Genomic DNA, 123,609 nt, shown 5'->3' on the forward strand with positions numbered 1-123,609 from the left:
AACGATGCGTGTTAATAGCCAGTTTCCAGACGGTTTCTTAAATAAATGGCATATTACCTCCTGACAGCTCAAATTCCGTAGTGTCTCCATACCCTTCCACCAGCACTATACCACGAGTTAGAGTTAGGGAATTCTCTTTATGATCATACTGCCCATAGTAAATATTATATTCGAATCGAAGCTTTTCGTATTCTACAAAACAGAAAATATGTATCATATTACGAGTAAGTACAATCCCTAATACACTTTACTGTCTTTTTTTAATCGCTTAAATTTTGTTTTGCCTTATAGTCTTAAGTTATTTATTAATTTAATTAATTTGTTATGAAATCGTCGTTTTTGATTTAAAACCAAATATAAAATTTTATTTAGAGTTTTCGTTTTTTTTAATTGCTTAACGTCCTAATGACTCTGTAATCTAACTACAGCTCATGCAACACTGCTTATAATGGTCAATGGTCATATTAAGGCTCCAATTTTCCAGTCTACTTTCAATTGTAACTGTTATTTTATGTAATTATTGAGTGAGAAATTCTATTAAAAAACACTAAAAATCAACGTGAAAAATCTTCACCCACAACTTCTAATGTGGGACTTCTCGAATATATTGATATCTTATTATGAACTAAATTGAAAAGTATCAAAACAACAATTCTTTAAAAATATCAAATAGTGAATGCAGAATCATGTATTCTAAAAAGTTCAACAGCTTAGTTCGCTTTCGTAATAGTAACAGTAGCGAGAAACGAATTACTTAATTTGTTCAATTAATTACAGGAATTTGTTGTAAACCTCACTTCGTTGTCTCCTGAAACTATTAGGTACACAAGAACCAATGGGCCAAACTGCTCCAGGAGCTGTGGAGTAGGTATTGTTGTATATCTTTGGGTGTTTTAGCGTCGTGCATTTCCCCATCAAACAAATCACAGTCGTTCATTAAGGGTATATTCACAAACACAGAATTCATGCGCCGAGCGACCACCAGCGAGATCACGTGTCTGTTCACGCCCGATTTTTTTAAAGAATTAATATTGGATATTTTTTGTTTTTTAGAATATATAGAAAAAATATTTTAATACTTTTTATTCAACTTTTTACCTTTCAATAACACTTTTTTTCTCAAAACCATATAATTATTTCGAAGAAAAACTTATTTTTTCAATGCGAAAACCGTGTTTTATGAATAAAATCAAGTACGTAAAATGTTACCTGGATTTAGAGAAAATTAAGTTGCGACATAATAAATACTGGGCCTTTACAAAATCATGTATGTAATGCTAGAAAAGCGAACCATTAAACAGCCATTTTGTCTTTTTGTCAAAAAAATATATCATCCAGATAGTTCTAATATAGGATAATGCATTGGGCAAACACACAAAATTAACGTTTTAATATTAATCTATTTCGTACGATTTTACTCACCTATTTTAGGCATCTCCATGCTTACTAATGCTCTAGCAATATTGGATCCACTTAAAGACGCTTCCAAAATGAAAGTTAGATGTGAATTAGATGACATTATTTCTTGAGTGAGTTGTGTCTTTATCGCCAGTAGAACAATACTTCCATCATTACCAACAACGAAATTTTCTTCTGCGTCTGGAAATGGTATTCTTGCTTTACAATAATGACTTTAAGAACCAAGACAATCTTGGTTCAAATATCTAAACTTTTCAAATGACAATTAGGTCCGCAGTCATAAACATAATTTAAAGTCAAAAATTTTATTAATTAAAATAATCAACATGTTTTTAAAATTTACATGTAATTTTTTTTATGTAAAAAAGTTGAACTGACATTAGACCTTTCTACGTGGATTTTACCATTTAAAAAAATAATATTTACTAACCATTTCTTCATTACACATAAAGCAAATGAAATGTTAATTGCATATGTAATAACTAATATAATTTTTAAAATTGTATTTGTAGTATAAATATGGATTCACAATAAATATCAACTGGATGCAATTCGTTTAATTAATTTTAAGATACAAGAAAACAATAAAAATATTTCATTAATAGGTTAAAAATTAAGAAATATTCAATTGAGTAGCAATAGATTTTAAATAAATTTTTATAAATCCCAATTCATTTTTTTTTAAATATTTATAGCAATTATTGTACTTTGTGGTTGGTCATTTTTACTTTTTTATGATTCTAGTGATTATATACTAATATTACTAATATTTTTGTTTTAAAAAAAGTATGAAAGCATCAACATCTAAATTAAATAATAATAGAAAGTTTTTAATTATAGTTAAACGTATAAAGACGAAGAAATAAATAGCTACGAGTTTATTTAATATTACATTTTAGTTTTAATAAGCTAGTATCACGTTTCCTTACATCCTTTTAATTCGAACCTTACTTCATTGGTGTATCCATTTGTCAAATTAATTTTTGGATATGTAAGTGTGTGTTCTAATGAATATGAAGCATCGTAGAGAGGAAATTCAAAACCAAGGCCTGAAAATATAAATTACAATATGAAAATGAAAAAGCTTTTATTTGTTCAGTAGACCAAAGGATTCCTTAAAGAATAAGCTAGAAAAACAATCATAAATAATTAATTAATAAAGACTGTAGCTATAAAATTATAACGCAGTTATAAAAATCTGTTCATGCTTACCTAATGTGCCATTGAAATCAAACACAAACAAAGAAATAAGCAAAAAAAATCTTGTGATCAGAGACATGTTTCTATTTTCTAAACTACTCCTTGAACGGTAGATACACTGAAAACTTATAATTGAATCTAAACCACTATAATGATTTGCTAGTACTTATATAAACTTTGTTATCAAGTTAATATCTAACTTATCAATCACTGAATTACATATAATATCTGCAATCAATCAAACAATATAATCATACCTGAGTAACTTGCTTCCTTTTTGTTCAATATTTCCCGCAGAACTTTCTTACAAGGCTATTTCAACTATTGTGAGAATGGGCTTGGTTCCAACATTTTAACTTTTGTATAATGAATAGTGGCGAATATTAGACTACATAAATCTGTAAAATGAACCACCAGTGTCTGGAACCTTTAGAAAAGGTATTGAGTATATGCGTGGATATATATTTTTTTTAAATTCCATTCAAGGTGATGAAAACACTCAATATGCTTAATGATTCGATTAATTAACATCGATTAATAATTCGAATCATCAAATACCTCGATAGTAAACAAGTGCAAAAAATCCATTTAAATTTTCACCTATTTTGTCATCTACTTAATTTTAATTTACCAACTGTTGATTTCATGTCATTTTTCTTATTTTATCTCTTGGTGTGACAATATTTAACTTATACAAGCTAGTGTGAGTTCGGGCATGCAACTCTTAGGGCGTTTGTCCACTACACGGAATTTTACCGTCCGGCACGTCAGTTGTCGTTTTAAAACAATGATTGGCTTGGATTGGCTTGTGCTTTTGTCCATCTTTCTTCGGATCGGAGCTTTTGATCGGTGCGTGAACACGTTGCGCGTAAATTCGATCATGCTAAACTGTCGTAGTCGCTTTCATTTTTCAAAACCGGACTGCCGGATGGTAAAATTCTGGATAGCGGACAAGCGCCCTTAACCATTGTTGATATTCACCTTTTCCTACTTCTAATCCTCCTTTTTCATCTTTCCTATATAACAGCAACGTCCCTCACCCCAAACTCCTTCCATTACGTCATTTGTTTCCCATCAAATACAATATATTCCACTCATGTACCCAAAAATCTAGAGCACAGTTCTGATCACCTTGCCTTCACGAAATTGACAATCAAGTAGACACTGCGGGACGTTGTCACGAGAGAGAACTACTCATGCCTATAAAGTTTAGCCAATTCGCTAAAAAATCTGTGTTTGTTAATATAAAATCTGTGTTTATTAATATAAAAGCTGTATTATTTAATATTTTTAATTTAATAAAATATTTACAAGTACCTTTATTATCAATATGATTGTATCTCGGTACGTGATCAAAAATTTATAATTATCAAACACATATTATAAAGTGCTTACCTAATAATACGATTGTACGTGAGATATAAAGAATACTCAACACGTAGGTACTACAGTTAATTTATCTCGATATTTAAATTACATATTTATTCAAGCACTTGACTGAACAATATTTTGTTTTTGAAAAATATTAACGTTTAAGCATTAAAAGTATCAATCAGCTGGGATTACATACTGAGGTTAACGTTTCATCTGCGTAGTGTAGATAACTTTAACTATATAAAAAAATCGAATTCTCAATGGTCTTCAATGTTACCCGGACTTAATTCAAAGACCCAAGGCAAATCATTTTAATTGTTTTGCGATCAATTTTAACATAGACTCGTAATCATTTAAGCTGAACTCATTAATTTATTTATTAACTTTTTAAACTTTTTTATTAACTTAACTTTTATTTATTTATTGTAACTGCAGATATTTGGTAGAATTCCATATTAAATTGTTAGGTAAAATATCCGAAATTCAACAAGGTTTATTTGGTTGAATTCTACATTTATTTATGTATATGTTAATACGTTTCGTCTTAGGACATTATCAAACACTAAGTGTTTGACTTGTATTATTACCAAACAGTGTTTGATAATGTCCTAAGAAGACGAAACGCGTCACGTATTAACATATACACAAATAAATGTAGATTTCAACCAAATAAACCTTGTTTAATTTTGGATATATTACCCAAGCATTTAACTTTTATTAACTTAACTTAACTTGTATTATATTAACTTAACTTTTATTAACTTATTTAAACTAAACTTATTAACTTCGTAACTTATTCATAATAATTTTTTCCATTTGATATTGGTCGACAATCTAAAAAAGATATAGTATGAAAACAATAATGTTAAAAACGCTTTTTACGATATATGCATGGCGTACTTTTTGACGGGTGAGTAAATAGACAATAAAAATATATTTCTAGGAGTACTTTAAATTTTTCTGTTGATTGTCTTTGAATATTTCGTTTACACATAATGAATGAGATTGCATTTGTTCAGGTTTTTTAGCACATGAGTCCTGGAGGCCGGTAATTTGCTACAGAATGTAAATTTTCAAATCGATGAGGATAGGATACAGAGTCGAGGATCGGCTTCATTTCTTGCTGTATGGACTTCTCGTTATAAGGTCAATCATTTCACAGGTTTTTTGAAATACTTAAATTTTATCAGTTGATTTTCAATCCTTTTTTTTATTCTTTACTCTTAAATTGAAATATTTCAGGCTCTCTTTTTAAAAATATATGAAAACTAATTGTAACATTTTGAGTGTGTCCAAATACTTGTTCACAAAATCTGGATTATCTCCAATTACATCTCACATTCTTTACATCTCACCAATAGATGTCTCTAGTGAAGTTCTAGTGATTCAAGAACAAGGTTTCTAAATTGGTTCATATATATATACAGAACTTCCGAGAATTTGAGTAGTGTGGTTGTCAATAATGGGTAGAATTGGTGAATGTTACACGTGTGTAAAGTGATCACTTAAACCAGCCTATGACGGTCGTCAGCCCCGTAAATGCCCAGACTTCCATATTCTTCTTCATCTTTGATGAGATGTCAAAAAATAAAACTAATTGTAAATGAATCTCGCCTATGTTCAATTGAAGAAAGCTTTATATATGTACTTACAAATTTACAACTGACGGCAACACAAGTAGCCGAAATTCCATATTTATAAATTAACACGAAATTAATCCTACAACCACCTACAACAGAGCATGTATACATCTTTCCAACATGAGTGCAATATGAATGTTTAATAACGGGCAGAATAGTAAAGGTCACACACAAGTGTAGTGATCACTTAAGCCAGCCAAATACAAGGTCGTAGGTCCTCGAACACCCAAACTTCCATCTTCTTTCGTAGAAAAACGATGATAGATGCTTTGTCTCAGTTGAGAAGACAATCATAATAAATTGATATACTGTATCATCCATAGCGTGAAAAATCCAAAGTCTGAATAAATATTTTTTGTTAGATGTTAAATTTAATAAGAGCCATGGCTTGAGTAGATAGATATCTATTAATAATAGATTTTTTGTGCTTTCTATACTAGACTTCTTTAAAAAAAAATACCTTTACCTTATTCCATCCAAAAAGTACACACCGCTCTCTGCAATGGTCGCCCTGCTGAGTGTGTGTTTGTGCTTTATAATTCAAAACATTATACATAGGGCTTAATCTACCATAGGGGCTGTTGAAACAACCAAGCTCTAATTTTAAACAAAAGGGCGCCAGATCCATAATTTTCATCATCTGTTTGCACAGCTCCAAGTGCCTTCAATAGTATTTTCATCAAAAACATACACCAGAGACCATTGTTTTTATCCAATATATAGAAGTACCCATAAATGATTTTTTCTGGTGATAATATAAGTATAAAAAAGAAGCGCAAGAGTGATCACCTTGCCTTCATGTAAATAATGATCAAGATAACACTGCGTCAATTCAATGCAGTGCCCTATGCACCACTGGGTGTGGATAAGGGTTGTGATGAGTGATTATAAGTATGTGAACAAGGTATTTATTAACTTGTAAAGATGAAGATTCTGTGGCCCCAAAAATGGCTTATTCTATTTCATGGAAATAAAATGTTTCACCTTCAAATTCCAGTAGAAAAGATTTGGGTAAATAAAAAGCGTATTTCAAAAACAAAAATGATATTTCTGTATCTGTTACAAAGGCAAGTGTATCTGTAAAATATATATTTATATATACACAAGTGTTATTAGTAAACAATTGCAAATTGATAAAACAAGCAGCTGCAATGAGACTACATATTATGCCAAATGTGATGACTTCACACATCTCCTTACCCCTTCATTCCGGGAAGGGTGGTGAAACCCGGTACAGGGGGGTACTGGGAAGATATGAGGACACACTAGGAAGGGATGTACATTTCAACTTCCAAATACTAAGTGAGTATCAAAACTTTTGAATAGAATATCAGAATAAATAAGCTTAGTAAACCATTCTCCAATGTCGAGTGAAATATTCCGAGCCCAACAAATATACAGTAAAAAAAGGCTTTTAACAAAATATTCACATATTTCATAAATATTTTTTGCAGTATACACACGTTTAAAAATTCATTATGCATTGGCTAGTGTAATAAATCACATTTTAAATTTAAAATAACTTTATTGCGACACTTTGTTAACAAAATATATCACATGCTATGAACCTCCGATTTAATCATTTATCTCCCTCATAGTAGATCCCGATACAGAACACTATGAAAATTTCATTAAAAAAATGAGAATTTCTAAGGAATTTCTAAAGGAAGCAACTATGAATGAGGGAAATTGAGTGAATAGATATAAAACTAATGACAACTGTCGGTGAATGATGCAACTTGTAAAGAAAAAGTTAATGTAGCCAGGAAAAGGATATTTTTCATGGATCTCATTAAATACTTGAAATATTATTTAATTAAACTGCTTTATTTTCTATAAACATGTTCAAATAATACAAGTACCATAGTAAAATCATCAGACAGTGCTGAAAAATTACTAGCATTATTAACAAATGAAAATCTCGCAACACTAATATGCATTAAGATATATCCTTAAAATATTATGTCATATAGTTTCTATTAGTAATTTAAATGCAAAACACAAAACTGGCGAGGACATCTTCCCGTGATGACTTTTACTACCCAAAATGAAGTCAACAGTAACAAAATTCGTAACACCCCTCCTTCCCCCTTAATCACAATAATAGCCTAATGTTATCACTTTTTACAATTGCTTTAATTCGTTATTCTATTAGCCATTATACATAAAGTTTCACCAACATGAATTATTGCTTTAAAGTATCATTACTCTTCCTTATACATGTAATTCCATAGAATATGTTTTCTTTATGTAAAAGAGAAAGATTTGCAAATTTTTACTGCACTACACATATCAGAAAAACCTCGTTTTGAGTAAAGGGTAAAAGTGAGGAAATCAAAAATGGATTAAAAATGTAATCATAACATTTTAGTAAAGTAATGATCACCCAATTTAACATTTTCTTTGAATTTAAGCTATTTTTATTTTGTTTTCTTACATATTTTGTACAGCCAAAATCCCGATTGGGCGCACTTACAACACTGATACAGTCTTTTCTTTATATATATATATTTGATATTTTTGTTACAAAATATCACCTACTTATCCAATCCTTTTCTGGCAATTTTTTATTTATTTAATTTACACGCAACAAACCCATTTTTACAAGTTATTTATCTGCAAAAAAATCTTCCAATGTTTTCATTTTTCCCACACTCGGTAGTACTTTTATGTAGAAATGTTACTATTATGTAAATCCTTTCCTAGTCGGCCTCAACTAAACAGATCTTGTTCCATCTTTTTTATCGTCATTATGACGGATATCACTTGGAAAACATTTACATCAGAGGATTGCGCGCAAGCAGGCACAATTGCAATATGACACTTTTATTCAAATAATGTAAACATTTTGATGCAAATTAACCCTTGACATAATTAGACAGGAAAAGACACCGTAAGTGGAAAAGGCGTACACCACTAGGTGCATTTTCAATATTATTCAAAACAATGGTTTATCATTTTGCATGATTTGGTGAAATAAATAAATTACTTTTTTAGGGACTAGGTTGTACATGTCATAAAAAAACAATCTTGCGACCTGGAAAATAGTTTTTAATCAATTTTATATCAGCATGCGAAATTACTGAAGCCAAGGTAAAGAAACATTTGCTTGGCTCAATTTTTTGTGGCTTGTATTTCTCATAGACAAAATATCAAAGCATAGAGAGAATGGCAAGACATTTTTACAATAACTTTCCCCAGAAATGTAATTTTAGATTTTCCAAATGGTGTAAAAATGGGGTTGCATGATCATGGGTGACAATAAATCAGAGTAAATTTATGTTAGTTCATATTAAGGTGAAACAGGGATAGAATTTTCCATGTAAGAAGGGAGATAAAACGAGGTTTTAAGTGAATATTGTAAGAATCATCCACCAAACAAAGATATGATGCATTGCAGTATCATTAATTATAATTAGTAGGTAGACAAAATATACAAAACAACAACATTGTCAAAACTATGATGCTCCGATTAATGTGAGAAGCATTCCTATAGTAACTAAAATATTACGCAGCAAAAAATAAGCAATGTACAAAATCCATTCGAATGCCCAATAATTTAGCAAAAATCATTAGTTCATTAGATGAAAATAAACCATGTATGTCAAATTTATAAAAATCTTTGTGACATTAAATGAATATATTTAATGTTAAAACAATGCGTTTATATGAATACCACAAACTGTTTTCACGAGGAAATAGTGAGATAAATAACAGCCTCCGCTGAATATCAAGAATTTAAATATGAACATACAAATGGGCAAAATAAAAATATCAACTTCCCGTCCGTTTAAGGTGACCAACAAGAGAAATTATAGTAACATAAAATAATTTAAAAGAACGATAGATTATTACATGCATGCCGTTAGCATTAGCGAGATAGAGAGAAAGAGAGAGAGAGACAGGATGTTCACATTTTACCACCAAATGGCATATTAAGAAAATGTACACAGGTGTCAGTCTTGAGCAAGCTATGTTTCCAGATATTGACCCGATAAGACGAGACGGGTATATGCACCAATATGCGCCGGTCATGCTAACTAATTATATATCTTGATAGCCTTCTCTAGGTAGTTAATACGTGATCGCTTTGGTGTTTTGTTTACGTGCTCCAATCCGATCCAGGGCCGGGAAGCTGGGTCTGGAAACCACAACACATTAATCATACACATTCACTTTCTTTAGGTGTTAAGTCAAATCAATTTACAAACAAATAACCCCTAAATAAAGTCTGTGTGTCAGAAGGATTCATTTATTTTCTAAAGGAATTCAACTGAGGGGTTAAACATTAAAAAAAGGTATGGGAAATAGTTAAGAATGTCTTGGTCAGATTCTTAAAATGGTATCATAATATTCCACCGCTTAACGAAATTAAATCTTGGGTATCTCTTATTTTTTTAAGAAAAAAATATTTTTATTTTAACAGTTTCACTTTCGTAAAATATTATTTACAATTATTTCATTAATTGATTAGGCAGTCACTTTGTGGTAAAATCTATCCATTTTTAATTAAAGTTTTACTTAGTAAATACCACTATTTCTTAAAATCTACTGTGACACGTGTTTCATTTGTTGATTTTCAATTGAAGTTTTTTTTTGCTGCTTCTTGCCATATTTAAATGCCTTTCTCGGACAAATTTGACTAACTGAGATTAATAACTGCTTTTAATAATAATAATTTGGACAACTTATCGAGCACTATTTGTGTATAATGAAGGGTGCTAAATTGTATAGATAAATAAATACATACATTCCTGTATTCTTCAAGCAAGGTAAGTTTTTCCACATAACCCTCGCAGATATGTGATAACTTTAATATTTACCATCATTTTTATTTTTATAACAGTAAAACTGGTAATACATATTGTGTCGAATGATTATTTCAATACTTTTGTAAAAAGAAGAGATTGATCTGGACAGATAATAAATTGACATAATAATTCACAAAAATGGTGCTTAACAAGTGATCCAATTATTATTGATATTTTGAGCAGCAATGGAAGAGTATGAATACTTTATAATTAATATGACCAGGATACAATCAACTAACTTGGATTACCGTTTGTCTTAAGTTCCTCCAAAATCATCAGATAGTCATCCGTTATGTAGTTGAGTCTGCCATTTGCGACGATGGCAAATTTAAACTAGAAAATAAACACATCATTATAAAAAAGGCCGATGTACATAGTGGGAAATTATACAAAGTTGAGTTAAGAATAAAGTGTTACCTTTTCCCATTCTTTATCGGGTATATCGAGCTTTTTCTGAAGTCGGAATTGAACATTGGTGAAACGCTCATTATTTTTTACTTTGATATAAAACGGTATTCCAAAGGTCGAGTAAACTTGCTTGAAGAAGTGAGCGCAGGGAACCAGCATCTCATCGTCCTACAACCAAATAAGTAAAATAAAATAATCAGTTGACAAATAGTACTTTACGAAATAATACGACTTTAGCCTAACCAGTAATCCATGAGGCGGCCAGCTCCATCTGACCTTAATTTACAGGAGATAAAAACTAAATAATTTAACCACCAAGCAGAATTTATCAATTCCAAAATACATATTATTGTATTTCAATGATAGTAAAAACACAATAAAATACTTTTTTTTTAAATCATTAGTAAATTTTACTTGAAGGATAAATTATTTATACACCCCTCTTTTATTCTTTTATACAGAATAAAATAAATTATATCAAATATTTTGGCAAATTATTTACCACAAATTAAAATCTCCAATTCTGGGTTTCTCCACTTTACTTTTTATTATTTTTACTATAAGGTATTTTTACATTTTTGACATCTCAACATAGATGAAAACAGCCTAAGATAGGTCATAAGCCCTGTAAATACCCAGACTTTGATATTCTTCTTCATCTATATTGAGATAACAAAAATGTACCGATTTTTTTGTTTGTTTGCAACTTTCATGATGCATGCATGATATAGTGTCTGATAGCTTTCATTTTTAGGTGACGTTTATATTGATTTGTTTCGTAAATATGTAGTACGTAAATAGGATGCACCAAATAATGGGTTATAGGTAGGCGTGCCAGACGTCCCAGTTTTCATACAAAATCCCGGTGTCCTATCTAGTTTACTTTACGTCCCAGTAAAAATTAAATTTTATTATAGATGTCAAAAAAGTCGCAAAACAATCAACTATGAAGGATTATTTAGGATAATGTCATTTATTTCACTATACTATACACTGGGGGCATTCCAGTGTCCCGATTGAACATTTCAGAAATCTGGCAAGCCTAGTTATAGGGATGGAACAATCCCACTAAGGAAGTCTTCTTCTAACCCTTATCTGCACCCAATGATGTATAGAACACTGCATCGTTTTGGCGCATTGTTATCTTGATCGATACTTGAATGCAAGGTGAACTCCTGCGTTTCAGGGACCAGTCCAGGGTAATATTAAATAAATATTAGAGTGTAAAATCTCTTTGTTTTTAATCCCCCCCCCCTGGGAATTGAACCCGGGACCTCTAGCACGGTAACATCAACGATCACACCACAGAGCAATGTGTCGGGTTGTGGCCCCGTGTGGTTAGGCTCACAGAAATAGTATGAAATCGAAGTATTTTCATAAATAAAAAACACAAATATTTCTTTTTTTTTTAATAATAATAATAATATTGACCTTGAGGTTCATCTCGTCGGCAGGTATCTCCTCGATTCGGAAGTACTTGGGCGTGTTGGAGTTGATCTGCTCCAGGGGCATGTCGGTGTCGGGGCCGGGCAGCAGCTTGTGGCAGGCCACCTCCACGATGCGCAGCTTGCCGCTGCCCTCGGGGGACAGCTCCACCACCTTGGCCGCCTCCTCCAGGATGTTCTCCACGCGCCCGCTCTTGTTCGGGTACAGGATCAGCTCCTTGTCCTCCTTGTAATTAGGACCCACCTAGTCAAGTAAAACAATGCGTTACAAAAACAGGCTGAAACTAATCACATAGTTCAGCTCAACTAATTCTGATATGTACACACTGGTGGGGCAAAAAACCAGTCAAAAGTATTCAATATTAGTGAAATTTTTTGTCACCACATCAAAAATTAGGACGGGTGGTTCTATCATCAATTCATTCGAACCCTTATCCGCACCCCAATGGTGCATTGGGCATTGCATCATATAAACGCAATGTTATCTTGATCGCTAACACACGAAGGACAGGTGATCAGCCCTCTATGTCAAGCAGGATTAATGGATTAAAAAAATCAGATATTTTTTACTAAAGTCCTTTTCACAGTGAATACATTAACAGTGACAGTAAATTTATAAAATATTGAATACTCTGTTTTCCAATCGTTGCCCATTATTATACACCACCCAATGTACGCGCTTCACCATGCGAATATTGTTGTTTGTGATATGGTAAAGTAGACTGTATTATAATTCAATTCTATATGACTTTTTTTTAGCACTTTTAATATAAAATAAATAAAGATTACTCACCCAAGTACATTTAAATTGCTTTTTATTGTCCAATTCGTTCACTTTAATTGTTAATAATTGATAAAATAACTTTTTGGGACACTTAGGCTTACAATAAGTTAATAGTTCTTTAAGGTTGCCTTCATATGAATATTTTAACGACTGCCCCGGTGTGTCTTTGTAACTGGAACAGGAGAATTAAATTATAACACCACACATTCCGTATTGTCCACAGATAAGAGAGGTATAGTGTACGATGAATACTTACTTCTGACACCTAAAGAATTGAATTAAATAAGGGTCTACATTCAGTCTCTGTCCTACAGCTCTTGCCATTTGATCATAACTCATTTGCATTGATAATTCTTGCGTGAATCTGAAAATACAAATTTCACTCATAATTTCAAATTACTTTACATCACTAATATTAGTCGCCATTTAAAAGACAGTTTTTAAACATTATAAATTCCTGTTCAGAAAATTAATGATTTGCTACTCGCTAAATCTAAATTTAAGAGATTAAATGTCATGTTTCCTTAGAAAGACATACATTTGGTTTTTTATATTTTATAACAAAATCAGTAAATGAAATGAAAAAATTATATCAATAGGATCTTTTCATGTTTATTTAACAATAAAAAAATCATATAATGTTTTAATTTTCAATCATTTGAAACATGGATATTTCAAAATATTTATAAAAGGATATATATTCCCATGCTGTGAATTTTATGTCACGATAGTTGACATTCGCCGGCATTATTGAAAAAAAAGTCAGTTCACAAACTGAAAGATGAAAAACCTGGTGGAGTATGGGATTTTTCACGCTCATATTGTAAAAACATACAATCCCAATGATTCCTTTTTATATTAATAAATAAGTTCATATTGCTTTATAGACTTAAAACCTCAGTATCCTAGAATCAAATATGTACTTGTTTCTTTCTGTAAAAGGCCTATCATTTACAATTGTATAAACGGTTGGGCTTTTGACAGTTGGCAATTCTGGATTTGGTAATTATTTTGTGCTTTATTTTATGAAAACCAGAGGCAGCAATAAAGAAAATATTTTCAACTCTCAATGCGTACTTTCGACTGCTTTCAGTTTTCGAGAAAAAATTGGAATAGAATGATGGTTGTAACGAGTCCGGAAGAGTCGCTGTTTTATATATTCTTATCATAAAAACAGAAAATCGTAAATGAAAACATAATTTTGAAATACTAATAGTGAGATCATTAAAAATGATCTACTATCACACTATCCCTTTTCTGAGAAACCCTATAAGAAAAAATTGAAAGGACAACTTTCTAAGCTTTTTTAAGAATCGCAATGAAGAAAATGAATTCCAATTTGAGATCTCCTTATATCCTTTCTGTTGTCAAGAAAAGAACATATCAATGTTAAGTTAAACTCCTCATTTGAACCAGGCAGCATCATCTCGGGTCAAAAAGTCGGAGTCCTGTACGGGCCGGGGTAATGGCAATTCAAAGGTGAAATTACCCTGGATCATTGGGGACGGTCTTGTCTACAAAGTGCACTTCCACCTTGAAGAAGATGTACTTGAAGTAGTCGAGGCAGGTGGGCAGTTCCAGGTCCTCTTCCTTCTCCTCCTTCTCGAACACGATGATGTCTCCGTCCATCAACTCATCAAGAACCTGGCAAGTCAATTCAATGTATTCTATTTTGAAGATACAATGCCGTACACCCTTTCGGGGCCCCAAAACTCTTCCATTTATATTATAGTCGTGCAATAAATGCACCGTAATATAAACTGAAGGGTAATTGTGAAATGATCCGCCACCTGTTCAGGTGGCAGACTGCGGTCAGAAAATTCCAAATACTAAAGCTGCAAGATAAACGTTTTGTTTGTATCTTTCATTCGTGTTGTAGCAATATTGTTTAGTTCGAGTTGTTCTCCATGTTCATTTCTGCACACATTCCGCTAATACAAATTATTTGTTGAGGGCATGTATATGAAGCTAGATATATGGATGTATAAGAAGCTAGGAGCTTATGTCTGGATAGAAGTGGTGTTCCATCCTCTTAGTATCTGTGTTATATTTATTGCGGATACAATGTATAGGAGGTACATCGTTTCTACATTAACGAAACATTATGTATGTACCATAGCACCCATAAAATGACCCCTATGATAGTCAAAAAGTTAGCAACAACGGCTAACGACACATAATAATAAAAAATTTAAACATACATATGTAAACATCAAATAATTATTTTATAAAATAATTAATAAAATACATACCAAAGATTAATATGCAATACTCTTACCGTATCAATGAATGCATGTATAAATCATATTATATAGTATGTATAAATATAAGAACACACAAATATACATATTGAAAGAGAAATGACTTGTACTTGACTATATACTTAAATCTTATAAATATTTAAAAATTTCTAAATCTAAAATTTTGTTTAAAAAAACAAAACCTAATTGACATGCTTTATGTTGGGTAGTTCACGCTTCTTTGCTCTGCAGTGCCTATCATTACATCCATCCAGGCATATTCGGTCCAGACATACAGGATATTGCTTGTACGCATATCATCGATTCACTACAAGATGTCACATTAGTGAAAGTCTGTTTATTCAAAATTCAGGAAACTGCATTTTGCAAAAAATAATAAATCACCAAAAAATTTCATTAGACCCCCTTTACAACAGCCGACAATTATGCAGCCATTTTTTTCTTACTGTCAAAATAACATAACCTGAATAAAGTTTTGTTTACGTTACATTTACGTATGCAACACAGGCATAATAAGATACTTATTGTGAATTGTGTAAATTAGCCGTCTAACTTTGACCATTTTATTTGAAAAGCGGTTTGTTTTATTTTTTACTTGTGTTGTTTTTCTTCCAGACCATCAATATGATCACTAATATAAAAACAGCAAATAAACATTTTTGTTTTACATAACTCAGTTTAATCAAATTGTCACTTGGCGACATCTTGCAGTGAATAAATGTTTTCTAAAACGTATCCAAAATGCAATCCTACATAAGAAAGTAATAGATAGGTAAGAATAGGAAGCGTAATCATAATAAAATCTTCTATAGCAGTACCTTTTCTAGTGGCTCGTTGTAGTTACTGATTTTTTCTACAAAGTCTGGCTTAATTTCTTCATACAGTGTCAGCGCAGTATCCACTGGGAATCCTGTAGCAATTAAATCAGCAATTGGTTTGTCAGCATTAACATGTAATCACTCAAGCAAGAGCAATAGCTGCACATCATCAAATCACACATTCATTGAACACCCGAGGTGACATTTGACCTTACTTTGCAGAATAGTATATTCAACCTTTTTTAATGGATTAATTACATTTCAATTTGAAAATTAAAATTAAAAAAAAAAAACATATCACACACCCATCTACTTCACTGAGACGTTTTACTAAAAGTGATAGCAAACATCTTAATCTCTTTTATAATCCTCGGATAGTAAAATAGAGATTAAAAGCGGAATAGAGTAGCACGCCACTAACTTGAGAAATCTCCAGTGCCTTGTAATAAATAATTTTCAACTTTGCATTACTTTACTTGGTATTTTGAATTTGTAGAATGCTTCTATTCTGTGTGATGAACTTAGAGGTCAATAGTGATCCAGTACGCGAGCAGTGGTGAAAAACTATTGGCTCCAAATCTTGACAGCATTTTAACAACTTATTGGGTATTGTCTTGAGAATTATCTCGAGAATATTTCACTGTCTCAGCATGCCTATCAACATGAGGCCATTATTGGCTTGACTTAATGGAATGTCTTAGTTATTCTTAGTGGATTAATTTTAAGCTATTCTTAGTGGAATATCTCAGTTATTCCCCTCATGTAAATTTCGCATTTAAATATTTAAATGAAATATCATAAACACTGATCAGGTTTAAGAAAGGTACATACCTGCCCTTTTGTTGAGTATGGGAATAAGGTCCGTTAGTTTGTTGGAAATGGGTAAGTAGTGGTGGCCGCAGTAGTGGATCCTCTTAGTCTTGGGGTCGTACATCTTGAAGAAGAGCACCACGTCGTTGTCCTTGTCGAAGTTGGGCAAGCTGGAAAGCCCCGAGTCGGGCGGAAGCAGCTCCAGCAGGATGCACCACGTGGGCGTGTTCTCCGTGACCTCCAGAATGGTCTTGTGCCCGTCGTTCACTATGTCCAGGCAGGTGGGGCGGCAGGTCTGCAAGCACCAGGGGTGGGTGGCTCATGAGTTTCAACGAATCGGTAGTTAGTGTGGCATGGTCCAATATAAGTGACTGCTATACAAATATTCTGCAAGTTGCTGAGGCATTCGTACAACTGATATAAGTCATCCATATTATAGAAAGAAAAATAAATAAAATACAAATCTTGAATCTATGCAATATATCAGTCCGCCTCTATAGTGTAATAATAACTGCATTTGGCTACTATGTTGGAGGTCCGGGTTCGATTCCCAGGGCAGGGGGGGTAAATATAAGTGTTTTTTTTACTCTTTTATTTATGTAATAATACCCTGAGACGCAAGCCTTCGTATAAGTAAAGATTAAGATAACACTGTGTCAGTACGATGCAGTGCCCCATCCGCTATTTGGTGCGAATACGGGTTAGAAGAAGATTATATTTATGTACCCAAAAGAACAGGTAACAAACTTAACGACTTAAAAACACATGTAATACTATATTATTTATTTTTGTTAAAACCTAAAATAGTCAATAATTTCAGTTTTGTAAAAAAGAATCTTCCCTAAAAATAATAAAATCTTGTGAAAGAGAACTAGTCAAGTGGAAGTTTGGAAAAGCCTATGTATCACTCAATTTTGAGTACTTTGCCAAAAATCTGGAAAATTGAGATGAGTGGACTCACGTGATTGGAGCGCGCACTGAAGGGCCACGGCCTGAGGTGCTTCTTGGGGTACTTGAAACTCTCAGCGAGCATGTCCAGGAACTCGGCCACGGTGGACTGCTTCTGCACTCGGAACACTCGATAGTTGGCCTTTTCCGGGTCATACAGATCATTGCCCTGATGCCCGATGAAGGCGTCCTCCAAGAGAACATTTACCGTGATGTACAAGTGGGCCTCAGTGCGCTCTTTTCTCCTAATCTGAAAGGATATATAGTTCTATCAAAAACCTTTTTTTTTTTTTAAATAAAAGGAAAAAAATCAAGTAGTGGTGGAGAAATTAAAAAAAAATGGGATAAACAGCAATATAAAAAGGGGGAATTTTTATATTTTTTACATATAATATCCAGATTAAATAGGATTTTATCTTTATAAAATTTGGATTGTTTTAATTTAAATTGACATATCTGCAGAGTGCAACTATTTATTTCTTTATTCATAAAGCATTGAAAATTATTTAATCCAGAAAAAAATCTTACCATTTCTATACGTTTTTCATCATTTAATCTATCTGCTAATTCACTAGGAATATCTGCCTGGGTGCATTCTTGTAATACATTTTTTAATTGTGAATCCCTGAAATAAATATACTTTTGATTATTTCTCATTTCACGCTTTATTTATTCACCCGCCGACTGGCCGAGTGGGTAATTTATAAACCGCTAGGCAGTATGTAATAAATCAATCTTACCTAATATAAACCAACATGTATGCGTTAGTACAGTGACGAACTGTTAGTGCCATGTCTTCATCGTGTCCACCAAAGTTATGATCCACCGCTTCCTGCTTAGAACAGCGTGACACCACATCGTCGTCAAACTTACACCACTGTGGACAGGTTTGTACAAATGTTAAATAAAAAATAAAATAAGCGGGGGAGAATGAATTTTTTTAAAGTTTTTATTCCCACATAACCCGTTGAGCTTTCCGCAAGTACCCGACTTTATCTTCCTTCTTAAGAATATATGTATCATGAAATTTAAGGATACATTGTTAACTGATCATTATATTAAAGGTAGCATCAGCAACGCACTTCAGGAAAAAGAAAGAAAAAATCACTCATTATCATACCCTCCTAGGAACTGATCCTCGGATAGATAATGCGCTAACCACTACATCTAGGAGACAAATAAAATAAGTCAAACACAAGTTTATACATTCAATTCAGTAGTAATTTATCAAAGCAAAATTCTCATTTAATATTGCAATGTTTATTTGATTCCGGTATTCTAAAAATACTGAGAAATCCAAAAAAAATCCAGCAGCTGAATAATTGGTATATATTTAGAGTAACTTTTAAAACACTTTTAAAAATATAGTTTACTTGAGTAATTAAAGGTATAATCAGTAAAGAAGAAATAATCACCTTGCCGTCCCCTTTAGGGTTGATGAAGACTACATAATGACCTCCGTGGTTATCCCCTGAGTGTACCAGCACAGCGTGGAGAGTGTAGTCCGCTGGGATGGAGGGTTTCTCTTGTAAATAGTCATCCAAGTTAATATGCTCGTAAAATTCAAACCTGATAACGAAACAGTGCATCCATTTATTTTGCAAAAAAAAAAATTCACTATAGAAATTACCACATTTCTTACTTTTGTTTTCTCAAATCAAATTTCCATTTCATCTCCATACATTACCACATTACCCCGGTTTAACGCATTAACACACTAAGGACGGGTAAGGTATTTTTGCCCGTTCAATTGATGCTTAAGGATGGAAAGGGTATTTTTACCTTCTGCGCCGGCTTCATTTCAAAGTCAGAAAAGAAGGAATTACATATTTAATGTTTTTATTTGAATATTTTGTACCGATCTCTTTGTTAAGGTCTTCACCATATGTACATAATTATCAAATCCCGTCACCAGCAGTCCGCAGGCGTAAAAAACACCCGTCCTTAGTGTGTTAATATTCACATACTCACTGGAATTTCGACAGCATTCCTTAAATTTATAAATTTTACACACAAAACACAACATCATGTACGTAACTACAAACATTTCATACTGTGACAGTGAGTCAACAAATCCTTTATTTAACAAAACATGAACTAGAAAAAAATAAATTACCTATCATTAAATTTAATGGAACAATCCGTGAGAGGGTCGTATTGGAATCTCATCAAGTGCAAGTGGAGGACAGGAGGGAAGGATGCAAATATGACTCCTTTCTCCGCTTCCTGGAGTCCATGCTCTCCGGCATCGTACTTGTTGTCGCCTTCCAAGTTCTCTGTACACACATAGTCCTTGAACGATTCATCGACTGAAAAAAATCAAATTTAAATTAGCAATATCTCCCTTTCCAGGCTCATTTGATCAGTCGCACATCAATGGCATCGGTCAAATGGAAATTAATTTAAAAAACTTAACTAAACTGCCTAACAGTGTAGTAGAATATCCTCAGTTAAGGGATTGGAACTACCGATGTCGGTTGAACTTATGTTTTCTTTAGTTTTTCATAGTTATATTAGATTTTGTTTTACCTTTAATATAAGTGTTGACAAATCCACTGTAATAAACTTATTTATGATAGCGATTTTCAAAATTAAAATATTTTTAAAAATATAAGCGGTTTTTATAAATATATTGACAACTTTGTCATTACGGTGCCACTAATAACTATAGCATTAATAAATTGCAAACGTTAGTAACAATATTAATGAAACATATTTCTTTTAATTTGCCTGTAACAATTTACTTACAAAAAAAACCCTCAACCAGCCGAATGATTACCAGGGTCATGTGAGGATATTATAATTAAGTAAATATTGCTCTAAGCCATTTTAAGGGGTTTAGAAACTAACATTCTCATATTATACATTTATCGAGTGTTTTATTGGTAGATATGCGGCGAGAACAAAGCAGGATTGTGCAAAATAGCATCTCTTTGAAATATCTAAATTTGCATACTGCAATATTGGCAGCATGCCACCTTGCAAATGAGAAACCAGATTACTGCACTAATTCCCAAAATATGAAGTGATTTCACAATTTTCAGTTCGTTACATATAAATAAAACTTTTTTTTTAAAGTGATCTGGTAAATTTAATGATAATTGCTTACTATTTTTCTTTCCCTTTATATTGAGTTGAATGTCATAGAATGTTTCAAGCCTCGTACTCGAACAGTTGACATTTTTACACTTGATATATGACGTCATTTTCCCTTCAAATAACTTAGGGACAGTTCCTTCCACACACGTTCCCTTCATCTTGCTTTCTAGTTTATCCAATAACACCTGAAAATAATCAAACAAAACATTTTAAAAAGATGTAATTGAAACAAATGACACCTAAAAACAAACAAGACTCTTGGGTAGATTAAGAGGTGAGATATTTACATTTAGCTCGTCCTCATTTAGAGGCATAGGGTCACAGAGTGCAGATGTTTGGGAGATTAATAATATTCACTCATAATTACCCTGAGAAACTCTTGGACATCGTGCTGCATAAAGGAATCCACAGTATCCCACCCGAAGCTCTTGGTCAGCTTCTTGGTGCCCACGGGTTTATCGGAGAATTGGAGCTCGTGAAACACCCTCTGGAGGGCCAGAGCGACAGAGCGCGTACTGTCATCAGATTCCGTGGGCATCTTGTATACAGCCTTCCGTAGTTGGTTTGTAAAGTAAAGAGTTTGGAGTAGTGAGTTCATATAGCATGTCGCCCCTTGGTTCTTCAGACCTAATCAACAAAAATGTAAATATTGAACAAGGTACTAGATCGACACATTACTAATTCAAGTTCTTTATCTGCAGTAATGGATTCGGGTTGATAAAACACCTATATGCTGTGTAAAACCCAGCTAGGAACTAAACCCAGGTTCCTTAGGTGCTAGCTGGTACTCTACAGACTGCTAATTTTAGAATCATAAATATTTTTTGTTTTTAATGAAATTTTCCCTGTTATTTCAACACCTTCTCCAAAACATCAAAAAACTATTTTAAATCTGCCACAAGGCAATAACTGATAGTACAGGGGTTTTGAGGGGAGAAGCATAACCAAAACCCATCCAAGTTCAGTCCTAATAGAAGTTCGCCATTCCAAAGTATTATCAAACAATACCATTGTTTAAATTCTCACTTAAATTATACAAAAAACATAGTATGTATATAGACTTACCAACATATCCGGTATGTTTCTTGGAGTCCCAGGAGACACCGTGAGGAGCCTCAGCTGACACGTGCACTTCCAGAGTGATGGTGTCATCCTTCACATAACCCTTCTCTGGATCCAGTACATCATTCCACCCCATAAAGTGAGAGAAGCCCCAATCATTCTCTTTACTGTCAAACAAAATACAAAATTATATATTTTCTCGAATGGTAGTAGCAGATTGAAGCTATAAATCCACTATGATCTCAAACAAGTATCACTGCGGGATCCCTAATGCTGAATAGGTTTGACCTGCTCCAAACATACGGACTAGCAACGGTCAACACTGACTCATTCATTAACACCGCATGATTGATGAAGTGTTAATGTGATAGTCAGTTATATGAAAGCTAGCCGAATGTATTTGATGGGATACAGATGATGTATATGAAAAACCTCAAGATGAAGAACATTACCGCGGTGTGAGAAGGTGAATGGAGGGAGAATAGTAAGTAGAAAATAGAAACAAAGACACTGGAGACATCTATTGTGAGATGATAGAAGCTTTTTGTTAAGCAGAAACTCTTTCAAAAATAATATGAAAAATAACTCCTAGTTGGAGATTTGTGAACAAGTATTTGGACACACTTGAAATGTTGTAAATTGAAGGTTAAACACAATTATGGGCACAGAAGGAAAACTCACAAATAAAATAGATGCTGAATCTTCCTGACGAACGGTTCCGTGTCGGGCTTGTGGGAGAGCAACTTGAGCTCGGCGATAGCGTAACAGGACCAGCTGTTGGAGTCGCTCTCGCCGTTGCACTGCAGGAAGAAGCCCAGGGACTTCTGGTGGCGGTTGTCGGGCAGAGTCTGGCGCGGCATGACCATGATCTTCCAGGGCAGGTTGCGGACATAGCACGGCGGCGACAGCACCGACTCCTTCACCTGGCTGAAGTTGTACACCTTGTACCGGAAGGTGGCGTCTGCGCGGGCCTCCACATCGGCCATCTCCGCATCCTAACAATTCAATTACACAAATATATTCATATTATTTTTTTACATCTCAAAATACATGAGGAAGAATATGGAAGTCTGGGTGTTTACGGGGCTTACGACCATCATAGGATGGTTTAAGTGAACACTTTACACATGTGTAACATTCACCAATTCTACCCATGATTGACAACCACACTAATCATTTTTTTTTTTAATTACCTAATGTCCAGGTGACTCTGAAATCTAGCTACAGCTTATGCAACACCGCTTATCATGACCCTACTCAGGCTTCAACTTTTTAAGTTTCATAGCCTATGAATACTCTTGAGTGGATTTACTCTTTATGTTTTAAGTTACTATAATTTCATGTATGTAATTCATGAGTGAAAATTCTAGACAAAATTCTTGGATGTTCTAAATATACATGATCCAATTTCGAAACATTGTGCTTGAATCACTAGAACTTCACTAGAGACATCTATTGTGAGATGAAAGATGCTTTTTATTAAGCAGAAACTCTTTCAATTGTATGTGAAGTCCGAATCCTGTATTATAATCACATACATGAGAAACGCCAGAAAATATCATTTTATTATTTTTAGCTTATAATTTGACCAGTTAATTTATTTACAACATTTTGAGTGTGTCCAAATACTTGAACAACTATTTGGATACACTCAAAATGTTGTACACAATTTTTTTTTTAATTATTTAATTTCTACTAGCATTTCTATATTTCTGACAATTGCGTATCCACCCCTATTTTTTATACTATTCTATGTTCTCTTGAAACCAAAACTCTGCTAACTGCAATTTGTAGTTTACAAAAGTATACATCGAAGTTGACATATAGGGACAATACCTAATTTTATAACATGTCATTTGTTTTTCACAAACTTTAAAATGATAATCCCATACATCATCAATGTGGATTAATGTTTGTAACAAATCTTGAAGAAATTGAGTGATTTTTTAATAAAATATCTATGTAGCAAACCAATGCAGTATCCTAAGCCACTATTGGGAACTGATGAAAGGAAAAGTATGTTAATATTTTACAATATGACTCGTTAACTTTAATGCTAGTCTTTTTTCGGAAAGGCAAAATACTAATATTTTACTAGATGGTCATCCCAAAGCGATGACTGTGGAACTGATGAAAGGAAAAGTTTGTTTATATTTCACAATATGACTCGTTAACTTTAATGCTAGTCTTTTTTCGGAAAGGCAGAAATACTAATATTTTACTAGCTGGTCATCCCAAAGCGATGACTGTGGAACTGATGAAAGGAAAAGTATGTTTATATTTCACAATATGACTCGTTAACTTTAATGCTAGTCTTTTTTCGGAAAGGCAGAAATACTAATATTTTACTAGCTGGTCATCCCAAAGCGATGACTGTGGAACTGATGAAAGGCAAAGTATGTTTATATTTCACAATATGACTCGTTAATTTTAATGCTAGTCTTTTTTCGGAAAGGCAGAAATACTAATATTTTACTAGCTGGTCATCCCAAAGCTATGACTGTGGAACTGATGAAAGGAAAAGTATGTTTATATTCCACAATATGACTCGTTAACTTTCATGGTAGTCTTTTTTCGGAAAGGCAGAAATACTAATATTTTACTAGATGGTCATCCCAAAGCGATGACTGTAGTATGTACTACAAAAGATTAACATTATTATTATATACATGTAATACATTTTTGTAGCTCAGTGGCTAGAATTGTATGGTTTGTATGGCTGCTCTCATCAAATGGAACAAGGTGCAGATTAGAGCGTAATGTACTCCACTGACACTTATATAAATGTGGTATTTCTCAATCAGTGATTTTTTGCCTCGAATGTGTTTTTAAAATTATTCATAGAAATAGAGATATTAGTACTGTAAAAAACAAATATTCCCTAATTTTTCTGTTTTGTATCAATATTGCTCCAAGAAACTTCAATTACATATTATGGGCAATTAGTTTTTCGGGTCTAATAAAAATTTGGGTTTTTGAGTTGGAAGTCTATTTAACTCTTTGAGTGCCAGGAGGTATTAATTAGTAAGGCCATTACCGGTAGGCCGTAACATTTTAAGCAGAGTATATCGTTACTTTTTTTTTGTTTATATATTTAACCCTTACTGGTCCAATGTCGAATCTCATTTGACATCGATTTTTTCCTCTTAGGTCCCATGTCGGATGTTATTTGACATTTTTTTATCATTAGTATTATTTATTTAAATTCCAAGCTTAAATTTTTGTCACTCGTATCTATTGCAATAGTATGTGGGGCAGAGGACAAAAGATTTTGTTCCAATTGGAATGTAACTGTCTACCTAGATTTTTTTTTTAATTTTGGGGGACCAGAAAGGGTTAATGTATATTACGAAGACTTATCAAATATGTACACTGCATGATATTAAATAAGTACATATGTGTTCCTATTTAAAATAATGAAAATAAGTGCTTGATGTAGGCTAGAAACAAGCATAAAGATGAGCGCGTTTACACGCTCATTTTGTATGACCGGCCTGGGGAGCATGGCATTGAAAAGCGCGAAAACGCGCTCAAGGCAAAGTACCGGTTAATGGGGTGCAATAAGTATGGAAAGTAACCTGGATAGCCGCTCCGGCCACATCTTGATTCTGCGGGCCCATCATGACCTGGCCGTTGGGTCCTCGGTCTGTTATGTCCCCGCCTCCCGTGTCCGTCAAGGTGTCTATTGTCTCCACTAGAACAGAGCGAAACCCAGATAACTATATGCGAGACAGACTTAAATTACAAGTACAAGCAATGTACTGGTTACTTTCTGGACTGAAATTATGAATTTTGAATTTTACTTAGTAAATACCACTATTTTTTTAAATCTACTGTGACACGTGTTTCGATGCATTCCGCATCATTTTTAAACACCGTATGAAAATGATGCGGAATGCATCGAAACACGTGTCACAGTAGATTTTAAGAAATAGTGGTATAAGTAAGTAAAACTTTCAAAATGGATAAAATCTATCCAAATCTATTGATGGTCTATCCATTTTGAAAAAAAAATCAAAATGGAAAGATTTTACCACAAAGTGACTGCCGAATCAATGAATGAAATTTTGAATCCTATATCATATTGGTCAATAAGTTTAACTTTAATTCTATTGGAGAAAGAGAACAATTAACCATCTTCATTGTTAGCAATATAATATAATATACACCTGAGATGCTCACACTTCCATCTTCTTTCATATAAAAAGGAACGATATGTGTTTCAAATCAAGTTGAGACAACTAAAATATTGACATCTTAATTGTTATAGCATTGATATTCCATCCCCGGATATTGAACTAAGATATCCAATCAAGAGATAGCAGAAAAAAAAATGAAGAGATAACAAACTGAATTAAGGCAAATAAAATTGTATCAACTAACGTTTTACTTATGTCATTAGCTTAAAAAATACAATTTTGATTATGCAGGAAGGTTTTTATATTTATTTCAATATTGCACAATAAATGGTAAGAAATAACAAAAATGTGTTTTAAACTAAATTGAAAATCCCTGGTCTAAAGCATAAATTCTGACTTGTTAATATAAAAAAAACGAATTTTAATGCTACCATTTGAATATATGAGACTAATCTATCAATCCGTCTCCTGATTAAACTATGTCAAGTCAAGTGTCCTGCAGACGGTTAAATAGGGAGGTAGACATGAGAAATTGTCTTATTAAATATTTTAATAAATCCATTAAGTTTTTTTTTTCATTAACATGATGGATAGAAACTATTTACAAAGGTTGGTTTCATTTGAATCTCTAATTGAACAAAATATAAAATATATATATATTTTTAATGCTAAAGATAATTTGGTGCAAACTCAATATTTACCTGCAGGCTGTCATAAGACAGAACACATTCTTCTTGGGAAATATTGATAAGCCAGATGTTGATAAGCATTAGCATTTCAACAACAAAGGAAAAAATAAATAGCAATTATTTTTTACTTAACCCAAAAACAAATAAAAATGTATGACAAATGACAATACATATTTGAACAAAATGAAAACAATGGAATTTTTTGTGTTTAAAATAAGAACTGTTCCAAGTACTAGGCTTTAAAAAAGTAATCAAATCAAATATTGGAAAAATTATCACCCCAGCACATAATTTTCAAGAAATAAAAGCAGATGGGCACTGACCTTCTTGTGTTTCCATTTCCTCAACCTGGCTGACATTGTCGGTTTGCCTGTCAGCGGCAGGCGAGTGGTTCATATTAGCCGGGCGCGCCACCGGGGAACTTCGCCCAGAACTATCTATAACGTCCTAAATATTAAACACATCCAATTTAATATTCGACACGATCAAACATCAAACTATAGTCCACATTTGACAAAAATACCTTTATAACGCAAAAATGCGGAATTACGTTCCACACTTCATGCATGGAATGTGGTATCTCGAAAATAAAAAAAAGCGAAACATTTATTACCTTTAAAGCCAGAGGATTTTGTCCTTTAGACTTTTTGTGCGGACGACTTAAATGATTCTGATTTATACGATTTGAAGATTTAAAATAAGAGTTTTGTTGGTTATTTTTGTTGGCGGATGAGGTGGTCACTTTGACAAAGTGTTTGCTTGCGGTGCGCCCAATGTCTGCAAATTTCCCAACCCTCTTTTTGAGGGAATCTGGTGTCTACCACATGTATTTGCCTTTAAAAATAATGTGTATCATTTCACTTCACTTATCCGAGTATTCTGCAACTCTTTATCGCTATTTGCACTAAAATTTACGGCGGAAAAGACACTTCTATTCATGTGAAAATAAACAAAATGGCTGTATAATTCAATTTCCAGCTTGGGCCTGTCGATTAAGAATTTCTATGGTGAACTGTGTTCCATAATTTACTGTTGATGACAAAGTGGAATGTTATTTTTTCCTAGAAGCAACGATAAAAAAAATAGCATGTAAAATAAAAAATATTTTGGAATCGGAAAATTCTTTCCAGATCTTTAATTCGCTTTTAACTATTAGTTATATTTTTTGACTGGGGGACCTTTTATCGCCCTTTCATGATGATTTCATGGAAAATCCAAGCAAAAGTTAAACGTCATCTTGTGTATATATAAAAATGTCACTGTTATGAAATAAAGAGGAAAGCTGAGTTTGTTGTTAGTGTATGTATAAGAACAATATTTTCAATCAAATATTTTATGGGACTTATACACATCAACTTAAACAAGCTGGTTTGAATGGGTGTAAGCAACCCCGAGTGCATTTCCCGTTGTTGCTTTTTTTCCTTTTCTAACCTACTATCGTTCCATTATTTCCTTTCCCATTCATATACCTGTTCTCAACTCGAGCTTCACTAATGTCATATGAATACAATAAATTCGTTTGTTGGATATTGTTTGACGATACTTTGTGGTACATTTACAACGCCTCCGAAATCAAGTTAAAGCTTATGCAACACCGCTTATCATGACCCCACTTCGGCCTCAACTTTATAAGTTTTATAGCTTTTACCTTTACTTACTTCTGAATGGATTTACTCTTTTCGTTTTAAGTTACTATATTTTTTTGTATATCATGACTCAAATATTCCCAGATCTATGGAGATTGAGATTTCTTAGTCAACAAACTTATCAACTCGATTAACTGAAATCTTTAATATTTTTGTAATTTGGTATTGGGTAATTTAAGTTATTTAAAAAATCGTTACTGGGACTTTTTGTGATTCATGTACTTACTTAGTTTATCAGAAAACTAAGTAAATATTTATTTATTTATTATGAAATGTTTCATAAAAATGACATTAATTGACGTTTTTAACAAAACCTCAAATAATTCTCTCGTCATTTTATGACTATGGAAACTAAAAAATAAAATATGAAAATTGAATTTAGTCCTCAAAAATCGAAACAAAATGTAATTTTAAAAATCATTGAAATTTAGATTTTAAAAAAAATCTTTAAGAAATTAAAAACCAAGTTACTCAATTCCAAATCACGAGCACGCCCAGTTAATTTTTTTTATATATATTATTGACAATTTGACCACAGAAGTATAATATGCGGGACAGCCATGTTATTGGAGAGAATAAAAAAGATGTTTTGAAATTAGCTACAGTTCATGGACTCGGTTTTATAATTATTTGTCATTGTGGTGTCATTATTCGGCACGCAAATTGCTTATTTGCGATCCCTTAAATAAGTGCATATACGAACAATATTTTATATTTCACATAATCGAACACACCTTCAATGGCCATAAAAAATATTCTAGCCAAGCGGTGATCTGTCTTGTTGTTTCGTGAACTGAAATATTTTCGGATTGTCATCTGCTTTCTTTAAAATTGTGCTGGGAACTTCTTTAATTTACCGAAAACTCTAAGGTTTAATTCAAACAGAGGTACATATTATCTTTTTTAGGGAATGTATGTTGTCAGTTTTTAGGTTATATTATTCAAAAATTGCTTGTCATGTATGATAGTATTTTGCTTTGTTTCTTTATTTTACCGTAGAATAAATATTTCTTTATTTTACAGCTCCACAATGGCTGTTAACGGAGACATGGGGGAATTGGACGCAAGCGGAAAAATTATTAAAATGGAAGTAAGTTTCGTCAGACACCGTTTTACAGTTAGTAGTAGCAAATTGACAGATCTCCATTTGTCCCATCCTACTGCGGTATAGCTCAGCTTTAATACCTTAATATTATCCTTTATCCGGTTTTGTATGGAAGTGCAGAACAACATCGGTAAATTGCCATGTATACGTAAGGTGCCCAAATACTGAGGAGACATTTTACCAAAAACTATGTCTATATTTCTATGATTAATGTGATGATAATAATACGTGCAATTGCCTTTTAACTGACCAAAAAAAATATGAACAAACACGAATACACTAAATAAACAACAAAAACCCCAAGAAAAGTATGTTGTTCAAAAGATTAAAATACACGTTAGATAACTACAAAACTACATATTGCAATGATTACTTAAAACCTCTATGTGGATAGACAGATAGATCTGTGGAGATATCACGCAAAAGTGTTTACATAATTGTCTCCCGTGTTTATGCAGTTTTGCGTATTAAACTCTCACATAACTTTGCGTTTTTACTATACTGTTACATATTGTGTATATAATACACATGGTAGTTATGGATCCCCTGATTGGTGGACAACGGTCCAAAGGACATTTCTTTCTTTTTTTAATCAATGATCATAATGTCTGAAATAACATATCTCTATTTTATTTTATTCTCATATCTGTGTTCACTACTTCTGTTCATGTGGCTAAAAGAAGGCACTGTTATTATAAGGTACCTCACATAACAACTACGTTCCTCCTATGCTCATGCTCACACGACAAACATGTTTCTCGTTACATATTCGCCAAATTTAATACGCAGCGACAATATGTAATTTTATATGCCTATAAAACATTTTTTCAAATATTTCATTTTATGAATAAATTAATAAATTTTAAAGACAATGTTATACAGCATCTACTCTAACATATTGACACATTATTTGCAGGAAACGTTTAAAAGCGTCTTTTACATACTGTTAGTAGAGAGCGGGAGACGCTTTTAAGCGTTCTATTTGCTTACTTTTGGTAGAGCGCGAGAGATGCCAATAAAACATTGTTCAGATCGGAATTGGGTTTGCGGTTACTTATTATTAGTATACGACCCTAATTAGTATACTAATAAGGGTCGGGGTTGATAAAAAAACCGCCTGACGACAATGTGTTCAGTAGCATATATCTTAACAACATTTCCAAATACTTGTTCACAAATCTGGATTATCTAAGCTTTTTTATTATTATTGGCGTTTTTCATGCATGTGATTATAATCTTAGATTCGGACCTCACATACAAATATAAGAGTTTCTGCTCTATAAAAAAGCTTCTTCATCTCACCAATAAACGTCTCTCTTGAAAATTCTAGTGATTCTTGTACAATGTTTCGAAATTGAATCGTATATTATAGAACTTCCGAGAATTTAAGTATATTGTGTGGTTGTCAATCATGGGTAGAATTGGTGAATGTTACACGTGTGTAAAGTGATCATAAACCAGCCTATGACGGTCGTAAGCTCCGTAAATGCCCAGACTTATACTTTCATATTCTTCTTCATCTATGTTGAGATGCCAAAAATAATAGCATATATCCTAATTTTTATTGCCATGACTATACAATTTTTTAGTATGCAATAGCAACAAAGTCCTTCACTTCTTGATTAATTTATATTTTCATAATATTTTCTCAAAGGTGGACTACAGCAAAACTTGTGATGATAAAATTCCCACGTGCAAGGAATTAGCGGCAAAGGGAAAAGTTCCTGATGCCCTTGACCAACTGTTGGCTCTTGAGAAGCAGACCAGAACAGTAAGTACATTTTTTTCTTCTTCTTTTCATAGATCCTGAAGATCTGTTTGTGCCTCAGCCTGTCGCTCTTGGGATGTTGACTCCCAGCCATGTCTCCACCTTTTTGGAGGTCTGCCTGGGGGTTTACGTCCTTCAGGGTTTCCTTGAAGGGCGATACGTGGAAGTCTGTCTTCTGACGTTCTGTTTACACACTCAGTACATAACCTAAAAAGCATATTTTATTTATTGTAACTGCAGACAGTTGGTAGAATTCCATATTGAATTGTTGGGTAATATATCCAAAACAAAACAAGGTTTGTTGGATTGAATTCTACATTTATTTATGTATATGTTAATACGTGACGCATTTCGTCTTCTTAGGACATTATCTAACATTAATATTTATACATATATTTATATATATATAGGTATATAAAACACTGTGACAAATGTGTTTGATAATGTCCTAAGAAGACAAAACACGTAACGTATTAACATATACATAAATAAATGTAGAATTCAATCCAACAAACCTGGTTTTATTTTGGATATATTACCCAACAAGTATATTTTACATCGTCTAACAAACCTCTGGAGTGGATAGATATTCAAATGTGATTTGTTAAGTATGTACTGCGCTTTTTTTCGCTGATGATTTTTAACCATACTTTTTATCTCAGGGTGCTGATATGGTCTCCACATCCCGAGTTCTAGTGGCAATTGTTCAAATCTGTTATGACGCTAAGGATTGGGTGTCACTTAATGACCACATTGCATTGCTGGCTAAGCGCAGGTATTTATTTTCTCATGTTATTTTTATTTTTAGAAACTTTACTATTCTACTCAAAATCTAGAATCTACATAATAATTTTAAAACTTTAAAAATATACTCAAAATTGCTCTTCATTATACGAAATTTCGGTCTACAAATATATTTGCGACATTTGTTTTAACTTTTTATTGCGTTTAAAAAAATATATATATTTTGAACTCAGTACAATAATCACACAAATAAATCAATCATGCTTCTCATTTAGAAAAATATTTTCCTCTTTTTTCATCCCTATCTTCACTCAATGCTGCATAAGGCACTCTTGTCAGATTGACACAATGTTAACTTGATCGTTAATTATACAAAAGCAAGTTATCAATCCGGAGCTCCAGATTCTCAGATCTAGAAGAGGAATGTATTTGAAAGGATATAGATGAAGTAAGTGAAGGAGCTCAGAGTGAAGAAAACTACTGTAATATGGGAAAGTAAATGAAGGAGAAATAGAAAGTAGGAAAAGGAGAATACCAATAATGGAAAGGGCATAACTATACTTGCACATGGTTGTCTAGAAGAAACATGAAATAATCTTATACTATAGTTTTTGAAGAATACCAACATAAATACAGTTGCTTCACTTTTTTTTGTCAAAAAGATAATTTACTAGGAAGTAAATTATCAGTGAAACCTTTTTGATGATATTATGTATATTTAAAATAAAAATAATAGCAATATTTATATTTGAAGCACTAACTTTGTGATTTTCCATTTTATAATTGAAATGTAACTTTTGTTTAAAATCACTAGGAATATTTTATTATAACTTAATTATAATGTGTACCGTTTTCGAAGTTAACCGCTTCTTTATTAAGCTGTTAGCTTCGTATTAATCAGTCTTGATAAGGAAGCGGTTAGCTTCGAAACCGGTAGACATTACAATTAACTTATAATAAAATATTTATAGTGATTTTAAAACAAAGTTACATTTTAATTATAAAACATGTAACTTTCAGGTCGCAACTAAAACAAGCCGTGGTGAAGATGGTCCAAGAATGCTGTCTGTACGTAGACAAGACTCCCGACAAGGAGACACAAATCAAGCTGATAGAGACGCTGAGGAGTGTCACCGAGGGGAAGATCTATGTGGAAGTGGAGAGAGCCCGTCTCACACACAAGCTGGCCAAGATAAGGGAAGGAGAAGATAATGTCGCTGAGGCCGCCAAGATCATACAAGAGTTGCAGGTTGCTAACTTACGTGTCTATTACCATGTTACTATGTCCACCTCCGTAGTGTAATGGCAAAGGGGTATATCTGTCAAATTTTTCACTTTCTAAGTTTGTTTCACAAAATGTCTCAAATAGTGTATTCCATAATCTGGCAAAAGGATATAGCTGTAGTTGCAATATTTATTTAGTTTTATTGAGATGTGTTCATTTGAAAATACATAAAACAAGTTAGTTATTTAATTTCACAAGTTTGTTATTACTCTCCTGTAAAATTTGGTCTGAGACAGATATACCCTTTTGCCTTTACACTACCGAATACTCAGCACGCTTGTCTACCGTACTTGACAAATATATTAGATCTACATAATAAACTTAAAAAATGCACTCCAAATTGACCTACATTACACAGAAATTTCTTCTTCTTCTAACACTTATCCGCACCCAATGGTGCATAGGGCACTGCATCATATAGAAGCAGTGTTATCTTGATCGTTAAATACACGAAGGAAAGGTGATCAGCCTTCCGCTTCAGGTACCAGTCCAGGGTCATATTTAATAAATTTTATACTGAAAAATCACAAATATTTGTTTTGACCCTCTTATATAATACAGTGCCCTGTGCACCATTGGGTGTGGATAAGGAACTTGCATGATTATTATCAATCGCTTTCAGGGTGATGAACATTTAAAGAGAAGCTCTCGTTGAATCCTCAGAATATCTTTATGATTATTTTACATTTTACATCTTGTAACTGTTTAATTTGGAAGATTATAGATTGGGAAGCATTGTATAAGTCCACCAATATGAATATCTGGTATATCATTCGCATTAATACTTTTTGTTACGCAGGTGGAGACATATGGATCAATGGAAAAACAAGAGAAAGTAGAACTGATATTGGAGCAGATGCGCCTCTGTTTAGAAATCAAGGATTATGTTCGTACTCAAATCATTTCCAAGAAAATAAACACCAAATTCTTTGAAGATGAAAAAACAAAGGTATACTATAAATATATATATGTACGCTTATATGTATCATCTTTATTACAAATCACTTATTTTACTGTCCCATCTAAAAATATATTAACCTTTTCATTAATTGATTCGACAGTCACTTTGTGGTAAAATCTATCCATTTTTAATTAATGTTTTACTTAGTAAATACCACTATTTCTTAAAATCTACTGTGATACGTGTTTCGATGCATTCCGCATCATTTTCGAACACCGTAATACGGTGTTTGAAAATGATGCGGAATGCATCGAAACACGTATCACAGTAGATTTTAAGAAATAGTGGTATTTACTAAGTAAAACATTAATTTAAAAAAATATATTAACCATTTAACTGCTTGTTTTAAAGATTTTTAAGATGGGACCTTCATTTTTCATTTACCTTGCTTATTATGTACAAGGTTTATAGATCATTAAGTGGTTTTTTGGTTTCTTCTAACTAATTAAATATGTTTTTATTTGAATCTGTGTTGGGAACCATTTTACTGCTGGATAGACATTAATGTAGGTGTTTGTCTTCCTTCAGAGAGTAGTGGTTACTGTACTTAGCTACTCGGCTGTCCAAATTTAAAACACAGTAAGTGACATTGTTTTGTAGTACGTTTTTTTTTTGCATTTTTGGACTAAGTAGAATCTACTTAGTCCAAAAATGCACAAAAACCTACTACAAAAAAAGTCCCTGACTGTGTTTTGAGTTTGGACAGCCGTACTGTGTCGGAGTTCCTGGATTTGATTCCTAGAGTTATTGAAATAGATATAATTTATTGTAATCTAATATCATCCTGGACTGGTGGTACCTGAATTACAAGACTGACCACCCCTATAATCTAATTAACGATCAAGGTAAAACCTTAGGCATCATTGGATGCGAATAAGAGTAAGAAGAAGAAAATATTCATGCTTCGTTGTCCGGCCACAATATATTAGAGATAAGATAATTTTTAATTTTTAATAAAAAAAGACATTCCCATTTGTCATGATTCTTCAATCAAGAGATTGAAACATGCAGAGAAAGCTTTCACAAAAATATCTCTCTACACTTCACTCTTGACTTTGGCTATTAAAAGAAGTACCATACTTGAAAGGACAAACATTTCATGTCGCAAGCTTCGCAAGTGTGGATATGTGATACATATTAACATGGTCGTGGCAAAAAGGTTAAAAATTGCTATTGAGCTCTCTTTTTTATCCGACTACAATATATAAAAGTGAAGAAGCCATGAATGTGTTATGATTTATTTTGGTTATTTGTATTATGTCATAGCATCAGTCAATGATATAACAATATACATAGAAACCTTATTTTTTAAATGAAGCGCAATGTATGTAACAATGAAATTGTCAATAAATTGTCGAGCAATACACATAAAGTACAATGGATGAACGTGAGCCATGTACATGTGTAAGTAAATACATATAAACCTGTTAAGTAGATGTACTGAACTTTTCTGGTACATATATACATAGTGTATATACTTTTATCTGTGGTTATAAGGTTTTCCAATTTGTATAAAAATACTAATTGTATCTCATGTACAAAGTCACAAACTGTAATATTATAAGTAAATTGTGAAGGGGGTAATCACAAGGCTAATTTTTCTTAACAGAATATTTTCATTTTTCCATGTTAATAAATATTAAAAATTGAGAAATATTGAGAAATATATCAGTAAATGCAACACAATAGTGTTGCATTTACTGATATCCTTAAGTCTAATTTTATCCAGGATAGCACTTGCTTTCATCATATTTTAATGTCAGTTGGTAAGCTTTCTATTTTCATAACAAGTTTGTATATGGGAATATGGTAACAATACATTGAACTTTGAAGATCATAATCCCATATCTTTTTGCAAATAAAACACTTGCATTCCGATGCTAAGAAACGTTACAGCCGTAAATGTTTTATGTATTAGGTGAAATTAGATTTTCAAATCATGTTAATCATTAAGGTGGAGACTGACCGGAGCATTTCGTCGCAACGTAACATGTTACGATGCGAACATTCAGGCAGTCAGTACACCGAGGCGAGCGCTCCATCCATAGTTTCGGATGCTCGTTGATGCTCGCCGCGAGCGATGTTACGACGTTATGTTACAACGAAATACTCTGGTCAGTCTCCACCTTCAGAAAAGTACAGTATAGTAATCATGAAGTTGCCTTCCAGGAGATGAAGGAGAAGTTCTACCGACTGATGATCGCTGTGGACCAGCAGAGCGGGTCATACCTGTCGGTGTGCCGGCACTACCGCGCCCTGGGCACCATCGGCGGGCCCGACACGCTGGTGGGCGCCGTTCTGTACCTGCTGCTGGCACCGTATGACAACGAGCAGGCTGACCTCACGCACCGCCTCGTCGCTGATAAGCAATTGGAGGAGCTCCCCGTCTACAAGTAACTAAGACAATACAAATATCTATATTTTGTCAAATGCCACTATTTATCGTAATATAATTTTTCCTCTTATAGTTGGATTGCATAATATTAATGATGAATTGCTGATATACAATTTTAACTCTCACAAGATGTAATGAGTAAAGCACGCTTCTGTATTCAGTAATCCCTATAGAGTTTCAATTACTAGCAAATGTTTAGAAATCGAAACCACAAATGTTGAGAATAAATAACCAAATCATACTATGATCGTACTAATTTTTTGTCAAAATTTTAGATAACAAATATGTTTTAGCCACAATGAAATCCATTTTATATCTTCATAATGGCAACCATGTCACTGTTCCCACTATGTCTAATCAACTTGTGTTGTGAAAATAGTTATCAAGTTGTAGGTAGAGTGGGATAAAACCTAGCAACTTAGAGTCTTGTTATTACTGACCATATAAAAGCTTTTAAGTTTGTCGAGTGGGCATATTTAAACTGAACCATCTGATAATGTTGTCTGTCATTTCTGATTATATTGCCGCCATTTTAATATTCATGTTATATCTTTGCCTAACTACAATCAATATTTATATATTTTTTTTAAAAAACATTTTTTTTTACTTATTCGGTGTTATCCGTTAAAGACTCATCCTTTTATAAATATAATTCATTGATATAATGCGCCTATTTTGGAAATTTATTTTCGTCTTAAAAGCGTTAGTCTTTGTTTTTACTTTTAAGTGTGGAAAATTTAATCACAAGAACATTGAAATATATGTTATTGTAAAAGCACGTAACCAAAAATAAAAAAAATCTACAAATATTTAAGGGCAAATCCAAGTGTGTCAATTACCATTTTTTTATTTTACATATGTATATGGATGGAAAAGGTTTGAAAGAAAGATATGCATTTGATTTATTTAACTTTTTTTATTTTTTTTATTTAATATTTTAATATAACTTGTTTACTTATTTTTGTTCTAGAGAGTTATTAAGATTATTCATTAATCCCGAACTCATCAGATGGGATCAACTCTGTACCAAGTATGAGAAAACCCTAAGAGCTACCCCTGTTTTCGAGGCCTCGACTGAGGATGGTGAAAAAAGATGGAATGACTTGAGAAACAGAGTAGTAGAGCATGTAAGTGACATTTTGAGTGTTTTCTACCAGCACTGCCGCCCAATTATGGTGAACCTATTTGAATATGACATTCAATACAATAACAATTTTCAAAAGAAACTCATCTTGTATTTTCTCACAGAGGAACATGTGATATGTAATGTGTGATTCCTAAACAAAATATGTAATATATCGCTCACTCCTTTCAACAACATCATATCGCTCACTCCTTTCAAGAACGTCATAAATCAAAAATCGTAAATTTTCAGTTGTGTATGTTTTCGGAATGCCCAGAAAATGTACTACATCCCACCAAAAGAGGCATATTTTTAACTTAATATTTACCCACTACAGGGCAAAAAGTGTTGTTTTTGCATTTTGAAGAAAAGGTATTGTTTAATTATTTTTTTAAATATCTTAAATAATTTTCAAATGGAGAAAAAACCTTCAGGTTTTACCTAAAATAATATGTTGCACAGTAAAAAGTTTAATAAGTGGCTTGATAATTATTTTTAATACATTCTATTATATTTTTAAACTTTAAAAACGTTCTCCTGAAAAATCAAGTATTTTGATTTATGACGTTCTTGAAAGGAGTGAGCGATATGTAAAAAAAAAACTTGATTTTTCAGGAGATCGTTTTTATAGTTTAAAAATACAATACAATGTATTAAAAATAAATATCAAGCCACTTATTGAACTTTTTACTGTGCAACAGATCTTTTTAGGTAAAACCTGAATGTTTTTTCTCCATTTGAAAAATATTTAGTGTATTTAAAAAAATAATCAAGAAATACCTTTCTTCAAAATGCAAAAACAACACTTTCAGCCCTGTAGCGGGTAAATATTTAGTTAAAAATATGCCGCTTTTGCTGGGTTTAATGTAAATTTTCTGGGCATTCCGAAAACATGCACAACATTGACGTTTTTTATTTATGATGTTGAAGGAGTGAGCGATATGTTACTGGAATTTTTTAACATCCTAGTAAAACTGCTTCCCGATCAAAGCGATTAAGAGTCTACTGTATGTGATTTTCTCCATAAGTTAGAATACGTTCTCCACTCCATATATTTGCTTTTTCATGCTGGCTCAACAGTTAGGCAAGTAGTAAAGTGCGGTCAATCTGCCTCTAATGCAATATGTATTATAGTCCCATCTGTCAATAAGTGTTGGTATTTTTGCATATTTTAAATACTGACTTCACAACAGATCACGGTAATTCCTTTATAAAGAGGAGTATAAAATCTATGATTACCACTTGATAAGAGTCACATATTTTGGTGCTTACTTTAAAACTCATTACATATTATGATTCCTATCCAAACAATCGAAGATGCAAAAATGTAGATCCGTATCTACATTGGTAAGATCACTAAACACATTTGAGATGGATATTTTTTTACGCTTTCGGTTTGCTGACTACGGGATTTGATAATTATGTACATATAGTTAAGACCTTAACAAAGAGATTGGTATATAATATTTATATTAAAACATTGGAAAATTCATTCTTGTCTTCCTTAAAAATGAGGCCGGTGCAGAAGGTAAAAATATCCTTCTCGTCCTAAAGCATCAATCGACCGAAGGGGTAGAAATACCTTTCCCGTGTGAAGTGTGTTAACATAAATATATGGGGTGTTTGCAGAATATCCGCATCATGTCAATGTACTACACTCGTATCACCCTGAGTCGGATGAGTGAGCTTCTGGGACTGGCGCACGCGGAGGCCGAAGACTTCCTCTGCAAGCTCGTGGTGGGAGGGACTGTTAAAGCCAAGACTGACCGACCCGCTGGCATCGTGCACTTCAGGTACAATATTATCACCTATTATATAAAGATATACACATTATTTTTTGGAATTATGATATAAAAACTTATTTCAATTAACCCTTTCCGGTCCTCAAAAAAATATTTAAAAAACTGATACAGTTACAATTCCAATGGGTAAAAATTAATTTGCCTCTACTCCGCATACTGTTGTGATCTTCTTCAAACCATCATCCACACCCGATGGTGCATAGGGCACTTCATCATATAAACGCAGTGTTGTTATCTTGATCTTAAACACATAAAGAAAGGGTGATCAGCCCTCCGCATCAGGTACCAGTCCAGGGTAATATTGAATAAATATTAGAGTGAAAAAATCACTTATATTTATTTGACCCCCCCCCCCTGGAAATCGAACCCAGGACCTCCAGTACGGTATCCTAGCGTGCTGACCATTACAGAGACGGACACCGTTGTAATAGATACAAGTAAAAAAAGTGAGCTTGCATTTTAACAATACAAATTATGAAAAAAATGTCTAATGAGATTAGACTTTGGACCAGTAAAGGTTAACAGTTAACTAAAAAGGTTAACGGTTAATTCTCAAATCTTAACTTAGCATATCACGGACCTGGTCTAATACAAAAGTATAAGTGATATATCATTGAAAGCCAACTAATTGCATTCAAGCTGTAGACTTTCATCTATTTAATAATCCTGTTTCTTTATTAATTTGTCTTTTTTTGCCTTTCAACAGTCAAAACCCTGACGTATCAGACCGATTGAATGCATGGTCCAATAATCTCAATGAATTGATGCAACTTGTCAACAAAACTACCCATCTCATCAACAAAGAAGAATGCATTCACAAACCGTTGAGAAATTTGGATGATGCTAAAGTTGCAGAATAGATTCTATGGATAGCGAAAACAAAATTATATGAGAAATAACGTCACTAATTTTACTTTTTTTATTTATAGTATTATATAAAAAAAATGTCGTTTCATTATTAATTATACAAATAAGAATTTTATTTGTATTAATAATCTGTTCAAAAATTATTCTGCAAAAAAATAATAAATCTCTTTTTTTATTTATCTGTGTCATTATTTTACTTATCTCCTATTGACTATTTCTGAACTTTGATATAATATTTTGTGATAAGTTATCAGGTTGGTTTTATAACCTTTCAAGTAGCTCTTTGGAGAACCAATGCAATGTATATTTTAGTTATTTTTGCCATATTTTTCGTTTTATTAATAAAGTATGTGACCAGACCTTATAAGCCACCAATTTTTGGCGTGTATCAACAAGAAAATGGGTGGTATCACTTGAAATATATCAGTTTCTACTTATTTCTATCAGTTAGAAAGGTAAGTAATAAAAATAAAAGCACTTTGATTGACTATGTTAATTTTATATGTATTTATTATAAACATATAATTTATTATACATATTATTACATGTATTTATTATAAACTTAATTATTTATTTTAAAATCTGACCAAAACAAAATATAAAACACCTTTTTTGTATTTGAATGCAAAAAAATTAAGCCATTTATTTTAAAATCTGACCAATAATAAATATAAAACACCTTTTTTCTATTTTAAATTCATAAAAATAATGTCTTCGAGTCTTCTACAAATCTGACTATGGAATAAAATTATATTAATTTACTGTGACAACTTTTTTGTGTAGATTTGACTTCCTCATTTTTTATAAATGTTTTATATTAAATGTAAATATTTAAAAATGCTTTTTAAATTAATTTATTTATGTCTAGTATTTTAACAATCGGAAGAATAAATTAGACAAAAATGGACAAGGGAGTTCAAAAGATGGAATATATGTATCAAATAAAGACATATTACTAGAGAAAGCTCAGCCATTACATAATCACCCCAAGGTAAGACGTATTTAAAAATAATAAAAATTCGTATTTATAAATCATATTTAAATCGTATTTATAAATTATAATGAATGCATTTATAATAGATGACAAATTTATTATACAAAACGTCAAAATAGCATATGGAAAATGAAAGGGATCATAATTTGAAATTATAATATTTTGTTACTCATTTTCTATATAGAAATTGGCAGGTAGTAATGTTTCAAAATATATCTATAGTTTTTAATAAAACTGATACAAATTAAATAAATTGTATTTTTTGCCTCTGTCATAATTTTATTTCAAATTTCGGATAAAATATGCTTTGGATTTTTTTTAACCTAACTTTTTAAAGCTCCGCCTCCATAGTGTAGTGGTCAGCACATTTGGCTACTGCGCTGGAGGTCTTATTTCAAATGTGTAATTTTTATGAGTCTTATTTACTTTTGGAAATGACAAATATTTAATAAAAATACATGCGTATTATGGGTATATTTCAATCACTAATTTTATATGATGAATAATTTATAGAATTGCCAATATTATTTTGTAGAATAAAATTACAACATTTGTTTACTAATAACAGGCAATAGATGCAGTGTATTTCAATGGAACTTCGAGTAGTGGAGCAGCTCTAGTTTGTGGAGTGGCGAGAAGGCCCAAAGGAGTCTGCAATGCATTTTTATATTTAAGGGTAAATCCAATATCATTATTTCAGTCACATTGTGAACAAATTATCAGTTATTCTGAACTCATGGTTTTATTTACAATTCATATTAATAGTAATAATAAAATTATTTTGTTACAAGAATGCTGATCTTTTCTCGACACAAATCCATGTATGCCGATTTCAAGAGAAATGTTTTTTTTAATTAGTCACATATCGCTCACTCCTTTCAAGAACGCCATAAATCAAAAAACTTGATTTTTCAGGAGAACGTTTAAAAGTATAATACAATGTATTAAAAATAAATATCAAGCCACTTATTGAACTTTTTACTGTGCAACAGATCTTTTTAGGTAAAACTTTTTAGGGTTTTTCTCCATTTGAAAAATATTTAGTATATTTAAAAAAATAATTAAACAATACATTTTATTCAAAATGCAAAAACAACACTTTCTGCCCTATGGGGTAGATATTAAGTTAAAAATATGCCTCTTTTGCTGTGATATAGTACATTTTCTGGGCATTCCGAAAACATGCACAACTGAAAATTTAAGATTTTTGATTTAAGACGTTCTTCAAAAGAGTGAGCGATATGTATATGCTTGTGTAAGGAGACATTAAGTAAGCATTTTTTGCTAACTCACATTGTAATAAACCTATGATTTCAATTACTGTAAAATACATTCACCCTATGAACACATTTTATACAATTCCCCAAATTGGTATGTATATAAGTTCTGCAGGAATGTGCATTCCATATAGGCAGGAAAGCAGCATCTACCTGGTAGAGAATTACTAAGTAATGCCAAGTGTCTGGTTGTGGTCCCGTGGTTAGTGTCGCGGACTCTTAAGGTGGAGACTGACTGGAGCATTTCATCGTAATGTAACACGTTACGAGGCGAGCATTCAGGCAGTCAGTACAGCGAGCCGAGCGCTCCATCCATAGTTACAGATGCTTGCCGCGAGCGATGTTACGACGAAATGCTCCAGTCAGTCTCCACCCTTTAAGTCAGAGTTTCTCGGTTGGAACCCACTCTACCATAATTTGATACCTATTTCTAATAATGAGCCGCTTAGGATCACAGAAATAGTACGAAATCGAAATATTTGTGTAAGTAATAAAACACAAATATTTATAAATAATAAAAACACAATTGAAAATAAAAAACCTTACCTTACAATACACCTCTACTGCCTATCTTGATAAAAAGCTCTGCAAACCATTGATGTTCTGCCAGGAAGGGGTCAGATATCAACAAATGCCTAGTAGAATTAATATAAAGCCTAGTAGAAGTGGAGAACTTTTTGTACAAAGTTATTATTAAACGTATAATTTTTTTTCAAAAATATAATCAAGGCTGATTGATATATTATATGATAATATTGTAGGTATGTATATATTTTTCCTGGTTCTAATTTAAACTTGCTCGCTTTACATATTTTATTCGGTAAAGTTTCTACTATTATATTTTTTTAAATAAATTTTATATTACCTTTAGGTTGAAGAAGGGGCATTATTGATCTCCCCAAAATTACCTGATACCACCTTACAGCAAACTTCGGAAGAAGAGGGACAATTTAAAGTAGAAGGAATCAATATTTATCCTTTGGAACCTATGATAGTGTGGAAAATAGAATATAATGGATTTATGAAGTAAGTTATAGGTATAGGACTCCAATTTACAAAAAAATCTTCGTGGTTTAATTTAACATGATTAATGTAAGAAAAATACACTTGTGTTTGTGGTTTTGGTTAAAGAAAACCAGTTTACATACTGACACTGCAATTTGATTACTTTCTAGTATCTACTATAATTTATTATCCAACAAAAACGTTATTTACCTGTGCCTTGGGGTTCACATAAAATTTTATAATTGTAAGAAAAAGGCTATGGGATTTCTGTATATGTACTAGCTGTAACAAAAGTAGACTTTTAGCAGTTTCTTTTTTCTGACTCTTATCCTCACCCAATAATGTATAGGCCACTAAACCTAATTGACACAGTGTTAACATGATAATTTACTGCATAAAAGCAAGGTGACTGATTAGTCCTGGTCTTCTGGTACCAGCGTAGTCACTTATACCTTACCACATATATTCCTGTGAAATACTGGTTATTCACAAACGTAGTGGATATATATTTATTATATTTATTTTTAGTACATATAATTCTCGTTGCAAGGCTGTAAAAGTGGAATTGGATGCAACTTGGAATGCTGTTTATAACCACTTCAATTATGACACGGATATGTCCCCATGTAGCATGGCAAGAGATGTAGCCCGTGAATCATGGAGCAAGGATTATTTTAAAACATTGAAAGAGTAAGAAATGTTGAACCCCCTTTAAATCATGAAAATACATACATTTTGCTACGTCTACATTATTTACTATATATTTTATTATGAACAGAGTAAAACTTAAGTCATAATTTTCAGAGTTCATCAAACACACTATGAGCAACATGGAATAATAAAAGGAATAGTGAAAATAGACGGAATTGAAAGTAAAATTCTAGTGCATAGTGTCCGAGATCACAGTTTTGGTATTATTTATTATTTTAACAAAATCATTTGTCCATGGAAGTAGGTGTATTTTAATTTTCCATCCAAATCATCAAATTTATAGTTTGTCACTAGCCGACTATTTACCAGATAGTAACTACTTAAATCTTCATTATTGTTTTGAATGGTAATTTACATTAATAATTTTTAATATATATGTATTAATTATTTAGGTACTATGCGTGAATGGAAAAATTTTCATAGATATGGTCTTCACTTTATTACCCTCGAAAATGGTGATCGAATAACTGTTGGGACTATTTGTATGCCAGTTTGTTTTTCAAGGTTTGTTTCAATTTACTTATTTTTGGACTCATTTTACTGATTAATCAACAATTAAATATTTTAGTATGTACCTGTTTATTCAATGTTTGTTTTGTTTCAGACTAAACGTTGGATTTTTGTGTAAAAATTCTACAAATAAAATACATCCTGTTGATTTTTGTAATCTTGAACTATTTCGTCACGGAGAAAACTTAACACCACCTCTGGATTATGCATTCCAATTTAAAGCAGGTAAACCAACAAAAAATATGATAGAGTAACAAGAAATATGGGGTGAAAAATTCTATAAAAAGCAAAATAAAAAGTGTTATATGCTTACATAGAGTAACAGATTTCATTATTCAATCAGTTTTAGGTCCTGTAAAAATAGTGCTGTAGACTTTGAGTCAATGGGCAGTGATCCAATTTACAACAATATTTTTTTATGCTTTCAAATTCAAAGCTTAGGGTCCGAGAAACATTTGCTTTTAATTAATCAAAATAATATTTTTTATATAATTTTAGTGGACAAAGAAAATTTTAATAAATTACATCAAACGCTAAATAAATACAAGTGATATACATTTTTTTTATGTGAATTCTAGGCGGTGTAACCTATACAGTTCAAGTAGATGTCATAGACTCTCCTACTTTCTATATAGGAGATGAACATGAGTGCAGAGTGGTGGAAAGACTTGCAAAATTTAAAGTTAATGGCGTCAAAGGATGGGGGGCAGCAGAGTGGCAATATCGAAACCTTGATCCGAACATGAAATGTTAATTGTTCATCTGAAATTTCGTGCAAATAAACATTAATAAACCAGATTATCAACACTTTTTAAACTTTATTAACTGTTTAGAACAAGTACTTATAGATCCTCAAAATAAATAAGATTTTGTGGGCAATTCGAACCAAATATGTACGGTCTAAACCAAATTGACTCACTCCTGACCAACTACTAAACCTATTTTAATTCATTGTGAATTAACAGCCATTGATACTATAACCAAATATTTGAGGTAGAATTTGCTTCTATTTAAGGCTCCAGCTCAATGGTTTAAGGTTATGCTTCTTTTATTGGAACTTAATCAATTAACATTTTAGACCCGAGTCCATGACAAAAGATCTATGGAATCTATCTCCACCTAATGGCAATTCAATGCATCTCAAGAATATTATAAACTTATAAAAAATGCTTTCATTAATGTAATAGGCTGGAAAGCTGTAAATGTGTCAGTAATATTCAAGAACAGATATATGTGTTGCGAAAATCTCCTATTATGACAGTATGTTTATATAAGGAAAATACTATCTGGCAAGGTGCGGACTGACCTGAGTCATTTCGTAGTAACATAACATGTTCCAATGCGAGCATTCATATAGTCAGTACAGCATTCCGAGTACTCCATCCGAAGTTAGATGCTTGCCGCAATTGTTACATTACGACAAAATGCTCCGGTCAGTCTCCACCTTAAAAAAATATATTTTGCATTTTTAATGATGCAAACCAGGCGAGTGAAGACCGAGGTTTGGTAACATTTTTTCCCCGTTTTAGAATGGAACAGGTTTAGGTGAAATAATTAAATAAAACTTTTTCGTATTGAAATAATCAATTTATTACAACTTCCATCTATGTATACACATAATAACTTTGTAGATGCCGGAATGTAAGAAAAATAGATTAATTTCATAATAATATTTTAATAACTCAATATTCCTAAGACATGTGTTTTATCCTTGTGGAAACAGAAAACATTTGTGATAGGATTACAAATTATTTTTTTCATTTTAAGATAATAAAGCCTGTGGCATAATCATTCAAAATTTATGAGATATTGCAGAACTGATGATATTATAATTTCAAATTGAACACCTGTCAGTGTTTTTGTCAGCGCCTCCTAGATTGCAATAGTAGTCTATTCTGTAAGATCGGCTTGGAAGCAACTCTGTTTGTAAATAAACAATAATAAATCGGACATCAAATGTTCAGGAGAAACCATTTTTTAAAATACTTCAATGACTTATTAGTTTTTATGTTGACCCGATAAATCAAAATTAATTCAAAGTCTCTCATGAACATTAGACATTTAAAATTGTTTACCTCATACCTACCAATATTTAAACTCAATTGCAAGCCGTTTACCAAACTGTTAGCACACAAGCGTTCACGCTCTGTATTTTTTTTGCTTATTCGACTTTTTGGTGGTTTTTTTTTAGAGTAGTATTTAAGATTTATATACATATTTGTATTTGTAATTTTTGTGCGCTCCCGATGGTGTTTTTCGTTCTTACATAGACGAAAAACTTTTTTAGATAAATAAGGAATAGTGTTTTTTGTGCCCTGAAAAGTGCGTTTTCCGTGAACGCTGCCCTTGTGAAAGTGTTTTTCACCTATTTTTTTCATTTACGTGTGTGTTTATTAAATTTAAACACGGAAAATAAGATTTGTTTGTCAATACTGTATTCTAAATTTTCTAACACATTATTGTGTGTCCATGAGGAATGATTCAATGGTATCATATTTCAAATTTATCTAAATAAAATAATAGCACATTAGTTCAAATGAGCTAATATTTGAATGTATTGCAGTATATTATTCTTACTATTCAGGACACATTCTAAGAAACAGGTTTACCAATAATACTTGACAAGATGCCACCAAATTTGTTCACAGAACTTACATTTGATTTAGAAAGCGCTGGCTTTTAATATGAAAGTGGTGAAGTATGACAAAAAGGAAATGTGCAAAAAACTAATTATACTTAAAGGTATCATTTGTGCATTTTTTTTTATTATTACGTATGAAATAAGATAACATCTAATAAATACCAACCTAGTAAATAAATGACATTAATTTTGCTTCTCTAAGCTTTGGACGATTGTAATATTGATCCTTGACTCATTCTTCCATATTTCGTAAAGCACGTTCTATACACTCTCTTTAGTTTTTCTAGCATTGGAATTTTATGTAAATACATACATAAAACACTCTTATCATCTGTATTATTATATGTACTTGTATTTCTTACTACTCTATCATTCCTAATATCCATATTTCTCAAACTACTAATTTAAAAAGTTGACAGTTATTTGTTCCTTTTTAAATAATAATTGTGTGTAAGAGGGCAATATTTGTTTGGAGTGCAAAAACTTAAATTCGGAAAGGCACAAGGATATGTATATAATACTGATGAAAATTATACAATTATATTTAAATAATACATAGCTATCTTTAAACATCACATTTTGTAGTACTAGAAGATTTAATAGGAATATATAGAAGATTTAATATCTAGCCTCAAACAAAGTAATAATAAATTATCTGTGGTAAAATGCATAGCAATCATCAATATAGAAGAGAAATGTAAGATTTTTTAAATAAAATTTCTTTAAATCCTCTTCTAGATTACAATTATCGATATAAAAAAAAACAACAAAACATATAACACAATAGAGGAATATAGTGCACAATGCCTATTTATATAATATAATACTACATAATAAAAACTAAATGACTAGATAAACAGAAAGAAATTACTGACAAAAATTTCATATTGCATCAAATAAAACTGAACAACTTTTACAATAATCTATGAAATATTGAAGACAAAACTCAATATGTACGGCATTAGTAGACTAGAACATGCTACAAATTGTTTTTTCTCCAACATGCTTGAATATACAATTCGTAGAATTCTAAAAAAAGGTTTACATATTTAATATTCCTATCAACTATTCAATAAAAATGTAATTTTAATTCACAATTGACAATTTTTACACATTCTAAAGGATCTACACATTTTACAGGAAGTCCACTGATATTCTATATTAGTAATATTACAAAGATATTTCCTGTCTATAAAAGTAATATACGATACTGCGGTTGTCGCAGAAAAACCCCAGAATCAGATATAAAATTTGATTTATGAATTCAATTCAATATAAGTCATTAAAAAATATCTATTGAATGATAAATCTTAAACTATTGAAACACTTACTTTACAGTGAGAATTACAAGAAATCCAAAGAATAAATCAGACAATTTGGTATTTATTATACCTTACTAAATATCAGTTTGTTCATATACTGGGGTTTGCGGAAATATAATTGTACAGAATAGTAATTGTATAGAATATGGGTAATCAATGCACAAATTCAAAATATGTATTCACAAAATTGATCCATAATAATATATTTGCCATTTATGGGACTTTTCCATTTTCCAAAAGTTGATACATTATTATTTTTTGCATACTTACTTAACATACTCATAGTAGCAATTTTGTGGACGATACATTTTTATTATATTTTCATAGAATAAGTGTTGATAACATTAAGCTAATCAGGGTAGAGATAATCGAGTTAATGTAAATAAATAATATGTGACAATCTTAAGTGTATATCGGTCCTCTTTCAGACAAAACTCACTAACCAAATTTATAAATATTTGTAGTAAGTTCATGTTTTAAGGAATGTATAGACAGAGAAAAGTCACCATAACTTCACCATTCGTCAGCAAACTGAGTTGCGACTATGCATACACACTTTTTTGTTGGAATAACCAATGGAAAATCAGCCACAAAATTTCCCAGTATTTCATAAAAGCACCATAAAAGTAGTACTATTTATTTTTATATTTAATTCACTTTAAGTGTAAAATATTTATACGAATCCAAATCATTTTCTTATATAATTAGGAAGGCAATTACATAATATTTGTACAGATTATGATTTTGGTATGGAAAATCACAGATACTATTGCAAATTTTCCTACATATTTACAGAAAACTTTGTCAATTTAAACTGAAAAGTAGCTTACAACTGGTTAATTTCTTGTATCAAATATAATACCATCGCAATTTCTCACAATATTATTAATTTTATATAAATCATTCTTCAATAATAAAATTAAAATAAATCTACAATGGAGAAAATTGAAAGATAAATTTTCAGTTTAAACTAATGACATAGAAAATGTCACTGGTTTTAAGACTCTCATATATACATTAATTCTTGGACTAGGTGTCACGTATCTAGTTCATCCTATTGAATGATAATTTAAAATAAAAAATCAAGTTATAATTGTAAACTAAATTTGAATTAAACAATATTTCTAAAACCATTATTACTTATTTCTGATTTCAACACAATGTTACATACATAATACATACCAGCACTATATGTACTTAAGAATAAAGGGAATGTTTTAAGTTTTTATTGACATTTTTTGGTGCAACCGTATAATAATAAGAAATAAAACAACAAGAAATTAGCTTTTTCCACTTTAATAAAAGTGGATAAGCTTTTTGTTTTTTATTTATTTCTTGTATAAATAAAATGTATGCATTTTTGAAATGCAATAATGGCTCTTTAATAATGACACATTTGATTATGTTTCACATACTTATTCATTGTTCCGTTCTATTACTGATAAAAACAGCACAACTATCAATTACCATCACAGTTTCTCTAAAAAGAGAGTGAATGTAGAGATTCACATTGATTGATTTATCTGAAAGACCATTTTTAAACAGTGTTAAATCTGATTTCGTTATTCGGTCAATACTCGATTTTAACATTGTAACATTCCAATAAACACTGCCAGTCTAACATTCTTTATCAAGCCTATACTGTCAATAACTATGAATAATTGTGCGCCATTAATTTAAACATGCAGGTTCAGCTAACACAATAACCATTATATTATAGTCAACAAAAGGTTGTGGAGAGGTTAAAAGAAGCCACTGTTATTGTGAGGTGGTTCCTCACATAACAACTATGTTCCTCCAATGGTCACATGATAACATTTGAAGAAAAAAACATACATCTTTCTAAAAGAGAATTTTAAATTTGAACACCATCAAAAGCAAGTTAAATATTTACTTTATTACAACCCTGAGGACAATATAAGGACTAGAATTATGTACTAGGTAAATAGATAGTCACTAAAAAGCTCTTGATATAAAGTGTACTCATATCAAATTTATAAGACACTACTTTAAATTAAATACACACATTTTTTTTAATTCTAATAAGTTATTGTTCGAAACACTTATTTATAGGAATTTATTTTAATGAGCCTACAATTATTGTTTTCAAATGCAGTGAATGATATGTTGTGTTTAAATTTAAACACCATTTCATTTTTAATTTGTTATAAAATTATGGATATTACCTTTTAAAATGCAGCATATATTATCAGCCTTATATTCAAAACACACAAGTCTGCATTGAGATAATAATTTCATTTTAATACCGACCACTGTGGAATAATTTTACTTTAATAATTTTACTATTCATAAAAATAAACATGTGTGTTCTTATGCTATGTGCAAATATCCAATCCAATATTTTTCCAGGTGAGACTCATTAGTCTGTATTTCTTAGGCTCTTCATTATTAGTCTGTATTTATTAGGGTCATTAGCCTGTATTTGAAAATAGGAATCAAATTTCACAATCTCTATCGCTAGAGTGAAAGTCGAAACTGGAAACTCTTATTCAAGAATCTGCAACATCAACCAAGACACAACAACCCAAATCATTTTTTATTTAAAAAGTCAATGGCAAATCAAATGGCTCAGATTAAGATCTTTTATTCTTTTAACCTTTATCCGCACCCAATGGTGCATAGGGCACTGCATCATAGCGATGCAGTGCCATGATCATTAATTGCATGAAGGCAAGGTAATCAGCCTGCGCTTCTTGTACCAGTCCAGGGTGATATTATAAAAATATGAGAGTAAAAATCACCCATATTTATTTCGACCCCCCTGGGAATCGAACCCGGGACCTCCATCACGGTAGCCAAACGCGCTGACCACTACACTACGGAGGTGGACAGATTAAGAACACTGGGGTTTATTTTTAATGCAAAATAAATATATTTTAAGGTAAAATATCACATATGTATTACTTAAAATATTTGTAAATTATAATTTAAGAAACACAAATCACTTATGCTTCCCTAAAAAGGTATTGAATTTTAATATTTTTGTATATCATAAGAACACAAATATTTATTTAAATAAAAATAAAAATATGACTCATATAGCTTCCATATTAGGCTGATAATATTGTTTTTTTGTTATTTTTTTACAGCTTTTACTGTTCACATTTTTTGCAATACACACCATACTCAGCATTCTTGGACAGAATTAGAACTTAATATGAAAAATAAACAGTTATATTTTATTATAGCAGCACCACTTTAAAATAGATAATTCTAGAAGAAAATCTTTCAGCCATCCTCCAGTTCTGGACGTTTCCATTGCTAATTTATTAACAATTCCAAATAGAGGCACCATTATCACCACAATGTTAGCAACTTCACACCCTTTAAACACCGTTCAACAGAATAAATATCTACACAACGTCCATCTAAATTACTATTGTATGTAGCTGCGTTTCCTATAGTTGAAGGGTTATAAATTTTATATTTTATTGATAGCTTAGTAGTAATACTAAAATTTACGTCAAATACATCACAGGTTACAATTTATTTTCTTAATAATAAACAAATAAATTGAATTTGTAAAACATAAGGTAAACAGAGGAGTTACTGGCACCCCCCTCCCCGCCCGCCCCCCAGTTATTGGCACTGCTGATTTTTTAAGTGAATATTGTTTAATATTAGATGCATATTAAAATTTTGAGTATCACATTTTTGTCACAAAAAATTTGTACTAGCAATGATAAATTTATGTAAAGATTTCTGCTAGTTGAATTTTATACACACACTGCTTTTGGGACTGATTTTTTTTCCATGTTACTTTCTTGACCGTAAAAAATATTTTCACTAATTGTTACAAATTTTAGCTTTACATTTATCAAGAACCATATCAGGCAAGAGTCTTCGAGATAGAATAAGAAACGCCAGGACCAGGGAAATACGCGAGATCGAAGATGTCATTAGGTGGGGGTGGCAACGAAGGAGAGAATAGTATGCACATATGAGGAGAATGGAACCATCCAGACTCCCCCACATCACACTGTACGGCCGACCCCATGGTAGACGACTCCCGGGCAGACAACCAAAGAGATGGATCGATAACTGGGAATCGACATCGCAGGAGGCTAATCCCTCTTAAAAACAGACCACAGGGCCTACACCAAGAAGAAGAATACATTTATCGTGAAAAAAAGTAATTTTGCCATAAATATGTGTAAAACTAAATACAAAATATAAAATCATACTCCGTGAATTGTTATACATACTGCAAAATATAAATGGTTCCCATAGGTAGGATGGATAGTATTTTTAATTTTTAAAAGTTTTAAATTAACTGAAAACTTATTTACACATTAAAAAAACTTCATTGATATGAAAATTGGTTTAGTTGAGTACCAATCTACTCAAAATGCCAATAACTGGGGTCTTTGCCCTACCTACTTATACACAGATATATTTGGAAACGAGTTGCTTAGAAATTAAGTAAACCACTTGCTCATTGCAAAAGACACAATGACTTTTAACAATGCTTCTAATATAAATATTACGTAGGTATATCAAAATAGACATATACTGTAAATTCATATAATGGTCTATTATTTGGTATTTTATATGACTAGTGAGGGATTTGTTGTATAATGCAAGTGTTAAAAAGAAATTAAACATCTTTCAAAGATCATTTTATGACTTGTAAAACAGGCAGATGAATAGCATAATAGACACGTGTACGTATTACATGATATATTTTCAATAATATTCATAACATTTTACTATTTTTATTATAAAGGTAATTTGATGGAATTTATAACTTGATGACTTAAGTAAAATAAAAATAATTAAATTTAATAAAAACATGAGATTGCAATAACAGTTCCAGTAAAAATGATATAAAGGAATGTTAGGAGATCAACTAAATAATACTAGATAAACCATGTGTAAAAATAATATTTGGAAGAAAAAAAAATTGTTGACTAGACAGTTTTTAAAACCGAGCAATTATTCTACAATTGACAATTTCCATCCATATTTCACATAAATGGCTACTGGATATCAAGATACTAAGTGATATGGATGTCCTAATAAATTATCAAATGTTGTAAGCCCAGTAAATGCCTAAAAATTCCATATTTCCATCCAATAAATTGATTCGTCTCGATGAGACATCAATAATAAATCTTGATAACAATCTCTTCTTATAATGATTTTGACATACATACTCAAATACAGTAATGATTTTTTTTCCCAAAATCTAAACTAGACCAAAAATAGTGGCATTTTTATCAACATCTTATACAAAAACATAACAGATTGTATTATTACATTGGGTTTTTGGTTTATTGAATTTTATTGTGTATATATTTCAAATAAATTACACATATGATGCTTTGAATACATAATGGGAAAAAAACTTAAAACAGTTGCCGAACCACAATAAGAGTATACCTACTCTGAAAACTAATTGCACAATTGTCATTGAATGAACCCCTTTTGACTGATTGAAGAATAAACTAAATTAGTGCATTACAAAACAGCCTATTCATGTTCCGTTATAATGTGATGTCGTGTAACAATGAAGACCTACTGAATGCTGCATATAGCCGAAGTCCCGGGCTGATGATCTAACATGGCGGCTCTTCGCTTTATACCTTCTAAATAAACTTCCCTGTTGAACAAACCAGCTGCCAAAGGAACTCTGAAACCATTTCAAAGATACATGCTCTAACACTCTTCTTATCATTTGTCATTCACTTTGTGTAATACCATGTTATAATGCTATACAGCAAGTGGTATTACACAAAGTGAATGATGAATGATAAGGAGAGTGTCATATTACCATACCAGAAAGTTAAAAATGCTTTTGAAAGACAAAAAAAAGGTATTTGCTGTTTGCCATAAAAAAAACCTATAGATAGTTCATTATGTATAATTTATAAAGCAATAACTTTGTGATTTTGCATTTTATACTTAAAATACAACTTTGTTTTAAAATCACTATTAGTATTTTATTATAACTTAATTATAATGTCTACCGGTTTCGAAGCTAACCGCTTCTTTTTCAAGACTGATTAATACTAAAACACTATCTAATAAACAAAATTCAAAAAAATTTGGCCGTTAGGCAAAAGAGCCAATCACTCAACATCCCTGATCCCTTTTGACTATGACTAATCAACACAAAAAATAAAGCCACTTGAGATCTACTCAAGCTCTTTTTATGTAAACAAGTTAGTCTGTTGTTCACCAAAAGTGCTATTAAATAACCATATACTTTTATATGGTAGTAATTTTTTTTCATATGATAAATCGTGAGAAACACACGCGAAGAGAAAAGCATAGGTGATTTAAAAAGTCAAAGTAAACTTACATATCAGTACCAGGCCTTAGTGATGCCGTGAAAAGGGCCCAAACTGGTTTGTGGTCACTGGAGCATATTGAGGGAACTGAATCATACGCAAGACACTTGACAGATGAAAATGATTCGGGAGCAGGAACATGGCTAGTTCTCCTAAGACCTACAAATAAAATATTCCTTTTTTATTGGGAAAAATATCCAAAATAAAACAATTGGATTGGTTATTGGATTGAATTCTACTTTTATTTACATATGTAATGAAAATATGTGACGCGTTTCTTCTTATTAAGACATTATCAAACTTAGTTTGCTAATAAATTTGCCTTCATGCAATTAACAATCAAGATAACAATGCACTGACATGATTCAGTACCCTATGCACCATTGGGTACAGATAAGGGTAATAAGAAAAATTTAATACATTTATTAGTCACTTTTTGAAGCATTTTTTCCATAAAAAATGTTAAAAGAGCCATTGAATGACAACAGGTTAAATATCGACTAAAACACAATAGAGATCAACCATTTTATGTCCGTTTTAATAAAAACATATTTTACAAACCAGACAATGTTGAGGAAGTCTGGATATGACTCCTAGTTTTGTAAAGAATGCGGTCAGTATATGCCGGAGCTCGCTGCTTGCTTGATGTATCAAATCTTTGTGTCCCAGGATCGTACTAAAAGAAAATATTTATCAGTTTTATTTGAATTTTTATTTTCTAATAAGACAATGTTCTTGTTATAATACATACTAAGCAAGCAATATCAAAGGAACAGCTGAATAACAATATACATTTATTTGTTGTAAGCAGTTGAATTTGAATAACTAAGTATGTTTTGGCATAAACTCCTCATTTACATGATAGATATGTTCTACACCATTATACCAAAATAAAATAGTATTACACCAAAATAAAAATATGATGGTAAGGTTACGTTGTATAGAAATCAATTCAGATATCGAAAAATTCAATTTTTATTGCTTATTTTATCTTGATTTTATTTTTTTTAATTATTCACCTAGTTGCCTTCCGCAATACTGAGAACATATGAGGAATGCAGAATTCCAAATTACTGTTACGCATTGTTAAATGAATAAATGGTTTGGATTTTTTTTGTACTGTGTTTTTATGAAATCATGTAAAAAGGGAGTATTGTAACTGTACTATGTGACATATATATGTATACAAAATCAAATATAATATGCAAAAACATATATTTTTTCAAAATACTTTTCAAAAGTCGAACTAAATATTTAAACTAAATATTTGTAAAAAAAATGCAGGTAACCTGAACAGATCAATGGAGGAAAAAAAGTAAAGTGCATAAAAATATATTATTTATTTATGATTTTTCAAGCATATATATAATTTTAATGTTTACAAAACACATGTGATAAACTGACCTTGTAGGTAGGTGGAAAATGAATGGGTGCTTCTCTAAACCCTCTGAGAATAGTCCCGGCAGATAGAACAGCAGAGAGTTGGTCAGCTCTGAGGAGTGAAGGGAACACATTGGGCAATATTTCTGAAGCGCTTTCTGTCTTGAGGAGTCCCACGGGATGCTTCCCATTGGACCCGGCCAGGCCGCGTAAGACTGCCGCCCGGTCCTCCGTAAGTCGAAAGTTCAAATCTCCGCACCACATTACCACGTCAAAGTTGCTGGTCACATCTTAAGAATAAATTAAATTAAATTACAACATTTTAATTTATTTACAACAAAAATTAAAAATTTAAATTATCTGGTCAAATTATAAGTTAAAATGATAAAAATGAAAATGACACTCTCCAGCGTTTCTTATGTGTGTGATTATAATCCAGGATTCGGACCTCACATACTAATAAAAGAGTTTCTGCTCAATAAAAAGCTTCTTTTCATCTTACCAATAGGTGTCTCTAATAATATTTAGAATTTTAAAAAAAGGTTATTTAATTTCAAGTAAAAAACAAACCACATAATTTTTTTTATAAGAATAGTGTTAGGAGGATAAGATTGAAAAGTAGCTCCCATTGCGAGTAGGCAATCATTCTTTAGATAATTATATATTGTCACTATTAGGCAGGTTGATAGTAAAAACCAAAATTGGCTTTTACTATCAACCTGTATCAACAACAATTGGCATGTTGGAAGCTGACACAACAATCTCTAAATGAAACTCACTTAGAGATCTAATATCTAAGTATTGAACAAGAAAATTAGTCCATAGTAAGAAATGTAGATATTCTACGCGCCAGGCGCTTTATGTTTACCTTTATTCTTGTGTTTCAATGGCAGGTTTTTAGGCAGGTCTAGGGCTCGGATGATCTTTTTAATATCATGAACTCTTTCTTTTACTTTCTCTTGATGCGCCGTCAGGTGGGCAGTTACAAACAGAAATGTTGTGCCGAACAGAGCGAAGGAAATAGCGACAGCTCCCTTCGTACGAAATGCCGTCCCGGGTCTAACCGATATACTTGCGTCTTCCGGCAGTGAACAAAACCAAATCAGATCGCGGCGGATGAATACTGACAAATGAAGAGTTCCTGAAAAATCGGATGTCTATTAACACGTTGATAGGGAGAAACGCCATTTTTGCATTCTGTTAAAAATTAATTGCGCAAATCAGAGTTGGGTGACATTTCATTTAAGGTAAGATACCTAAAATTTTATTTAAATACGATCAAAAGTTCAGGAGCTATAGCTATTCAAAATAACAAAACGTAATTTCCCTAGTTTTGCAGCGTAGATTGATGAAAAAACTACGAACAAAAATGTGTTAATTAGTTAACAAGATTATATTTTTAGTAATTGCAATTAATATAATTATAATATTCAAGACAGGATTACTAAAGAAGATTTTGTAATGAATTAATAATGTATTAATTTTAAATTCACACTATTAAGACATTCGTTTGATAATGCCCTAACAAAGCGAAACAATTGTCACAATATAATTTTTTTATGTGTTTTTGTTAATAAAATACAACTTAGTAGACTCAAAAAAATTAATTAAAAATTAATACATAAATTAAAATGGAGTTCTACAAATTAAACGCCAAATCAATAAATAATTAATAATGTTATTCTTACACTAAATTATTATGGTAAAGGAACCTACTGGAGGCGCATTCATATCGACTGGATATGTGGAGGTGACTTGGATTATTTCTAAATATGTCATGTGACATACCATTCTAAGACTATTATAATATATATTACTTTTTATCAATATCGTTAAATTACCCAATGTAGTAGAATGCAGCAGCAGGTGTGATGGACCCAGAGACTCTTGTATAGAAATTTCCCATTCGACTCTTTCAGAAACAGACTCTTGTGTGCCGATAGCTAATATATCGGGAACATTCTTAATTCCACTTGGAAATAAAAAATCATTCAGCTCACTAAAATCACATAAGTATGATATATAAAATCTGATAAGTATTTTAACTAAAATATGTATTTATAAATTACTAAATTAAAGATAATTACTTGGGTGGTGTCTGTCCATTCATATTCCACGTACCGACAAAAATTTCTACTTCTCGATTTGGAAAAACCCTTTCCAATTCTGCAGCTCCCAGCAATGAATTTGATGCCAATCTCCCATGCAGAAAATTTCTGAACAGAATTTATAAAAAATATAATAAGGCAAACATTTTCTTTTAATAATTATAGATTTAATCATTAAATCAACTATGAACAATTCCTCCATCGGGCCTGGTTTTCAGATCATAATAATGTTTTGTGGCCCCCTTCAGTTCCGCTCTAGCAGCAACAATGATGACACCTAGCCAATAAGAGCTTCACTAGCGGCACCCTCGCCTTAGTACAACTACATCGCACAATCTCCACGCTATGCAGCCTCGTTGACAAAGAAAAAAGAAAGGATTGCTGACAATTCGACATACTTTGCTTCCTACCAGACCTACCAAGCCGATCATCACCCAAGGCATGAGCTAAACAGCACCTGACACAGGGGGACTCCAGGCCATCCCGCCCTTCATCCGTTACCGATATCTCATCAATATATTGTAATAGAGTCGGTAAGTTATGTTACTCAAGTTCTTACTCTATTTATATAAGTTTCCCATCATAGATACTAAAGCAAAACACATGATTATGATTTTTTTTTAGTTAATGAGTATCTGGTTACCAAGGATGCTTTCTTTAAATAGAATACCCAGATAAACTTGATATATTGAATATCGAGAACAGCACTGGGATATATGCACAAAAAACGCCCACCTCTATAGGCCTGCATGTTCACTATTTATAATGCCTTATAATGCTTTATCATTTTATAAGATTCTAATGAGGTAACTTGAAGACAATACATATAAACATTAATTGTTATATAAATATGATACTAAATTTACAACATACAAAGAACTGTTTGGGATAAAGGTATCTTATAAATATGGTTAAATAATATTTTTTAAACTTGCACACTATTTTATATTAAATATTATTTAAAATGGTATTAAACAAAAACTTATGGAATTGCTAATAAAAAGAGACAATTATGTATTTTCTCACTAATTTCAAGTAAATTATTATGATAATTTATTTATTATTTTCTATAAAAAAATGTTACATTTAAAATATTATTTAAAAACCAACCGACAAGCTGTTCTTCACTGGTTTAGTGGGTTTTCACTTAACAAATATTATATTATATCTGGTGTTTTAAAATAAATACATTTTAAATAATCATAATTCATTTTACTCAAAAATCAAAAATAACATGCATTAAATTAAACTTGAAGAAAATTATTCCATTTAAACTGTAATAAATGGTCAATTACCTTTCACGTGCTTTTTGAGTTGGAATCAACCTCAATACTTTAGCAGCCAACAGAGAATTTCTTGCGAGACTATCAGTACTTCCTGACCGAGGTGTATGCGACAAGTTAGTTTCTCGTGATCTGGTACTGGAATACAAAATATTAATCATAATTAAACAATCATTTTTAGATTTAAGATTCCTTTCATTTAAAATTAAATAAAATAAAATATTTGGTATATAAAAAGTAGGGAATAGTTCAGCATTAATAAACAACATATTGATTATAATTGAGGTCTAGCAACATTGGATGTAACAAAGATGGCACCCATCGAAAAAAAATCATAAGGGAATTTGTGAGGTGACAAATTTGTTCCTACATAGCTTTTAATTACTAAAAACATGCTTATTTTTGTTGTGGTTTCTGAATTGTGCCACAAATTTGGAAAAATACAAAAACAACAAAACTCTATTTGTCCTATTCAACAGCGGATGAACCAAAGTTAATCAATTGGTTTCTGAATTCTATCACAAATACGGAAAAATACAAAAACAACAAAACTCTATTTGTCTTATTCAACAGCGGATGAACCAAAGTTAATTAATTGGTTTCTCAACTGTGCCAGAAATACGGAAAAATACAAAACAAAACTCTATTTGTCCTATTAACAGCGGATGAACCAAAGTTAATAAATTGGTTTCTGAATTCTACCTCAAATACGGAAAAATACAAAAACAACAAAACTCTATGTGTCCTATTGAACAGCGGATGAACCAAAGTTAATTAATTGGTTTCTGAATTGTGCCACAAATATGGATAAATACAAAAACAACAAAACTCTATTAGTCCCACCCAACAGCAGATAAACCAAAGTTAACTCTAGGACAAACTAGATACTAACTAGAACCCAACTGCATATTATTTCAGTATGGAAAAAGTTATCTTACCCATCACTACCGTGCATGGATGAGGTTCTTTCGCTTTCATTTAGAGATTTGTCCACAACTTCATAATCTGACATGATCTCATCAGAGGAATGCTGCATCTCTGATAGACTGGATGATATTCTCCTCTGTGAAGCACCATCATCGCAAATAACAGATGCGGGAGATCTAATTCCATTATAAACATTAATATTAGTATCACAATTTGGATCACTGTGTGCTTTGTAAATGTGAGGCTTCTTTAGTACTTCAATGGACTTGTTGATGGGCGAGAACCGGCAGTGTTCCGGGAACCTGTCGAGGTATTTTTCACTCCCGGATATTTCTTTATGGAAAGGGTTGTCTTCTATCATACTCTTCGGTCGAGGGGGGGTTTGTACCGACGTCTGGGGAGATTTCAAAAAAACTGACGTGCTAATCGGCATACGAGATCCCTGTGTGCTAGTGGTGGCTTCGGAATCTGAGGAGTAGGTTCGTTCACCATTTTCATTCACACGTTTGGATAGAAAAAGGTTTTTTGACGGGTTAGTAAAATCCACATCCGCTATCGATTTATCTACAGAATTATCTACAGTACAGCCGACTTTGGTAGACTTCTTAATTAGCAATCGCTTACGCAAAGATAACTTTTCTTTAACGGCGGACCCCGGAGACGCTCCGGTATCGTTTGATTCCATTGTTTTGTGTGTTTATTACACATTCTGTGCTCCGGTTACGTGAGGTACATATAAGCTGAATTGTTTTGTTTCGTTATCATCTTGACAACGTCCAGCTGCCCGCGGAAAACAAAATAAATTTATACGGGATTTACCGTCGTAAAACCAGGTACAAACGTCAGATGACGTCACTGTCATTATTGATGTCAAAACATATAACATTTTTTAAAGATTTTTTGGCTACATAATATTACAATAGGTATCTATTTAACGTGAACACATGAACTAAAACAATCTCGAAGCTAAAAAAAAGTTTACTAAGTTGTTGACTATATAAATTAGTTAGTCTTTGTTGTTGACGAACAAACCTTCACGTAGCTAATATAATATACGCAGGGTAGTGCGCAAGTGACACAAGCTAGTACGAGAACGAGAATGCAAACCCCGAGCCCTCTAGTTTTCTACCTACTTTTAATTTTCCATTTCCTTTATTATACAGTAGTAACGTTCTTGGTTTACGTATGTCATCCTTTTTCCTTCAAACATATTCCATTCCTATCTCATATTTGGAGCGCAAGACTAATCGCTTTAATATAATTAACTATCGATTTAACACTGCATCGATCTATCGATCTAACGTGATACCCAATGCACTATTTGGATGTGGAGAGGCGTCAGAGAAAAAAATAAGACATTTATATAACCTATATTGTAAAACAACTCTTAAAATTTCATTTCCAGTCAGTTCCATAACGGGATTAAATACAAAACATCGAGAACGTCAGCTTACCGCTTTACCTATGTATTTGGGTATACTTACATCTTCTTTCCTGCTAAAAAAAACATACAATAAAGAATATATTTAAATTACGATCTAGGAAGCACTGCACATAGTTGGTGCGTGTGTGTATTAGGTAGAGTAGTTAGTAGTCAGATAAGCTTTCCAAACTCTCATAGGGTGACAATGGTGAAAAATAACAAATATATTTTAACTTAATTTACTGGTTTTATTTTCACTACATGTTTGATACATTTTTCTCATTTTGATATCTTATTTTTTTGTTAGTTTTACTTTATCATTTCTTACTATTTCATATTTTTTCCAAAATTACCTATACAATATGTTTTATTATGATTTTAAAATAATAAAACTGATAAATTAAAATATTTTGTTAAAATGTTCCTTTGCCCTGGATCTGTACTTATATTTTCTGCGTTTTTATATTCAATGCATCTCTCAGACTAAAAATTAGACGTCTATTACACTGTTGCATTATTATCCTGGTGCCTATGTTCAAATCAAAACATAGAGTACCTAATGTTAAAAATAAATTCTAATATATTTATATTTTTTACCATGGTCACCCTATGAGAGATTGGCATTCTTAACTGGCGACAACTTTCTACCAACATATTTACCAAAAATCCAAAAAAAATCAAACCTTTGAGTTCAGATAATTTTATGGCTGTAAATTAAGATACAATTATTTTTTAAATACAGTGCCCTATACACTGATCCAGAACCATATGCACTATTGGATGTGAATGAAAAGAACATTCTTTACTTAGAAAGAAAAAAAATAGGATTGTTTTTTTTTCTCATTGTATTTATATGTATGCCAATCAATTATTTAAATACGTTTATTTAAAACAATTTTTTTTAAATCACACATGTTCAGGACCCTCTACCAAGGTCTCACCTCACTATACAAATTAGTCTTTGCTCCTAACTGGCAACCAATGATGCATACATAGGTCGTTGCATCATATTGACATAAAGGAAAGGTGATCTGTTGTGCTCTTATGTATCAGTCCAGAGCGATGTTAAATAAATATTAGAATCACTACCTAGGTAATGGATTGAAAATTCAGATATATTTTTATTATTTTACCTTTTTAAAACTAAATTTCTATACCATAGCAGTTTTAATTGATGCTTGGTGTTTTTTTTTTCTTTTCTAAGCAACGGAATGCAGAAATGTATGGAAATCGATAGTGACTCCTATTGTAGTAAAAAAAAAGAATTAGTTGTAAAATAGAAATAAACTTTGTTCATGACTTTCGTTTTGAGATATTGTTGATCATGAACTAAGGTTGACAAGTGGAATTCTAGCAAACATCTAGCTATGAAACAAGAAGATCCTCCTACATGGGAAATTTGTATAAAGAAACTTTACCAAATTAAGAAAGGTGTGTTGAGATGGTTTGGACATGTAGAATGAATGAGTGAGGAAAGAACGGTAAAACAAATTTATGAGGCGAATGTAAGTGGAAAAAAGAGCAAAGGAAGACCCAGAAAAACATGGCACGATCAGGTATGCCAAATACTTAAGTGGTCAGGTTTGGAGTCGTAACAATCGGCGGGTATGTATGAGGAGATGCATGAACGTGGAAGAAGCGAAGAATGTTTGCAAAGACAGAGTGGTGTGGCGTTCTATTCTCTCTGCCTACCCCTGCGGGAAAGCGGCGTGATGGTTAGTTAGTTAGTTTTTAGTTACCAAAAAAATATGTACTCTAAGATTTTATTTCTCAAGCATATTCCAATCCTTTAGCAATTCGGATGATTCTACATAGGAAACAATTTTTTAAGCTCTCGCATGAAGTGATATTTCCATAGTACAATATGTGAATAGACACTGATAGGGTTATGTTTGTCACCAGGGTCCTTATTGAGTTTATATTATGGTGTATATCTTGTTTGGTAGCATTAAAAACCTCAAATGTAGTAAAAGAACTTTTTCTTAGTCAATTACATAATTTATATTTTATTGAAGTAACATTTTTCCATATAATATGTTTACATAACTTTAAATAAATATTTTTTAAACAGTAATTAATGGTAAGCGTAATTCATTACAAGTAATATCAGTTTCACAATCTAGTCTGATTAGAATATGAATACAATCAAATTCAACCCAATCCATAGCAGTTAAACAATATTATACATAACACAATATTGGACAGAACTTTTTTAGGACAACACTTTATTAGGTACATACATATATTTAATTGAATGTTTTAAGTTAATATGAATAGGGTTACAGTCTGAAATAACCAGGGCGGATCGTCATAGGGCTTTTTAGGCCTTATAAGGGCCCCAAATACAGAATAATTATTGTATACATTTATTATTACTTTCTAATAAGGTACCCTTTTCATTGGAGATAAATAAATTGTTACTTTTTGATCATGTAAAACATCACAAATAAGTGTAGTAAATTACCTATTTGATTACTTTCTTGTTACTAAATAAACTACACGAAAATGATACAAAATAATATTTGAAGGCATTGGTTAAAAGGAAAAAAAAACACAGCAACATATAAATGTCACATTTCGTATTTATATACGTATTTTTTTACCGTTAGTAACAATCGACACAATAATGGACAAAATCCATAAAAAAATCACAATATAGAAATAAAATCCATAGAAATCGTCACAATTCTTCTCTATAAGTAAATATAATGATGGTTTCTACAATTTTACATATATATAATTATATATATATATATATATATATATATATATATATATATATATATATAAAATTGTTGTTCAAAATTATTGAGCCAATTTACTAGCCATATCAATTTATTGAGGATAGATTTGACAAAATTTGGAAACACAGACTTCATACGATTTTTGGATATCACACATAACTGTGTTTGTTACCAATGCCCTTATTTGATCATTTTATTAAACTTAAAATTTAAATAATATTAAAAGAGGAAAACTTTGGTATTTTTTGTTATATCTCTTATCGGTATTATCACATGGAATGCATAAGTTGATCAACACAATAAACTGATGTTTCCACTCTCTCCACCGAGTAGCAGCATGCGATTCAGAGGCAAAACAGTCATCGAAGTCAGTACCCCCTTGAAGGTGTCGGAACGGAGTTTAGTACTGGAGAAACTGGCATCCTGATCTATAGCAGTGTGAACACCGATGCGATTATTTGTTGTTCCCGATATCAGCTCCGTGAAATAAGTAGACAGGCAGTGCACGGGCTCAGTGGATCCCCTGAAAGGTAATAAAATTATATTTATGTTTATAACTACCGGGAACAGAACCCGGGACATGTTAAGCAATACCAAATTGGCTAACCAGTACACAATACAATAACACAAGTGAGATACGCCTCTAGCAGACCTGATATTTTATTTAGTTACATGCAATTTAGAGCAGTTCTGAGAACATAACCTTATTAAAAACAATAGAAAATAGAAGAGGAAGACTAAATAGAAGTTATGTAGAGCAACATAAATAGAAGGCAGGCGTTGTCTTGTAAAATCCAGGTTTTGGAGACAGCTTTTTATTTTTCTTTTAGCAATAAACGAGACACGGAATTGTGTCGTATTGCTTGCACCATATATGTACTCGGCACCGAAACGCAAAACTTGATAAAATGTTTATTTCATGCATGTACTTAATTCGCTGCTAGATTATGGAATGAATTACTTCTCTAATAGAAAAATGTACCCTCTTTCACAATCTATATGTAGCATCTAAAACATTACTATCCATTCCTTGGATTCTTTCCATCTTTCTCCCACAACTCGTTACCTGATCCTACATCCTATGCATTCCTTATTATGTGTAATTCCAATCATATAATTATAAAAAAATTCCGAGTCTAATTTCTCTAATGATATCTATTTGTTGAATGTTACTATCTGCCTTCATTTCTAAACAGCAACAGGAGACCTTGACTACTTATAGCAATTTAGTTTTAATTGGTTAAAACAGATTTATTTTTAGCAATAAATCCATCAATGTATAAATCCTTTTCCTAACTTAACCTAATCCTAACCTAACCCTTATCCGCACCCAATGTTGCATAGGGCACTGCATTGTATAGAAACAGTGTTTATCTTGATCGTTAAATACACAAAGGAAAGGTGATCAGCCTTCCGCTCCAGGTACCAGTCCAGGGTCATATTAAATAAATATTAGACTGAAAAATCACTATTATTCAAAGAAAAATCACAATATTACCCTGGACTGGTACCTGAATCGGAGGGCTAATCACTTTTCCTTCATGTGTTAACCATTAAGATAAAACTGTGTTTATATGATGCAGCGCCCTACGCACCATTGGGGTGCGGATAAGGGTTTGAAGAATTATTATTATTCAAAAGGCACAATTGAAAATGATGTCTCACTTGAGTTGGAATCTCAGTTTCCCGTCCACAGTGGACCACACGAGCATGGTTTGGTCGAGGCTGGTGCTCACGATGCTGGCCTCGTTGATGGTGACCAGCTGCAGGATCTCCCCGTCGTGCGCCTTCCAATGGGCCAGCAGCGCGCCCGTGCGCGGGTCCAGCAGGGCTAGGTGGCCCGTGGCGAGCCCCACCCCCACCCAGCGCCCCGAAGGGGACACACACATGCAGCGGATGAATGTGTTCGGATTGAACGTCACCTAAATTTCAAATTCACATTCTCAATACTAGAAATAAGGATAAAATAAGACTGCCATTTTCGAAAAAACGTCGCAAAATTGTTTAATGTATAAGGGTTTGAAAATGAATGAGATGCCTGAATGTATGAAGAATGAAAAGAGTCTGAAAGAATTTTAAAAATGTTTTGTTTACTGTAAGAAGATGTAAAAATATATATGTTTGTGATTTAAGTGTAAAAAATAGTTTGTATTTTATGTAATATAACCTAACTAAAGAAATAAAATATGTTTTTTTTTAAAACTCCAATTTTGTTTTTAACACTTTGAATGCCTATATGCGTGTATCATATCGCTCACTCCTTTCAAGAACGTCATAAATCAAAATACTTGATTTTTCAGGAGAACGTTTTTAAAGTTTGAAAATATAATACAATGTATTAAAAATAAATATCAAGCCACTCACTGAAATTTTTACTGTGCAACATATCTTTTTAGGTAAAACCTGAAGGTTTTTTCTCCATTTGAAAAATATTTAGTTTATTTAAAAAAAAATTAAACAATACATTTTCTTCAAAATGCAAAAACAACACTTTCTGCCCTGTAGCGGGTAAATATTAAGTTAAAAATATGCCTCTTTTTCTGGGATATAGTACATTTTCTGGGCATTCCGAAAATATGCACAACTGAAAATTGACGTTTTTTGATTTATGACGTTCTTGAAAGGAGTGAGCGATATGTCTAGCGCATGGTGCCAACTACACGGATCCTTGATCGCACACATCAACATACAAACGCGTCAGTCTATTGCGTGCACTGCCGGCGAGAGTTGGATGCACGGATCCGTGTGATAGGTATAAATAGGCAAATATACCACAAAAAAATTACAAAAGGGATCATTTTCCACTAACATAGTAAGATGAATGAAGCTTTCATACCTTTAGTTCGTGAATGAAGGAACATATCCTAGAATCTATTAATTTCAGCACTGTATCTGTAGTGGCCGCTAGCACAATGGTAGATGGAGCAGGCATAGCTTTAACTATACTCACTGGTGAACTTTTACTGTTGTCCAGCTTAAATTAATAAAATAAAAACATTTAATTTATAAATAAATAAAAAATAAACATCAAACATGCTTTTATTTTTTATTCATTATACCTGAGCCACAATGCTTTCCACATAAGGGTCCCAGATATGAACACTAGCATCAGTGGAAACGGCTAGGCGGGAAGACTCCAAAAATGTGAGAGATAATATTCCTTTACGGTGACCTGTGTACGTCCATTGGCAAGTTGAGGTAGCACTACCGTCACCCTATAATCGGATACAATAAAAACTGTTAGAAATAAACAAATTACACAATACAGATTGGGAAAACTCATTAGCGAGGGTTATTAAATTTAAATTAAAAATATTTTCTAAGCCAGGAAGTAGTCTTCAAACTTCCGTACCTTTTAGCTACTATGTAATATTTATTCGCTAAGCACAACAGAATTATAATAGAACTAAATGCAAAATGTAATACAATAAGCTAAATAATACAAATATTAATTTGTTTCAAAATTAGGATAAAATATAATATGATATTAGTACTGACTCGAAGATTTGTCGATTATTTTTTTCAACATACTTTAGCTGTCATAGCTGCCTAGTCTGTTTAATTGTTTAAAAGTGGCCGTGGCATGATTGATGGGTGTATTAGTTGATAACATTAATTTAATCTAATTTTTAGATTTGGCGTTTAATTTGTAGAACTCAATTTTAATTTACATTTAAATGTTAAAATCAAACGCTATTTTTTTAAGTCTACTTAACTGTATTTAGTTGTTAAAAAACACATAAAAATAAATTGGTGACAATTGTTTCGCCGTGTTATGGCATTTTCAAATGAATATCTTGATATTCGATAATCATCATATGTAAAGATAACTTTGCTTACTGCTGTAAAAAATAATTTGGTACATCAGTAAGATATTAAAATTGATAGTATGTATAAGCGTAAAGGAGATCTGAAATTCATCAATAAATTCCAATGTCGGTTTTGGTTTAAAGGTCATCAGTGCACACAAATCTTTTACGAAACCCTTCCAACCCAAAATGGAGAATACAGCACTAAGCCATTTGTAAGATAATTTAGCTGTATGGTAAAAAGTCAGTGGAATATGAATAATCTTACAATAAGTTATCACACCAATTTTGAATAATTTTACAATTTGAATATCAAATTACCTTTTGTTATAAATTCCTAATTAGAGATACATACCTGATTCCTCAATGACCACAGTTTGATTGTTTTATCCTTGGAACCGGACATAAAGCTGTTTTCATTGTCTAAACAAACAATATTCTTAACCGAATGAGTATGTCCGGCGAAGGTCTGTAACTTTATCTGCTTGAGATTAAAACGATTGTCTTTATCCGGTCTTCCTATCTCATGCTCCCAGTACATCAGCCAATCCCCTCGTAAGTGTCTAAACAAATTTAAAATTATTAACTTCATAAACAAATCACAATGACAAACAGAATATTTCAATACGTGATTTATATTTAACTCATGCTGTGTGTGGTCAAGAGGTTGCGTGAGTTAAATATAATTGCAATCATGGATTGGATTTTACGTTCTGTGAATTGGATACGCTTCACGTTTGCCATGTAATCTAAATATATGCACTTTCTGTGTGGCCCCTGTACAGATTATCATTACATTTTTATCGCTTTGTGTTTCATGAAAAAACATTTAATTTAAAAAAATTAACTGCAACCTTTACATTTGTATGTAGTCTGTTTACAGTTGTGGCCCCAAGGGTCGTTTTTTTTATCTAATTTTATTATAATTTTATATTTTTTTATCTAATATATTAATAATGTTTGTCCCACATTTTCTGTCTCATTCATACGGGACCTGCCCCCTGAGAGTAAAATGGATATTTAAAACATTTAAAAGATTATCATCAATTGATTCCAAAATGCTAGTTCAAGAGTGACATCAGTCAAAAAATTAAACACTTGCTTGCTTTACTAATTTATATTAATTATTACTGGCTAAAATCTGTATTACTAAGAAATACTATGTTTTTTCTATAGTTTACATTATTTTAACGCAAATTATGGTTACCTGCTAGATCTCAATCCATTTTCCATTTTGCACGATACAACATCCAAAGCATCGATGTAATTAAAGCCACTTTTGGCGGAACCTTCTTCCGCAGGGTCAGATTGTACATCGATTCTGTTACCTATAATAGCAACATTAGAGCCAAAACTGTTGGAATTAGATGTTTCTTCGGTGGTGGAATTTTTACGGCAAGGAATGCTGTCCGACCGGCCCAGATGAACGTCCATACCAATTTTAACCGGGTTCGATTCATTTAAAGCTCTTTTATTATATACTTCTTCACTGGGACTGGTTTGCAAAATCTGCTGAGGCTTTGGCGGAGATTTGTGATGTAATTTGCACTGAGGGCTAAAAAATAATATTGATTTCTCATTAATCATTCATAAAATGAGAGAGAAAAATTTCAATAATTAAAAAAATACTATTTTTATATATTAACATCGTACAGGATAGGTAATCCCAATAAGTACGTTGGGAATTTTGTAGCAAAAATTGTCAAATCTTAGCATAACATGATTATCCCGAGAGATGTCTCTGCAAGTTCCAATATTGACGCTGTCAATAATATTGGCTATTGAAATGAAAACATGAGACATGTCTTCTTTTTCTTCTAACCCTCATCCGCACCCAATGGTGCTTAGGACACTGCATCGTAGAGAAACAGTGTTATCTTGATCATTAAATACACGAAGAAGAGGTAATCAGCCTTCCACTTCAGATACCAGGGTTATATTAAATAAATATTAGACTGAAAAATCAGTAATATTTATTTTGACCCTCTTGGGAATCGAACACGGGACCTTTAGCATGGTAGCCTAGCGTGCTAACCACTACACTATGGAGACATATTGTGGCAGTTAAAAGATTTAGCACTAATTTTTGTATCATTGTTACTTAGTGAATTTTTTATTGGATGAGTACAATTGGCAAAAAATAAAAGAATAAATCATATCTCTGTTGAATACTAGTAAATATGAGGGTATAAATTATTTTTACCTATCTGGGCCTCGGACGCTATCATATTCTCTGCAGAGTCTCCTCACGGTGTCAGGATTCTTCAGGATCCGGTCCATAGTCTCTTCACCAACAAATTTATAGAACGGCATATATGACTGATGTGCTAGTTGCGAATCGAAGACCATTTGCAATTCTTCCAATGCCTGTAATAGAAGATTATATTTTACCTTTGTGAATATAATATTCTTTCCCTTTTCCCAATATTTAGACTGCTCAACGGTCCTGTTGGTCCTGCTTTAAATATGCAATATGATTTTAATCAGCTTTTAAAATGGGGACATGATTTTGGACGCTTAATCAATACAAAGAAAACTATATGGATGTACATTAGATCACCAAACTTTGCCAAGAAATTCACGGTAGCTAATATTATTGCACACAATTTTGACTGTTTGCACATAAAAATGTAGCTGCGAGAAGATAAAATTTGTTGACGAATATAGATATTTAGGTATATGCATAGATAGTAATTTCAAATGGGGTTCTCATATTGCAAAACTCAGTGATCATCTGCGGGCTCTAGGAAGTAATTTTTTAGAAGTTGTCCTTTATCCTGCCTAAACCGGCCTTAAAGATAATTTACTGTTCGTTAGTAGGATCCATTTTAAGATATGGAATTAAGTCATGGGGCCATTCGACGAAAACAAATTTGAAAATGGTTCGAAATCTGCAATATTCCATAATTAAAAATATTGTACCCAGTCACATATACAATCAAAGGGATAAACCAAATTTGATAAACATATAAACACATAAAGTTACTTCTGGTTCGTAGAATATTGTGGATGAGTATCATCGTTGAAAATCTTCTAGTACATAACCATGATACACGATTTACCCACAACAAAGGTTTGATAGTTCCAAGAATTAACAATAAATATGGGAGTAGAACACGTCCAAACATTTTTGTTGCCGACAGAGGTTAGAGGCATGGGTAAATGAATGGGTAAATGATTTTTTTAAATAAAGGAATGGGTAAATGATTTTTTTTTAAAGAGAAGTGTTTGTGTTTTTACCATTTACAAAAAAACTTCAATTTCATACTATTTCTGTGAGCCTAAGCAGCTCATTTTTAGGTATCAAATTGTGGTAGAGTGGATTCGAACCGAGAAACTTTGACTCAAGAGTCCGCGACACTAACCACAAGACCACAACCCGACACTGATCAAGAGTCAATTGAGTTGTGTGAATCTCTGCAGTGTGAAGTTGTATGTTACTAACCGACATGGTAGCAGGGTCGGTCTTGTCGGGCGGTGACGCGCTGGACTCTCGCGTGGGCTGCCCGCAGACCTCTCCGTCCCGCACCCTCCACTCGGCGGTGGAGCCGTCTCGACATATCTCCAGGTAAGATCCGCCCTCGTCCACCGAGTTAACCGTCTCTTCGGTCTCTTGTGACGGACCCGCCTGCTCATTTCATAAACTATATTTAAGTATCCTCCAAAAAGTAAGTACCCTCCGATAATCTTACAATCTAACACTCCATTCAGGTATCAATCATTCAAAATACTATTTGTGAAGAAAATTTTACAGTTTAAAATAATTTTGTATTAACAAATTAAATTAGTTTACTAAATTCTAGGTGTAATTAATAAATTTTAGGATGAGTACAGGCAAAGAACCTTAGAATATTACAAAATAATTTTTATAATTTTAATATTTTACCGAAAAAATCAAAATTCTGTACAAATAAAAAAAATGTAATAGTATTAACCTTAAAGAACTTGATAACAAACTCCTTTATTATGTTGCTGTAAGAAACAGATTTTTTTTTATATAAATGTAAATTTGGCTTCTATGCCAAAGGCTGAAAACAAGTGACAAATAGTGAAAAATCGTTGGAATTGTGTATTCTCAACAGTGTATTTTTTTTATTAAAGTAAAGCAAAAAAACACAATAATTCTTTTTTAACCACCTTACCTTTGAGTTATTTTGAGGCATATTTTTTATAAAAAAAGCAAAAAAATGACATTTCTTGTCACAAAATATTTTCAGGTATGAAATCTGACAAAAATTCATCAGTGTTTCCGGTACTCATTAAATATTTTTGGAACAGATATCTTTTCTCAAGTGCGTAGGTTATACGGCTTAGCGCGGAATGGCCAAGAAAAACCGCGCGTATCACATATTATGTTCGTATGTGTAGGGCGGTTAAAAAAGTTGTGTTTCTGGATATTTTTTTACAAGGGATTGAAATATGGACACACATTTGTTAATAAAGTACAATGCATTTACAATCTGTCACCAATAAAAAATATTGATTGAAATAGAAATTGTGATTTTGATTTTTTTGCTTCACACGTTTACAGAAAAAAAACCTAAATTAATCATCACAACACACCTTTCTTGATTAATAATGCTTATCTCAGCTTTGCATTCATTCCTTATTTTTCAATTTGAACATCAATGTTACATCAAATAATAGAAAGTTTAAAATATTCAACAAACATGCATTAAATACTATTGTAACATTAATAATATTGTAACATTAACTCTTTATAAAAATGTGATTAATTTTACCTTAGGTGTGTTTGATGGTTCATCATCAGATTTCTTCCAATCACTATAATTATGTACTTTATCAAATGCCAAGAAAAATCTGGAAAATGATTACAATTTGAGTTAAAGTTATTTCAACATTATTTACATATGGTTAGGTTTATATTGTGTAAGATGTCCAAGTTATCACCTTTGCAAAGCTGGAACACAAAGGTGTTTCTTTGTCATCTCTGGTCCAATTCTTAATGCTAAAACATATAATGTCTCCAGAAACTTGTTTGCCAAGGCCAACCGCGCCAGGTGGCCATTGGGGAATGTTGTGCGCGTTGAAGATATCAATCGGACGGTTGGGTGAAGGATGTTTTTCAATATGATATCCTGGAAGATGAACATAATGGTTAAAATGCGTTACCTGATTTGGAATTATAAACCTCATATGTATATACATAGACAAACAAATTTAATAATGCACTTAAAACTGTGTAACAATTGAGAAACTTTGAAGCATGTTGTTGATTAATATTGAAAGGAATTTAATGCTCTGATCCCAACCTGCATTCGATGGCGGATGGATACCACATCGGATTGACGCAGTGTTAACTTGATTGTTAATTATATGAAGGCAAGGTGAAGGTGTGAAATCTATTTGTTGGGGTACAGATGACATGTCATATAAGGATCTCAGGGTGAATGACAAAACTGCTAGGGCAATAGGGGTTGCATACCTGTATTCGTACAAGCTAGTGTAATTTGAACAGATATTTGTTTTTTTTTTAAATAGAACTTAAGTTAAATTTATCAACACTTATCTACATAGCATTCCTAATCCCAACCTTGAATTACCATAAACATATATGTATTATATAATTTAAATTAAGGAGCAAGGCTGTTGTCTGTGCAGCCCTGTTTTACAGATCTTCATATGACACAACATCTACTTTTAACTGCTCCACAAAGCTCATTCTTGAGATGAGATAGTAAGAAAAGAATAAAGCAGATTATTCAAACGAAACTGTTTGATCAGTTGAAATAAACTATAGCTTCTTACTAAAAAGTTAACTAATGTACGACGCATTAACGATTCATTGATGAATAAAAGATGTTTTACTGAAAGCTGTCCCACTGCATTCCCAGATCTGATACAGAAGCATCTAGGCTTCCTGACAGACCTTCTTTTGCAAAGCAATTTTTTTTTTACAAAGTTGAGAAATTTATTGAAAATGTGAAACAAAACAAAATTGTATCGTGATTTCACTGAGAATTCACATTTAAAAGCTTTCAATATCCCTGTCACTGCTAATCCACCACTAAATTTTCTAGAAGTACACCGGTGTAGGCAGTGAGAGGGATTAGTATTTAGTTAGTTCAGTTAGTCAATAAAAGATGTGTTTTGAATATTGAAAGCATTAACTTTGTGGAACATATTGATATGTTATTTTGAGAAATAAAAAGACTTAGTTTTTTGATCCACTCACATTTTTATTAACAACCAACTAGTTTCGACAACAACCTGTTGCCATCTTCAGGGTTTAATTTAAGACAGTCATAAATTAAACCCTGAAGAGGGCAACAGGTTGTTAGTAAAAATGTGAGTGGATCAAAAAGCAAAGTCTTTTTATTTCTCAAAATAATATAGTAAAAGATGTTTTGACTAACTTGCAGCTGTTCCATCAGCTTCACATCGGACATGTAGGGTATGAGGAATCTAAGGAGCTGCAGACAGGCAATCAGCCCCCCTTCCAGAGGACCTGATATCCTGCGCCTGCAAGATGCTATAAGGTCGCCCATGTGGGGGAAATACTGTATCAGGATTATCTGCTCTCCGTATAATGCTGAAATATTACAATTTTATATTTTTAATGTTTTTTTAAGTGTTGTTTTATTTATGTTTAATTTTTGAAGAGGTGTTTTAAAATTCTAATTATAACTTAACACGCTAAACGCCATAGGGGGGGCCGGTGACCTCGCCTGTGTTGGACCGCAGCGCCATGGGGGGCACCAGTGACCTCAATCAAGGGCTATATTCAAAATGCTTTAACTATGGAACCCGTCGTCAAAAAAAAACAATATATTATTAAAATATGTAAAAAGTTTTTTTTGTGAATTTCAAAATTGACAAATTTTAGTATTGGCGTTTAACGTGTTAATGCTTTAGAATACCATTACTGTTTTATGCATGTGGTATTTATAGGTACTGTACCATTCAAAAAATCTACATAAACATTGATTCTTAATTTTAAATAACAAAAAGAATAGCATTGTTATAAAAATAAACCCTAGCATTGAGTGTTTCAAATTGATGCATTTACAAGTATTTTATTTATACATGATGAGACACCATTGGGTGTTTATCAATATTGACTAAAAAATTATAAAATATAATAAAAGTATTCCATTTAATTAAAAGTGCATAATGATCTCATAATATAATATGTATAGTGAAACCTAGATTGTATAATCATTACCATACTTCAAAATAAAAAGTGAAATTACCCGCAATAGTTGTAAGGCACTCGATAACTTTAATAGCGTTGCAGTCCCCGACTAATCTTCCATTGGCAATACAAAGCGAATCCAAACGGTTCGAAGGAGTGTCTTCATTACTCTTGGGCAGCAAATTCTCCCGCCCGATGTAACAGAGAGTTAACATTTTCAATAAATTCCTGGTCAGATATTTGCAGGTCAAAACGGGCCCCAGTCTGTGAGCCAACCAGATCAAACTCTCCGAACTCATTTCTGATATTTTGTAATCTTTGGCATTATTGGTGGACAAATACAACAATTGGGATCTGCGCGGAATGGATTTCTCTTTGCTTTTATAGTGATCTCTGCCTCTCCAAGACTTGTGGTGTTGAGATGTCGATGGCTTGTTTAAATCTAGACTTTGCGAAGTATTTCTGCCTTCCATTTGCGAAACTTTGTGAGGGTCATCGATTTCTTCAGGTCCCTGAACGTAACTGGTGAAAGTTCGTTGGGAGTTGGGTATAGGAATGGTCGGTGAAGAGGGACCCACCTTGATTATGTGATCACTGGCATCCTTCCCGCTCTGGCTCCCCGGGGAAGTTGACCCGTAATTATTTTCGTGGAAATATATTTCATCTAGTTTATTTTGAGGATCGTCCGATTTACTGGACTCGTCTTCTTCCCCCCCATAAATAGACTCGGTCGCTTCGATAGCCTGAACGTGATTCAAGTATTTATCTAAGTTCGGGGAATCAGTTAACCCGTCAATTTCTTCAATGAGACATTTGATGTTTGACTTGTTGAATATATTGTTCTCCCAACTCTTTTCTGACGAAAATGGATCCTTGTTGCTATCACTTTCAAAATGGAATAAATCACTTTCGGCGACAGAATCACATTGTTTTCTGAATTTATCAGCAGTCAGATTATAATCTTTTTCTACGCAAGGTGTTAGAGGGTTTTCTGATCCGCAAGATGTATCGGGTGACAATATGTCATGCGGAGCATTGGTGGTTGGTTTTAAGGACTCGTCGCAATATGTGAGCTTTTTAATAGAATTGGCAGGTTTAATGGGAATGTTCGAATGTGTGTGCATAGTAATTTCAGCTATGCTCGTGTCCTTATATCCACCAACGGCTTCTACAAGATGAGGTACAAAGTTTTCCAGAAAACATTGCAATCCAAATCGAACGATCAACTGCAGCAAAAATATATGATGATAAAGTTTAACGGACTTCTTATTATTGTAAGGTGTCATATTATAGGATGAGTCTGCTTTTGGTGAATTTATGTTCATATTCTTTTCGCTTGTGTGGTCATCGTAAAGAACTAAAATTAATCTTAGTAATTTCTTTGAAGATTCTATAGGTCCAAGAACTTTAGACACGGGATCAAATAAATACCACGCGGCGAGTATAGAAGTAGTCTTATTGCTCAACAATTCTATAAAGTGAGGCAGAAATAGATTGACGCTATCAAATTGATTAAAAGAACTTATTTGGTTAAAGAAATTTTCAATTTGCAAAGAGCACGAATAAACTTTGGCCTCGGCTATTTTCTGGTTAAAATATAATTTTGTTTTTTCAAAATACTGGTACTTGGAGCATTCTTGTCCGTCGCAATCGAACGAGTACAAGATGGTCAATTCTCTTTCGGTAATGGAATATTCGTGAAGAACGGCAATGACGGAATATAGCATGGGAAAATGGTGAGGGAAGGGCAGAAGCTGATTAGAGAGTAGAGGTTGTAAGAGCTGAGTGGCCGACGGAGAAGGCAGACCATTACTCTGGATACTTTGGTAGCTGACCTCATCAGCACTAAGCTCCGAGTACTCGTCCAAGTTACCTTCCATTTCTTGCATCAAACAATCTGTATCGCTCAACTGCAGTAACAAACACGCTACATACTTAACACACTTTGGCAAAGCGTTCATATTGTTCTTCAATACTAAACGGCAAACTTTGTATCGCTCATCGAAACACTTGGCAGACCGGGACTGAAACGGTCGCACTTTCTGGTTCAGGAATATCTCCACAATGAGACATCCCAAAACCTGCATGTCCTTCTTGCGATGCGACAACACCAGTTGTTTGAATAAAGCAACATTAGTCACAAATCTAGTGTTGAAACTTCTGTCTTTCTTTTCTTTAACAAATGGCTCTTTATTGTCCGGCTTGTTATGTCTCTTATAGTAGTGGTGTTCGTAAGAAGCGACAAACATTTGATTGGTAAAAGAGTTATCGGCGTATTGTAAATCAGACTGGTAAACATTGGAGAGATCTTCCTTGTTTGAAGTGGAATGTTCCAAATTCACCGAGCTCTTCTTTCCCAAAGTATCGGACCCCTTTTCCAGTCGTGTACAATTATCTTTATGATCGTAGAATGTTTTGACTTTGAAATTGTGAAGATTTTCAATAGCCAATAATTGACTAATGGGGTTAAAATCCTTGGGTACGTAGATAGGCGGCTTCCCATATTCCGACTTCTGAACTTTAAAATGCCTCGGGGCCGACTGGGAAGAGTTCATCCTTCCTTCCACAGTGCTGATTGAGGAATGCGAGGGAGAGGGAGGTATAGTGTTGAGTGGACTATCATCGTCTTTCTTGGAATGTTTCCTATTTCTACTGATGCTGCTTTTACGCCTCGAAGACGATGGTTTCTGACTAACGGGAATGTGTAAATTAGAATAGTTTTGGGGTAAGTTGCTGTCTTCCTCTTCATCATCGGAAAAATCATCAGAGCTTTCGTTGGATCGCGTTGGCTTTTCTGTAGAAAATAATATTTATGAAAAGATTTACAAAGAACAGTATAAAGAGACGACACACAAAAATATTTGCTAGTGCTATTTTTTTAGATTTGAAGAGCCTTTGAAACTATTTTTATTTAAATTACAGAAATATATGAAACATCTATTAAATGGTAAAAGGAATCCGAACCGATCTTATTTCACATTTAAATTAATGATATTGTAAACACGCTTAAATTGTAAAGCTCTCTTACAAAACTCCAAGAGATTAGTTCTTAAGGCTATTTGATTCTGGAATAATATGACCGATGAAGGCAGATATTCAAAATGATATATTTTTTTTCATTCATTCAAACCCCTATCCGCATCCCAATGGTGCATAGGGCACTGCATCATATAAACGCAGTGTTATCTTGATCGTAAGGAAAGGTGATCAGCCCTCCGCTTCCGGTACCAGTCCAAGGTAATATTGAATAAACATAAGAGTGAAAAAATCATTTATATTTACTTGACCCCCCCCTGGGAATCAAACCCGGGACCTCCAGTACGGTAGCCGAGCGTGCTGACCATAACACTACGGAGGCGGACTACATAACACTAATTTTTTTACTCCTGAATGACCATTTTTAAATTAACAAGCTTTAAATGTGACATTTTTATTAGGATTACTTTTATCCTTCTGCCAATATATTCTAGGAGGTAGTTTCTCTCCCCAGCATTGTGTCAGCTGCGACGGGCGCGCCGGGTGAGGACTGGTGAACAGCTGTACGGGACCGGAGCGTGACAGATCCGTGTGCCCGTCTACCAATGAAAGGCACACATTCTTGGCTTTAACTGCTGCCGAACCGGATAATCTGAAAATTATAAAAGCTGTAATGAACACTTACCAAGAAATATTTTGAACAGTTAGCTCGATAGGTAATTGATTCAATGATAACGGTATACTTAAGGTCTGCTTTATAAGTCTACCAGGTTCAATGTATGAAATGTACGTAAAGTGCTCTAACTACATTTTTGTCAATTTTGAGATATTTAGTGTATGTTATCAACTGACCGTTATCTACAAATATAAACAAACAAAAAATATATATAAAATAAATTACGCCTAGTTTTCAGGCGTATAAGACAAAGCATAAAGTTTTAAAACATTATTTTAATACTTATTTTATCCTGTTTTTGAATGTATAAATACTAGTTTAGAATTTCAGCTACAACCATAATTAATTTTAAAAAAATACATTGAAAAAATCTTCTAAGCAGATTTGCAGATAGATTACTATACGTAGGGGCCGTCAAATTAATCACGGGGTTATAAGGGAAGGGGGAAAGGAGTGTAAGACTAGGACAGTTATAACCTAAAAGATTAAGAGAGGGTGTGTAATAAAAAAGTATGGTAAAATAATTTATGTAAAGTATAAATCGTGGATACACTGGCAAAAAAAAAAAAAAACTCTAAAATCCCTGTATTAATAATCCCTGTTATTTAAAGCTTTTAGCCTGAATAAAATACACGCTTTTAAACATAAAGAAATATTCACTTTTGAAACCACATATATATGACATTTGAAACTACTTAGTGTATTTTGCCAGTTTATAAAACGTTAAAAATTTTATAATATGCATCATCAAGTCAAAATTGCATATTTTTGAGTTAACGTTTTTTGCCAGATATAAATGTAGAAAATAATGTAAATTAAGGAACTTACTTATAACCGAATGTGAGATCAATCCAGTGATGCAGTGATTCAGAAACCTGTACACTTTCTAATGCTTCACGGTGTTTAATAATAAAGTCCTCTACACAGGTTGCCCAAGCAGGAACTTCCAAATCCTTTTAAGAAATTCCATAATTAAACATACCGCATCTTCATTTAAATACATTGAAAAAACATTAGTGATTCAATGTTCATGTATAATTCATGAACAAATCAAATAGCGTATGATTTTTTAATTAAAAAACAAGTATTATACCAGCCCGAAAAACAATTGAATTATTAAACCAATTAAGCTCTTTTAGATTATGATAATCTTATTCACATAATTACATACATGCATTCTATTTACAAAATGTAAGAATTGACTTTCACATTGGTGTTGTAGAAAGAAATGAGAAAGTGAATAATTAAAAAAAATATATGTTTAGTTCAGTAATTATTGATTAGAAACAGATATCGGCATACCGGTAAATCTTCATGTAGGCTTTTAAAAACATTTGGATCGGAAAAGAATTCTGGAATACATTCATCCGGTGTCCATTCCTGCATCCGTTGGATTGAGCTGGGATATTCAGCCGGAACCCAGTTGTTGCGAACATTTCGACAAAGGACTTCTTTTGAAGTTCTAAAAAATTTAAAATATTTAGGTGTGTGAGAAAAAATATGATATTAGAAAGAATAAGATTAACTGTTAAAAAATATTCATAAAAAAAAAGAATGAATTATTTATTTATTTCGTTATCTTAATAATCAATTACAATCTTGCACTCGCACTATATAATAAATAATAAATCCCTTACCGCACCCCAATGGTGCATAGGGCACTGCTTCATATAAACGCAGTGTTATCTCGATCGATTACACATGAAGGAAAGGTGATCAGCCCTCCACTTCAGGTACCAGTCCAGTGTAATATTGAATAAATATTAGATTGAAAAAATCACTTATATTTATTAAACCCCCCTGGGAATCGAACCCGGGACCTCCAGAACGGTAGCTGAGCATGCTGACCATTACACTATGGAGGCGGTGCACTCGCACTATATAAAATAGCAAAATGTTTATTTATTGAAATGGAAATACTTAATTTGATTTCATTTGACACCTCATATATTAGCAAATACGCTAATCACTACACTACAAAGGTAAACAATGTATCTTAATTTATAAATGTTATAACCTACAATTTTTTTTAGATACATTTGACAAAAGTACCTTCTGGCCATATAAACATAGTAGGTAATGTCAGATAAAACATCGGACACATGATGCGGTATTTGATGAGGGCTGGCGTGCATTCCGAGATACTCTCTTCCCAGAATATCATAAGTCATATCCAACTGCCTATCTCCCTTAGTAAGACGGTACTTAGATTTTGTGAGGTCACGCCATTGTTTTCCTAAAGTGCAAAAAATCTCACAATTATATTGAGTTCTGATATTGCAACTGACATCCAATGCTACGTCAAAGTAATTGGTAAAAGGAAACGGGAGGATAATTTAAATTCATTATATTCCAAACATTGATTACAATCTACATATCCTTTAAATGGAATTTTACCAAGGAATGTTCTTGGTAAAATTCCATTTAAAGGATATTTAGATTGTAATCAAAGATTGGAATGGATCAGAGTTTACCGAAATGACATTCCATTTCGTGAGATTGTTTTACAAAGTATAGCTGCAGAAAAACATTTTATAATAGGACATTATAAACCACTCCAGTCTGATGAATTCTCTAAACAATTTCTTTCACGAGTATGGATCAGTTTATTAATAATGATCCAATTAGAAAAGTTAAATGTTAATTTACCACATCTAGAAGAGAAGTCCGTAACCCAGGGAACGACATGATGCGCCAACGGATCCCCCGAGCGTCGACCAGACAGTATATTGAGGTGTATGAGGTACTCCAAATTGGAAAGGCGTCCTTTCACCCACAGATGGCAGAGCTTCTCCAACGAGACTAACTCCTCTCTTTCCAAGCTCTTACTCCCTCGTGAGTCGCTCCAACTCTTCCCCTTTTTAGTTTGCTGATCCGATGTCTTTAGTCTGCTGTACTCGGATATATCTTCAGAACTAACTATGTTTAAATTGGCAGCTATTTGTGGCGACACTTGAATCCACAAGTTTTCGTTTACGTAGATATCTTCTAATTTAACTTCTCCAAAATTCACTCCCCTATCGTATACAGACTTCATTAGTTGCAATAATTGATAGATAATAAAAAGATTTCTGGAATAGTTAAGTTCTAAAAGGGCGGGACTAAATAATAAACAGTCTTGTAAAGTATGACTGTAATGAAAATGGTGAATCAAATATAAAGATGTGTCCATATCGATAGCGCATATTACAGGTAGAATATTGGAATGTGTGTCATAAACTTTGGCGGCATGTTTCCCCGAGATAACTTCCGAAGTTTGATTATTCGGGTCAGAGGGATCGACGCTAATTTTAATTATGTTACAGCCGTATAATCTTAATACTACTTCATTTAATAAGTTATCATAATCTACGACATTGACGGTAGATTGTTCCTTAGCTGACTGGGAGTAATTAATGGAATGTTTTTTGAACGATTCTTTCCAAAGATTCCTGTGGTTAGTTTGCGAGACATAAGATAGAAGTTGGGAGAAAGAAAGAGAGGTATCATTCTTTCCCGTACTCAATTTTGATCTAGGAAGAGGTAGTACTTTACTTTTCTTTTTCGGAAAGACCTGAAATTGGATAAGTCTGAATAAGATTTATGCTAAATATTGTTACATTTCATTTGTAGGTAGATTCCAAATGAAGGTTAAAAACAATGAACTTGAAATATTTTTTCTATATTTACCCGAATCACTATCTTCGTCCATGGTGGTACGGGATTATCATCAGCTTGCCAGATACAATCGTAAACTTTCTTTTGATCATACTCCAATTTTTTGCATTTCATCAACTTCTTTAGCCAAGAATAAGGTACAACAGCAATAAAAGTATCATCTTTTTGTGTTGATTTAACATTCTTACCACATATACCTAATTCATTTATAATGTTATCCATATAAATTGAAAAAAAAAACGGATCGTAGTAATAGTAATTAAGTTTATGTTTGACAAACGTCGCGAAATGTCAGCGATTTTGACCATAGAAATCATCACCACAGATAATATAAATTGTCACTCTCATTAAAAGACCGTTCATTTACTCAGAATATCCGTTAAATGATCAACGTAATCAGAGATGTACCAAATTTTAATAGTTAGGTTAAAATAGTCAAAGAATAATTATTTGCAGTGAACAAAATGTAGTAATGGCTTATGCAACACCACTTGTATTCCTACTTGAGTGTATTTTGAGTGTTGACTTGAATGTTGAGCGCCTATCACGTTGAAAGTTTTTTTTTTAGAAACACATTGTTTTGAAAATAATTACGCAAATATTGATCCATACGTTTACTTCTTTGCATTCAAAATTCATTGTTATCAATTTTTAAATTCAAATAATAAAAAAACGTAATTTCACAGAATCCAGAATGAACCTGTATTGGAGCACGAGATAAGGTCGCTATTCGCGATCGCCTAGTGGCATAGTGGAACATGTTGTTAAAATGCCAGTGACGTCAGGTCTGCAAATAGTACAAATGTCTATCTGACAGTTCAAAAATATTGTTTGGGACATGTATTTAGTAGCTTATATAAATTAGCTAGTCTTCAGTAGCCGTGTTTGATTCCAATCAGATTCAAGTTTATGGGTCTGGTAAAAAAAAAACGTTTTTTATGTTTTCATAATATGTTTGTGCTTGTTATATAAGAATAAGTAAATAAACCACTGTTATATTAAATCGAGTACAATTTCTGATGCCTGGAGTTATGTAAATACTAATGCACAACCGAATTAACCATGGACACTTCATATGATGAAGACCTCTCCCAGAATCCATTCTTCAAGGAATTTCGAAATGAACACCCGGATCTTCTCGAACAATGCATAGCAAATGGATGGCTGCTGTGTGTTCCCCGAGTGGGTACCGTTTTATCTCACATTTTTACATTGCAAGATTTCCTCGGACATATTCTTGTATCTAACGAAGACCTACCAGAAACCCATTTTATCACACTTACAGAGAAAGCTGTCAGAGTGATCAACAAAGTTATCTCCGTTGATCAAAATAATGCAGGTTTACCATTGGAAATACATATTTTATTTGAGGAAACTTTTTACACTTCCGATCACATGAAATACAAAGTTTGGTGTATTGAATATCCACTGGAATCAGAATTTGAACTTAAATCGATCAATGTCTCTCGGTGTATCACATTAAATACACTAAGGGACTGTATAGATTTCCTTTGGACGGAGAGCTCGGGGAAAGATGTTTTAGAAAACATAGACGTAGCTATCGCAGATTTCAAGAAGAGTTTCACCTGTAAACAAAATATTTCTCTAAACAAGGTTAAAGATCTGGTGGGTTCTCTGTACACGAGTTGTATGCAGAAAGCTTTTTCTAACAGAAGACTTAAAGAAAGGTGTCTGGATTGTAAAAATATAATGGACAATATGAAATTGGCTATCGAATGCTATATGCTTCATGGAATATATGAAGAATTGTTCGAAGCAATCTGCGCTTGTTCAGCCTACGAAGACTCCAGTCTAAATAAAACAATTAGAAACATATCCGACATACAACTTGGAGATTTGGACATAACGCAAGAGTTCAATCAAACAATTCCAATAGCTAAAAGGAATCTTTCTCTTATACAAAGTTTTAGTACCATTTTGGGAAAGGTCGGCTGTATTAGAAAGACAATTTCAGCTATAAATAAATCATCTGATGATTTCCAAAAAAGCAGCAAATCCTATGTAACTACCGACGAGCTGCTTCCGATCTTTGTTTTCTTAGTTATCAAGTGTGGATTACCAAATTGGTACGCTCATTTAAATTTCATCAAACATTTTAGATTCAGTGTCCATTCGTATTTTCAGTCTGACGAAGTTAGCTTCTGTGTTTCTACTTTGGAGGCTGTTATAGAACACATCAAATCGGGAATTTTCAATTCCTGCCCGTGTCCGGAATCTCATTGTTCATACGACGATGAATGCGCCGATGAACATTTTGAAATGGTTGGAAATTGTAGCCGAAAACACAGCTCTAGTGATTCTATCAGTCTACATGATATCGATAGTCTTCCATATTTATTTGAACAAGTTAGATTATCAAATTTTGATAAAGTGAAACAAATATTGGAAGAAAACAAATTAACAGAATCTCCAAAAACTGCCATCGAAGATTCTTCGCTCGAAAGTGGAACAACTTTTTCACTAGACGAAGTTTTGAATGAGGACAATTTAGAAAAACCATTAGTTCTTTGTCATCCGTTGTGTGCATGTCGTAAATGTTCCCGTATTTTCACAAATAATTTGTTAAGGTCATCTCCAACAGTGTTTTCTTGCGATGAACACGGATTTACAATATTGCATATAGCTTGTATTTATGGAAAACCCCACATTGTGGAATTAGCCCTGGAAATGGGAGCTAAGGTGGACAATACAGATTACAATGGTTCCACACCGCTCCATTATGCCGCATCTAGAGGACACCAAAATGCGCTTTTACTACTTCTTCACGCAGGAGCGGAGATTAATAAGCAGAATATGGATAAAAACACCCCCTTGCATTTAGCTTGTAATAATGGTCACGAATGCTGCGTGAAAGCGATTGTGTATTTTAATGAACAATGCAAAACCAATTTGGAAATTGATATTCAAAATGAGTGTGGTGATACTCCGATACATTTAGCTTCGAAATGGGGCTACGAAGGTATAGTTGGTCTTCTTTTAGACCATGGAGCCGATCCCTGGCTGTCAAATAACAAAGGAAAAACTGCCATTGATTCTGCACACAGTAGTCGTATAAAAAAACTATTAAATTCCAATTGTCTCAACATGTCGGAGTATGTAAACATAAATATTTGTCAAAGTGCAAACCCTAATATGAATTTCCTCGACAGATCAAAATCTGATATCACATTGCTAGATTTAAATGACAGTAATGAAACATTTTTAACAAGTAACTGGATTAAAAAAAATGACAATAGAATGGTGACCAAAAGTATAAGGCTAAAACCAGTTTCGACAAACACTATTCGTCACATAGAAAGACTTTTCCGAGCAATCGCGTATGGAGATACTAAATTAGCCTGTTTTTACATGAATATAAATTTGAGTGATTCTAATAAAACAAACTCTAAAATTCAACAATTTCAGTGTCATCCTTTATGCAGTTGCGAAAAATGTAATAAATTTATATCAGCAGAAAAGAGTGATCACTTTGATATTAATACGTGTGATTCTCAAGGTGATACGGCTCTACATATTGCCGTAAAACATAGCAGATTGGAAATTTGTGAAATTTTATTGAACAACGGAGCCATCCCAGATATTCGGAATAATAATGGTATTACACCTTTACATATTGCTGCTAAAGATAACAAAATAGCCCCTGCCCAATTACTACTGAAATTTTGTAATGACTTGAATTTGAAGGATTCTATTGGCAACACACCTCTGCATTTAGCGAGTATAGCGGGTTGTGTAGATATAGTAAAGATGATCCTCAAAGTATCTCCGTACAAAGAAGTTTTTAATTCATCTGGCAAGACAGCTTTAGACGAAGCCAAGGACCGGATGTTTTTGACTATAATAGCACTCTTAAAAGAAAGTTCTATAAAATTGACATCTAATGAAATTCCAAATAGCGCATTTACTAATAATAATAATTAGTTCTTTAAAAAAAATAAAACAAATGACAATATTTGTTTGTATATAAGACTGAGATAATTATTTCTATCTATAGTGACTGCAAATAATGTATGTTATTATTTTGATTAAATTTTAACTGTTTATTACATTACATGTTGTATGTCATGTTTATTTTTAAACCAGTAAATATGTCAACTATCTGCGGTCACATAGAGATATCTAATATAGGTGGTGTTTTTATTTGAATAATCCAATTACATATATATTGTGTATTTACGACAGATCTAAATAAATTTGTATTTTTGGTAAAACCTAAAGTACAATATTAATTATTCCTAAATAAAAAATTTCAATTATCATATCCTGTTTTTTAATACTTATCCACAAAAGGCTGATTCCTAGTAAACTGTAGCTATTGTAATAAAACAAAATGTTCAAGTAAACCGACACAAATTTATTTCCCATAAACTTATAATACAATTTCGATATGCATAAAAAACATACATAATCTACTATCTAACAAAAGTAAATGGTACATAATATCGAAATGTCTTTATAAATAGAAAAATAACCATATTTAGTAATTTTATAAAAATTTCATCTTACAAATAAAATCCTACCCCATTTTTTATCACAGCACCTTTATGTTATATATATATATATATATATATATATAAAAAAATAAAAAAACTTGCACAAATTTTGTAAAATGATGTGCACATTATTTATTAATAAATCCCAATGATCCTATGTATGTTTATATATGTATATATATATATATATATATATATATATATATATATATATATATATATATATATATATATATATATATATATATATATATATATATATATATATATATATATATATATATATATATATATATATATATATATATATATATATATATATATATATATATATATATATATATATATATATATATATATATATATATATATATATATATATATATATATATATATATATATATATATATATATATATATATATATATATATATATATATATATATATATATATATATATATATATATACATTTGTAAAATCTGAAATAAAAGTGAAAAATCAAATGACACGAGTTATTACTTTTTCAAATGAGAATTGGCTTAGCGGTCTGTGCAAAATAAGCTTTTTGACAGTCAATGCATTTTTAAGATAACAAAAATGTTTATAACATTTTATAGAGATAAAAATTATACAAAAGGAACGAAATACTCATTGCATATTTTGATGGGCCCTGTATTATTTCTAAGTGAAATATTATTATTACAATAATAAAATAATTTATTTAAATGCTGGTAGCTTTTCGCTTAGAATTTGCATAAACATGTGTCACGCATTTTCTTGCAGAAATAATGACTTTTCAAGAACAAAAATACTATGTAATTATTATAAATTTGAATGTTATCGAAACCACAACATAATATTTGTAAATGCAAATATTGATAGATTTGATTATTCACAGATAATTCTTGGTGGAACTGCATTTTGAAATAGAATTATAAAACACCAACTTTATAGGTTTTTTTTCCAATTGGTTTCATCGTCACTGACATAACTAGACTGGCGAATATCAGTTTTCATTACAACCAACATCCACCAATCTAATTCATCCGAGCTGAAATTCAAAACCTATCATAATTGATAAACATATATGATTTGTTTTAAATTTTTTAGACATCTGAGCTTGTTTATGAAATTTTTTGAGCAATCATCTGTAATACAATTTCATAATTTTTATTTTAAAATGACACAAGGTTAAGTGAACAGAATTCATTTCTAAGATACAGTTTAATTCACACTCATCAAGAGGTTAAAACAAAAGTTTTATTATCCTTTTGACCATATATACACAAACAGATACAACAAATAGACAAACATGTGCAGCACTCGTGTAGTACTATGTTTATTTATAATTGATTATTTACTAAAGTAAAAATAGCAAAACATATATACATACATATTTTAGATAATAATAAAATCCTTAAACGGGACATTGGCAGTGTGTAAATAAGGAATAAAGTAAACAAAAAAATATTTTATTGTACTCAAACACTGGATTTAACCTCGGAGGGAGATATAATACATAACTTTAGAGACAAAGCATCCCTTTATACGAAAAAAATAAAAATAAAAATTAGCTTTCACAGGGATTACGACCTTAGATTGGCTGGCTTGAGTAATCACTTTTATACACTTTTATAAACATTCAGCATTCATCCCATCATTGAAAATCCATATTGCTATAATTTCAAAAGTTTGTATTTTAGCAATCGCATTCGTACCTCACTTGGAACTGCAATCTGTTGAAAAGTTTCTGAAGTAAATGAACTTCCCTCTAATGTCTATTTATAATTTTTTAAATCAACTGTTTTTACTCTGGTTTATAGGTTTTTTAACCTCTCCGTGCATACTATCCTAACCGCCTGACTTTGAAATAACCGGTCACAAAGCGAATTGCCTCACGGTTAAGCCTTGTATCTAATATATCTTCATATATTGAATACATAAATAAAATATTGAAACTTGTACATATTCCAAAACTTTGGAAAGTTCTTATTAGTATTACACTTATTAGAAATTTGGCATGGATTTAGTTTCACCATAATTACTGTGATTCATACAATATTTCCTAATATGTACATGTCCTCTTAAAGTTAAGTAATTTTGTCACGTGATTTTTAAAAAAATATTATGGCGATATAGCCATGACTTAAAATGAACACAAGGATTTGCAATCACAAAATAGATATCTGGAAATGTCTTCAATTGCCAATGATTGTTTGAGAGCATCCATCATAAACAACACGCAATATGTTTACATATACACTATGGTATTTTCTTAACCCTAGATTACAGGACATTTGTAAAATTTACATTTAAAATTCGTGACAGACGGGGTGCTCCCCGGTGCTCCCCACCAATCCAATTGGTGGGGAGCACCGAGGCAACACATGCAAAGAATGTAGTGACAACTAGCATGTATCTTAATTTTTTACTGATATTTTATGTTCGTATTTTACATAAAGTTAAAAAAACATGTTGCACTTATTTTTAGATGTTTTTCATAAACGTTTTCAGTTTTTTTATTGTCATTACACGATAGTCCCATATTAAGAGTTATTGAAACAAGTCCGGGGTCTAGGGTTAAGTTACATAGGGTCATCAATATAATTTACTTGTGAATTTTAGACAAAGGTGATAACGAATATGCTACATCTTATGGTCACAGTCGAGACAATCATGAAATGCTCATACATAATATTTCATTGTAACATTGTGCTATACATATATTACAATCACAATTACAAGTTTAGCTATATTTATAAAGCATTTTTACAAGTTCCTCTTACAAGTAAAATATAAACAAGGGCAAACTTACTAATACACAAACCAATTAAATTAGACTAGACAATAAAAAAACACTCGTAAAATATTAAATTTCGTATCTCATTCATTAACAAATAGAAATAATTTACCGGGTTGATTTTTTTCCACTTACACAGTGTTGTGGTTGGCATATTTGGTTACTATGCACGAGATCCTGGGTTCGATTCCCATCTGGGTGAGAATAATCTGTTGTTGCACTGCAATTCGCAGTACATTGCCCTGTTTTGCTTCCTGGACCATAAGGCTCATCACCTCATCTTTGCATAGTTTACGATCAAGATAATACTGGATTGAACCAATATTGGGCACTTCACAGTATTTAATGTACATAAGTAAACATATAATACTTTTAAAAAATATCCATAATCTTTATTGTTTTTTTAGGAATCATGTCAAATTAGAATATACATTGTTTTATGTAGTTCTTTTTAACAATCAGACATTTCAATCAATAAATAACATTCATTGATGTGTAAATATATTTGGCCAGATGAATCTAATGTGACCTTAGAAAGCCAAGCTGAAAAAAATAATTAGCAAAAATATGCATCCATTCTGTGAAATATAGTATAGTAGTGTAGTGACATAATACGACAATAATAATTTATTATTAAGTAGTCCTATACATACCAAATATGTAATTCAAATTATCAAAATATTTAACACTCCATAAAGAAAAAAATTGTATATGTATATTAATTCAGGTATTTCATTTGGAACCCAATTATGGACTAGGTTACAATAAAAGCTATTCTCAAATTAATTTATAATAAACAAATAAAAATATATCAATAAAAACATGTAATGAATCTTAATGTAAAAAACATAGTGCCCAATACTATAAGGATCCAGGTAACAGGAGGTTACGCCATTCATGTAGCAGTATTGGACACTAAAAAATATGATGGAATATTAACTCCAAGATTTATTTATTGATATCTTAAAATAAACAAAAAAAGAATATGGAAGTATTCGTCATGTATGTTAAGATATAAATAAAAGGCCTTCGTATTAACCTTTCCTTCCCGGTGATATGTTTTTACTACAATTTGACTTTAATAACGAGATTATTGATATAAAATATTATACAGGCTTAGAATTTTTGTATTTATCCGTAATACAATTACGTGTACATACATAAAAGTATTATACATAATATAAAGTTATTCATTTGCAGTGACTGAAATAAATAGTTTGTGAAAAAATCGGGGATAGAATCACCAATACACAAATGTTTCTCAGTGTGTGCATGCGTGCCATTCTTTATCGCAAGTCGTTCTTCGAGGTGGTTGTGCCACTACGCCAGCCATGACGGCTGCTTGCGATGTATTTTTTTTAATACTTACCAGAGCTAACACTACAAAGTTGTTACATTTTAACTTTAACTATGATCAACAAAAGCGACATTTAGGAATATTCACATTTTTATCGTTTTTAAATCACATTTTCATATGGCGTACAAAATACATATCACCGTTGCGCGTGGAAGTTTTTAGCACCGTAAGGGAAAGGTTAATAACTCTTATGTGGTGGAAACCAATAATTTGTGAACAAAAATTTGGACCCATTCCAGATATATGTAATTAATTTCATAACATTAAAAATTATATCTGGGTTAAGGCGTATCAGTAGAAGTTTCTTGTTTATTTAACTGATCTGGTAAAACCCACACCATTGGAATGGATTCTTCTTTTTTCTTACGATGTCTCGCTTTGTTGAGTTTAGGCTCTGCCGGGATATTATCAATTTGACTGTTATCTACCTGTACTGCAGTAACTTCAGCATTGAAAGTTATGTTCTTAATTTCTTTGTTAAATCTATTTCTATCTTTTTTACCATCTTCTCTAAATCTATTGTTATCTCTTTTCTGTAGATTTCTAATTGGAGACTGTCCAGGATATATTTTGTCTCTGAAATTGTCATTGTCTTTTCTGTACGCGTCATCGTATTGAACATCCTCAGCTCTAGGTCTGGCTCTCCAATCTTCGACGATGTTGATATTAGGATGCCTGCTCGTTTCTTCTGTTCTGTATTTTTGATGTTTCGGACTTACTTGATAGTTTTTGCTTTTAATAAACAAACGGTTGTTTTCTATTATAGGTTCCGCTTCGTACTTGTTTAATTCGCTGATTTCTATTTCTTGCATGATGTACTGGAAATTGAAGTTGAACCCTGAATCGTAATAGTGCTTGAAGCTATCTTCGTGCTTGAATATTTGCATTTGCAGCCAAGTATGAAGTAACAGTCTGGGAAATCTAGTCAGCCAATACAGAACAAATCCTTCCGGAATAGAACCGAGGCTTTCTTGAGCCTCTTTAGTTAATTCTCTGTAATGATGTTTCTAGAAGAAGAAAAAGATACTTTTATTAGTATTCAAACTCCTAATGGACCTTCACTTTACTAAGCCACTAGAAGTCTTCGGAGGCAACAAAATCGTCAATGCAACCTGTTAGTTAAAGAATTAACGATTTTTAATCTTATAGTATCTATCGCTCACTTGTTCATCTACATATGCATTTGACGTTATTTTATTGAACATGCTGATACAAGAAATAATATATTTGGTAACTGTGTTACCCTTGTTTATCAAATGGAAACCTAACCATTTCGTCATCAAGTTTTCACTTATTGGATAGCCGCATTCAGTCACCGCCTGACAGGGTGTTGAGACGGACTGGCGCCTAGGACTCAGTTAGCGGTGAGTTGGCACTTGCTGTGAGCTGCGTACTACGATTTCCATACAAATAACAACTGAGTTCTTTTGGTACCCCCCTTCGGATCACGTGTAATTTTTGGAATTTTTTAAAGCGTTTCATCGTCAAGTTAATATAACACTTTGTTCATCTAAATGCGGTCTGAGTCAATTTGGGTGCGTATAAGATAAAAGAGAATGGACATATATATAATAGCAGTGTCTTGGTACCTTGTTTCGCATGGCCCGCAGTAGATCCTTGACACTGTCACCGCTGTAGGAGCGGTACTTGCGCAGATCCGCCGCCACGGCGCTGCCCACGCGGCCCCGCCAGTCCCCCCGCACGACCGCCACTCCCCCCACCTCCAGGGGCCCGCCGGGGGGCTCCTTCTCCACCCGGTCACTCACGTCCTGGAAATGGAAGAAAATTTACAACAGTGTTTAACTGGTCAAATATAAGCTAAAATAATAAAAATGAGAGACTTGATGCTGCCACAAAAAAGTATAACACACCTGGAAAAATCCAAGAATTTTTAGCTTGTTCCAAAATATGGGGTAGTTGTGCACCACATTAGCCGTGGGTCTTTCAGGCGGCCTGGATGAGAGCATCGATTTGAGTAAACACATTGTCAAATCTATTTCTTCTTCTGGCATAGTCAAACTGCAAATAAAAACATGATAAAACATAATAGGTACAACTAGACACACCGTCGTTTAGTAAATTAGAAATGGGTAGACTTGGCCAGACAAACCAGCCAGCCCTAGCAAGCTAGCGAGGCTTACCAAACTAGCAAGGCCTAACGAGCTTATGAGGCCTTGCAAGCCAGCAACGCCTAGCAAGATAGCAAAGTCTAGCAAGCCAGCAAGACCTAGCAAGCTAGCAGGGCCTAAAAAACACAACCATATTTAGTTAAAACATTGCTCACGTTAAATGGCTAAGGTTGTATTTCCCTTTTAGAATTTTGGCTTGTCTCTCCAGAACATCCCCAAACGGATGGATACCATTTGAAAGAACATAGTAAAACACGCAGCCAAGAGAGAAAATGTCCACAGATGTTGTCTGAAATCAAAATTTACTTCAATAATTATTATGTTTCCTGATACAAATTATAATTATTTACATTTTAAAAATGGAAATCCATCAAGTATTATTAAATGGCATTAAGGAATACATATTATTAAATGACCACAATCTAATATTCGATTTATAACAAAACAAAACAACAGGGGTCTAAGTAGATAGCAATTTAGGCTAAGGTTAACCCTAATGCTCCGAGGTCACAAAATAAAAATAAAACTTTATATTCCCAATCAAAATATACATACTGTTCTTTCTCCCTTAATCATTTCGGGAGCTATCCATCCATCGGTCCCCGTTACTCCTGATCGTCGCGAGAAGCTGTTTCTTCCGATGTTTAATTTTTTACATAACCCAAAATCTGATATCATAGCTCTTACCGGAGCCTTACTCGTGGGAACAGATAGTAAAACGTTGTGCGGCTTTATATCACGGTGAACTAAAAGCAAAGAGGCAAACCAAATTACTAGAGAAAGCAAATACAAAGCAGCAGGTAAATACTGTTCCATTCCCTGTACAAGCCATAAATCTTTGTTATTTCGTAAATGCTAGCATAGATGAATGTATATTAAATTCTGGCTACCAGTTATACTATTAGTAGGAATATCAAGGAGAAAAATATCCGGATTACCTATATCTAACGAGTGAAGATGAGCCAAGCCTGCAGTAGCTTGCTGCAATACTTCCAATGGATGAATATTGTATACATCTTCTAATTTTTTCTGTACATATTCTTGCAATGTAGCTGCACAGAGTTCCAATGCTATATACCTGAAATTGATTTATTAACCTTTAACGTACGAGTGGAAAAGCTCCCTCGAGACACTGTGATAACCTCAGGATCCACATATCAAATTGAAATTTTAAACCCTTTAAAATTGGATAAACTAATTGAAACAAAGATTATTTGGCGCGCTTGGAATATTTCAACATTTTACAATACATATCTCAAATGTATTTTTCTACCTGTTTATTATAACTGCGATATTATGCATTTTTTAATTCATAAAGTATAAGATATTTATGTGTCACTCGAGTATAGGTGCTCTGCCAAAAAATATAATGCTTATAACTATTAATTTAGAAAAAATTAAGCATTTTCAAAAGAGCAAACCTTTTTATCATAGTAATAAATAAAATGAATAACATTTAGCATACATATATTTTACGGTATTTGTCCATCATAGGAATTATGACTTTCATCATGAAATAAAAACATTAAATAAGTTAAAAGTTATAGGAAAATTACTGAAGCAGTACCTGAATAACTTATCTTGTTCCATACAAAAATATCTGACAACATTGGCATGAGCATCAGATTCAGTGAGTAAAGCCACTTCCCTATCAGCGAAAGTGAAGCATTCAGGGAGCAAACGCTTTACAGCAACATCCCTATTCTCAAAGTTACCTCTAAAATTGAATAACAGCAGTATTAGGGATTAAAACTAAAGATTTTTTTTATTAATATCAATGTTCAGCTATTAAATAGGCTGCAATTTAAATTACCTATAGACAAATGTCCCTTCGCAACCTTTTCCGAGCACTTGCTCAGGATCAAATATAATCTTTCCTACTTTAATCAGACCATTTGCCAAATCCTCGGGTAGAGCAGTCACCTGCCCGTGGTTACTCGAGGAAGAATTTGAGTTCCTGGACCCACTCTGAGAAAGCTGTTGGAATTCACGTATCTACAAAATACTAGCATTAAAATATCTATTTAATGGATATATTCCGTTTTAGAGAATAGATATAAACTAACCTGGTTTCTCAAATGCCAGAACATTGATATGACTAAACCGACTAAAAGAATTAAAGAAAATTTGAGACCAACATTTTCTTGCTGATTAATCCATAAATAAAATTGTTTATATAACAATATTAATGTCAAGGGTTTTTCATCGATATCCTGATTATCTGTTTGAATTCCGACAGAATGAGAAGACCCTTTTGTCTCATTCACTCTTTCTTCGTCACTTTCCTTATTTCTCACGATAACAGTATTATCTTTATTAGTTTCCAACAGGACTTCTGTGGTAGATTCATTTTTTATCTGCAGCCATTTTCCGCCATCACTATCTCCAGTAGGGCCCATTATCAGTTGGATTTGTCCATTATTTAAAGGATTATCGGTATCCAATTTCATCGGAATCGATAAGCCATTCAGTTTAGATAATACTCTAAGGTTTGTATCGGCGTAATCAGGTACGGAGTAATGTCCGAGCAGCAAATACCCTTTCGATATCTCAGAATCCTTTTCATTTCTAACATTATAATAAACATTTATTTTCTTTCTGTGAGCCGAATAATGGTTTTTGTTATCCGCATCTTTGGCTTGATCATTTTTCTCTGTCGGTCCTTCTAGCAAAAGCGGTTGAGAATCATCTGTGGATATAGTTATGGTATTTTTATCTACGAGAGATGACAAAGCGTACAAGCCGTGTACGTGTTCCCCAACATATAAGGATGGGCTGAAAAACATTATAAAAAAATTAAATCACTGGCTAAACATGAAATTTTTAGAACAAATAAGTAAAGCATAGCCACTTACAATAATTCTCTATTGGAATGTTGAAATCCTCTACCATCAGTGGGAGCAGAGACATCTTCCATTATGTGAGCCATTGTATCATCTCCGACGGTATTAAATGGAACGGAAATCAGACCATCTCGATCCAAAATATAAGCAGCTATAACCGGAGACTGCATATCGTGCGACCACACCATTTCACCTGTCTTTCTATCAAATGATGTAACACGTCCATTAGACGTGGAAGTGAAATGAACAATACCTGGTGAGTACAAACAAAGCTCCAATTTTAACATCTATTAGGTACAAAGATCTATTGCTGCCCTTTGCAAGAGTGATATATGTTGAAACCACTCCTTGTATACCAAACAATAATAATTCAGTTCCATTCTAATTACTTACCATAGTTATTTGTCATATCTTGTCCCATAGTATGAGAAGAATAATCAAAAAATGTTACATTCCATCTCTGATTTTCGTGTTTCGAGTCATACATAAGGACATTATATTCAGTCCTCGCTACGTAGATAGCATTTTTAGGATCAATAGGACAAGTATTATCCTTCGAACCTTCAAAAGGATGTGTTTTATCATACCCTGTGGACAAAAAATACTTTAAATATCAGCATAGTTAACAAAACATTATTATGTTTATCCTGAATAATATTTGAAATAATATTTGAAATGAATAATATTTACTATGTTTGTATCTATTATTTTTTACGGAGCCGTTAATAAATAAATACATAATATCATTGTTGATATCCAACACTGGAAACAAGAAAATAGTGAAAATGCATAAAATGAATAATCAAAAATTTTCACTTCTATTTAAACCAATCTCTATTAGGTAAAGAAAATTTTAATTAAAAAAACCTTTTTATTACATTTGCATTCCATACTGGATGATAATATTTTCTTGAAATTATAATCAATGTATTTCAAAGGTGTGGTATAAATATACAAATATAAGTATAGGGAAAAATATCAATGGAAATTTTATTGATAATTGCATGATTTATGCAATGTACGTCACGCTTCTATAAAATTGATGTCATTAAAAACACATAATTACAATTGTATTCTTTTTTATTTGTCCCAAACAATATAAAAAACTTGATAGCAAGATATTTTTTGTTGATTTTTTTACATCATCAGGAAAGAAACACCTAATATTATAAGATGTCATCCAGCCGTGTTATTGTCAAGAAAAGGTTAGTAAGTTGTTTTTGTTTTTATTTTGACATACAAATCACTTTTTAAAGACACGGTTAATACAGTTTTAGGTAAACACTATTTTTTTGTTTTATAAGATATTGAAAAAGCTAATCATATACAGTAGTCCCCGATATTGTTTTGTGTGTTAGCAGATATATTTTTTAATATCATTTTGATTTTCCTTATGACTTAAGGTGGCGACTGCTGAATTTACATTTATACTTTAAACTTACAGATAACTGATCTGATAAAATTAAGGTAATTTTCTATTAAAATATTTAATTAATTTTTTCATCCAGTTTGAAGAGTGACTAATCGGCCTTGAACAAAATAATGTAACCCATATGAATACCAAGAAACTACTGTAAGATATTTAGAAAGGTAAACATAACTAATTAATTACCTAGTATGTGTTTTCTTATCCCTGTTTTAGGATCGATCATGAACCACGTATCGATCTTCTTTCCCGTGTACAGTATCCCATCACTAGACCTGCAGGGAGCGTTGGCAACCAGCTGAGGAATAGTGAAGGGCAGCTTCTTCAGTACATGGTGTTGGCCAGCGTGGGTGCCGAACATGTACAAACTACCGTGACGCGGGTCTGGTAGAAATTGAGGGACAAAATGATCATTCTCATTGGGAACCTTGACGACTGGTTCTAAAAACAATAATAAATAAATATAGTGAAATCCGGTTGCATTTTTAAAAAGAACACGATAACCCGCAAAGCCTCTTTCTTTTTATAGGCTTTTCTGCAGGTAGGATAGGGATGGTAAATGTGAAAAACACATCACAAACACTCAGATCAATTGAAAATAAATCTTTCATGGATTTATTTTGCGATCAATGGGAATCGAACCCGCAATGCCAGTTTCGTAGTCGAGCGTCTACCCAACTATGAAACGGCGCCTGCCAAAGAAGATAATTGGCTGTGCTGCATTGCTAGAAGATCATTGGCTTAGTAATTTTAATAATACACTTAACCAACTGCTCTTTTGGAATATTATGCGTCCCGGACACAAATTTATTAATATTCATAATCATTGACAAACATTTCAGCTTGTCTACAAATTCAATTATTTTCCAGGACACATAAAACCTTTTTTTATAGATGTATATATAAAAAAAGTCAAGTTTATTGGCTACATTTTAATTTCTTTCCATCATATTTTTCAAAAACTGTATGTTTTGCTTTTTTCATAGATACATAGAAGGGGTAACATAACTAGATTTTTGCAAATTTTAGATTAGGTGAGTTTACTATTAGGTGTGCTAATATGTCCATTTAGTCCTGTGGGATTCATTGAACATTCATTGAAAGTAGAGAAAATTACCGTAACAAGAGTTTAGCCTAAAATGTACATTGGCAGTAACGCTTGCTGCCTGAGGATATGATATATATTTTTTATGAATGCAAAAATACATATTACAAAGTACATCATTTTTTTAATTCTCAGTAAAAGGATTATCACTAATAGGACAGCAGGGGTTTTGAATCAAGAAATCTTAACCGGGTAAGATGATTATTTTTAACATGTCATACTCATGAACTAAAATACACTTTAGTTACAAGATACATAAAAAAATCACACACAATTGATCGGTGTGTAAAAGAATTGAGATTATTATTTTTACTAGCCATCCATTGATAAAAGAGGATAAAATAAGTTATGTCTCGGCAAAGAAAAAAAATATTAAGCCTAATGATAAAGGAGTATTAGTATCGGAACACTAAAACAAACACCCATGTACATGCACTGAATGATTTTGGGAACATTACGAGATTATTTTTGTACTATATTATCTGTTATTCAGCATATTGAATTACAAAGTGAGGATAAAATTGTGCAGACTGTAATAACATACCATCTTTCAATGTCCATATAATGTTTCCAGAAATTTGGTCCACTGCTGACATACCGCCCCCGAGCGTTGCAAACAATAATGGCCTGTCATCAGGTTCCCGTGCTAAATCTGTATTATGCTAAAATAATAACATAAATTTAATAACATGTTTCATCATTTAACGCATTATTCGTTATATACAAAGATAATGTCTAACCACACTCTCGGGGATCGCAGATAGCACAGAAGTATGCTCAATGAACAGGATAAATATAGTGGCCAGAATCGGGTAAATCTTCATCTTTCTTTCTTATTTTAAGAATAACCTAGTCATTCAAATAATATAAACGTAAAAACACAATTTTTGTTAGCACATGACATTACTACGTCAATAAAAACAACGTCGTTCTCCATTTTTGACAATTCCATTCATCAACGTGGCAACATTGATCTTTTTTTCGACGAGTGACTGTAAATAATAAATTTATTGCTCAAAAGAGAATACAAAAATAGTATTTATATAGTGCATGTTGTGAGTAAATTGATTTATTTTTGTATACATTTATTTCTATGAATTTTTTCATGCGCAAGTACCATCTAATTTTTATAGTCACTTTACGTCAAAAATCATTTGACATCTGGGACATCTGATTCAAGTTGATTGTGAATATTGATAATAATATTATTGCTATCGCTATTGATTTAAATGCTGTTTTTTGATAATCAAAAATGTATTTTGGTTAATACGTGAAAACAAAGTCCGCAGGTCGTCAATTGTGAAAAAAAGTTTTCAACGTTCCATATGATTTGCATTTTTCAATGTTATTATTGTGACTAAGACTAAATTTGTTTTTATGGCAAATTAGGTATCGAACGTATGGATCATGGATCAATCAAAATCTCGTAAGTGTTGTTTCTTATTGATTGTCAAGGTCCTATGTTAAATTTATTCAATACGGCGTCATTAATACCTCACTTTTTTATAAACATATATTTCGTATATCTACTATGTAAATCTAATATTGATAAATTCAATATTATAAACACTTTTATATCTGAGTGCACCTTGTTCGCACGCTACTATTTACCTCTTATAATAATAGAACACTATCACCAACTACCACTTTAGAATACATTATTTTATAGGTACACACAATTACAAAGTTCTATTAAACCTTTAATTTAATCAATAAACTTTGTTTTTCACAGCACTTCGGATGCTGATAATTTCTGGGTTATTATTGAGTGTGTAGTTTACACTTTTAGCCAATATTTCAAATTGCATTGTGGCAGCAATCATCTGAGCTGATATAATTTATAATTGTGTTTTCGGTTTTACTTTTAATTTTGTAATATTTTCCCGTCATAAAGCGTCATAAATCAAAAATCGTCAACTTTCAGTTGTGCATGTTTTCGGAATGCCCAGAAAATGTTCTATATCCCAGCAAAAGAGGCATATTTTTAACTTAATATTTACCTGCTACAGGGCAAACAGTGTTGTTTTTGCATTTTGAAGAAAAGGTATTGTTTAATTATTTTTGAAATATACTAAATATTTTTCAAATAGAGAAAAAACCTTCAAGATAACCTAAAAAACCTAAAAAGATCTGTTGCACAGTAAAAAGTTCAATAAGTGGCTTGATATTTATTTTTAATACATTGTATTATATTTTTAAAGTTTAAAAACGTTCTCCTGAAAAATCAAGTTTTTTGATTTATGACGTTCTTGAAAGGAGTGAGCGATGTGTAAGGAAGACGTGGTGTTGGCGGAAAGTAACTGTCCTGGCAACAGAACTGCTCTAATCAAATGAGCTATTCGCTCGACGCGAGTCTCAAGCATACTAAATAGCTCTAAATCAGAGGTTTACGGCGCGGCTCTCCCCACAGTTTGATGATGTCAGGATAAGGTTATGTGAAATATGAAACTAAAGACTGACCTGGGAATTTTTTTTATTTGTATACATTTATTTAAATCACAATTTTTACATATTTAGAACTTTTTTTTTCTTTGCAGAGACCCACCAAGCCACCTTGTGTGTCTTGTCGGTGGAGTTCATTTTTAATACATTTTTTTTGTTGTTTTTAACGATTTTAACCTAATATACACACAGAAAAAGAGAAAAAAATTTGGAATATAAACATTTTACAATTTTCATTCTTTCTTATCATTATTTCTTGATCATTTACCCATTCCTTTATTTTGCCTTTGTTCCATATTTTATTTTGACCTCTAACATCCGTCGGCAACAAATTAAAAATGTTCGGAACGATATATTGCAGTGTTCGACTCCCATATTTACTGTTAATTCTTGGGACTATCAAACCTTCGTTGTATGTAAATCGTGTATCATGGTTGTGTACTAAACGATTTCGATATTTTTGTCTAGTTTGTTGTTCAACGATGATACTCATCCACAATATTCCACGTACCATACAAACCATATATTTACACTAAACATACTGCTTTTCTTTGAAGAGTAATTGCTATAGACCGAGAATCTAAAAAGTGTTAATAACATACAGTATAATAACCCAGGAAATAGTATCTTTTATTTATTAATGATTTATATTTTATAATTGGGTACTTAAAAACTCGTATTTTTTTCTTGTCTGTGATTTATTTGTTCCTTCTTTAAATTTACTATTGCTAGATTTAGACATTTAGATGCAAGATAATTGTGATAGTATTAGATTATATTATGTAAACTTTATTTTGGTTCCAATTCTTCTAGGTATTGAATATGCATATATATATAAATCTAGTATTTATCAATTTTTATCTTAGACCCCTTACTCTGTATAATATGGTTTAAGTCTGATTTTTTTATTATTTATTAATGTGATTAATCAAAGAATAGTATTATTTTAACAATGATTTCACATTGCTGTCACAGGAATCTGGAGCTTTGTGGGATTGTAATTTTACATTTCCATTTCGAATAATTTAATCTGTCAAGATGACCAAATTAAATTTAAGGTAGTAAATTTCTTAATTTATGTTTGAAATTAGAATAGGTGTTTAATTTCACGCTTTTAACCGCAGTAAGTATTGATTTGAATAATGCTTCCCTATAGCAAGGTTGTATGTATTGATTAATATATTATTGTTAACTTTTTGTGTGTATTAACAACATTTATATTACAGTAAACCCGCCTATAACGTTGAGATAGGTACCGCGTTAAGGGAGGGAAATTTATGTGGGGTTAACGTTTTTAAATTGTAATTAAATTTTTAATGACTCGTTTAAGTCTTTTACGCTGATTAATGTTGACGGGAATAGGGAAGGATGCAAAGAGAACAAAGATTAACTTTTAATTGAGTTTATTTAATAACAATATACGTGTTTTTCTAATCGACCGACCGCTGTCGTAGATCCTCTTATTCGCTCTGCGCCGCTCTCTTGCGCACCTCTGCTTGCTTACATTCGACGCCCACAGATGGCGCAATACAATTTTTTTCATTGCTTAAATCTAACACCCCCCCTCAATGAAAAATCCCTACAAAAAACAACAATAAACACTCGCATACTACTAAACATCGCTCAATCTCTGCACTCTCCGACTTTTCTCTTATTAGATTTTCAAAAATTATATCCGAGTCACGGCATGTTGCTACTTCATTACAGTCACTCATCTTGAATTTTTCCAGTACTTTTTCTAAATTTAATTACGGCTTACTCTAATTCCCAGATAATAATTCACCTTATCCAAGTCTTTAATCTCGAATTTGCTCTTCAATTCGTTCTTAATTTTAACAACGTGTTTCACATCATTTCCTGCTATAAGAATATCGTCAATATACACTAGTAAGTAAGTTTTAACCTCACATTTCGTGTATATGTACAAACAATAATTGTTTTTAGAACGCACAAACATCTGTTCTAGTAATACAGAATTTAACTCCTCATACCAATATTTTGGTGACTTTTTTAGACCGTATAAGGATTTGTTTAATTTTACAATTTGTTTGTCAAGATTTTCCGGTTGTTCTGGTAACCACATGAAAATTTCTTCTTCTATTTTACCGTACAAAAATGCGCCTTTTACATCCAACTGTTGTACCTCTAGTTTGAACTTATTTGCCACACACATAAAAATTCTAAAAGTCTCTAATCTCGCGACTGGTGCATAAATTTCGCCCAATTCATCACTATTCTGCATAAAACCTCGCGCCACAATACGCGCTTTAAATTGTTTCTCGCCTTCACTATTTGTCTTAATTTTAAAAACCCACTTTGAATCAATCGCGCACTTATCACTTGGAAGTTTATTTAAAACAGTCCACACATTATTTTTCTTTATTGTTGCAAGTTCCTCTTCCATTGCTGCCTTCCAGTGCGTTGCATTGACTCCGTCGATGGCTTCTTGAAATGTTGTTGGTTCGATGTCAAATCTCTCGGATGTGAAGTAGGTCACATAATCGCGTAGCCAACTGGGTTGCTGCCTTCGTCTTTTGTTGACTTCTGCCCCTTCCGTTTGTCCTTGCTCCTCGTCTTCATTGTCTTCATCATCAGTAATGTTGTCAACAGTTGTTTCTTCTTCTGCAATGTCACCTGCGTCGATTGTTGCTCGAATCTCTTGAAGTTTTGGTTCTTCCTCATTGCTCTCGTTGAATATCACGTCTCTTGCGAGGATCACGCTATTAGTTGAAGGACAAAATATCCTGTACCCCTTTGTATTCTCGTCATATCCCACAAATATTCCTTTTGTGCTTTTCTCATCCCACTTTAATCTCTTTTCCTTGGGGATGTGGACGTATGCATCGATGCCAAAAATTTGAAAATGATCGAGTTTAAAACTCTTTTGAAACCATAACTCGAAAGGTGTTACTCCTTTCTGTGTACTTGGGCCTGTTCGATTTATTACATAGACGCTTGCATTCACCGCCTCTGCCCACAAAATCTTCGGTAATTTTCTTGCACTTATCAGTGTTCTTGCAGCTTCAACTATCGTTCTCATTTCTCTTTCCGCTTTTCCATTTTGTTCAGGCGTATACGGTACTGTCTTTTCGTGCTTAATTCCATATTTATTAAGCAATGTTCTCACTTCAGTGTTAATAAATTCTAATCCGTTATCTGACCTCAAGGTATTAATTTCATTTCCACATTCGAATTTTGCTCTCTTAATAAAGTGATCAATGTTTTCTTTAACTTCGTATTTGTTTTTCAAAAAATATACCTTGCGAAACCTTGAGTAGTCATCCTTCATGAGAAGAAAATATCTTGAACCGCCTACCGAAAATTCTTCCATCGGACCGCATACATCGGCGTGGATCAACTCTCTTGTACGCAATTTTTTACTTATACTGTAGTTAAAAGGCAATTTGTGCTGCTTATCTTGTACGCAGGCTTCGTAAAAGAAATTTGGATCATTTTCATACGATACATTATTTACATTCAACACTTCTTTATGCTTAATGTTCTGGTGCCCCAACTTTTCGTGCCATTCTTTCAACGTTGCGGTAGCGAAATTTGCATATGATGAGATGTATCGAAATTGTAATTTATATAGTTTTTCTTCTCTGATTGCTACCGTCGCCACACGTTTTCCTTGCATTATTTTGCATTCATACTTATTTGATTCGAACGTGAATCCTTTATCTAGAACAGCGCCCAGTGAAAATAGATTTACCTTTAGTCGAGGTACATATAACACATTATCGATTTCTGTCTTGATCCAGTATTTTCCATTGAATGCCTCCAATTCTACTTTTCCAATTCCCTCAATCTCTAAGCTTGTTCCATCACCAACTTTTACGCTTCTTGAACTGCCTAGGCTGTCAAGTATTTTGAATGCTTCTCTCGTGTTACACATGTGCTCACTTGCACCGCTGTCTAAATACCAGTTTGTTTCCCGCTGCGTCGCTACAAATGCCTCGGGCACATTAATAAATGCATTTGTTTCTTTGGTCTCCTCCGGCTGTCTGGGTTCTGAATTTTGTTTATTCAACCTTATTCTACAGTATCTTATTTGATGCCCTGGAATACCACAGTAGTGACACTTTTGTACCCCGTTCCCTGCAGGTCTTGCACCTCCTCCGCCTCTGAATTTACACTCACTCTTGAAGTGTCCAAAATTTCCACAACTAAAACATTTTATTTTGCTTTTTGCCGCAAATGCAACTATGTCTGCACGTTTTTCCCCTTTACTACCTTGCATGCTTGCAATATTTCTGTCCTCTTCTATTAATAATCTGGATGTTAGTGCATCTAGCTCCTGCGATTCCCTAGGCACCGAGTCCCATGCTGATATGAAGTGTCTGAATCTCTCGGGTAGTGACATTAAAATTTTAGTTATAATCATGCTTTCTGCAACTGGTTCTCCAGCCTGTTCCAAGTTGTTGGTAATCGTATTTAATTTGGTTATAAAATCTACCATCTTGTCCGTCTCATGAAATTTAAAATTATAAAATTTTTGTTGCAGTAGATGGAGACTCAGCTCCGACTTTCTTTCGAACACGACTTGCAATTTCCTCCACATTTCTTTGGCTGTGTCACATGTTATAATGTGAGCCATGCTGGATTCATCCATCCTATCGACAATGATGCCCTGCGCCTTATTGTCGCACGTTTGCCATTCCCTCGCCTTCTTCTCATAGTCAACTGACGCACTGCCCTGCCTTGGCTTCTCAAACGCACCGTCCACTACATCAAAAACACCCTTGGCCTTTAGCGCCACTTTCGTTTGAAATTTCCAAAGATTCCAGTTCTCGCTGGTAATCTTCACTGCCTTTACACTATGAGTAACGTGAGTTTCCTCCATTTCGAATAAGTCTTTACTCTCGACCACGCGTAATTCACACACAAACTTAAAACGACCGCGACACCCGCGTTTTTCTTCCGACCACAATGCCGGCTAACCTCAATTTTTTTTTTTTTTTAATCCACGAAAATCTTTGCAATCCGCACATCAATCGCGACCTGGGCCCATAACCTGTTGACGGGAATAGGGAAGGATGCAAAGAGAACAAAGATTAACTTTTAATTGAGTTTATTTAATAACAATATACGTGTTTTTCTAATCGACCGACCGCTGTCGTAGATCCTCTTATTCGCTCTGCGCCGCTCTCTTGCGCACCTCTGCTTGCTTACATTCGACGCCCACAGATGGCGCAATACAATTTTTTTCATTGCTTAAATCTAACAATTAAAATGTAAAAATTCAATTTAAAACATTAACCCCATATAAAGTTCCCTCTGATAACGCGGTACCTATCTCAATGTTATAGGGGATTACTGTACAATATAATTTATATTATGTGATCTGATATTAAACATACATTTCTTAATTACATAGATGAAACCCTAATTAAAATCAACTGGTAGTAAATAAATGTTAAAATAAATATTTTGTATTATGTTAAAAAATAAATTTCATCCACAGTAAATTTTATATACTATTTAGATATCATGAGTTTATTCAGTATGAAATCTGTTTTTTTTCTTTTTAAGTTGATTTTCTTGGTTACGTTTGACACATAATTTTTAGTCTTAATTTGATATTGCACTTAAGAAATAGATACACTTGATGTTTATCTCAACTTTATTTTAAATCAATAATTATTTGTAATGAAAAAAATCACATCAAGGATGGATTAAAGCTCGTATATTCTTAATATGAATAGCCATTTAAAAAAAATTGTGTGGTACTTATATATAAATGATACATGTCATTTTTAATTTACTTTTTTAAATAAAAAATACTCAACGATGGCTGCATGGTTTTAAAATCACGCAAAATGAGATTGAGTCTGTATTTGCATGTGAGCTTGAAAATCGCTCAATAATATTTACCTCTGCATAAATATCTTCATGATGCAGAATTGAACCCGTTTTATCACCTTTACGAAATCTCCAATTGAAAAGATATAAGAGATATGCTTGGTTATATATATATATATATATATATATATATATATATATATATATATTTTATTTTTTAATTAGAGCAGTCGTAGGTTATAATTGCATAGTAATTTATTATATTTTTTCCATGTCTTTCTTTTTTTTAATAAGTTATAATAAGCATTTTTTATATCAAGTATCAAACCTATGTATAATTTTTCTTCTTTCTTTTAGTGTAACCTTTATTGAGAACTTAGATTAAACGAATACAATTATTTCATTCAAATTATAATTTCTATAATTTTTCTCTTCCTTTTTTAAATGTTTTTATTTTTTTATTGGGGAAATCCACTGCAGTACTTTTCATAAACCATGAACAGAATGAAACCAACCATCAACTGATATTCAAAGTCAAACATAATGAGTGGCCATAGCTGTCAATTCTCTCAAAATATTATATTTCGTTATCACATATTTGGCTATGATTTTCGTATATTCCAAATAGCATTTATATTGATACGCTTTGTATTAGAAAATATGCTTGTTATATTTAAAGGGATAGTTATTTCTCATTAACATTATTTATGTGTTTTACAAATTATTTTAATAAAATATTAAGTACCTACGTATTACTGTAATGATTTTGCTACCTTTGTATTTTAGCTTTTGTCATCTCCCAAGTTAATTTATAGATTTCTAAGTATCTGGTATGTTTTCAGCTAAACCTGGTATATCCTTCCCATCTATAAGGTATAATGTCAACCAAGATGAACTTGAAGAAATATATTCCTCTGATACTGAAAAATCTATAAATCTAGACACTTCAGATTTTTCACCAAAACCAAAGAGATCCGAGAAAGCCGGTCCCTCTATTTTGGATAAATACTTCAAGGCTTTTAAGTCTGATAAAATAGACGATGAGACAAAATCCGAAGATATTCCGGAAAGGAAGCCTTCAGATTTCTCTAGCGAAATAAGCGGATCGCCCATCAAGGAGTATTTTAGTAAATTCAATAAGCGATCAGACAGCACAGAGGCACACAGCGACGCAGAAGTGACCAAAGAAAACAAAGACATAAATGATAGATGGAAATTATTCAGTGATTTTAAAGATAAAATAGCAAAAACTGTCGAAGACATAAAGTCCTCGAGATCAACTGACGGTACTTATTGTTTCTCTAATATATTATTTTTTTAAGGCAACTCAATAAATATTTAGATTATGAACTGGATTTGTACAAATATTTTATATTTTAGGCGATATCAAGGAGAAGCGTGGAAGTTGCGATAATATATCAGACTCTGAAGATAATTCCATTCAGCATGATTTCGAACAGAACAGCTGTGCCAGTACTGAAAACCAGGTCTGAGAAACTATTTCTTCATATCACAATATTTCATATTTTTAACTACCAGTAGATATCGATATTATGGTGATGCCCTTCATGCTGGATTTGTTTTAGCTAAAATGATCAGTCTTAGTATGTCAAAATTCTCCCAAGAAGTATCTCTGTGTGTTTCAATTTCGAATATCAAAAACTCTTACCCATGGCAGGTCTGCGTAGTAATAGCTTTTATTACGTATTTGTTAGAGCATGTATTGTACAAACAAGTATTTAAGTATCTTTAAAAAAATATATTCGTATGTGTAAATTTAATTACTTTGACTAGCTAATTTGAAACTTTTTAATTCGCTTATGATGGTTAAATGATAAGAATTTTTTGTAACGTATTTTAATTTTATATCATTCGTTATATTACTTGTGAAATTACATGCATTCATTCATCTTTGAAACACTATCAATGATTTATTTTTCAATTGAACAGTGTTAAATGAATGTGATATTTATTTTATTCATAAATATTTCAGAGTTCCATAAAACTTATTCCAATAAATTTATTTAATGATGTCCTTTGTTTTATTCCAGGTGTCTTCACTAGCTAGTAGTCTTCATAATTTATCTGACCTCTCGCCGCCTATTATCTCCCACAGTAGTACAATCACCGATAGTGACATGGAGAATACTACTTCTTCCGATAGCAATCTCAATGTTACTCCCACAGAAGAAACCAATGAAGGTCAGTTCCTAAACTCATTTTATTTTACTTTAAATGTTTTATTTCCAAGCACAATAATTCTGGGATTGGTGCCATTTTAACAGTATTACTATTGAATTTGCTTATATTTTCTACATTCTCTGTTAGAATTCGGCACTGTGGATAGGTTCCTTAAGATTTTAGACAGGCGCCGTGTCATAGTTGGGTATACTCTCGACTCCGAAATCAGCATTGCGGGTTCAATTCCCGCCTATTGCAAAATAAATGAAAGAAAGATTTATTTTCCATTTGTCTGCGTGTTGGTGCTATATTTTTCACACCTATCTTTCTTATTCTTACTATCCTACCTGCAGACAAGCCTAAAGTTCTAAATGTATATGCTTTGCGGGTTATTCTTTTAAAAAATAAAATTAATTAATTATTGTGGGGTCAAATCAGAATGTACTCATAGAGAGTCTATATAAGTTGTAGAACAGCTCTTTCATCAATTATTACTGTTAACCTCTGACCTGAGTAGACTTGTAGCTATTGGCGTGCGTCCCATATAGGCGCTTAAACAGTGCCTTACTTTACCTTAGTGTGAAAAAAACATTCCTTTTTGCAAGCCAGAAACTAAAACTAGCATTATCTTTGGACTTTTATATTTATCGGTACAGTTACTTATACATTATATTAAATTACGCCCCAAAACAATATATCTAGGCCATATCGACTTTTTCATAGGATTGTCAATATTCTCTTCTTTTCATTTAGTGAAAAATAATATTTCTCACTTTTTTTTAAATTCATAAGAATAAGTGTTTTCTATTTATTTTTCAGAAATTCCCAAGACTAAGCCAGCAGACCCTTTCACAACACAAGAGGATGAAAACAACCAAGATGAAATAGAATCGGGGGTAGATGCTTTGGAAGATATAGAATTAGTAACCAAAAAGCTGCTACTGTCTCCCTCAGAACCTGATGATCAGCCATCGGTCCACTCCACCCCAAAAGCAGAACTGAAGCTTATTTTGCCGCAAAAAGAGGCATTCTTTTCATTATCTGTGATTTTTTTTACCACAGTTGTATTGTTTGTAATCACAATATTCCCATCCTGCCTCATGTTGAATGGATTTTTCATCGGGATATGGTTTACCTTTGTAATCAACAAAGCGTATAATTATCTAATGCAAGCCTTGGGATACAAGGAAGTGCTGTCTTATGATATATTGAAGCTGAGAGATTATCAAAATGTGTCTATTACTAAAATTCCTCAAATTATGGAATTCGAGCCGCTGAAAAAACATGAGGTAAATACATATATTTTATATTTTGACCTTGCCATTTATTTTCTAATGATATGTTTTTACTTTTTTATACTGTCTTTATATCGACATTTTAAGGTTTTATTGGCAAAAACTGTAACAAAACACTCAAGTTTATTTGGTAGATTGTTTAACAATAATTCATTTGTCATAAAATATTAGAAATCAGAAAAGATATTCCCCGTTTCCTCTTTAATTTATAGTACCCACTATTTCTCCTCCATTTGCTTTCCTATACAGTAGTAAAATCCTTCACTCCGTGCTCCTTCACTGACGTCATCTGTATCCCATCAAATATATTTCATTCTTATCTCAATCCAGACGTAGGACTGATTACCTTACCTTACCTTCATGTAATTGTTTATCAAGTTCATACCGTGGTGATCATTGTTTGGGTAGTTCAAAGAAGAAAATGAAAAAGTATGTTAGTTTTACAAGTGCATTTAAAAATCTCAACTGATCAGTTCATTGAATAATAACTTATTATTAAACATAGGAAGCCGTATGTTTTGAGCATATATGGGTTACGTGTGAAAGCGTTTTCTCAAAGGATGATAAGATAAATAAACTCACAGAATAATTACTTACTGGTTAATAAACAGTTTTAATTTTTTTTTTACGCATATTTTTGATTACTTTTCTGTCACATGCATCACGCGTCTTTCGCTCCTAGATGCTATATCCCAGGGTAGGATTTGATCTACTTTATACATGCTCTTTAACGCCTCCTAGCCAAGATATCTTTCTTGTCCAAGGGTCCCTTGCATTCCAGTTCCACTCTTATCTTCTTCCGCACAGTCCATCCTCCTCTTTCTAGTCTAGCTCACTGATTTTTAGGACACCCGTGTGTGTTGACTTTGGGTACCCTTTCATCTCACATGCTTTCAAAGTGTCCTGCCTCCCTGTCTGCCTCTAAGACTTTTACTTTAGTTTTTTTCTCTTTCAAGTTTTGTAGCTTAATAAATTCATCACTATTTTCAGGGTTGGGTCAATATCTACACATTAGGAAAGTACGATCCTGCGTCCTATCACGTTTCCCTTACGCAAACAATATTTCTTAAGCTTGAAGGTAATGCACAAGTTTCCTTTTGAATTTGCCTATAAATTCTCAATGGTGGAATGATACACAAATGCACATTAAAATTTCCTTATGTTATTTTAGGCAGTGTACTTCGGCTGTCATATACTAATAATAAAATCCCCAAACGAGCACTCTGGGATGAAAAAGAGCATAAAGCCACATTCTACGAACACCGAATATGTGGTCTTGTTGGAGCCACAGTTCAATTATTGCCCATTGGTATTGTACGGAAAAGGTAATTATGATCTTTAGAAATATTTTTATGTGGTTTGCTTTGTCGCACATAATTTGTTTGTAAAAAAGAATTTATATACATAAAATGTAATTTTCTTTCCTACAGGCATTGGAGTAAAAAATATCCCATTTGTTTGAAATTAAAAGACAAAAGCAGACTTCAAATACAATCACATCTTGATGCTGCAACTAAATCAGCTGAAACCACGGATGTACTAAATTTAATAGAGCCAAATGATTCCAATGGTCAAACTGATCTCCAAGATGATTTAAATATCAAAGAAGTTGTATCAGAAAGCAGGTAACATATCTATATTTAAATTTCTGTAAAAAGAAATTCTATTTTTTCAAAATACATACTACTAAGTTCTACATTTTTTTCAGTCCATTACATGAACCTTCTAAAGAAGAGTCGTCACCTAAAAGGTTATCTCCACTCAGAATAAAATCCCACGAATTTGTCTCAAAAGGTTAGTTACATCTTTGTATTACCTTATAAAAATAATAGCAAAAATAATTTACTAAAACTACAGTATACTACTAGTTGAAAACGTTAAGGTCATTATTTGCACCAAAAGGTATATAATCAGATCTGTTTTTAATTTTCCTACTGAGGTTGAAAAAATTTTCAAATGTATTTTGGTGCCCTGCATTCAAATTATATCTTTATGCATATTTAAAATGTAAATTTTTACCAATAATAATCCTGCTACTTTACAGCCAAGAAAAAGTTCAAATTTAGAAAGAAGAGAATCCCCGTTGAAAAATCTGAAAGTACTCCTTACACCGACTGGCTTGGCACCAACGATGATGAAGATGATGATGATGATCGTGAAGAATATTGTGATTTTGTATGTCACTTTTGTTTCAATTATTTACATGTATATATTTAAATGAAAACCTTTTTGTCTAATTCACTTTTTTATTATAAACTTCCCGCAAGCAATCCAAATCTGTAAAAACTGTTGAATTCATTTGAAAGAGTTACAACACAAAAACGTTACTCTGAGAGTGTCCAAATAATGGGCAGAAGGGTAAGGTTTACAAATTGTGTAAAGTGATCAAGACAGGTCATAAGTTCTATAAATTCCTAGTGTTTTCCTACTCAGAAAATATAAAATTATCTTTTTCAAATGTTTACATGTATGTTGACATAGGATAGTTTTGGCAAAATATGGCTTATTTTTAGATTATTATTATTTAGTTTTCTGTCATTATTTCCAATATGAACTTTTTATGTTAGAATGTTCTTATTTCCCCCCATTTTTGTATTACATATATTAAAATGTACCATTTCCATATTATACTTCAATTATTATTTTGTATTTCTTCATAGGACGCCACTACCCCATCTGATTCTGATGAAGACCTTGACATCTTACGAGTCACCCAGGAGCATTATAATGATATCGTTGGGCATAATGATCGTGTAAGTTTTTTGCATGTCTTTAATTTTGCAATCACTCATATTAGTATATTTTAATGTAAGGTGTCATTGATTTGCAGATCTCCGGAAACTTTAATAACCCTAAGATTGTGATAGTGGAGTCTACGGAAGAGTACAATAAAGATGTTGTACTGTACATTTTTGGTCGCACAGGAAGAGAAAAGGCTGAATGGTAATTATAACACAATATTGTATTTGTCAAAAACGAAAACAACATACAATAACAACTCAATTCACTTAGTGTTACTTACAAAAAACTGGTTTTATTGTTCTTGTAATATCTGGCCAAAAATCTTTGATTACATTTCTTGAATAATTTTTATCACGGTCATATAGGGCTTTTTAGGTATAATCTATAGTTACCTTCTTCTGCTGGCCTTCATCTGTACCCCATTCTCCATAGGGTACTGCATGTATATATTATATTTACAACATCAAATTTGTCTGTTTTTTTCCTTTATATTTGGCCGTAGTTAATTTGTACATAATAAATATAATACATGTAATAATTGTCTTAATGTAATAATTGTCTTGTGTACTAAGTGTCTTAAAATATAATTTTTTTCGATATAGTACCATGTTTACTAGTACACTTTGGAGATGGATAAATAATTTACATACATAACCATTCTGACAATGTTCATCTTTTACATTTTATAGGTTCAGGAGACTGCAAATCGCCATAAGTGAAGCTAATGTTATAAAAGAAATGGATTGTGCATTAGATACTTCGAATCAGGAATACCTGCACGATCCAGACAGTTTAGATAAGATGGATTCACTTTCGGACGATAAAAACATAGATTCAGAAATTGTTGATTCAAAGGTCAAAATGGGCAAAGTAGAAAAGAAGGTAAGCGTACTTTTATTACTATAAGGATAATCCAGAAACTAGTACCATTTACATATGATTAAAAAAAGTAAGCAAGCAAGTAATCATTTTACGAGTATTTAAATGGAAGTACATAATACATTTGCTCATTCTTAATTTTTTAATGTAGTCTCTGCCGTTGTTTAAACATTTATTGTATATCAAAACCAGTTTATTAAAAGCCATTGAATAAGCATTTTGAATATAAAACGTACACCACACACCGGTAGAACTTAGACTCTTTCTTCCCCCAAAGCTACAATGTTACTGTTGATGCCTGCGGCGTGTCACTTTTAATTAGATCAGTAGAGCCATCTATAAGAGAAAACAGGCACTAGTTTTCGGACTGCCATCGGGTTTCACAAAAATATAAATACACAAAGCACTCAATGTACTTAATGGACATTTTCCATATCCAAAATTAATTTTAAATCGCTGAAAATAGTTTTTAATCTACAGGCTACTGGAGCTGACTCGGTACTGTGGACTCCTGGAGGTACTAATCGGGAATCTCCTTTATCTGATGTATTCCATTCGGATCACGAAGTCGACTTTTGGAGGTATATGAAGAACATAATAGAGGTGAGAAATCAAGTAACTTTAGAATAAGCCAGAAAATTTTAGAGATTAATTGCGACAAATAAAACACCACTCCTACCTGAACTAATAGCGAGAGCTTATTAAATTATTGTAACAATGAAGTCATTTATTTAATACAGTACTAATATTTTTTCAGATCAACAGACCTCTTCCGAATGATCCTTCATCCCTTCCTTCCACATCCAGCAACCCAAAACCTCCTGTGCATCATACTGAAAATCCCAAGTTCACTGTTATAAAAACCGTTTGTTCATTTATTTATTTTTCTCCGCTGATCCTTTTTATTTTCCTAGAATATAAAATATTTTACTTATTAAATGTTTGTATTTTTACTGAGATGAATAAATAACAATAATGAATTATTTATTGACTAACAAAATAACTTCGTTTTAGATCACTTTATATATATTTTTTCTTAATTATAATGTTAACCGGTTTTGAAGCAAACAGCTTCTTCCTCAAGACTAATTAATAATATATGTACTTTACAAAATTTTGACTTCTTTCTGTTCATTGACAGTTACAGTTAAAATATTGAAGTGTGTTTTATTCGAGGTAAATTATTATTATTAATTTTTATAATTTCTAAATTGAAGTTTATAAATGAAAATAAATAATTAATCTAATTTAAGTCCACGTAGAGGTGTGATATATTTAGTACTTTATTTTTACCAAATGCGTGATTATTTTCTATTAAGTTATTGAGAAATTCCGAATAACTATTATTATTTAGGCGTCTCATATTCTTTACATCAAAATTTGATATATTTATTTCTATGTATAAGCTATGGGGTCACAATGCACATTGTAAAGAATAAAATTGAGATTCTTAAATTAATGAACTTGATAAATATTATAATATTTCTTAAAAAAATATTTTTACTGTTATTAGTAATAACAGTAGTTATTATCTATAAACGCCAATTTAAAATTATTTGAAATGTTATAAGATGTTTATATATTCATTTCAAACAGAGTTATTTTGTAATTTATAAAATGGGAAATCACAAAGTTGGTGCTTCAAACTTTCTTTATACTAACTTACATCCTTGAAGAGTCATATTTGTTTGATTAAGTAAGATAATTTAATTATTTTAAATTTTAATTTCCAAAAACTGGCAGTAGTTTCATTTAGTAACGAATCAAATCCATGTTAATTAAAGAATCCTTATTAATAATACTCACTGATCATTTTGATACCAACAATCTACTTACTTGATTGACTTAATCATTGAATTATTTACTGTAACAAACAAATGTAGGCTAATGAATAATATCCGATCACAATGTTTTTTTTTACTAGGCTAAACAAAAATCGGAGGGTATTCAATCAACAGATGATTTCTTGTGGTTGAATGCAATGCTTGGGAGGATCGCCTTTGACACCTTCAGAAATCCAATTTGGGTCGCCAAACTTCAGGAGCGAATACAGAAGAAACTTTCCAGTATAAAGGTTAGTGTACACTAAAAATATAAACATTTACTTTAAAAAAATAAATATAATAATACTAATACCAGGCTTATTTATATTTAAAAAAACTAACTAACCATCACGCCGCTTCCCCTCAGGGGTAGGCAGAGAGAATAAAACGCCACACCACTCTGTCTTTGCAAACATTCTTCGCCTCTTCCATATTCACGCATCTCCTCATACATACCCACCGATTGTTACGACTCCTAACCTGACCACTTTCAAGTATTTGGCGTACCTGATTGTACCATGTTTTTCTCGGTCTTCCCTCTCTTTATATAGCGCCATTTTCATAAAATATCATCTCAAAGGCGCTTAACATTTTATGATTTACTAAATCATGCCTTTTGCTGTGTACGAACTTAATTATAATCTAATGCTGATCTAATTGTGATTAATAAATTGCACCCTACAGAAAAAAGGAAAGTAATATTTGAATTTTTGAATCTTTGAATTAAGAATTTTATTTTAATGGAAAGGATGGGAGATTTGAAAAGATGATTTTTTAGTTGTTTTTTTTTATTTTTTAAAACATAAATATTTGTGTTTTTATTATTTACACAAATATTTCGATTTCATACTATTTCTGTGAGCCTAAGTGGCTCATTATTAGAAATAGGTATCAAATTGTGGTAGAGTGGATTCGAACTGAGAAACTCTGACTTAAGAGTCCGCGACATTAATGGACCACAACCCGACACATTGGGATTGAAACTAATTGGGATTGTAAATTATCTTCAAGTGAGTAGGCAAACGATTCCTGCCTCTGCAAAGGCTTAGTCTCCAAAGTTGGTGCTGGATTAGCTTTAGAGTTTAGAGATTTTTCCTCTACTTAACTTAGAAGCTGAATTAAGTGTGGGTTGTCTAGAGTCAATACTTTCCTAGAATAAAATAACAACTATGTATGTAGTTTTTCCACATGAATTTTATTTAATCAGCTACCGAGTCACATTGTAACCGACATCATCAGACTGGGGGTTTATTCTATAAAATGCAGTTCCATCAAGATATGTCAGTACAAAATTTGAATCAATACTTTCCAATATATAATGGTCCGATAGATATTTCGGGTTATTTAGTGTAAGAATTTGAATAGTGTACATATTGTACATACGTTGCTCACAAAAATTGACAGTCAGTTAATGCTATTTGATTCTCACTCGACAATAGGTTGTGAATTCTTGTAGTATGCTAAACATTGTAATAGCGGATCGTAATATGATAATTATACAACAGGACCTCTATAATCCAAAATTTCGAAAATTTACCCTCTGTTTTGACTATAGTACAGAGAATCTGTAAGGTATTTTTTTTTTATCAAATAAAACAAATATGTATTGTGAAATTTTAAATGTATTTATTCAACTTTTTTAAAGAAATCAAATATTTTAATTGGTCAATATTTATTTAATGGCGAGTAAAAAACTTTGTCTCCCAATTTATTGTATGTAAAAGCATCTTCTCTGGTTCATTCTTCCGTTTTTTAGAAGGGCGGGAAGGATGAGTGTTCATATTTGTATATTTACATAATTTTTTTAAATATTGTTTCAATACAAAAACAAGTTACTTTTTCTCAATATTATTGATATTTTAAGCATTTACTATGTGATTAGTCATTTTTCTTATTTTTTTTTACAAAAATGTTAATAATATTAGTATATAACCACTCACAGTGCGTGGTTATATACTAATATTATAAACATTTTTGTAAAAAAATAAACAAGTTACTTAGTTTGTCAATGCATTTGTAGCTTGAGTATTTTGTGTGTCTCAGCTCCCTTCCTTTATGGGCCCCCTGCTGGTGTCGGCGCTCGACCTGGGCTACGAGGCTCCTCAGGTGCACGGCGCCGCGGCCCCCAAGCTGGACTCGGCCGGGCTGTGGCTGGACCTGCAGGTCTCCTACAGCGGACGCGCCACCATGACCCTTACCACCAAACTCAACCTCATGAGCCTCAAGAGTACGTTGCCATTCCCAACCAGTGACTGACCATTCTATGTAAATGTCTTTGCACTGTTCTGTGTCTGTCTGCTGTGCTGGTCCGGGTTGTGGGCGTCTGTTTACCGGCCAGCGTCGGGTCGGAGTCGGATCTAGCTGACTAATTGAACTAAATACTAATCTCTTTCACTGCCTGCACCGGGGTACTTCTAGAAAATTTGGTGACGGATTTACAAACTTGTATTTATTTAGATTGGCAGTGACAGGTATATTGAAAGCTTTTAAATGTAAATTCACAGTAAAATCGGGATACAATTTTATATTGTTTAACATTTTCAATAAATTTCGCAACTTAGTTTAAAAAAAAATTTGCTTTGCAAGAGCAGATCTGTCAGGAAGCCTAGATGCTTCTGTATCAGATCTGGGCATGCGGTGGGACAGCTTTCAATTCTCAACCAGTGATGCATGATCGAATCCAAAAATGGAATTATCATGCTTTTTTATTTCATTTTAAGTTAAATTTTTTAATACAATTTGTATTAAACACTGACTGAACTGAACTAAACCCGACTGAACATCAGAAGGACCCAGGTTTGAGTCCTAGTGCAGTCAGTTAATTTTTTCTGTGGTGAAATGAATTCAATTGTGATGATTATCGTAATGTATTTTTTTCACATATATGTATGTAATTGACTTAATTCTCTTATGAATTCGTAATAAATATTCACAAATCCGTATTATGAGATTGGTCAAGATTTATGTATTAATTAGCTGATAAATGCAGCTAATTAATACATAAATTTTGAGCAAAGTTATCTTATAAATTCCACGGTGACTGCAAATGGAAAAAAAAGAATAGGGAAGGGGCTTTTAGGAATAAAAGGCAGATTTGATAAAAGTTGATGGTTTGATGAATGCTTAGTATTCCATTGAAAAAACTGGCTACATGTCATAGTGTACTGTATTGTCAATAGAAGACCAAGAAAAGGCTGAGAGTGATGGTGTTACAAGCAATTCACCCGGCCCGGCTAAGAAGAACATCATGGCAATTTATTGCTCTGATTTGGAGGACACAGCGGAGAGCAGTTCAGATGATGACACTCCTTTCTCGCAGCCGCAGATTGTAAGATCTGTATCGTAAGTTCTTCGCATAAGTTTATACCTTGTAAAATTCATCATTTCTCTCTCTGATCTCTATTTGTCTACTGTCTCTGATCGATCTACACCAATTCAAACTCATAATTATGCATTAATTATAATGTCTACCAGTTTATAAGACTGATAAATGCGGTTAGCTTCGATACCGGTAGACATTATAATTGAGTTATAATAAAATATTTATAGCCATTTTAAAACAAAGTTCTATTTCAATTATTAAATGGAAAATCACAAAGTTATTGCTTGAAATATAAATTACATTCATATTTATGCTTTATGACCCAAAGTAAGCATGAGAAAATTCTTCTGTTCATTTTTGAGGTGCCTAAATTACATTTTTTGTATATATTACTTGCAGTGACAGCATTCCATCGCCTCCTGCAAATGTTGGAAACACTCCAGCTAAAAAGTTTTTAAGAATGGTGGACAAAATAGCAGCCAATAAATACTTTCAGCATGTAAGTCTTTTGTCACATTTATTATCTTTATTTTGGCATGTGGTCAAAGACTATTTTCATTCGCTGTTTTTTATTTATTTTGTCAACAAATAATACTTTTGAAATACTCTGCATATCTATTTACATTTGAAAATTGTGTGAGAAATGTTTTTTTCTTTTCTTTTATATTTACTATGATTTTTTAAATTAAATGATTGAATTTTTTAAATGAATTATGAAATTCCAGGTGACTGATTATAAGTATATTAAGCGTGCTATGGAGGGTGTCTCCAACACAGACTTGAAGCTAAATGTGGAGTTATGTGCCCTCATTGGGTGCTTCACCATCAATATCCCCCCTTCACCTTCGGATCGCCTCTGGTTTGGGTATGCCAAAATTCTAACCTTGAAAAAGATTAATTTAACCCTTTGCCCGATTTGCCCATACCCATACAAGGCACAAAATGGGCCATGCGGATTTGCCCGTGCCCGGTACAAGCTCTGCGGCGAAGAAATAGCTCAAACTGACTTTTCTATATTATTTTATGAGGTAGTTGAATTTATTATAGCAAGGTGACTCTGTTTGTATGGACTGTAGTCGACTCTGTCACTTAATGTCGGTATTATTTAATATTATTTTGAACATATCTTAATATCATAAATTTGAAATAAGAAACCTGTCGTTTTTACCAAAAAAAACAATTTATTAATTTGCTTTTTCCCATAATCTTATCCCAGGGAAGCATCATTGAACTAGTATTGAACAAAAATGGCACTGTATAAGTTATCCAAAATTCCTTTTATTATTTGTAATACTTGGAATCGACTTATAGAAATCCTCTCTAAATCTCATTATTTTAATGAAAAAACATAACATCAGGGGATCGTATGATAACAGGACTTTAATGAGGAGACCAGCTGTATATTATTATTAATAATAATAATTTGGATAATTTTTAAGGTGCCATTTTCTTTAAATACTGCCTCAAGAGCTAAAATACTACATTTTACCAACAAATTATAGATTTTTCACGAAACGTTTTGATTATTGATCCAAGATCATCCAGATTCTATTCATCCATCACTAGTTAAAACGTCAAATAATCAAAACACTAGCAACACTCCGTTTGGAATCTGCTCCCACGGTTAACCAAGTCTAATTGCAAGAGACTATTCACGAATGTAGCAAGTACGCAGCTTTGAATACCTCACATTGTTCAAACATCATATTTTTCTTCATTAACTCGAGGGATAGTCTCGATTGTTTGGTTAGTCAGGAATTATGTTTGAAATTTTTGTATATTTTCGCAGGTTTCGGGGAAATCCTCAGTTATTAGTCAAAGCAAAGCCCATCTTCGGTTCTCGGGTCATTGACTTTGCTCACGTCACTAATTGGATCGAGAAGAGATTATGCAAAGAGTTGGAGAAGATACTTGTGTACCCCAATATGGAAGATATCATCATAGATTGCATGTCTCAGCCGGCAGTGATATAAGTTACTATCTGTATTCGGTACAATAATTCGCCATAACTTAAGGTTTTCTGTGATGTTTTGACACAATCTGATGTGTCCAAGATACTATGTGATATTATTTAAAATAAAAGGGTAAAAGTAAATGTGTGGAAAAAATATATCTGAAATATTTAATATTTTGTCTAATCTATTAAAAAAATTGCATTAATGCATTTTTATTTATGTTACCTCTTTGGCAAAGTTCTTGATAGCTCTGTATTCGTATCTGAATGTATTAATAAGATTTTTATTAATACATTTGCAAATAAAAATATTTATTTAGTATCTCGCAGCCTTGGAATTCTTTCGGCTGCTATCGGTTGCTGCTTTCAAATATTTTACCCTTTTCTTAAAAAATAATTGCATTCTTAAATACTAGAGTATTCTATAAAAATATACATATTTTATATACATTTTGAGAGCAAGGCACTATCACTTCTGCTTCCATAACTTAGTTCTAATCATAGATTATGAATATCTAATTTGTATGTGTGCAAAGTGTCTGTATTTTGTATTACTTTACAGGGAGTACTCCTGTTGAGATTATTCTATTAATACAGAAACATATGACTCGCATTCGAGTCAACATATTGTGGCATCAATGTAACAGTAGGATATTATAAAAATTGCTATTCAGATATCAACCCTCTTCTATTAATATAATACTTTCAGGATAATCACTTTAAAATAACGATGACAATTTTTTTATGTACAAACACCAGGACATATTATATTTATACATATGTTTTGGTGCGAAAAGTTCAAAGTACATATATAAGTCTTTTATGACAAAAGATTTGTTATGTAATACAATTCATAATTGGTAATTTATTATATTCCTTGACTGTATTTCCTATTAAATATTAATAAAAATATAAATATCTGAATTGCTATATTCAATAAATAATTCTGTAACAGTGATGTAAAGATTGGGTACATCCTAAAATTTATTGGAATTGATAATATATCATTATGAATTTACGGTTATGCATAAAAATACATATACCGTTTTCTCAATGTTTTGTGACAACATAAAAAAAAAGAGGAGACTAAATTAATTACTAAATGAAGTATCTTATTAAAAAAAAAACATTAAAATTGTATAGAAAATTTAGATTTGATTATGTATCTTTGATCTTTATTATTATTATTATTTTTGAAAAAATATGCATAAACCCTCCTTTGTATACTATTGTTATCCATAAATTCACAGTTTGCAGCATTTTATTGTATTTATTTCATTATATTTTTAGTTTAACAGTATAAGCAGGAAGGGTCGATGTGTTGGCCACTTACATATTTGAGTTTAAACCCTCATTTAAAGTAAATACTTTCAGTTCATCTACGATTTTTACTAGTCGCAAAAACTTTCACATTTTAACAATAATTTGTGTTTAGTGAATATTCTCTATACTATGGGCATTTACAATATTAAATAGT

At 32.3% G+C, this 123,609-nt stretch overlaps 8 protein-coding genes across 16 annotated transcripts in view; 3 read left to right on the forward strand and 5 right to left on the reverse strand.

The window, feature by feature from the left end:
- LOC148304871 (uncharacterized) overlaps window positions 1-2,454 on the reverse strand; it is a 4,367-nt gene extending 1,913 nt beyond the window's left edge. The window contains exons 1-3 of the mRNA XM_088267567.1: window positions 2,349-2,454; window positions 1,423-1,599; window positions 58-192 (exon numbers count right to left, since the gene is read on the reverse strand). Of these exons, the coding sequence (XP_088123693.1) occupies window positions 58-192; window positions 1,423-1,519 (232 nt within the window). The 5' untranslated portion in view covers window positions 1,520-1,599; window positions 2,349-2,454. The remainder of the gene's footprint in view (window positions 1-57; window positions 193-1,422; window positions 1,600-2,348) is intronic.
- A 5,679-nt stretch (window positions 2,455-8,133) lies between these two features.
- Window positions 8,134-27,894, reverse strand: LOC148304872 (ubiquitin C-terminal hydrolase 7-like). Of its 7 annotated transcripts, none has more exons than XM_088267596.1 (21): window positions 27,521-27,894; window positions 27,231-27,344; window positions 25,658-25,773; window positions 22,761-23,074; window positions 22,083-22,246; window positions 21,385-21,644; window positions 21,028-21,202; window positions 20,035-20,227; window positions 19,334-19,487; window positions 18,659-18,795; window positions 18,447-18,543; window positions 17,932-18,168; window positions 16,992-17,265; window positions 16,161-16,252; window positions 14,571-14,713; window positions 13,338-13,445; window positions 13,091-13,253; window positions 12,284-12,541; window positions 10,862-11,020; window positions 10,693-10,777; window positions 8,134-9,774 (listed from the first exon to the last, which is right to left on the reverse strand). In XM_088267596.1, exons 2-21 carry the CDS (start codon window positions 27,301-27,303, stop codon window positions 9,674-9,676), a joined length of 3,303 nt encoding a protein of 1,100 aa, XP_088123722.1. In that variant the 5' UTR covers window positions 27,304-27,344; window positions 27,521-27,894; the 3' UTR covers window positions 8,134-9,673. The 7 variants fall into 7 exon arrangements, with proteins under 7 accessions (XP_088123722.1, XP_088123718.1, XP_088123721.1 ...); XM_088267592.1 differs by having other exon boundaries at window positions 10,684-10,777; window positions 14,571-14,725; XM_088267595.1 differs by having other exon boundaries at window positions 27,231-27,354.
- A 1,397-nt stretch (window positions 27,895-29,291) lies between these two features.
- Window positions 29,292-40,780, forward strand: LOC148304873 (26S proteasome non-ATPase regulatory subunit 12-like). Its single transcript, XM_088267599.1, has 10 exons — window positions 29,292-29,440; window positions 29,577-29,643; window positions 31,313-31,429; window positions 32,089-32,201; window positions 33,191-33,419; window positions 34,255-34,404; window positions 36,586-36,809; window positions 37,782-37,938; window positions 39,564-39,727; window positions 40,443-40,780. Exons 2-10 carry the CDS (start codon window positions 29,584-29,586, stop codon window positions 40,594-40,596), a joined length of 1,368 nt encoding a protein of 455 aa, XP_088123725.1. The 5' UTR covers window positions 29,292-29,440; window positions 29,577-29,583; the 3' UTR covers window positions 40,597-40,780.
- A 69-nt stretch (window positions 40,781-40,849) lies between these two features.
- On the forward strand, window positions 40,850-45,898 carry LOC148304874 (uncharacterized). The gene is made up of 9 exons (XM_088267600.1): window positions 40,850-41,058; window positions 41,472-41,594; window positions 42,166-42,273; window positions 43,746-43,900; window positions 44,408-44,569; window positions 44,684-44,790; window positions 44,983-45,094; window positions 45,195-45,325; window positions 45,679-45,898. Exons 1-9 carry the CDS (start codon window positions 40,903-40,905, stop codon window positions 45,852-45,854), a joined length of 1,230 nt encoding a protein of 409 aa, XP_088123726.1. The 5' UTR covers window positions 40,850-40,902; the 3' UTR covers window positions 45,855-45,898.
- Window positions 45,899-53,976: 8,078 nt separating this feature from the next.
- LOC148304875 (inositol polyphosphate 5-phosphatase E-like) lies at window positions 53,977-62,222 on the reverse strand. The gene is made up of 9 exons (XM_088267555.1): window positions 61,087-62,222; window positions 60,161-60,286; window positions 58,845-58,973; window positions 58,599-58,756; window positions 57,626-57,898; window positions 56,782-57,047; window positions 55,939-56,053; window positions 55,389-55,536; window positions 53,977-54,716 (listed from the first exon to the last, which is right to left on the reverse strand). Exons 1-9 carry the CDS (start codon window positions 61,758-61,760, stop codon window positions 54,602-54,604), a joined length of 2,004 nt encoding a protein of 667 aa, XP_088123681.1. The 5' UTR covers window positions 61,761-62,222; the 3' UTR covers window positions 53,977-54,601.
- A 3,190-nt stretch (window positions 62,223-65,412) lies between these two features.
- On the reverse strand, window positions 65,413-83,799 carry LOC148304876 (WD repeat-containing protein 81-like). Its single transcript, XM_088267598.1, has 18 exons — window positions 83,529-83,799; window positions 82,509-83,412; window positions 81,912-82,095; window positions 81,162-81,321; window positions 80,688-80,812; window positions 79,651-79,835; window positions 76,266-79,001; window positions 75,429-75,604; window positions 73,963-74,150; window positions 73,794-73,872; window positions 72,497-72,679; window positions 71,255-71,418; window positions 70,259-70,606; window positions 69,407-69,614; window positions 68,302-68,457; window positions 68,079-68,216; window positions 66,908-67,164; window positions 65,413-65,765 (listed from the first exon to the last, which is right to left on the reverse strand). The coding sequence occupies exons 1-18, from the start codon at window positions 83,736-83,738 to the stop codon at window positions 65,534-65,536; spliced, it is 6,633 nt and encodes a 2,210-aa protein (XP_088123724.1). The 5' UTR covers window positions 83,739-83,799; the 3' UTR covers window positions 65,413-65,533.
- An 8,155-nt stretch (window positions 83,800-91,954) lies between these two features.
- On the reverse strand, window positions 91,955-100,633 carry Ire1 (serine/threonine-protein kinase/endoribonuclease Ire1). The gene is made up of 14 exons (XM_088267587.1): window positions 100,433-100,633; window positions 100,237-100,354; window positions 98,774-99,028; window positions 97,555-97,749; window positions 97,174-97,414; window positions 96,385-97,093; window positions 96,132-96,313; window positions 95,886-96,035; window positions 95,257-95,396; window positions 94,874-95,064; window positions 94,474-94,607; window positions 94,061-94,208; window positions 93,779-93,958; window positions 91,955-93,196 (listed from the first exon to the last, which is right to left on the reverse strand). The coding sequence occupies exons 1-14, from the start codon at window positions 100,514-100,516 to the stop codon at window positions 92,471-92,473; spliced, it is 3,453 nt and encodes a 1,150-aa protein (XP_088123713.1). The 5' UTR covers window positions 100,517-100,633; the 3' UTR covers window positions 91,955-92,470.
- Window positions 100,634-100,848: 215 nt separating this feature from the next.
- Window positions 100,849-122,338, forward strand: LOC148304878 (testis-expressed protein 2). 3 transcript variants are annotated; one of them, XM_088267590.1, is made up of 22 exons: window positions 100,849-101,118; window positions 103,110-103,192; window positions 108,779-109,222; window positions 109,317-109,423; window positions 109,988-110,138; window positions 110,937-111,406; window positions 112,403-112,490; window positions 112,584-112,737; window positions 112,843-113,037; window positions 113,121-113,206; window positions 113,457-113,587; window positions 114,073-114,165; window positions 114,243-114,355; window positions 114,844-115,036; window positions 115,514-115,636; window positions 115,791-115,898; window positions 116,958-117,107; window positions 118,900-119,083; window positions 120,036-120,198; window positions 120,578-120,677; window positions 120,904-121,043; window positions 121,968-122,338. In XM_088267590.1, exons 5-22 carry the CDS (start codon window positions 110,075-110,077, stop codon window positions 122,149-122,151), a joined length of 2,739 nt encoding a protein of 912 aa, XP_088123716.1. In that variant the 5' UTR covers window positions 100,849-101,118; window positions 103,110-103,192; window positions 108,779-109,222; window positions 109,317-109,423; window positions 109,988-110,074; the 3' UTR covers window positions 122,152-122,338. The 3 variants fall into 3 exon arrangements, with proteins under 3 accessions (XP_088123716.1, XP_088123714.1, XP_088123715.1); XM_088267588.1 differs by lacking the exon at window positions 103,110-103,192; XM_088267589.1 differs by lacking the exons at window positions 103,110-103,192; window positions 115,791-115,898.
- The last annotated feature ends 1,271 nt before the right edge of the window (window positions 122,339-123,609 follow it).

Source organism: Brachycentrus maculatus, unplaced genomic scaffold, assembly GCF_059751285.1.
Source record: "Brachycentrus maculatus isolate JH-2025_06_01 unplaced genomic scaffold, ASM5975128v1 h1tg000299l, whole genome shotgun sequence".
NCBI classification, from domain to species: Eukaryota; Metazoa; Arthropoda; class Insecta; order Trichoptera; family Brachycentridae; genus Brachycentrus; species Brachycentrus maculatus.

Coding starts and splice junctions, on each gene's coding strand:
- LOC148304873 (XM_088267599.1), top strand. CDS start 29,584: ATGGCTGTTAACGGAGACATGGGGGAATTGGACGCAAGCGGAAAAATT. Junction 33,420..34,254: donor AGATCATACAAGAGTTGCAG/GTTGCTAACTTA, acceptor TTTGTTACGCAG/GTGGAGACATATGGATCAAT. Junction 34,405..36,585: donor TTGAAGATGAAAAAACAAAG/GTATACTATAAA, acceptor GTTGCCTTCCAG/GAGATGAAGGAGAAGTTCTA.
- LOC148304872 (XM_088267592.1), bottom strand. CDS start 27,303: ATGAACCACTCGCCTGCCGCTGACAGGCAAACCGACAATGTCAGCCAG. Junction 18,169..18,446: donor ATGAAAAACGTATAGAAATG/GTAAGATTTTTT, acceptor ATATCCTTTCAG/ATTAGGAGAAAAGAGCGCAC. Junction 10,778..10,861: donor CCGATAAAGAATGGGAAAAG/GTAACACTTTAT, acceptor TTTATTTTCTAG/TTTAAATTTGCCATCGTCGC.
- Ire1 (XM_088267587.1), bottom strand. CDS start 100,516: ATGAAGATTTACCCGATTCTGGCCACTATATTTATCCTGTTCATTGAG. Junction 100,355..100,432: donor CTGCGATCCCCGAGAGTGTG/GTTAGACATTAT, acceptor TTATTATTTTAG/CATAATACAGATTTAGCACG. Junction 96,314..96,384: donor TCTGGCATTTGAGAAACCAG/GTTAGTTTATAT, acceptor AGTATTTTGTAG/ATACGTGAATTCCAACAGCT.
- LOC148304876 (XM_088267598.1), bottom strand. CDS start 83,738: ATGGATAACATTATAAATGAATTAGGTATATGTGGTAAGAATGTTAAA. Junction 74,151..75,428: donor AGCTGATGGAACAGCTGCAA/GTTAGTCAAAAC, acceptor TTCATCTTCCAG/GATATCATATTGAAAAACAT. Junction 70,607..71,254: donor AGCGTCCGAGGCCCAGATAG/GTAAAAATAATT, acceptor ATTATTTTTTAG/CCCTCAGTGCAAATTACATC.
- LOC148304874 (XM_088267600.1), top strand. CDS start 40,903: ATGTATATTTTAGTTATTTTTGCCATATTTTTCGTTTTATTAATAAAG. Junction 41,595..42,165: donor CATTACATAATCACCCCAAG/GTAAGACGTATT, acceptor TACTAATAACAG/GCAATAGATGCAGTGTATTT. Junction 44,791..44,982: donor TGTCCGAGATCACAGTTTTG/GTATTATTTATT, acceptor TTAATTATTTAG/GTACTATGCGTGAATGGAAA.
- LOC148304875 (XM_088267555.1), bottom strand. CDS start 61,760: ATGGAATCAAACGATACCGGAGCGTCTCCGGGGTCCGCCGTTAAAGAA. Junction 58,974..60,160: donor ACTCAAAAAGCACGTGAAAG/GTAATTGACCAT, acceptor AATTCTGTTCAG/AAATTTTCTGCATGGGAGAT. Junction 58,757..58,844: donor AATGGACAGACACCACCCAA/GTAATTATCTTT, acceptor ATGTGATTTTAG/TGAGCTGAATGATTTTTTAT.
- LOC148304878 (XM_088267588.1), top strand. Junction 109,424..109,987: donor GTGCCAGTACTGAAAACCAG/GTCTGAGAAACT, acceptor GTTTTATTCCAG/GTGTCTTCACTAGCTAGTAG. Junction 113,588..114,072: donor GTGAAGAATATTGTGATTTT/GTATGTCACTTT, acceptor ATTTCTTCATAG/GACGCCACTACCCCATCTGA.